The sequence below is a fragment of the Drosophila tropicalis genome, unplaced genomic scaffold (genome assembly GCF_018151085.1).
Source record: "Drosophila tropicalis isolate 14030-0801.00 unplaced genomic scaffold, ASM1815108v1 contig_878, whole genome shotgun sequence".
Classification (NCBI taxonomy): Eukaryota; Metazoa; Arthropoda; class Insecta; order Diptera; family Drosophilidae; genus Drosophila; species Drosophila tropicalis.
In genome coordinates this window covers 15818301-15932858 of record NW_027173374.1, presented here as the reverse complement: position 1 = coordinate 15932858, position 114558 = coordinate 15818301, and the positions used below count along the sequence as shown (strand labels likewise).

At 38.0% G+C, this 114558-nt stretch overlaps 8 protein-coding genes, 1 long non-coding RNA gene and 1 pseudogene across 18 annotated transcripts; 7 read left to right on the top strand and 3 right to left on the bottom strand.

Annotated features, from left to right (window-relative positions):
- Nucleotides 1–36840: 36840 nt before the first annotated feature.
- Rim (Rab3 interacting molecule) lies at nucleotides 36841–74801 on the top strand. The gene is given in 27 exon segments (XM_068299346.1): nucleotides 36841–37364; nucleotides 37902–38174; nucleotides 41400–42210; nucleotides 42283–42487; nucleotides 44038–44163; nucleotides 44235–44648; nucleotides 44717–45209; nucleotides 53068–53738; nucleotides 53773–54003; nucleotides 55129–55348; nucleotides 55485–55838; nucleotides 56239–56786; nucleotides 56847–56984; nucleotides 57053–57187; nucleotides 57891–58082; nucleotides 59824–59946; nucleotides 60742–61095; nucleotides 61097–61117; nucleotides 61183–61532; nucleotides 62286–64900; nucleotides 65046–65177; nucleotides 65507–65720; nucleotides 69434–69611; nucleotides 69675–69842; nucleotides 69907–70038; nucleotides 71357–71574; nucleotides 71983–74801. Coding segments are annotated over 24 exon segments (8181 nt in total). The 5' UTR covers nucleotides 36841–37364; nucleotides 37902–38174; nucleotides 41400–42100; the 3' UTR covers nucleotides 71414–71574; nucleotides 71983–74801.
- Nucleotides 74802–76280: 1479 nt separating this feature from the next.
- On the top strand, nucleotides 76281–78729 carry LOC137584040 (nose resistant to fluoxetine protein 6-like; annotated as a pseudogene).
- A 603-nt stretch (nucleotides 78730–79332) lies between these two features.
- LOC137584078 (ELMO domain-containing protein 2) lies at nucleotides 79333–80644 on the bottom strand. The gene is made up of 2 exons (XM_068299323.1): nucleotides 80163–80644; nucleotides 79333–80093 (listed from the first exon to the last, which is right to left on the bottom strand). The coding sequence occupies exons 1-2, from the start codon at nucleotides 80395–80397 to the stop codon at nucleotides 79393–79395; spliced, it is 936 nt and encodes a 311-aa protein (XP_068155424.1). The 5' UTR covers nucleotides 80398–80644; the 3' UTR covers nucleotides 79333–79392.
- Nucleotides 80645–80659: 15 nt separating this feature from the next.
- On the top strand, nucleotides 80660–82348 carry Alg1 (ALG1, chitobiosyldiphosphodolichol beta-mannosyltransferase). Its single transcript, XM_068299289.1, has 3 exons — nucleotides 80660–81367; nucleotides 81423–81992; nucleotides 82076–82348. The coding sequence occupies exons 1-3, from the start codon at nucleotides 80805–80807 to the stop codon at nucleotides 82293–82295; spliced, it is 1353 nt and encodes a 450-aa protein (XP_068155390.1). The 5' UTR covers nucleotides 80660–80804; the 3' UTR covers nucleotides 82296–82348.
- A 651-nt stretch (nucleotides 82349–82999) lies between these two features.
- Nucleotides 83000–84365, top strand: LOC137584071 (secernin-3). The gene is given in 3 exon segments (XM_068299315.1): nucleotides 83000–83236; nucleotides 83306–84007; nucleotides 84009–84365. Coding segments are annotated over 3 exon segments (1068 nt in total). The 5' UTR covers nucleotides 83000–83083; the 3' UTR covers nucleotides 84222–84365.
- Nucleotides 84366–84689: 324 nt separating this feature from the next.
- Nucleotides 84690–109514, top strand: Alh (Alhambra). 6 transcript variants are annotated; one of them, XM_068299241.1, is made up of 14 exons: nucleotides 84699–84939; nucleotides 86715–87232; nucleotides 87300–87496; nucleotides 87562–88919; nucleotides 88997–89084; nucleotides 102530–103016; nucleotides 103077–103530; nucleotides 105038–105692; nucleotides 105755–105947; nucleotides 106023–106187; nucleotides 107279–107606; nucleotides 107673–107773; nucleotides 108325–108576; nucleotides 108645–109514. In XM_068299241.1, the coding sequence occupies exons 1-13, from the start codon at nucleotides 84905–84907 to the stop codon at nucleotides 108345–108347; spliced, it is 4602 nt and encodes a 1533-aa protein (XP_068155342.1). In that variant the 5' UTR covers nucleotides 84699–84904; the 3' UTR covers nucleotides 108348–108576; nucleotides 108645–109514. The 6 variants fall into 6 exon arrangements, with proteins under 6 accessions (XP_068155345.1, XP_068155342.1, XP_068155341.1 ...); XM_068299240.1 differs by having other exon boundaries at nucleotides 107673–108042; XM_068299243.1 differs by lacking the exons at nucleotides 107279–107606; nucleotides 107673–107773; nucleotides 108325–108576; nucleotides 108645–109514 and adding an exon at nucleotides 107082–107101 and having other exon boundaries at nucleotides 84700–84939.
- Mlp84B (Muscle LIM protein at 84B) lies at nucleotides 90434–94504 on the top strand. 3 transcript variants are annotated; one of them, XM_068299283.1, is made up of 2 exons: nucleotides 90434–90583; nucleotides 92239–94504. In XM_068299283.1, the coding sequence occupies exon 2, from the start codon at nucleotides 92304–92306 to the stop codon at nucleotides 93786–93788; it is 1485 nt and encodes a 494-aa protein (XP_068155384.1). In that variant the 5' UTR covers nucleotides 90434–90583; nucleotides 92239–92303; the 3' UTR covers nucleotides 93789–94504. The 3 variants fall into 3 exon arrangements, with proteins under 3 accessions (XP_068155384.1, XP_068155385.1, XP_068155386.1); XM_068299284.1 differs by lacking the exon at nucleotides 90434–90583 and adding an exon at nucleotides 91319–91391; XM_068299285.1 differs by lacking the exon at nucleotides 90434–90583 and adding an exon at nucleotides 91323–91387.
- Nucleotides 90919–91623, bottom strand: LOC137584107 (uncharacterized). The gene is made up of 2 exons (XR_011033462.1): nucleotides 91161–91623; nucleotides 90919–91017 (listed from the first exon to the last, which is right to left on the bottom strand). It is a non-coding gene; the product is annotated as an uncharacterized lncRNA (long non-coding RNA).
- e(y)2b (enhancer of yellow 2b) lies at nucleotides 109504–113915 on the bottom strand. Of its 3 annotated transcripts, XR_011033459.1 has the most exons (4): nucleotides 113799–113915; nucleotides 110113–113735; nucleotides 109910–110048; nucleotides 109504–109862 (listed from the first exon to the last, which is right to left on the bottom strand). XR_011033459.1 is itself a non-coding variant. In XM_068299268.1 (3 exons), exons 1-3 carry the CDS (start codon nucleotides 110229–110231, stop codon nucleotides 109754–109756), a joined length of 348 nt encoding a protein of 115 aa, XP_068155369.1. In that variant the 5' UTR covers nucleotides 110232–110409; the 3' UTR covers nucleotides 109504–109753. The 3 variants fall into 3 exon arrangements, 1 of the variants encoding a protein (XP_068155369.1); XR_011033458.1 differs by having other exon boundaries at nucleotides 109504–110048; XM_068299268.1 differs by lacking the exon at nucleotides 113799–113915 and having other exon boundaries at nucleotides 109504–109843; nucleotides 110113–110409.
- On the top strand, nucleotides 110173–111566 carry LOC137584077 (SRR1-like protein). The gene is made up of 2 exons (XM_068299322.1): nucleotides 110173–110752; nucleotides 110812–111566. The coding sequence occupies exons 1-2, from the start codon at nucleotides 110496–110498 to the stop codon at nucleotides 111491–111493; spliced, it is 939 nt and encodes a 312-aa protein (XP_068155423.1). The 5' UTR covers nucleotides 110173–110495; the 3' UTR covers nucleotides 111494–111566.
- Nucleotides 113916–114558: the final 643 nt, after the last annotated feature.

The following is a 114558-nucleotide window of genomic DNA, read 5'->3' as shown; positions in this document are numbered from 1 at the left end:
ATCATCTTCGAGTGGTCTGGCTTGTTTTTGCTTTCATTCCAAATTTGTCTTTCATTGCTGCTTATGCCTGGGCGTGTATTTCTTTCAGATGAGCTGCTTCAGTTGAATAACTAACTACACACACACACACACACATAGACTCTTACATATATGGAGTGATGGCACGCCTGGTGGCTCTATGAAAAGTGGTTCTGGCTATAAAATTTGTTGTCTATTTTATTGTTGTTGCTGCTGGTACTTTATATCATAATTAATATTTAATAAGCTCGGGCCAAGTTTTTTCTTCAAAATGACTCTGATGTGCGCACCCGGGCAAAGTAAAACCAAATTTATACCGAAAAAGAAAAGTCAAACACTATTTGTGTTTCTTTTGTGCGAAATGTGTCATACCCTTTCATATTTTAACAAAGATATATTTCAGATAGAAGCAAATAAAACTGGACAGCCTAGGGCCTTTCTACGATAATGTCATTGATCGACTGTGTGGCTATAATTAATCAGGATATTGAAAATATTGATAGTGGATATGTATATTGTAGATATTTGGAGGGTATTTCCATGTGCGGATTCGTATTCAGCCCAATTGATCAGGCTTCCCTCTCTGTCTGTTCCATGTTTGTTTTCGTTTTCAACTTTCCCAAAAACTTGAAGGAGAAGCAAACCAGCAAGTAGATAGCTCAGTTTGGTTCATACATTTGCTCGTTCGTTGCCGGGTTTTTCTTTTTGGGTAGTTTGCAATGCTCGTTGGCGGTGCTTATGTGCGCATATATTATGATGCTCAAGAAACATTTTTTATAACTTGGCATGCTCCAATTCTTTTTGGTGCAAGAGTCAGCTCAGACTCAGACTCTGAATCAGCTCTGGCCCATGGCAATGGCTCATGGGGTGTCTCTATTTGCGACTGGCAGCCCATTTTCAATGTATGTATGTATACTGCTCCTTCTTATTCTTCTTCTTCGGCAACGTCTCATTCTACTGCTACCTCTACTGCTAGGTCTCGGTATCTACAAGATAGTTTGTTCTGCTAACTTGGGCTTTGCCTTTGCTTTTCGTTAGGTTGGCTTTTTTCGCTATTTTTTTTCAGTTTTTTTGAAAATTACAAAATCCATTAAGTTGCTTGCACGCAACTTAAACATAAATCCATCATACGCCATGTGGCACACATAGAAGGAAAAGTGAGACAGCCAAAGAGAAGATAGAAAGAGAGATAGATAGAAACTGAAAAAGAGAGACGGAGAAAGAGCGAATCGTAATGGTAGTATGCATAGAGATAGAGACACACCTCCCTAAAACCCTCGCATGCTGCTGCTGCTTTTATTATCCACGCCATATTTAATGCACAAACATTCAGACACTCGACTAGGTAAGTAGGTTGGGCTGAGTCTATATCATCTTCTTGGTTTGCTCTTTCTCACCTCCATTCACCCGTTCCAACCACCCCATTCACTTCTTCAAGCTCTCAATTTAATTTTCCAAGCTGGCTACGAACTTTGAGCTCAATCAGTCAGATAGACAGACAGACATTTCACTCGTATATGTAATTTTTTTCTTGATACAATCAATAAGACTTAATCGTCTTTGATAGTGTGTAACATTATATCATCCTTTCAATCTTAAAATCTTCTTGCCATAAATCTTTTTACACTCTCACACACACACACTTAGATGATGTCTGATGTAGATTTCCAACTGTTAATGTAATAGACCGAAAATTGCCATAGAGAAGCGCGGCGAAATAAGAAACAGACGGAAGATATAAGAAAATAAAACTCACGTCTGCCAAATTGAGCCAAATCTTGTTTGTAATTCTCTCCCTCTTTAATTCTCTCTGGGAGAGTATGTGTTGGAAGAAAGAAAAAAAAACTAGTTCAAAAGTTCAAGCGAACAAACAGAGTCCCAAAGACTGAGACTTTGAGAAACGATCACGGTTCTTGCTCTCACTGTTGGTGTTCTATTAAAGGGGAGAAAGGGAGTCATTGAAAAAAGATTTCTTTCTATTTTGATTTATTTTTGGTTACTTTTTCCACATTGTTTTTTTTTTCGTGCTACCGCTGGACTGATTGGGCAGCCAACAATCTCTGTAATCATATTTTTTCTGGTTTTGGTTCTTTTTTTCTTGTGTGTGTGGCATCATCATAACATCAAATCCAAGCAAACAGTCAAGCAATCTCCTCGTAGCATATTTTGTGGTTCACTTGAAAAGCTTTCCCACAATCTTTGTTAGATTTTAGATGCTTGGATGAGAGACAGAACGCCCGACCACAAGTCAATTGCCATTGATTTTCGTGTTTATGACATGTGATATATGTATGTATGTATGTATGTTCATGGATGTATATGTGTTGGTGTAACAAAAACCATTTACAATTACAGAGAAATGTTTGAGGTAGAGTAAACCACAACAAACCCACAATGACAAATGCTTGGCGCAAAATGCCAACGTCATCATCATCAACATGACAATCATCTCAATGTCATAGATAGCTCTCTCTCTCTCTCTCTCTCCTCACTCTCTCTCTCTTTTTGTCACTCTTTATCCCTCTCTCTATTGTTTTTTCACTGTCTGTACATGTAAAACAATTCAAATAACTGTCAGGTCTAGGATCTCATTCTCTTTGCCTACATCATCTATCTGGCCTCCATATCCATTAGCATGTGCAATTAATTTTCAGCTTTGCTAAGATTTTTACAAATTTCTAAGCTAAAAACAAGCGAAAAAAGCCAACTCAATGCGCTTGGGAAAATAACTGCCTTTCTCTGCCCTTCGCCCTCTCTTTCTATCTGCTGCTATTATCATTGTTCCAACCGAGATTAATTAATGTTAATTTTGCATAATTTAGGCGAATGGCCCAGAGTATAATACGACTAACGACATTTTTTTTTGTTTGCTTGTTTCGTTTCTTTTTTAAGAACATACGTTGAAATATATGTACATTTGTAGGAGTTTATTTGGACAAGAGGTCAGCGGTTCACTTTTATAATTTAGAGACAGGCATCTGTGTCAAAAAGACATGAGAATGCTTTTTATTTCAATGTGTTCATTCACAAAAAATAATAAAACAACTTTTATTAGGATACATTTCACAAGGTGAACAAAATTATACAATTTCGGAGACTATAACTCTCAAAAAATGAAATTTACTTTTTTAACGTATGCGTAATTCAAATTGATGTTCATATGTGCGTATACATTCGGAATTTGTCGTTTCCGCTCGATCTAAGGCTTGATCTACTTTCCCTGTTCCAGCTGCATCTTTTGGTGAAGACTCAGAAATTGCGTTGAATTAAGCACAATGCGCGTAAGTCTGCATCTGTCTCTCTCCGTCTTACTTGTTTGTTTTCGTTGATCTTATTATTGCTGAATTTTGTTTTTCTTTTTGTTCATAAATTGCGCTTTTGTTTATTCCACACACACATATGTATGTGCATGCATACTGCCACTGAGTGCCTTCTGCCTACGACACGCCTATTCGGCCATTCATTCTTCAGTGGCCCGGACGGCTTGAGAATGATGTCATTAATTAATGTGAATGAGTTCAGCTCAGTTCAGTATGATGTCAATTAGCTGCGGAAAGCGCACTTGATGGCCGGCCCATAGGAAACGGAGGACGGAGGAGAAAGATGGGAGAATCAAAGAGAACAGACAGAGAGGCTGAATAGACATCAGTCAAAGTGCATTGGATAATTTGTTGTAGCACTTGATGATTTGATGTTGATTGTTGTACACACACACACACACACACACACACACAGATATATACATAAAGCAATTGCTAAAGCAGCTGCTCATCTGGAAAACTCTCATTTAACGATAGAGAAAAGTTTAAAGCTTTATCTTCTTCTCATATACTCCACTTAAAACTTTACTCCACAATATCAAAAAATAAAAAACAAAAAAGAAAAAAGGGCACGAAAGGAAAAATGAGAAAGGTTCATTGTCGGAGTTGAAAGCCTCTCTCTCTCTCTCTCTCTCTGCGAAAGATGGAAAACAAAATCCCAAAAATAAAACTAAAGCAAAATCGCTTAAAATGTCTCAACTGGTCCCCAAATGAAAGCCTGCCTCTCCAGCTGACATGAAAATAATAAGAGAAATGATAATAATAATAAGTAAGTGCAATAAAATGAAAATCCAACAGGGAAATATCTGGTTGATATATTGCTGGGCAAGGAAAGCGAAAAGAAAAGAAAAAGGCATTAAACAGATAAAACTTTCAGAGTTCCCCATAGTATGGCGCAAAGGGATTTGTCATAACTTACACTTGGACTTGGCCATGAAACGAGTATTTGGCTTCGTTTATTCAGTTAACATTTATTGTAGTGGCTTACCTGCAATGAAAGAAAATTATCCAAAAATAAAGAATTAGTTATTTTTCGATCGAATCTCCCTAAATATAGTATGAGAATATATGTACATATGTGATTGAAAAGTTGATTGAATTGGCCTTTTGCTAAGGCGTAACCAGAGTCTGAATTTGTGGCTTTGTTTAGAAATTGGCCAACAAAATGATACTACAATTTTTTTTCTCGTTGCCGAGCGAAAGGCAATGAAACGCAAGCTAAAACAAAAAAAACTCTGCCTTCGGCTTGTGTGCCGCCACACCAATGGGAAAACAATTTGTTGTGGTCAAGCCTTTCACCAGCAACAGTCGAATGAACTGAGAACTACCTCGACCAGGGAGTTGAAGTTGGAATCCAAGACAAAGCTGCAGATGAAGTTAAAGCCAACTAGTTCATGGCTCATGAACTTTTTTGTATTCTTACACCCATAGGGCGAAATGGTATATTAAAGTCGCCAAAACATTTTGGCGCACATTTTTGACTTCATAAAGTGTATACATATTCTTGGTGCTAATGAAGAGTCCACTTAGCCTTGTCCTTCTGTCCGCCCGTCCGTATGAACATCTAGATATACATATACACAAATTGGGTATCCATCCAGACTCGAGTAGTATGTACAATGATCAATGATCATATGCATAGAAAAATGCATTTATTATTATCAATTGTCGGCGAGACGACTCTCTTCATTGGCTTTTAATTCACCTACACTCAGTCGCTAAAACTCTTAGTCCTGTTATTCAAAATGAAAGTTTTAATAAACTCATTCAACTTTTCCGTATCTAATCAGTTGTTTAATGTTCAAGTGGAAACTATGTAGAATTAATTCTCGTACTATAACATCTTTGCCTTCTTCACTCTAATGATGTGCAAATAGTTTCGGTTTACTGAATGGGCGTCCCCAGCCCACGCGTCGTTGAGACCAAAGAAAAAACACTTGACAATGGTAAAATTGCACGTTCGTTTGTTCAGTTGCTGCCTCGAAAACGAACAAGTATGGCAAAAAAAAAAAAAAAAACTGCAGCTGCATTTTCCATTCTTCAATTAGCTGACAGAGCAGAGAGGAACTCACCCACATACATAAGTGTAACCCAAACAAAGATAGAGACTGAGGCTGGGGCGTCGAAAATTATGGGCCTCATCTTGAATACAAGTGAACAAGCCCTTTTTGTGTTTGGAAAGAACAAGGGTAAATAAATTCGAATACTTATACGTAAAACTGGACAATTAGTTTGGTCACTTGATTAAAGAGATATTAAAGAAGGTTAATCCGCTCCTGGGTGCCTAACTAACCCTATACAAACAAAAGACATTAAATATGCTCATAAACAGCTGAGAGCTCTGAGAAAGAATGAAGAGTGAATCCTTTCAGTTGTGTCTCTGTAATATCCTTTTCCTGTTTTTTCTTGTTGTTAGCTGTTGGATGTGTGCATTATGTATTTACACATGCTATTTGATGGGCTCGGGCTAAAGAGTGTATTGTACCTGTTCGCTTGGAAAAGGGAGTATCGTGCTCTGGGCTTGGGTTGGGTTATGGTAAGTCTCGGATTACATGCTGGCAGCCCTTTTCTTGATGGATGGGCGCGTCGGCAGTTACTCTCCCTCCCCTTCTTTTCCTCTTCTTCGTAGCTCTATCAGTCTTTGTTTCCATTTGCGCTTGTTTACTTAAAACAAAATGACTAAAACTGGTTGTCGCCACCACCAGCCAGCACCACCAAAAACCGCCAAGAGTGCACAGACACACAGAATGTCTCACAGAAATAACAAGAACAGCAAAAAAGGGTACAACCATTTTCAGGGAAGGGCAATTACAACATCAGCAGCAGCAAGAAAAGAACAGCAACAACAACAACCAAACAGCAATACGGAAGTGGTTTTGATTTAATGCCGCATCGCGGCAGAATGACGCAATATAAACAGCTGCTGGCAATCGGAGAACAGGTGACGACAGGTGCCAACAACAGAGACGAAGGTAAAGGTAAAGGCAAAGTCGAAAATGAAGATAGAAATCCAAGCAGAAAGAAAGGCAAATAGAAACAGGTGGCAAACAAATGTTGTCGGCATCCTTGACAAGATATTGCTTTCACTGTCTATTCACTTTGAATTCTCGCGGAATGAAGAGTGTGTTCTTTGTTAATAATGAAAAGGATGAAAATGAGCGGGCTGCAAGCAGATGTCGAAAAAAGGAGAATCTAAAATAATCTAAACTTAACTTTTATTTATCTCACTGATATCAATTTGCCTCAATCTCTTCAATCAATCAAGCAATTTGATTGTATTTTATGCGGTTTATTTAATTTCTAATTACTTCAAGGCGGAAACAAGCCACCCCACGACCCTTGCGCCGCCGTCTGTCCCCTCTCAGCTGATTAGCATAATTGACTTTGTGTTAAATTTAGCGTTTAATTAATATGAGAACAAAGTGAAGGTGAAATACTGATACACACATAGAGATAGAGAGAGGGAGAGAGAGAAAGTAACATCTTCCATCATACATACACATATTTTTGTACAATTTGACTTGCTTTAAGCCCTCTGAGGGCCCACACAATAGATCCGGCACTTGAACAAAACCCAGGACCACGGCCATAATTGACTTGTCGGTGGAGCAAACATGGAATTGAAACAACCAACCCACCCACAAACCAGCAAACCAACCCCCAGAACAGCCACTTAAAACGATGCGCTGGGAAACAACGAAAAAAGGGACAAAAAAACTGATGCAAAAAGGAATGGCGTTCTTGTTAGAAAACTTTGCCAACCCTTCGCCTCGATCCGACTCAACGTGCCTCGGCAAGCACTTAACACATTCATCAATTGCTTTTGCCGAAATAGACAAAGAAACTGCCTCCTACTCCTAGTTAACTCAATGGTGGATAGAGGATGGCCAAATGGAAGGACACCAGACAAATCTAGACTAGCCACATACAAAGCAATCTTGGCTACTGGGCGAATAATAAAAAAAAAACGAAATAGAGTGTGCCAAGCAATTCCAATAGAAACAGCTGTCATTTAATACTCTAGCTTTAAGGATCGGAATTCTATATTATCTCAAAAATGTTCATCAATTGACCTAAACACAATAATATCTTCAGCAATGGAAACTGCTTTGAAAAATATATTAAACAATGTTGTCTATATACGCCCACAAGAAGTGGAAAGTCGTTTGATCAGACGGCACACGAAACTCAATTTCAAGGTTCCATGTCAAAATTCAGTAGTGAAACAATTTCTTGAAGCTGTAAGTTATAATTAATCGCTGTTACTAAGGGAAGCAAGACAAAGTTGTCCTCTATTTCTTCACTCTCCCACTCTCTCTTTCTATGTCTAAAAAATAAAACGTCATCGCTTTTGAGTACTTCTTTTTTATTTTTGATTAAACTAGTTAAACTAGTTTCAAGATGTCCATTTTTGGACATATGCCTTAGGGCCTTAAGAATTTGAGGCTTGCTGACTTTTGAACGAATCACGAATCAAGAATAAATTGTAAAGATGAAATTTTGATGGCAATGCTGTAGGGCTTCTTCTTACCTCCACGCTTAAACAGTTTATCATAATGCCTAAAAGTTTATGCAAATTGTGGCACGGGTAACAGAAGAAAACAGAAAATCCGAAAGAGACATGTCTATATAATTAAATGTAGTATTAGAGAAAATGGAAAGTATGTATTTATTTATTTAAAACTAATTATGGCAAAATGGCTAATGAACTTTTTCAAGCAAGAGTGAACGAATATTTTCCCATCGCTACGATTTGAGGCTTTCCAATGAAGCGCAAGCTAAAAACACAACAACTAATAACAACAAACACAAAGAAAATACATGTATATGGATATTTCCAACTTTAAAGGTAATTATCAAAGAAGGTGACATCGACTACGCCGAAGTTTATATACCCTTGCAGTCTTGTAAACTTTAAGCTCTGGCTCTATCCCTTTCAATTTGGTTATAGACTCTCTCACAATGAGATAGTAGGCTTCTCACAGCGCTCTTGGCTCAATATACATACTTGATGAGGTCGGAAACGTCTTCTTTTTTGCGTTACAAACATCTGGCTAATTTAATAATACCCTTTGCAAGGGTATATAAAGATACCGCAGAACTTGCAATATCTCTAGCCAACCTTAAGTAGCCAACGAGTTAAGAAACAAAAAAGAGCAAAGAAGTAGTGAAGTAAAGGTGTTTAGCAAAGAGAGAGAAGAGAGAAAAAAGAGGGGGCTTGCTGGTAGTAACAGTTGCGCAAATTTGCATGGAGTCAACAGGTGCAAACTCATTTCTAAGCTAGAGCGCGAAATCTATTTATTTAGTTACACATTTCGCTTTGTTTCGTTGTCTTTGCGGTTGCCTTTTGCTCAGTTTTACTTTCAACTTCAACTTGTTTCAATTTTTCAACTTCAACTCACTCGGCAACTGTTTGCATTTCGCACAATGTCAGTCCACTTTGGCTCACTTCTGCCGCAGCAACAGCAACAACAAAATGATGCAACATCATCAACAAAAGCACAAAGAAGCAGCCAACCTCAGCAGAAAAGATACCAACTCCTCAATCGTCGACTTCAAGATACTCTCTGAAACAGCTGAAGCAGAGCATAAATCTAGCTACCCATGTATTGTAACAATTCTAACATACCCTTTAGCTCCATAGAGGGGGTATAGAGACTTAGAAGCAAAGTCAACGTTAACTTTGCCCTGTATCTTCTTCGCAGCTCAACTACTACCACTCCAGTGGAGGCATAAACAAAATGCCGCCTTGGCTGTCAGTTATTCAGCTAGTCCTATAATAATTCGAGTTAACAGCTGAAAATGCTCATATGACAATGTTTTGATGTGCTGCTGCTATTCCAGCAGTAATAATAATACCTAATGGTGATGATGATGATGATTGTAAAACTTTTAATGGCCTGTCAACTAAAGATGTTCACGTGACACGAAAAAGATAATGTCAAACATATTTATTACAAGTTGCAAAGAGTTTTGAATGAAGAATCTATTTCCAAATTCGATTTCAATACTTTCGAGAACATTTTGGTAGAGTGTGCAAATTGGTGACTCGCAGGTTGGTGCTATTTGAAATTTCTAACTTTTATCTCAGTCTTTTGTTTTGCATTTACACTCCATGTTCGTTGGGACAGCCATTGTCTAGCGACTTCACCTGAGTAGTTACATTTCTCGCAGTCTCCCTTGCCTTCAGGTTTCGCAGTTTCTCTCCCTCTGTCTGTGTATTTGGTTTTTTGTTTTTGCGGTGCTGTCGACGTTTAGCAACGTCAAGAAATGCAATGTAATGACGTATCTGAGTATCTGTATCTTTTAGAGAATTGTCGTGAGCATTGGTTTTATAGTTTTGATGTTGCAATCGAATATTAAATTGCGTAATGTTGAGCTATGTATCACATTCGTTGTGGCATAAATACGAAAATTAAAGTAGTTTCACCTACAATATTATTTAGATGGATGTTCATTTGCATAGTATATAAATTTGTCTTTCTGCGTTTATTATGAAAGAGAATCCAAATGAACCTAATCAATCAGCTTAAGTAAAAAACAAAATGCCATAAATTTTGGGTATGTATATAGAGGTCGAACTTTATATATAGTATTGGTGAAGCGAACCTTTGACACAGTATTAAACCAACATTCCGAGATCGTAGTTATGAATTAATTAAGTAAATACATAAATAATGTTGAACAAATTTATATTCATTTATCAGAGAATTGAAGCTTTATATTCTAGATTCACAGGCACCGTATAGTGTATAAAGGGAAAAGGATATTCTTGTCTCTCCTCCTTGTTCGTGTATGTGCTTCTTGTATGTACATATGTATTAATGTTGCATGTTCATTCGGTTTGGGTCGGTTTCGCTTTGCGTGCGGCGTCGCTTCTTGATATTCATGCTGGTTGTAAATTACAGTTAGTTGCCAAAGCAACAAACCACCAGCAAATGCAACCCCTAGCCCGACCCGGCCTGGTTTGGTGTGGCCTCTCCTCTAAAGAGCCTCGCGACAGCTGATGGTGTTTCCTGCCTGGCCCACAGAATAGCCGGCTCTTGGTCGTCGTCGTCGTCACTTTTATGGGCACCAAAGGGCACTGAACCGCACCTTAAAAAAGGCGCTAAAGTCAACTGTAGCAAGGCGGCTTGATTAAAACTATATACAAACACATTCACATACAGTAATAAATGGCCATACACGGACACCGGGGAGCAGCAGCTATATCTCTCAGTCTCTTGCTTTTTCTGTCTCTGTCTCTCTGCAGGTTGGTTTTAATAGTTTTAGCTTGACCTCGTCACCGGCTCGCATTTGGCCCGGCCGGTTCGCTTAGTTCATTTCAGTTTGGTTCACGGTTCCTCTATCCTGTCTTGCTGCCCATCTGTTGGCTCAAACTGCATATGATGTGTGTGTGTATATATTTTGTCATGTTTCATGTCGGAAGTGGAAATTATCCAGCGCACATTGCCATTGCCCTGATGACGACTGACAACCGCTGCTGATGCCGTCGCTGACGCCGACGCCGACGCCAACTCCGTCGCCCTTGCCCTCGCTTTCGACACCACCATTGGTGTATTCCCTTGGCTCCCTTTTGGGTTTCTGCCTTTACCTTTACCTTTACCTTTTTCAGTTATGTACATTTCGTTTTCATTACCCGCAATCCCTTGGCAAGTCATTGACACACCTGTGTATGTGGTTATCAAAAAGACACAGAGAAAGAGATCAGGCAAAGAGAAGGAGAAGTAGAAAGAGTGAGAGAGACAGAGAAGGAGAGACCAAGAAACAGAAAAATATAGAGAATGGTGAACAAAGTATTTGCAGCCGTCACTCGACAATTTGCATTTGAATTATGCCCAAAAAATAATGTCCAAGTTAAATGGAAAAAGTCGCAGTTAGATAAAGATTTCAATTAGTTTTAATTTCCTTTTTCTTTTAAATGCAACAATAACGTTTACGGATTGAATTTAAATTTTGCAAACTCGTTTCGAATCGATGAATGGAAATGGGTTGAAAAGCAATTAGTTTTGGTTATTTTTGAAGTTGCATTCTAAGTAGTTCTAGAACTAACTAAAAGAGTGCCGCCCTATTCATTTACCTACATAGATAGTAAGAAATGAAAATATGACTTCCCTTATCTAAAGCCTTGCCCGTGTGTGGCGCTACCACCCAGTCGACTCGTAAAAAGTACATATTATCAATATAACTGATAGATAGCAACTTCTTATACATACAATTGTGGTCGTAGCAACGTTATATAGTCAGTCTCCACATTTTTACGACACTTTTTTGTGATTTGTAATCAAAGTTTTGTAAAGTTCTAACAACTACTGGTTTATATTATCGCTTTATTAATTGGTGGGTAATTCAAAAGAAAACAGAGAATTAAAAAATCGAATCGACTTGACTTGAGGCTTATCTACAAGTGGGTGAAGGTGTTCGACTTTTGTGCTGGGTGCGCTGTGTGGCGTATGAGTCAACTTTAACTCGACCTTTAAGAAAGTAAAACACAATCAGAACTACGTATGCGCAACCTTCATGCGAGTGAAAGAGAAGGTGCTAGTTGGCTGTTTAGCTCAGCGAAAAATGTAAAACAGAAAATAGTTTTTAATTATCGATGTCAATTAAAATGAACTGGCTGTGGCTACGACTTTGGCTGGGTCTCATACACACAAATACATACAATGTATTTGACTTTATATAAGACTTACTGGGTAAAAATATATGTATATAAGGCAACAACAATAACAACAAACGAAGCAGCTGCTACACAGACACACACACACACGTATATGTAAATAAAACAATAAACTCAAACACATGCAAGTTTCTCGATAGAAAAGCATGAGAGAGAGAGAGAGAGAGTGGAAGGGGAAAAAGAGTGTAAGCTTTGTGGTGATGGATTGTCTGAAGGGGTAAGAGGGGGACCGGTATGGAAAGGTCTGCACTTTAGGCAAGTCATACTGGAATGCCGGAGCCCAGACCCCACCAGACCCCAAACCCGAACCCTCAATGCCTTGGTCATGACTTGTGATCGATGTTGCGCGCCATGAATGAGGTAAAAGCAAGAGATGGCATGAAGCCGCGGGGGGAGTAACTGTTCCTAGGTGTTGTCATTACGCTATCTCTCCTGCTAACGATGTTTGCCTTAATATCGATAAAGAAGCAAGGCGGAACTCGAATGAGAGAACAAAAAAGAGAGAGTGAACGAGAAAGAGACAGGAAGAGATAACATCAGCCGGCAATTGCAATGAAATATTTAAACAATTTATTTGTGAAGTGGAGATCACTAAAGCGGAGGAGGAGTGCGAGACAGAAAAATATGGGCGAACATTATGCGCATTTTGTTGATAACTTTAACTAAATGGTAATCTATTATAATAGACAGATATCTATCTGTACGAGAAATAGAGAGAGGATGGGCGATAGGGCGAGGTTAAAGGCCACCATAGAAGTTGCCTTTGCCTAATTGAATTAAAAACAATTAGCGGAGCCCACACACATAACGATCCGCGCTTACTCTCTCTCTCTCTCTCTCTCCCCTCTTTTTTTCTCTCTCTCTCTCTCTGACTATTTCTCTCTATCGTTTTCTGCCTTGGGAAATCAATCATCAATAAATATCTAATTGAATTTTGTTCTCAACCATCATAATTTGTTCGAGACAATCGAATGAAATGATCATTAAGTGTGTGGCAAATAAGAGAAACAGATCGAGAAAGGAAAAGGGAGAAAGCAATGTGGGTCATATGAACTTGGTGCTGGTGTTGGAAACCAAGGGGAGTTTGAGGCAGAGGTCAATTTCGTGCGTGTAACCAGTCATAAAGAATTCCAACAAATGTATCTAAATGGTTTTCGGAAATGTAATTTGAACATATTTCAATTCTTGCACGTTTTAGTAAAGAATACTCAATCTAAGCGGATAAGCCATTAGCTTATATAAGCTAGATATATAAATATATATATACACATATTTATGTTTAATTGTAGGATTTGCTAAACGACTACAGCGAAATTCATGAATTGAGAACAAAGTGCGATAACAGAGAGTTATGTATGCATTAGTAATTCAAATAGTTGCTGGTTTGGCGGTTCTCCTCCGCCTCCTTTGTTCCCTATACTGTAGTTTGTGGGTCAAGTACACAATTAGATATGTATGTATATACTTCCAACTAAATCTTTGGCACAGTGGGCTTAAAACAATAGAAATTGTATGTCGATTTACCATTTTTCCTTGTGTGTCCGGTTTATTTCCTTTCGGTTTAGGCTATATACGAATTAACTTCAATGGATCGCAGGTTGCATTTGTTTGGGGTATTAACACAATACAAATTGTATATTTTGTAAGTAATTTGTTTGCCTCTCACTTTTATACTTTTTAACTGGTTTTCAATATGGTTATTGCTGTGGTTTTACTTTTAGGTTGCACTGTAATTGAAATTGTTTTGTATTAGTTGCAACGCCCACTTAAAATCTATGTCGGCAAGCTAGGTGCCAGAACTGCAGTTTATTTTTGTTTGTTTTTTTTTTTTTTTGGCTCAAATCAACATAGCCGCTTATCACAATTAGCTTAGTTTTATTTCATTCTGTTGATTATTGAAGCACACACAGATTTGAATAAATGCAGTTAATTACAGATACAGATACAAAGAGTCTTGCATATATGTTTAAACCGCAAAACAACAAAAGAACCAACAAAAAAAATGAACAAAAGTAAACCTGTTTGGTTTAGTTCGCAGCTGATTTATTATGCTGGAGCCTAGTAGAAATGGTAGACCGGTTTTCCCTCTTGGCCAACTAGCAAAAGTCTTTAACAATTGATACAATTTGCCAGCCATTGCTGGAGGTAATACGTTCCATTTTTGAGGGTGTGGGAAAAATCCAACTCCGCCGCAAACGGATTTAATTCAAAATATTTTTCATAATGTAAATACCGAGAGATTTACCTCGATCTGTGTTAGAAGGCAAGTTTTTTATTACACATACTTCAAATAACTTGAAAATCTATAACCGATTGAAACTTGAACCCTAATTCAATATTTCCCCAAAAATAAACTTACGAAAAACATTACAAAAAAACAACAGAAAATTAATAAAGAAGAATTAACTTTTTTCACACGCCCAAAAAAGACTAAAACATTATGTGGCGGGGAGGAGTCTCTTCCTTCTATCAGCAGAGTTGAAAAGGTCGAAAGTAACCGGCCGTCAAGAAGAATGGGCAGAAGAATTACAAAACGAAGAAGGAGAGCCAAACTCCCATGTCCCATGTCTGTTGGCCGCTTCAACGGAAATAATCGTAAAGTAAGGTAGAAACAAACAAACAGATATGTATGAGAGAAAGAAAAAACTTAGAAGGAAGACATAAAATAAAAGTTTTAGAGCAAAGCGGAATAGAAATGAATGGCAAGAACTAGTCTAGGCAGTAGACTACCATCATCATCATCAGAATCGTCATCATCGTCTGCCGTTGAACTTGGCGTTAAATATAAGTAAAAAGTAAAGCCATACAACGACAGCAGCAGCAACAGCAACTTCCACCGAATTCGCCTGGGTGTCACTAAAAGTTTTTGGTTTCCAAAATAAAAACACAAAATCAAGTTAACATTTCTACCAAGCGCCAGAGGCAGGCCGAGGCGACGGGACCCACAGCTCGAAAAGCCAAATAGTTTGAGTTTTCTTCCTTCTGTGCTTTTCTTTTCATTTCTGTCCTGTTCTATTCTATTCTGTGTTGGCATCCATAATTCAATTTGCAGCTAATTGCAAGCAGTTTTAATGAAGACATAGAGAAGATGAGAGCAAAAGTTGCAAACTCAACTCAGTGTGAGTCGAAATGAAGTCAAAAAGTGGCTATAAGATGCCCTGATAGCCAATTAAATGGTTTTGCATTCACTGGTCAATATAAAAGTTCACATAAATGTTAGCCAAAAAAATCAAGAAAAAAAGTAATCAAATCAAGAACTTTCTAAAACTACACAGAGAAAAATAGCTTGTAGTATTCCAAATTGAAAAGGGAATCTCTATGAAAACCACAAAATGTGCACATTTAGATAAAATACAATTTTCCTGTGTAGTATCGCTTAACACATTTGTAGGTACATTTTTCCGATTTGTATAATATTATCTTTTATCTTTCTTGTCACATTTTTATCTCTGTGATATTTTCATGTCCCAAAAATTAAAACCATTTATGGTTGGAAAATTTCAGTCGTCCATTTCACAGTAATTGCTGATGGAGAATTTGTGACGAACTTGCCAATCGTCAAAGTTTTTGTAAATTTATCGACACATTTGCATAAATAATTATGTGTGTATTTATTTATAATTTATTATTATTTTCTTGCTTTTTGTTTATTCTGGCTTGGGATGGATGGTTGTTTTGGGGGTTCTCTGTTTCCCATTCAACCCAAATAACGAACGTTCAGCAACTTGAATTCTCTTTTCGCCCGAGCTGACTCATTCTCATTGTCTTGTATCTGTATCTATACCTATATCTGTGTCTGTATATGATAGCTTTAGCTATGAAATGGCTCTGCCAACGATGATCAGTACAAAATACTGTAATAATCTATTGACATATGCACACCTTATTTTGTTAATAAACAATTGCACTTGTTCTTTTTACAATTTTGACTTTTTCACTGGGGATCAACACGAAATGCGAACTATATCCAATATCAACGTCATGTAGTTTTTTTTTTATTATTATTTTTAGATTGCCGAATACTGAATTAGCGTTGAACTATATCACCGATATTTGTTTGGTTTCAATTTTGCTTGATTTACAATAATGCTTCAAGTTTCGACCGTGGGGCGATAGTTATTATTATAAATGATATTAGTTTTAGGCGAACTTGTTGTTGTTGTTGTTTTAGTTGTGTTGTTTTATTTCGACTGTTGTGTTGTGATTATTTTAACTGTTTTTGTTTTCTTGTTTTTGGTTCAAAAACTTGCGCACGACGAGCAGCTAACTGCGTTCCTGACATTAGACTAAAGCCCGAACCAAAAACTCTGGCGCTGTGAACTTAACTGTGACCATTGACGATTGTATCTGTCGGATACTTTGACGCCGACAGCACAAACAACGACTGGTTGCTTGGGCCAACTCGGCAAGGTTCGGCCAACTCGTCTTAACTCGTCTCGATTCGACTCTCTTCGCTTTTGTTTATTTCGCTCTCTGCCTCACTCTCTTTCCTCGTTCACTCCCTCTATCCCAGCGCAGCTCTCGGACTTCCGAAGCGTAGCGGTAAACTATTCTTCTTCTCCCCCGCTAGGGCTATGGCAATTTTCATCACATTTGTTTTGCTTTTGCAGTTCGCCTTACAAAGAGAGTGGAGCCAAGGCAAAAGCAGCGCTCTTTGTGGATTTTATCTAGCTAAGAGAAACAATAATGGAGTGAACGAGAAACAGAGAATAAGAGACAGAGAATGAGAGAGGGAGGAAAAGGTACTAATTTTAGCTTCATGTGTATTTCTTCTAGCTACATATGTGTAGTAGATTTCTGAAAAACTGGTACAAGTATCTCTTCAAAACCACATGAAAGCGAAATGTCCTCCTGGAAAATAACTTGTTCTTCCCCCATCTTTATATCCCCGCCTGTATCCTCCACTTGCTACCTAAGCGAACTAATCATCGAGCCTACAAAGAGAGAAACCGACAGAAAGACAGCTCACACAAATCATTTTTCCATTTTTAGAAATCTACTTGACTTGCACTCTGGTAACAAGGATTACGTAACCAACTAACTGACTAACCTAACCCCACAGGCAACAGCGACAGCAACTGTTACGAGTGGCAGGAATTCAGGCAATGTGGAAAACTTGATTCGAAGGCGGGTCGAACGGCCGATACATTTCTGCCAGACTCTGAAAATTGTCGCCTACGTGTAGTTGCAATCCAGATACATCCTATGTACATATGAACGACTCTTAACACTTCATTCGCCAAGTCTAGTCTAGTTTTGTCTATCTTTCTGGTTTTGCTACTTGCACTTTTCTTGCTGCTCTTCGTCTTAATTGGATAATTGGAAGGGGGTTGTGAACACTATAAAAAGTGGGACATAAGTAGTTATTTCCCATGTTCATTACGTCTCTAATGGAAGTTGAAAGTAGTGAAAATAAATTTAAAGAAATGCCATACACAGAGGATGGATGGAAACTCGTTAGAATTATTTGAGTGACTCACGATCTAAATTATTCTCAAATCACTTATTCGCCCCCTTTTGTCAACGTGAGAATTTCTTTGAAATTGCCCCGATAATTTGCCATAAAAATTGATCAAACAATCTAAATGAATAACAAAATGCAATTTGCATGTCATACATACATACATATGAACCCAAACCGCACCACGCGCTATCCTTTACATCATTTAGCCTTGAACCAATGCAGAAAACGCTATATACATACATACATATGTACATATGTATGTATGTATGTATAGATACACAATACATTATAGTGGTTATGGGTAAGTAATCGTCCTTCTCATCATCACATACAATGACAGGCAGTCACGATCTGCATAGCATTTCCTATATTTATTTATTCATAACGTGCATGGCAGAGTTTATAGTTGTTGTTTTTTTTCCCTGCATATTTTTTTTTCTATTATTATCCTGGTTGATTATGCGGGAACCCCATTTGACATACATAAAATATTTTGTTTTTTGGGAGACCTCGGAAACTTGGCCTGAGTTTCATGTCAGAGGGCAATTAAAGTGGAGGAAATTGCAGAATTTACATGAAAGTTGACTTGGGGATAGCTGCCGTGATTCTTAACTATATAAGTTCGGGGTCATATTTATTGGTTTGTCATAATTGAGGGAGCATACAATTTTGTTATTCTATTACCAGTTTTGTTTATAACCGAAAAACAAATTTGCGAGTGTTTGAAGCTGATTGGTTTCATCCCATTTACATTCGATTCTTATCTAGGCATAGGTACACACATATCTCCGGCTTACCGGTGGAAAAATAAAGGCACATGTGTTTTTTTGGCCCTCGACAAACAGCAGGTGCTGGCGGGATGAAATGCAGTTGCAAGACTGCTCTTTACATCAATTTCAATTTCAAGTGTGTAAACACACAAAAGTCAGGTGTTTTATGATAATACCATTCATTTTTCGGGGGTTGCTGTCTCCTCTTTCGAACAGGCCAAGGTGAATGTACTAGGGCAATGGGTACTGGGCAATGGGCACTTGGCAGTGGTTGGAAAACTGGTTAGTTCGCGACTCGTGTGTTTTTCGTTTTGTGTTTCTTGTGTGTTACTTGTGTGTTTGAGTATAGTGGTGTGTGTAATTCATGCAATTGCAATAAAAGTACACAAATGCCACAAGACACTAAGGCAGAGACGAATAGAGGCAGACAATGACAATGCAGAAAATGGTAGAGACAATGCCAGAGACCTTTAGTACAAATTTTGAAGACAGACTTAAGCTTTCCCTATGTTAAAAATATTAGCCAAGAACTTTTTCCATCATTTACCGACTAGACCAGAACGTTTAGCTAAAACAATTATATGGGATCTCTTGATGTCGATCGTTGTGTGGTTGTTTGTTCAATTTAACTGATTTAATATACCCGTTGTAGTACGATAGGGTATATAAACTTCCAAAAGTAAAGACGGACTAGTCATTGTTGCAGTTACTAGCCATGAGCTTGGCACTTTTTTTGCATTTATTTTTTTTTTTATAGAGAGAGAAAGAAAGATCTAAAGAGAAGAGGAAAGCATCAGGCAGACAATGGCCATAAACAATCATGGAAATGCATAATGCATGTCTGATTAAGAAATTATTAGTTACATCTGTGGAAAAGTAAAAAAAGCGTTGCCATGCCAAGACGAAAGCAAATTTCATTCTGAACGTTCAATGAACTTTCAAATGATTGGATTCCTTTGGCAAATTCTCCTTAAGGAATGACATAACATTGATGACCAATATGCTGCCTTCTATTGTCCCGTAAATGGATGTTGGAGGAGGGAGAGGTGTGTCTGTCTATCTGTCCATCTGACTGACTGAATGTTGACGTCCATGCTTCAATGCGTGTGCAGCGGCGAATGCTTCCGTTTCCGTTCTTAATAGCTTTATATTGTGATTTACTCAGCAGCGGCAATCAGCGGAATTACAACAGCGTTAAAAAACGCATCAGCAACAGCAGCACCAGCAACATTGATAAAACCAGACAATAACACAAATAACAAAGATCAATGAATGATTTCGGATGGCAGACAATTGAAGGGTTAAAATATCGTAGAGAAAGAAATATTTGTATTTGGCTGGAAACATTTCTGGGGCAGGTGTAGCCCATCCGTCCATTAAACGCAATGCATTTTTCCAAACGAACTTGCTATACTTGAGCCCTTCAATCAATTATTTGAGTAGAGGCTACATTAGTTCATGTTAAGTGTTATCTTTGACAATACATTCATTTGTTTGACAAGTACCTTTAATTAAGCCTCACAATTCCTTCATGAAAGTTGTATAACAATTGGCTTAACGACAATCTCATTTTGTTAATGGTTCTTGATTCAATAGAATTTAAGGCTTAATATTGATTAGCGGGCCTATACCTAACATAGCCCACTTTTACAACGCAGGTGAAAAAAAGCAACGAAACGCATTATTGTCCTGCCCCTTCCAAGGAATCTAAGCACAGAGAGAACTACGTAAACATCCATATTTAAATATGGGAAAGTGTGATGGAGAAAAGTGTTTGTTGTCCAACTGTCTAACTGCCTGTCAATCATGTACTGCATTCATTTTGGTCTGACCATATTGATGGCCAACATTATATCGTAACCCCATCTCTGACGTAATCAAAAGCACTAGCCAATAGGTAAATGTTTCCCTTAAAATGATATATACAACTACGGTTGTACATATAACGAGCACTGTGGAAGTGTACTCTATATCTCATCAAATAGGGAGGGGGTGAAGGGAGGTGGTGCCAACTGGTGGTGGTGGTGGTTGTGGTACTGGTGTATATGGAATATAAAGAATAGTGGTTGCTTTTCTATAGCATTTGTTTGTTGCTGGAAATGCTCAGCCAGGTGAGACGCTTTTGTTGTTGCTGCTGCTGCTGCTGTCTGAGTCGCCCGCCAACTCAGGTGTGACAAATAATTACACATAGCTGGCTGTCCATATAAATACATAGGTATAGGTGTGTTTGTATCTGTGTGAAAGCGATTGTGTGTGTGTGTGTGCGTGCCAAAGATATAAATGCTCAAAGATACAGAGGCAAAAGTTCATTAAAAACAAAAAAGGAACACAATTTACCACAATGCAAAAGAAAAAGGTAAAAGAGCAACGAGTTGTCTAAATACACTGTGAGAAAAAAAAAACAATCAATTTAGGAAAAAAAAAACTTAAGAAAATAATCAAAGTTTTATAAATTATTTAATAAGTTGTATGTCTGGATGAAGCGCTCCCTTTTTTTTTTTTGCCAAGTGTGGTGATTCGGTGAACGCCTTCAGTAAGGGGGTGGGGATTCGAAAATGTCAGGCAACAAAAAGCTAAAGGTCTGAAATGGTTGAAGACACTTTTCTGACTCATTTAATGTTGGACATGCCTCTCGGTTGACACTTGGCAAAAATTCTAAATTTATTAATTGAAGGAGAAAAACTTGGTGCAACAGCAACAAAACATAATAGGAAAGTTGAAGAAAACATTTGAGAAAATTACTTAAGTGGCGAAACAGATTTTTTTCTCGCATCGGACTTATCTAAGCCTTCACACACTTTGATTGATGGTATCAGTCTCAACGCCATGGACAGTCCGGTCCAGTTCAGTCCACGACCAAATTGTCCACTCCCGTCTTAGTATTTTTCAGGTCAGAAGACAATTTAGGCTGAAATTCACCGCAGGGAATCCTCTTTAAGTTGAAGCTTTGTTGTATAACGGTTTCTCAGACTTTTCGGGTCTCAATTTAATCGCCGTCAAGACTTAACCTCTCCAAATCCTAGTTTTATTTAATCCCTGTTCTCCTTGAAGTATTTGGTGTTCACTCTCTATTAGATTAATTAGAAGTAATAGAAATAATTCATTTCACCAACTTGACTGACAAGTGCCTTCAATTGAGCCAAGTCAACAAACACATAATTTATGCATTTAATTGAAGTTAGTTGGCTCCTCTCCTGCCCCCTCTAAAGCGGCTTTGTGTTGGACGCTTGTCGCTTGGTTTTTGCATTTGGTCATTTGATTTGCGGTTGGACGAACTTTACTTTACTTTACATATGTTTTGCTATGTGTTGGCTGCTGCTAGCTTTTTGTAATTTATGATTTCCTGTCCAGAGTTTCACATTTGCCAGAGATTAAACCATCGAAATGCCGCTTAATTACATTTGCCAACAACTTTGATTTCTGTCGTTACGTTCAATGCAAATATTGAACGGTATCGAAGCTTAATAGCGATTAAGTTAATTGATTGCTTTGAGTTTATGAATACAACAATGCACTCATAAGAAATGAGTGCCCTTATCTTGCATACATAATGTGAGATCTGTTTAACAAGTCGTTCAGGAGAGATATTCAACTAAATGTCAAGGAAACTAGTCACAATCACGAATATGAATGCATTTCTGAGTTCATTACAACACTAAGATATAAAATTTCTTTTTTTAAAACTCACCTTGTGATCAATTCGTAAAAATGTTGCCTTGGCTTCGTTTTGCTTCACAATCAAAGTCTGCAAAGAATTAAATATATATATTAAGTATTTTAATAAAGGCAAGAAAGCGTTGTCAATAGTAATGAGCATTGTTTGATCTCTTTGTGGGCAAAAAAAGTATTTTTCGGGCATTCTTCCAATCTCTGTCATTTAATATAACTCAATTGAATTCGTCTTGGACCACACTTAATGGCCAACTAAACTATCCACCTAAGCTGTCTTTTAGCTTTAGGTATGTACTTTGAGTCTGAGAAACATTAAATTGCAGTTGGTCCGCCTTTCGTCCACATTTCAGTCTGTCTCTTAATAAATTACTTTTGCAATTAGCTATGTTGTTGCTAGGTAGATTCTAAACTCCGCTTTTCTCTTGTTTCTCTGCTCTAGGAAAATCAATTTTCGTTTTGTTCTAGGGAATAGCAACCCAAAGCTCATTTCGCCATTGTAAATTTTGTTTCGGCACTCGTAAATTCCTTTGCTGATGCATTTATGCAAAGGACTATAGTAGCTTAAAGCGTGGGGACCGTGGACAAGGAAGGACACAAGGGGGGGACCTGGAGAAAAAGAGGTTCCTTTGTCGTCCATATGGCCACAAAATTGCAAGTGACAAAAGGCCCAACACACATACACAAAAATCCAACTCCTGCTCCAGCAACTAATTTTATTACAGCGCCACAACCAAAGGGCACCCGATGGGATAGAATTCAACCAAATGCCCCTACTGGCCCTCCATCCCTCCATCCACTACATGCACACTTCTCTGCCTTCTTTTGACAGAGTGGAGGGAAAAACAATGTCATTTTTACACTTGGTCATTTTGCTTTTTAGCCATGTTCATGGCTTGTTTTTTGTACATGTTTTTACTCTGTGGAAATTTACCATATGTTGTTTAAATGTTTAATGAAATCCCCGCATACACAGAGCTGCATTTTCAAGGGATCCTACCCCTACCCGTGCTCCTAGTTCTTCCAACTTCTGCTGGTCCTGCTGTGCAGTAGCTTGTTTGTGTTGCTACTGTTGTTTGGGGGCCAAACTGAAGTGGAGGCTCAATTTTCTGAGCCAATTTCATCGAAAGAAAAAAAGAAACAATGATACTAAAAATTTCACACAATTTGACTGCAGCGTGAGAGGAAGTGAGAATAAAAGCTGTGTAGTGCAGTGGTATGCAAAGTGAATCTAATATAATAGTCAAACGCTAGCTCTGACTAAAATGCACTTCAAGAGGAGTTCAGTTTCAGTTGCCAAATGGCTCATGGGTTATTATCTTTTACACTCTTACATATATAATTCTCCTAGTACAATAGAATCAATTATATATGATAAAAATGTCTACTTTAGCTTTATGTCAACGTTTTTGTTCTTCAATCAGAACTTATGTTTTTTTGGTCCGCTTTTAGCGGGCCTTAAGCATTAAGCAGCAACATATCATCATAACCATCCTCTTCTTTCATGCACTATAATTTCGCATCTCTGCCTGTGTAGAGTCAAAAAAAGACCAAAGTGATTGACCAACGTAATAGCGGGAAAGAGGAGAAACCAACGTGTTTGCCCAACCATCGACAGGCTGTCAATTAAAATGGAAATGTTTAAGTTTGGAAGAAGCAATGAAAAGGCTTCGTTGAAGCAAGGTGCAGTCTCAGGACTAAGGACCTACAGCCAGAGGCACTGAGTCAGTAAGCCATTCATCCAGAAAGCGGCAAGTGCACTTCTCTCCCGTATTCCTGCTTCGGCACCCGCTCTGGCTCTGGTTTTGATTCTGGTTCTGTTCCTGGCTTGCTCTTCGGGTCCTTCGTTTCGCCTTCCTATAGTTGTTGTTGATTTTGTTTTTTATCACATTTGAACTTTGACCCAATTTTTTTAGTTGACTGGGAGTCGACTAAAGGCAGACTTCTCCTGTCAGCGTCATCCTCATCGTATGTGCTTTGGGCTGGAGCCCAGGATTGCCTTCAAGTCGAACTCTTTCGTGTTCGCTGATTGCACGTGGCACTTTCACACACACACTCTTAGAGTGTGCTACAAATTGAAGTCTTCAACATCCAGTCACGATATCTAGAGTAGTAGTCTATGTTGTATGTTGAACGTGAAACGTGGCCCGAGTATTTTATATTTCACTCCAACTCTTTTTGCCCCGGTGTTGAAATGAAATGGTGTTCCCCCCAGACGTAGGCTCAGGCACCCCGCTTAAATACATTTTGTATTACACTGTCATTATAAATGAAAATACAGGGAACTCACATCTGTTCTAGTTTCCGAAAAACTAATTTAACTTTCTTCCGGTTTCTGACGAAGTTATGCGATTGAGCTCATGAATAATCTTCGATTGGTCTTTAAATATTGTTTTTTTAAAAATTGGAATACAGCTTAAAAAACATTAATAAAAGTTCGATCAATCAATCAATTATACATTTGGGGAAAATAATCGATCGGTCGATATGTTTAATTTTTAATTTAGGGCACTCTTCGCCTTTTTGCCAGTGCAATGGCATGCCCAATAGCCCAGCAGCTTGTTAAAGCTTTCTTTACACACGAAATTCACCAGAATGAGAAAAAGAGGGCGGGTGATGGGGCGTGATAGGTGGTGATGGGTACAGAGACGGAAAGTGGGTCCCTGCTGCTCTTGCAGCAGTGCCGATTTATATGTACAACTCTATAAAGATGCCGGCTACGTGCCGCTTTTCACTGTGCTGCAATTTGGTCTTAAGTTTTTTTTTAGGCACGTTAAGCCTCGCACACTTGCAATAGTCAGGCAGTGGGACTGACAGACAGTTGGCCCGACTCACAGGCAGACATTTACAAAACCTTAAATATAAATACAGCGAAAAAAACTTCACTTTACTTTTATGAGAATGGCTGGAACAGTTGTTTCATGTTAAGGGATATTCTATTAAGGACTTCCCCTAAATAAAGTTAGTGATAGATAGAGAGAGAGAGAGAGAGAAAGTGATAGACTATAGTTTTAATGTTTTCCCTTAATCATTCTTAAAAATTATTTTCCCCGTTTCCGCCTGCTGCTATTCGCCCTCGGATTCTAGTCGGCTACTCGATTTATATTGAGTAAATGCAAAAGGCGTGTTAATTGTCAGACCATGAAGAAGAAAAATATTTTTGCACTTTTCTCCAAGAGTGGCAGCAACTGAAGAATTCAATTCGTGCTGCCTTTACGTATTTAAACTGTGGGGAGGCGGACAAGAGGGGAACTATTAGACATAAGAGGCAAAAATTGTTAAATTAACTGATTTACTGGAAAACGACGTCAAAACGATCACGAAACTTGATATTGTTTTGATGTAGTACATGTATTAGGCATGAATTTAGTTCGAAATATGTATTAAGGGCCACTTTAGCCACTTTTTTACCTCGAAATAGCTTAGAATAATTTGAATTTGAAAAAAAATGAGGATGAGGAGAAAGGAGAAAGCAGATGCAATTACGATAATTTACGCTGCTGTTGCTCCTTCTTTTACTTTGAGCCCGAGAGTTTATTGTTAAGACTCATGGAATGGTGAGGGGCAAAGGGGGACAGTGCCCAGGGTCAAAGTGGTTGCCTATAAATCTAACAGCCAGCGGCGCATGCTTTATGATGCTTTAGTGCCGCCCCTCCAACCCATGCTGCCCCTTTTCCCCATCTACTTTTTATTTCTCTATTGAAAGTTGCGTGCGTGCGGCAAGAAAAATCGTTTATATTTATCTATAATAGCGGCAATTGAGACTCGTTTTGATGTACTATATATACATACATATACATATGTATAAATAAAGAAATATGTGTGTTATATATACATACAAATATGTATAACTATATAATTTAATTCAACCTCTGGCTCAATCCACCTACTGGCACTGAGCTGACTAAAAGAACGAAAATCGATTAAACAAATCGAGTAAACAGTTCGAATACATATACATACGAACACAAGCACACACATACACATTGTTATATACACATACATATCTATGGTCCTTAGCGCTTAGTGACGATGAAGAAGAAGAAGAACGAGGGGTAGAACTTTACTGTAATTGTATGCCTGCTATGTAGATTTGCTGCTGCTGCTACCTCGGCCCCTGTTTGTTTGGGCATTGGGCATGTTGCCTGGCTACGCGTCAATAAGCCACACACAAACACACATATACAAGGACCACTTCGCCTTCCCTTTCTTCTCCTCGCCTGTCCGTGTCTCTTACATTGTCGTGTCTTCTCTGTCTATGTCTCTGTCACCATTCCCTATGTATTTCTTCTTCACTTCACGGAAATGTAAATGTTATTTGCTTAATTTTTTCGCCTGTTTTTCTTTCTCTTTACTATTGAATGTTTTATGAAATTTGCCGCTCACCTCGCTGGTCCTGCTCTCACTTGCCCTTTAGCTCTTGCTCTGTCTAACACGCGCGTTCTTTCTCTGTGTTTGTGTATTAGGCCAAACTTCCTAGTGGTTTATCCTTGCCCAATTTCCTTGCCAATGTATGACAAAATTTTTGCGTATAATTTTTGATTTTAGATATTTTCTGATTAAATGACATATTGTGGCATACTTTTTTTTTTTTTTCTTTACATTAATATGTTTCTTTACTCTTGCTTTAAGTTTTATTTCTGTGTCACACCATTTTCGGTCCTTGATTATTTTTTTCTGAGAACTTTTTCGACACTGTTTGCTGCTCTACGACCTATGGCCAACTGGCATAGCACAGCCGTGCGTGTTTTTGTTTTGGATCCCGTCGCGTATCCTAGCAATATCCTGTGGAATTTTTGCGTGCCTAGGTTAGAGCTAACGTTAGGCCCAGCCTAGGCTAGGCAGTCCATGGGGTTTAACATACAAGTGTACATACATACATCATACGGCATGTCCTTCGCGTTGCTGCGTTGCTTTGTTTTGGCCAAGCCAACAAGAAACCGTTGAGCAAAGTGTTGTCAAGGCAACTGAAAAATACCCGAAAGAGTACCCAAAAAATATGAAATAAAATTCATCGGATTACAAAATTTTCCATTATCCAGTTAAAATGTATTCAAACGTTAGCCATTAAAATGAATGACATTATGATCAATTCTGATCCATGCGGCAAAAGACAATGTTATTGACAAAAGCCATAAACTGCTATTTAAATAAAATCAATCATTTTGTACTCATTACCCACTGTCTGCCCTTCTCCTGTTACCCCCTTGTAATTGCAGACTGCTGTTCACCGTGTCCATTATTCTACTTGGCGTTACAGGAGAGATTTGTTAATCGAGCTAATTGCATAAATTAATTGGTCAACAATAATGCCGTGCAGCAACAATTTTATAAATGTCAGAGCAATAAGCAATTTGGCAAACGTATCCTGTATCATGAAAATAGACTTTAAAAGATATCCAGCTGATTTTTATTTTGTTCCACTGAATAGAATTGGCTTTTTAGCACCGTCATTGCCAGATATTTCGCTCACAGTCAAGCGGCGGCGGCAACGACTTCAAAGTGAAAATCAATTTCACGTTAAGCAATTTCCAATTGAATTGAATTTTCATTAGACAGAAACAACAAACAGGGAAACAGGGAACAGCAGCAGCAGCAGCGAAAAGAAAAGATGGGAAAATACGGCGATTGAATTTCCATAAAATACCATCTACTGTGTTCCTGCCACCTGAAGACGATGTTTTCTTTCTAACCCGTTTACCTTTTTATAGCACTTAAAGGTTGCCTCGAAAGTGAAAGAGAATGAAATGGTAGAGAAAGAAAACTTTGATTGACAGCTAAGCTGGTGAGCCTTCTGCCAGTTGCCAGGATCTGTTGCTGCTTCTGCTTCTGACAGAGGACTGGAAAAACGTATATATGTACATTTTTGCGTTGGCTTTCTATGGGAGCCTTTTGCATAAATCAAAATTTGTTGGAAAATTATTATACATTAAAGAGAGTGAGAGTAAAAGAGAATAAAAGCAGTGGAGTTATCCTGTTCTTATGTTCCTTTTGCTCAATGTATGTCATCAAAATAAGTTTTTAATTATTTAGAAAATTTTGACATACATTGTACAATAAATTTATTGACGAATACGATGAAATATTCTAAGGATACTTGGCAGAGCCAAGGACATGCCCATTGAAACCACAACTACTACCACAGTCCAGTCCAGGCTACGCCAGAGAGAAAAGGTAAATCAAATATATTTTGCCATTCAAATCTCACAATAAATCAAATGAAAAATGCTGAACTGAACTCGACTAGACTTAACTGAGCTGAACTCAACTGAGGATGTAGCTGCTTGTCTACCACTCATCAATTTTTGAAAATTTATTAAAAATTTAAATTGAATAGCAAAATACTTGAAATGCACTTGGCAACATACTGAAACACACACGAGCACAAAAAATCAGGTACGAAATGGTATACATACACATACATATGTACATACATATATAGGACGGTATGTATGTATGTATGGATATTGCTGTAGTTATTTGTGTGTCAGGCTTGTCAAACATTTTCCACTGTCCATGTGCATATGAATTTTTAATTTTAATTGTTCACCAGGACTCACGTTCTACCGCCCTCTGCCTCCATTCCTGCTGCCGCGGCGGGGCTCAGCCAAGAGAATCCCTTTTTATCACTGACACTGACATTTTAATGGTTGACAGGCCAAAAAGCCCGCTACTCTCCCTATACATATTTATATATGTATGTATATAATATGCAAAGGTATACACAATACAGATACAATTTTACTTATATACATGTCTCGATAACCGCCTGGGTATCGTTTGGTTAATGAAATCACAACTTCTTTAATTGGTTCGAACCTTGCAAGCAGCCCAGAGAAGCTCACTTAATGACTCCACCTTACATTTTATTGACTCCAAAGAAACAAAAGAAATATGTAGAGGGAGAAATATAAAGAGCAAAGCAGATGAAGCAGAACAAAGGCGGCCAATTCGACCAAAAACAAAAAAGAAAGAAACGGGAGAAAAAAAAAACCCATAATTATAATGCACCTTACATAACGCTTCATTAAGATAATGATAATGAATACGTGACGACACACACACACACACACACACACACACACATGTATATATACACGAAGGTCCTGCCAGCAAATGACACGCATGAGAATATGCATGAACACTAACACACACACACACACACCAAGTATATCCTTCCCCAGACACTCCAAGTCCTAGTATACAAATGGCCAACGGGCAAGTAGCATTAACCACTTTACCCCCCTATACCCTGACCCCATCATTCCTCTCCCACCATCAGAAAGCAGGCAGTAACGAAAGCAGCAAGTCAAAAAGCGGTCGATAATTTACATATGAAAATGTTACTAACTTTACCTTGCTTCAAAATATGGTAAATTAACAAATACTCTTTCCCCTGCTTATAATGTGATTAAGCCTTATGTTGAATAAACCATAAACGTATACTGTTTTTATGAAAAGCCGTCACCGATATTCCTTGAAATTAAACCACTTGCTTGATAATCAAAAAACAATTTTGATTAATGTTTAAAATGAAACAGGGCAAACAATCCAAATTTTCCTTTTTAGCCTATTTAAACATCCTGACTGAAGGAGGGGGAACTTTGTTAAGCCTTTTTGCATATGCAAGATTCACGTGTGAAGGAATATGTGCGGGAGGGTTGATATTTTGTGTGCTTTATGTTAAGAGCTAATTTGGGTTAATGCCGTAAAATGTGGCGCAGTTAAACAAATGGTAACAGAGAAATTGAGAGAGAGAGAGAGAGGGGATAAAGAGTTTTCTTTTCTTTTGCAAGCGCTTCCAAACATGCTACGTAAAACTGCACAGAAGCTGAGCATAAATACATACATATGTATACATACACACATGTGCATATATGTACGTTTCTGTGCAAGTGTAGCATACTTTTCAGCGTACAAAAATGTACATTTTCTTCTAACCTTCGCTACCTTTTTCGGCCCAGTTTATTTTTTTCGCTTAGGCATGCTTTTTAAATTAGTCAAAATGTCAACTTGACACAGATTTCCTCTCAAACAAAACGAGAAACTTAATTTATGTGGTGGAAAGTGCTGCAGTAGGGTCTTTAAAAACAATTGCAAGATCAAAGGGTATATATATCAGCAGTTTTAACGCGGCAGGAATTCAAAAATTGGAAACTAGGCAGATTGACAGCCGCGACAGAGGAGCAATGAAAATACGGATAATAAAGCAAAGGCCCATATTCCGAAGAAAACTTTTCTGTACAGCCCAATTTACATATCTAATGAAAGACTCATTTAAAATAGATGCATATATTCTTACCCCACTGGAAGTTTTTAAATACCTACGTGAATCTAGACAGCTGTCAACGGTCAGTATTTAACACAAAGACAACTGCTGAATGTTACATTTCGAATACCCCAATAATCAAACGAATGAAGGTTGACTTCCCAACTACTTGTGTTAGTGTATGGTAGACTAAAATAAAGTATCTGACAGGGCAAACCCACCTCGATACTTTTGCATCGTAACTATAGTTTTCCATATCGTTTTAGAAATTAACAAAATGAATTTAAGGGAAAAATCTTTAAGAAAGCAAAGTTTTGGTATATTCAACTAAAATGTCAATCAGGCGTCAAGCCATTTAGTCAGTCAGTCACTCAGTCAATCAATTTCCCACCGAACAAACGCATATACATATACAGGATGGATAGATGTACATATATCCTGGTAAGCCATTTCATAAATATATAATAAATGTAGCAAACAAACATACTTACATTTTCGTATGTGTGTGAGTGTGGTATATCAGTCAGTGAGTGACAATTATTTGGGTTCCTTTTTGTGTTTATTCTCTGTTCTTCTTGTCTCATTCATCCTTCTCTTTTAGTCGTTCCTTCCACGTTGGCATTAAGCGTAATTTTTTGTTAGTGGCAAACATTTCATGAATTAAAAATGAACCTCTACTCACTCACATACATACATACTGACACACACAGAGACACACACCCCCAGATAGCCTTAGTATATGCGTGGCCCAGGCCGCTGGCAGTTAGTCATCCAAGTTTGGTTTTTGGAAAAAAAATGAAATGTTATACAACGTCATTGTCACACGTTCTGACACTTTTACGGCAACTTGGGCTTAGAAGCGAGTCAAAAAGTGAGCCTAAAGGTTCGTTTTTTATTTCTCCGACTTTTTCTTTTCATGCCTTGCAAATAGGGTATGTTAATTTTGGTGAGAAGCATAGAAGGAAACATATCCGATCATATATATTTTTGATCAGCACGATGGGACGCTCGCCCTTAATATTTTCAGTATAATGAAGCTGCTAATGACATTGCAAACTTGGATCAAAACTATATTAATAGCTGTCTTATAAACCGATATGAAATAATCAACATCTAACATGTTTTTGATGTTGATGGCAATGGGGAAAGGAAGATTAACAAAAAAAAACCAGCGAGGGTATTGGAACTTCGGCTCTCTCTTTTTTTTTTTTTTTGCAGCTCCCTTGTCGCTATGTCATCTAATGTAATGAAGCGCAAGAGAGCAAAGGTTTTTTTTCATCTTTTATTTTTTGGGCAGGTACAATTTTGGTATGCAGGCGGGCAAATGTTCTTGCCTTCCTTATTTTTCTTGTTTTTATATGAATATTTTAGAAAGTGTCTTTTCCTCGGCATTTTTACTAATTCGTGGACTATAATGGCTTCAGGACCAGCAAAACTGAACTGCCAAAGTAAAGTAAAAGTAACAATTGATCAGTTTTGTTTTCATTTGATCTGGCAGTTATTTATTTCAGTGTTTTACCTATCTCTCAATAAGCTCATACCTAAATAGAAACAAAATAGAAAAAGGACCCTTCACTAAAGGACATAAAAAAAAGTGGTAAAGAAACGATTGGCGTGCAAAATTACCTTCACCCACTTAGGGGTAAAAGTTTGAAATGCGTTTACTCAGTTGCTGTTCCCTGTTCTCTTCTCTTTTATCGCAAGTTCCCTAAAGCACATTTTTGCAGTCATTAGGCGATGACGCCTGCAAATATGCAACACCAGAAAAGCACCAAAGTATGGCCGAAAGGAAGTCAAAAAGGCAACAGCAACAAAAACGCCGCAGCTGCTGGCCAATTTGCGCTATCTATGGTGTGACTCTAGGCGAGGAATGCAGAAGAGAGTTGTGGGGCTTTCACTGGGCTATCAACTTGGGAGTGAAGGAGTATATAGTAAATTTTTTTATGTCGGCTTGGAAATTTAAAGCACCTGTATTAGCAGCTTAGCCCGTTTAAGTGGCAAAGTAATCGCAAAAATTTGTCTGAAGTTATGCAAAATAAAACTATGAACCTGCTTACATACATGTAAATAGGTGTGTATACATATGTATTTATAATAGGCCCACTCAAGTGTATACAAATTAAGCGGTTTTTTTCGATGGCTTGTCACATCGTCTTTATCGTTAAACGCTAACCGTAATAATTGAAAATTAAATTTAATTTTACGACCAAAGTTAAACATTTGGAAGTTGCCAGAGAGAAACAAAACCAGTTAGAAAGAAGCCTTTTGGCAAGGTTTGGATTCGTCCATGTTCCCGTTCTACAATTTTTTGGTGCCGTGTGAACTCGCACAATTGTGTAGGATTTTCACAGCGCGATAATCATAAAAATGAAAATTTTAATAGCGCGCGTGTCGGTTACCTACCACCACCCACCATTCCCTTGCCTTAACATCCCACCTATCCTGCGTGTGTGCATGTTATTTTTCTAGCCCACCTTGTACACAAACACACACATAGGAATAAGCAACGCAACGCTCACACACCCCAAACACACACACTCACGCCAACATATTGATTTTACTCGAAAAAACTTTGCTTTTAGGCACTGAGCCAAACAAAAATTCACTTCGACATGCTATTATATTATGGCCTAAGTGGTAAGGAAAAGCGAGAGAGCATTCAACAGAAGGAGAGAGAGAGAGAGAGGGAGAGAGGCGGATCTAGATAATGTCCGCACTGATAGCAAATAAATATATAGTAAGTGTTATGTATAAAAGAAAGAATCCAATCTGATTAAATATCACAAAATAAAACCTTCGGGTTGGTATATATCTGTTTGCAAACATAATGGAGGTGAAAAGTATATCAAATTCTAAATATTCTTTCCCTTAAAATCTTGAGGTGATGGCATATATTTAATTGAAATTTAGTTGCATGTTACGTACCTTTCTTTTCTTTTGATAGATGTCCTAATTCGGTAATAGAGTTTTCCGTGGATATTTCCTTAAGATGATCAATTGGTCCACACGATAGTTCGATTTGTTTTGATATTTCCGTAAAAATTCAACTTCTATTTATATACATTCATGCAACTCGAACCATTTGTTATATGGAGTAGTAGAAGATTGATATGTTTGCTTTGATATGTATGAACTTCTCCTTTGCATATACATATGTATGTGTATATTAAAATACTCTTTTTAGATGATGTAAAACTTCAAACAAAACCTCTTGTTAATTTATATTTATGCGTATATATATATGTATGTATATATCTTATCCTTAGGTTGACTCTTTGCAAGAGTATTGATATGTATGCGATAATTTGCATATATTTTTCCTAGCCTATGTCATTAATAATATGTTTTGCTTGGGTTTCCTCAAATCGTCTTCACCTTGCTGTAGTTGGTTTTCTTGTAAAACCTTTTACATGATATGTTTAGATTTTCTGGTTTTTGTTTATATGATAATCAGCAGTTTAATGCATTTTCTCGATTTCGTTTCGTTAAAACATTTTACCCAATGTTTTGTTTATGAGTTTTGGTGTTCGTTTGAATATGTTCCACTTGCTCTTTCGTCTCTCTTTGTAGCGGTCTCTTAGCAGATATCTCTCTCTTTACTTGGGGCGAAAGCTCCACCAAACCAAACGTCACTCTCTTTTTGACTACTGAAGTCTCTTCGTAGTCGTCTCCAACTCCGCGTCCATCTACTTCACACCCTAGCTTTCCGGGCTTGCCCCTTGCGCTTGCCCGCTTTGTCGTTGTTTCCTTTCGCTCTCTCAATTTCAGGCGGCAATGGCAACGGCAGCGGCAACGGCAACACTGGTAATGTCTCTATGTATTCCTTTTTGTTCTTTTTCGTACGCAAACTTTTTCCGATTCCGTTTTGTGGGAGCATTCGCTGAATGTTTCTTTGTAGTTCACCGTATCAAGAAAAACAAAACCGACAACAACAACACCGATATCAACTGTCACAAAATTATGCGCCTCCAATTATAGCCAATAATTTTCTATAAGCTGACATAACGGCTCAGACACAATTGATTTCCCTTCCTGCGTTGCTTTTTCGTCTATATGTGTGTGGTTACGTTTTATCCTTGCCTTTATGCCGTTCGAGGCCGCTGCCGTTGGTTTGGTCTGCAAAACCCCCTCGCCCGCTTATAACAAATTATACAATCAACGAATTTTTTCCTTTTATCAATTTCGTCTTTTGAATAACTTCACTCGTAGTTTTGATTCACGTTTAGCTTTCTTTTATGTGCACTTCCTTCGCCCGCGCCTAGCGGTATGCTGCAAATTTTGTTTTACGATTACTTAGTTAATTTGACTTCCCATTTTTTGTTTTTTTCGGATTTTGTTTTGTTAATTTTCTGAAATTTTTTCTTATTTGTTTTTTTTTATGCTGCTGCTATCCACTGCGTGTGGCAGAGTCAAAGTGCTGTCGTTTACTCACGAACTTCTAGCCGTTGTGTGCGGATGCCAGGCTATGAATTTTTTATGGTTTGCTTATTTTAGAGATTTTCGCTATATCTTTTAGTCGAGATTGCTGCGCACTAGTCGAAAATTCAGAGAGGCAGAGAGCCAAAGTGAGCGAAAGAGAGTGGCGAAAGAAAGGGATGCTGGGTATATGGGCGGTAAAAATGGAAATATGAGCGGGTTTTTAAATTCAGACAAGTTCAAACAAAGAATTTCATATTTATATATATGTAGTTGTAAAAATGACTTAGAATATAATTTAAATATCAATTTCTTTAATTCCCTGTTTTTATTGTCAGACATTTTTGGGGTTGATATGTACTGTAAGGAAGTTCGTTTTTTGGGGGTTACTTTAAGTGATTACTTTATACTTTTACTACACCTGAATGTTTTTTGACAATTTGACATTTGCTTCATATTAGCAAGAAATGAGAGAGACATTTCAGAGAACCACTGACAGCGGCTGCTCAGTCGCTGGCAACGGTAGTAGATGGCGCCACTAAAACAAGCTTTAGGCCAAGCTTTATGGTTCGAACCCTAGGAACGAACCATCGAAAAGAGCTGCCAATCTGATATTGATGACTCTGAAATATCGCTAGCTGCATCAAACTGCGTTTTCTTTAATTCAACAATTTAATATATCGTTTTCTATACAAAAAGTGTGTTTCATAACTTAGAAATAATGTCTCAAATAAATTAAATACAAGAGCATTTTATCCCATATTTGCTTTTTAGATGCTTCTATTTACTATATTTTTTGTTTTGAAGCATGTTAGCAAAATGTTTTGCCTGTGCAAGCATTGCCCACTTCCGCTCGAATATTTTTCGTTAATTGCAGTCCCATCGTCCGATGGGGTCTACCATCTGTTGGTCTGCCCTTAGCATCATCGGTGTCCTAGCACAAGAAGCGTTTTTCGGTTAAAATGAAAATCAATAAAAAAGCTCAATGACGTCAGTCAGTTACACACACATACGTGTGAATACAGAAGCAACGGCCGCTAGCAAAATGAAATGCTCCACCCGACTCATCAGCTACTCCTGTCTCTTGCCTTCTGACACCCACACTCTTTCTTGCTCTCGTCTAAAAGGCATCCTTGCTACTGAAATGCTGAAATTTCCAAGACGAAACAATATTTCGACCCATGGAAACAGGCCATAAGAAAGGACACATGTACTCTTACATACATATCAACGAGTTCATCCCTCCCTTCTACTGGCAGAGACAAGCTAATTTTGTTTATTTTTGATAAATCTCATGATAGCAGTGATAAGCGGGCTATCAACATGAAACTGAAAACTGATAAGGCTTTGACATTAATGACAAACAACGCAACCAAATTATAGGCACATTAACAGACGTAAAAGACGTCGACAAAAAATATTAAATGCAGGAGGAAAAGGATACAAAGATAGGCACAATTATAAATTTGTTTAGATTTTGAAACTAACTTTATTATTTACACAGATTATTGCACACATTTTTGTTAGATTTGAAAAATGTACTAAAATATTTCATCTTTTTTAATACTAATACTGAAAACTATTTTAACACCATTTGCCATTTATATTTGACAAATCTTATCAATAAGTTTCACATTCTACCCTGACCCTGGTTAAGCCCTTTTTAATAATATTGTGTTCCTTATGGCCAATTCTTAATCAAAAGGACTCCAATTTATATATATATTAATTTTAGAGCCCCAAATTGTAGGCTATGATAAAATTATTAGCTCCGCCAAAACAGTTTTGAACTCAATATGGAATTGAATGAAGTAAGTGGAGATACCGGAGAGTAAGCCACACACTAACCGACATGCACACACACCCACGCGCAAAAACATTCCCATTTATTAGAATAGTTAGTTCATAGTAGGTGTTAAAATTGCACATGAAATATGAAAAGGCACTCAAAACACACACACACACACACAGAGTTGTTCCCTCTGCTGCCTGGTTAACAACTCCCTGGCTTACTATTCACCACACACAGTTTACAGAGCTAAGAGTGAGAGAAAGAGGGCAAACGAGTGAGAGATAGAGAGAGAGAGTGAACTTCTGACGACAATTGAAGCAAATATGCTTACTGCTGGTCCCACCATTGTAGGGGGAAACTTGTAGGAACTTGGGAAAGCTCATCGGTGCTTCTCTGCTTTGCTTGGCTGTTTCAGTTTCAGTTTTTAGTCGTTGTCGTGTCGTGATGTCGTTGTCGTCGTCATTGCCGTCGCCGTTGTTGTAGTCGCAGCGCAACAACAGCAACAATAACAACAGCAACAACATCAACAGCAGCAGCAGGCAGAGGCAGGCTTTAGCTAGAAGAACAAAAACAATAACAACGCGCGCCAACAACCCCATTAAATAAAAAAAAAAAAAAAAAAACAAATCAAGAAATAAAAAATTTAACTGGAAATCCCCCCCCCGCCCCGAAAAAAGCGATAGCAACCAAATTAAAAATTAATTTTACGCATATGGAATGCACCTAGGGCCTACTCTGCCTTACATACACTTATTCATGTAGCAAAAAAATATATATATATGTATATGCAAATATATATGCGTATATGTTATACACACACAAATCTATACACATACAATATATAAGTGCAAACCAATTGTGATTTAAGCTAGTAACAAAGAAACAAATACAACAAAATAATTCATCTAAATAAATAAAACAAAAATCAAATCTGCAGCAAAGAATAATAAAAGCAAAAGAAAAAGTGTAAGGACAAATTAACTTTTCATTGTTCAGTTTTTCCCTCTTTGTCGTCTTTTTTTCCATTTCCTTTTTTCTCTACACACACACACACACACACGCACGGACGCACACACATGAAACGAAGTGGAAGTCGAGGGCGTCGTGCCCGCCCCGTTTGTTCGGATTTTTGATTCGGGCAAGGAGTGCATCAAATACTTGACACTCATGAAAGCAACAGCAATTCATATAATACTTAAATTCAATTCAATTCAATTCAATTCAGAAAGGCAACAAAAAGTGAAAAAGAAAAAAAGGAAATCTCATTAGAATGCATTCTCACAAAAGAAACGATGGAAATTCGTTTACGTTTAATTACACTTTGATTAAATTTACTTTACTAAGCGTCAATTTTTCCCAGTATTTTCAGTTAATTTCCCTTACAACATAATTCGATTTGACTTTTTGAACTTTCTGCACCTCTCACCAACAATCTCCTTCCACTTTCTCTCTCTCCGCGTTCACCTCTCGTTTCCTTGGCCAATCATTGGACGTCGATCAAAGCTCGTAGAAGGAAATAATTAACAAATACACAAATAAAGTTGGTGAAAAATTTAACTTCGAAAATCGCTTTACTAAATATAAATAAAATAAAAAGAACAGCTTAAATATAACATTTCATTTTGATAATACAAAGCAAAAACAAACAACAATTTGAAACAACGAATGAATAAACAACGCCATTTACACACGTAGAGGAGAGGAAATACAACACCCACTACATAACGATATACGACAAGATATGATAAAATATAAAAAGATATTATATCAATGAATGTAAGTGAAATCGGATATATATTTGTATAAGTATATAGAGGACAATAAAACTAAATGTGGATGCAGATACACACAATGCAGACACAGGCAAACATAATGCCAATGATGATTCAAAATCTTATACGACTTAAAGCCTTCAGTATGCCATATGGTCTGCACTTGTAACAATAGTTAGGGTTAACTAACGCTTTTAAAGTTTCTCTAAGGCATATAAAAAGGCGAACAATGATCACGAAGTTGCCAACTTGCCTGTAAGGTGTTTGCCCGTCAAACAAGAGTAAAGAAGAGGCAACGGGGTAACTGGTAAAGATTGGTTGCCGATTTAATTAAGAGGTAAACTAGTTACAACAAGGACAACGAACACAAGAACACTGCAACAGCTCCCTTACCCCTTCCATCAGCACTCCCATCGACGAAGAGCAGCAACAGGCGGCTGACAATGGCATCGATTTTGTTGTTCTTGCTGTCGCTCGTCAGTTGTAAATTTCAAACGTCACTAGGCAACAGTCTGTCATTAAGTTGGTTAGTGAGTGAGTCAGTGAATAAGGCCAAACAGCAAGAAAAAGAGAGATAGAAAATTCGCACTCATGTTATATGAGCAACAGAAAATATTTTCTCAGTACTGTGTATCGTTGTCAGTGTGCATGTGTGCTGCAATGTGGGCGGCGAACTTGTTAAATTCATTGACCAGTCGAATGACCAGCCCCACATGCCTGTGTCGTCTGTGTATATCCTTCTGAATGCATAAAATTGCTTTTAACAATATATCAAAGATGTCAATGCACCATTTTTCCACTCTCTGTCTCCATTGTAGCCTTTTTGTCTTGGTGCTCACTGTCCTATTCTAGTTGCATATATTCAACATCCTCCCACACATCCATTCTCTAGGAATGACAAGTTTTTCTTTTGTTTTCATTTAATTGCATGAAAATTGAGTTCGCTGCTATTGTAGAAAGTTCCTATTGCCGGAATACATATGTATATACATATGTGCTCAATATGCCCTTTCTTGCCTGTTTCTATGGCCAGGCCTTTTCTATGACCAACTCTTGAAATATAAATTCAAACAATAAATGCATTATGAACTTAAATAGTGAATTAATATCATCAGCCCAGTTACTTATCATTTGCTTTTTCCGAATTAGGCTAAAGAATTAATGAGTTTTTGGCACCAAACTGAACGAAGTCATTGCCTTATTTGTAGTTTTATATATTTGTTGTTGGCCAAGTTATTCTCTGTATGAGTCCATTGCACTCTTATAGAAGACCAACAACCAAATAAAAACGTCTACGTTTTATATTTTACGCTATAAACGGGCAATGAGCCAAGAATTCAAGACCCACCAATCAAATGAGTGTATGACGTAACTAGAGCCGCCAAACGGGTCCAAAGTTATAGAAACTGATCCATTCATTGGATAAGCAAACTGACTGAACATATTCGATACAATTTGCATTCCTTTGATCATATCAGTACCAACGACGTATTCTAATTGATATAAACTTCAGATTTTGAGAAATTTGTATTTTACCTTTGACATTTCAAAATACTTCCAAAATTATTGCTAGACTTGATTCAAATGAATTTGCTTAAACTTCTTAATCAAGAATTAATCTCTTCCTCTTTTGTTGTGTCATTTTCATATATAAATATCTCTTTGTGAACTCTCACATTTAACACTGCGGCAAGTGGGCGTATACGTAATTTAAAGTAACCTTGTTCTGCAAATCGCTAGCATAGCATTAATACCAAAAAGCAAAAGAGAATATTGTTAACCATATCGATATTGTTTACGCATCTAGCAAATAATACATATATAAGTATATGTTTGAGCATATATGTATATGTAGTATCCCTTGCAAATACATAATTACAATCGAGCTATATAAACTTTTTTATTTGTTTTGATTTTTTCAATTTTAGCGGTTGGTCAATTTTAAGTACGTATAAAACGAATATAGGGAAATTTATTGTAAGTTGCTCTTTCGTAAGTGAGTGCGCGCCTTTCAATGGACAGAGAGATAGACAAAGAGAGAGAGAGAGAGCGAGAGAGAGAAAGCATGTGCGTGTGGTGAATCTCCACAGTTCCTACAACTCTCCCTTCTCCTTGTCGCATTTTGTTGAATCCCAACACATGTTGTGTAGAGGCAGCTGTTTCTACTTTACCTTGATGCTCTGCTTATGCCTTCCCTGTGAGGCAGTTGCCATTGGTTTTTAATCTGTTGGCTGCAGCTAAGCTGCATTTGTTTTGCTCCATTATCAATTCATAAGTATGAATCAAAGAGCTGGAACAGATATATGTATGTACAGTGCAAAGCATAAATATTATGGACTTAGAATCCCGCATTGAATAGTTTAACTGCATAAATAAAATGGGAAAGGCACACTGAGACCTGTTTTTTCTAATACCGTATACTGCTTTGTAACTCCTATTGCAATTTTAATTTGTTTCTATCTTTACTAGATGGTGTCCAATGTACATTGCTAACACTTTGCCATATATATATACACACACAGACACACACACACACAGCGAAACAGCTCGACACCAATAAACAAAATGAGACTAAAGGTCGATATCCTATATACTTGCACACAAGCGACATATACACCCTCCTTATGGAAATTGTCCTATTCTAGTGCACTTTGAAAGCGCAAATCGCTTTTCAATCTGAACTAAGATAATCCACCAACAAATTGGATATGAGGCGTAGTATATACCCATGTATCTATGTATATATATTTCCCTAAACCCCATCCTTCTGATGTAGCTTTTTCAGTGAGTTTTCAACATAAATAACTGGCCTCACAATCCCATCATGCGGCGTGTGTGCAGAGAATGATGATGATGGCTTCGTAGATGTGTGTGTATATATATTTTCGCATTTTATATGTGCGTCACCGGGTCAACCGCATCGCCGACCCACCCATCAGCCATCGCTCACTCATATACATGTACTCCCTCGTTTACCCTTTAGTTGCTGATGGCTCGTTTTTTGTGGCTCTTGGTGTTGGTGACAAGTTGTTTGCTTTGCAACGTTGATGATCATAAATGCAGTTTTAGTTGTACATATGCAAAGTAAATTAAAGTCTGAGCCGGCGTCCATGTTTTCATACACACATACACATACAGAAAGCGCGTTTTTTAAATTTAAAAAAGTGTTGCCTACATTTCAGAGCTTACAGCAATAAATTAATATGTGTATTTCATTTTCATTATACAGTGCTGACAACTAATGCGGCTCAACTTCAGCTTCAAAATGGCGCCACAACGTGTATACCTGCAATATGAACTACAAAATGGCCATTGTTTAGGACAACAGCAACAACAGGAGCAACAATCACATCAATCAGTTATAACACTAACCCAAGCTAAGCAACGATTTAGACAGCTCTAAAAGGAAATAAAATGAAGAAAGAATCCGTACCAAATATACCAAATATAACCAAATGAAACTAGAATGTTGCAGCAAACAATTCGGCGCACACAAACACATTCATACAAACACACACTGACACACACACATGGAGAGAAGTGCAAGTGCACAATTGAATATTAAACATTTCCAACGAATTTCCAAAAGTCTCATTCTAATAAACGGAAAAAACCAAATATTAAATAACTAATTTAAAACTACAAAACGCGAAAAAAAAAGGAAAAAATTTGAAATTTACTCTGTGATTTTCTATCAGCATGGTTTAAATAATAATCCAAACAAAATAATTTAAATAATACACTAGCAAAAAATTATAACAAAACAACCACAAGCAAAAGCAACAAAAAAACGTAAAAGCTTTAAAACCCCCATTTCTATAAAATAAAATAACATAAAATTTGCTAAAACAAGAAAAACAGCATTAACACAATAAGCTTAATCCAATTAAAATTATTAGTAGCAAAACCAAAACATTATAATTATCAAACATGGACGAGATGCCGGATTTATCGCATTTGACACCACACGAGCGAATGCAGATTGAGAATGTTCTGATGCGACAGAAACAGGAAGAAGAGCAGCAGAATGAGATAATGAGGTGAGTAATGATGAGAACGCATTTAACCGTAACCTTACCATAACGAGACATTCTTGCTGTTGTTTCTCATAGACGCAAGCAGGACGAAGTTGTCTCCTTGGAAATGCAAATCCGACAACGTTCCGAGCAGCAGAAGAAGGCTGGTGTCGAACTCGATGCCACCTGTCACATATGCCTTAAGACGAAATTTGCCGATGGTGTCGGACACATTTGCCATTACTGTAATATACGTTGTTGTGCTCGATGTGGCGGCAAAGTGACGCTACGCAGCAACAAGGTGAGTGCACATGCTGAAATTCTCGTGGAGGGTCTAAGCCTTTAGACAAGAATGCTAGTGACAGAGACAGTGAGTGACTGAGTGCCAAGTACATATTACCACAGTGTTCAATTTTCAAAAATGCCACTTGAATTTGAAAGCGGGAAGCAAATAAATGACTGTCCTGACCTCTTACCCTTGTCTTTGAAGAAATTGCCTTCAGTTTGGTTTGCCAAAAATAAAAAAGCTGACTGACGCCAATATTTCTGGCGACTAAGCAAGCAAATCGGACGACATCACGCATGTGATGACGCCTCGCAGTAGCTTGTAATATGCATAAATAAATGCTAAATGTTGTCAGCCAATGGTTTGCGATGGTCTTGTAGATAGCAAATTTAAAAATATATGAGGACAAGACAAATTTATTGACAAGTTTCCCACAGTCATTTCAGAAATTATGTCTATGTGAACCATTGAGGGACAAGCCTCACAGTCACAAATAATAATGCGTCTCCCTCAGTTGCACGTATTTAATGCGGCCAAAATATTCCATCGAATACACTGTATTTCTAAAATTCTTGGACACTTTATTTAGGGCTAACAAAACCAAAATGTGCTTTTGATTCTTTAGGCACTGGTAATGCGCCTTCAACGATATGCAAATGCTTACTTTTGACTGCATCTGTCACAACTACATATCCCTAAGAACATCAGCATGCCCAAGCCCATGCCCAAGCCCATGCCCAAGCCCATGCCCAAGCCCATGCCCAAGCCCATGCCCATGCCCATCCAAATGACCAATTCCATGCACATTACCCTTGAAGAATCGTATTTCAATTACACTTTTTCAATTTTTATTCAGCCCGCAGCGTAAGTCTGTGTCGTTTTCGCTAGGTTTAACATTTGGAAGCATGTTCGTAGATAGATTTTCTTCTCTTTTTTCGTTGAGCTAAAATTGAAACAGTGCCAAAATGTCACAGTCACTTTTTTGTAGAGACAGCCACATATATATGCACAGATAAAGAATGAAAGAATTTAAATTGGACCAAGTAAAATAACTATAGTGAACAGTAAGCGAAATGGTTCTTCAATTTCCGTAATAAGTTGGCCTAATAGATGAGGGTCTGCTTCGGTGTTAATTAATGAAACTACCAAAGGGGGTTCCACGAATAACCAACGACATGTGGAACCAGCGAATTCGAAGATCGTTAATGTTATTATAACCATCAGCAGCTGCATTCTCATCGTCCTCGTAGTATAGCGGCGGGTTAAAAATATGAAAATTGAAAAAGCCGGTAAAATGTTCGTTTCGACCACGCTCAATTAACGTGGTCGTAAAGACACTGAAATAGCCCCAAAAATCCCATAGGCCTTGAATATAATAAAGCAATCGACTTGCATTTTGACTTTGGTATATGAGACCTTCATGGGAGTGCTCCATCAATGAAATTTTAAACACTTTCTGAGTTTACGAAAATAAAAAGCTACCAGAATGAAGGCAAATGACAGTACTCTCTGATTTGATCTGATCTGACTATACAATATTTAAATTTTCCTTGTTGTCACTTCAGGTTATTTGGATATGCATATTATGTCGCAAAAAACAGGAGCTATTATCCAAGACAGGACAATGGATGAATAAGTCCACAGTCCAGCAAGACGGTTTCATCCGGCGCATAGAGCCCGATGGCAGCAGTGTGAGTAACCCGGATAAATCAATTTGATCATATTTTATTTGGTTAAACAATATTTTCCTTCAATTTGACAGGACATCTCACAGCAGGCCATGACACCGCATGATTCCACAGACAAACGTCCCAAGTTGGAACGAACACGCAGTGCCGCTGAGAAAGAAAATCAGCCAATGCAACGGGCTGGCAGCATGCTTCGGCGCCAATACTCCCAACAAGAGCAGCCCACAAATCGCCGTTTGTCGGCCTCAGAATCTGGCCTAGATCCTATGATGATTATGGGGGGTACCGGAGGTGTTGCCACTAGTGCTGGGCAGCAGCAGTCGCAGCAACCACGGACTCGGATGCAACCCATGAACCCTCAACAAGCGCAGCAATACCAACAACAACAACAGCAGCAGCATCAACAACAACAACCACAGGGCTATGGACAACCACAACGTGCAGGACCCTCAGGAGCTTATCCAGAAGATGATCCACGCTATTATCAGGTGCGAGAGACAGACATTAATTTTTTGGAATTCACTTCTATGTTACTTATTTCGAATTTCATTTTAAGGGCGAGCTGGATGGTTTAATGCGGCAACACCCCCATTTGGCTCATCCCAGTCAAGTGCATTCACAGCAGCAACATCGTCAATCACCGCAGCAACAGCATCAACAACAATATTCAGCTAGACAGCAACAACAACAACAACAACATCAACATCAACAAGGACAACAATCTTACCAAGCCCAAGTACACTATCAACCACAATCTTCGCAGCAGCAGATGCCTCAGCAGACCCCTCAACAAATATCCGGAGGATCTGGCTATCAAAAGCCTCCACCATTGACACGCAATCTAACCATTAGCGGCGGACATGCTATGGATTCAACATCATTTAACCAGCAACAACGAAGATCATTAGCCGGCTCTCAATATGCCTCACAACAGCAACGATCTTTTAGCAGCTCTGAGGAGGAGTTCCAAAACCAAATGCTGGCTGCCCAGGCGGCACAAAGTCAGGCTGGTGGTGGAGGAGTTATTCAAGCTGGTTCCGATTATGATGGTAAGTTGACCACGTTTTGTCCAATTTGCATACAACTTTTTTCTTCCTTCCCTCTCTCGCTCTTGCTCTCTATTCCGCTCTCTATCCTACTTTCTCTCTCTCTCTCTCTCTCTCGCTGTCTCTGTCTGTCTGTCTTACACATATTATTCTTTGTGATTTAGTCAATTTTTTGGATTCTTTGACTCTATTCTATCATTCGCCACAAATTTTTGTTAACTCAATCTCCTTGTGATAAATGGCAAACTCTTTACCTAACAAAAAAAATTCCTTGAACCTTTTGACTCGCTCGCTGGAAACTTAAAACCAAATAACAAACACAAAAAAAATTTAAAAACTATTTTCTCTTAAGGATTAACTTAACACATTCTTGTCTCTTCATTGGTGTGTTGTCTTTTTCTTTCATTTTGCTTACTCGATTATAAACTTATTAACCACACTGTATAAAACCATTTGCCTTTTAATTTTGAAATTATTATCACCTTTACGACAGTTTACTTCTAATAAGTTAACTAACATTAATTAGTTTAAGAAATTAGCTTATACTATATACAAGTTGCAGAAAAGTTATAAAAATCTCAGAAAGTTCGTAATTGTCCCACATTTTACCTATTACTTTTTTAAACCTCAATCATAAATCCTCCGTGCTACTTGGTGGGAATATAAATTATCATAGCTAATATTATAACTAATAGTCTAACCAATATAAGTAAAGGTAGCATGAAAGAGAATTTAGAAGATGTTTTTATATCAGAGACATTTTGCAAAGCCTTTATCTTGAGAGCACTTGAACTCTTGACCAAAGAGAAGCAAACCAAAGCCAGAAGCAAATCAAATACATATGTATTTGTGTACATATGTGCGCGTATATAACTACATATTTTATTTACAAAAGGCTAGTCCAGAGCAGCAACGGCAAATGGCAAAACTATCGCGAGAAGGATGCACTTCTGCATACTTTAAGGCGTACCGACATTCTTTACCCTTTTTTGTTGGCCCGTTAAATGCAATCAGCATAAATTATATACAGTGGAATGGAGGAAGGGACGCAAGGTAGTTTACACAGCTGACCCGAAAACACATTTTCCAACAAACTATAAGAAAAGCTTTTCCTATTTTCCTTTTTTTTATATTACTTTTTTTTTTGGCAGACGACCGCAAAAACATCAAGAAGTTCGCCAAACAGATGGTTTCCTTAGGTTCAGACGAAACAGTTGGGGGAGGGGGCATCGCGTAAAGGGTATCCTTCTTCTGTTCTTCATGTACAAAACTTCTTAGAGAGTAAAGAGCAACGAACAAGATTGTCAAGTGCGACGCGGCAATGTTGAGCTGAAATTTATTATCCTAATTAGAAAGTTTTTGTGTTGGCACTTTGCTTGAAAAGAAGCTCCTCTTCCTCTCACTCATTTGTCCCTTTTTCTCCCCTTTTTTTGATGTGCTACAATATAGACCCTAAATTGGTTTATCTTCTTACACAATTTCTCAATTTTTATTTGGGTGCAATATAGATTTTAGTTTTTTTTTCCAAGTCTCGGACATCAGTGTGAGGAGGTGAGGATCTCTTTATAAATTTATTTTATTAATGCCTAAGTTGTCAGCTATTCATTCAATACATTTAACTTTTAGCCACCATAGTTGGGCGCCATCTTTAGTTTCACCACAGAATTCACAATTCACTGCTCCCAGTCACGTTTTTCCTTCGTCCGTGCGAACAAATAACGAGTCGGTCGGTAGGTCGCTGTCATGCGTTGGAAGACGTTTTTAGGGAAATTTCCAACGTACAACGTGATCCGCGCAAGCGCTAAACACAATAGAGGAGTACGAATGGGAGGTTTTTCGAGATGAAGTTATGTAGAAATAGTAGCTAACCAGCTGATGATAGCTTTTCGCGCGTTTCTGCACTCAATTAGAATCTTTTGGAGCTATGTTGGGTTAAGCTGATGCAATGCTACAAACAATATCCATTTAAACAAACCTGCAATTATATTAGGATTTACTATTATATTAAGAAGCCGACAACCAACCTACTTATATATGAATGATAAGAAGATTCAAATAATGAAATATTAAACAGAAATGACACTACAGGGAAATATTTGAAATTCTTATTTGCATACAAAGTTTGTTCTAAATATTTGATTTCGCATTGAAGTGAGTCCTGACGTTATACCTCACGTTATCTATGTAGCAATACGTCGACCTCTGTTTCTCCGTCTATCTCATGCGCTCTTTCCTTTACCTGAGTTATTCATTCAGTTGCAATTGGATGCGAATTCATGCAACGTCACAGTCTTTACTACCAAGTAAGCGACTAACCGACCATCCCAACTAACATCCAGTTAGTCAGGCATCCAACACGCGCGCACACTTACGTCTGGAAAACAAAGACAAACACGCTGACGTTGATGACGGGAATGTAAGAGCGCGCAAATACAAACACACTGAGCCACAAAACGGAAAGGAAAAGAGGGAAGGAGGTTCAATCCCAACTCACCCGTTGACCCCAGCGTGGGCAGCAGCTGTCAATGTTATCGGTGCTGTCGACGTCGTAGTATGTTGGCCATGCTTAACATTATTTTTAGTTAGGCATTGGAAGACTCATGGAAAGCTTCCCGCAACAGCTACAAAGCCAACAACAACTGCATTGAGATTGTAACATGGTTATGGGAAATGTTGTAGGCTCCAATGATGGCAACAACAACTAAAACATCACCAGCAGCAGCAACAAAAACAACAACAAGAACAATAGGAAGGAAAACTCGTCCAAGAGTAGGCGCTAAGGGAAAGTGAAAACGTAAAAGCAAAAATTCCATTGAAATTTTTTGTTCGCTTTTTGGTTCCGTGTGAAATCGAAGTGAAATTAGTTTTCGATGAACTTTAACAGCGAGTAAACAGTTGTGCGCAGTGATTGCTACGCATATGGAACTTTTCGCACGTGTCGCAGAAATAATGGAAATTAATAATAATAACAACAATACCATATTCAAGCAGAACCGAAAATAAAGTGAATCTATGTGAAAAAACATAATCAGTAACAATCAAACGAAATAAAATTATTGTAATTACTATTAAAGTGTCAGAGAAGTGTAAGGTCGGCCAACAGCTGGCGTTAAATAGTTAAAAAAGTGGAGAAGTGAGCAACTGAAAGTGAACGAAGTCAATCAGAACACACACAATTTTTGTGTATTTAGCAATAAAGCAAAAGAAAAAAAAGAGTATCAGTTTTGTTGTTGTGGTTCTTGTTTCTGCTGCTGGTGCTGCTGCCCCGCCCACATGGACTTCTTCATCTATAGTCAACACACCGTCTCGTCGTTGTTTGTGTACTGAAATTAAAAAACCAAATTAAAGCAGAGACGACTAAAAATTCCACAAATTTAATTTTTTTTTGTAATTTCCCAATTCAATACAACTGAATACTAAGGTGAGTGTCGATCTCTGCTCATATAAATATCTAGCTGATCCTGAACAACTAAAGAACCACTAATCAGAGCACCTACAACTACAACAAATACAGCGACTGCCACACTCACATACACTCACAGTGAGAGAAAATTACACCAAAAAAAGTGCTTATCTAGTCAAGAACCAAATGCATAACTCAAATAGATTAGCATCACAATAATGCCAAACTAGCAAATACGTAGAAATTGCTTACCAAAAAAAAAAAAAAAAAAAAAGACGCTTTGAGATTTACAAACACAGAGTAACACCAGCTAAATATGGGATATATTATAAATGTATAACAACAATATGTAACAACAGTACAAAAGGGAAAGGTTCGCTTGAAAACAAACCCCTCGGCACACATGTGGAAAAACTAAACAACGTCGTCACGAATTAAAACAGAAAGCTTGTCTATTTAATTTGACACTATTGCTTGAATTTTTTACTCAGCTATAAAATATTGACCAGGTTTTCGATAACGGTTAACAATGTTGCTATCTGTCTGTCTGTTTTTCAGCTGCCTATTAAAGATTTACGGTTTTAAATATTTTATTTTATTTTTTTAATTTCAGTGTATACATATGTACAAATTCATTCAAAATAATAAGTTATGTATGTTTGTCGTTGTTACCCACTTAAATAGGCAATCTTTATTGCTTGGACTCATTATGTGCCCCAAATTGTAGGCAACGAATATTTTTAATTCATCTTAAATTATTTTTACCAAAAGGAAAGGAAGTAGAAGCTTGTTGCAACGGGATTTAGCACATAGCATCTGCTCACATTAATGTAAATATAGACCACAGTCTTTTGTATATGCCTGTTTATGTGTGTGTGCGTATGGGTGGGCTGTTTTTTGCTATTTTAAAATGAGTGAGCAACGCCAGCCAAATGAGGTATGAGGCGGAATTTAATTAAAACGTTGACCAATAACCAAACACTTTCTGTCACTCCGTGTACCCCGAAAATACCCAACCGACGCCCATCGTCAATGTAATCGTTATTTTTGTTGTTGTTTTGTTTGCATGTGCAACTGTGCGTATGAGTGACATTAATGCGAGAACATTGAAGCTGTGCGTAAGTGTAGGTGTGTGGGTTTGAATGTGGGTGCGTATGTTTGTGTGGGTATGCTATTTATGCGCCTGCGTCTGTGTGTGGGTGTACGACTGTGTGTGTGTGCGTTGTGCGTTTTGGTTTAAAAATAGCACAAGCTACTCTCCTTCTTTTCTACTGCTGCGGCTGTTCTTTTGCCAGTCCAACACCTGCCCGTCAGCCCGCCCCTAGCCAAACACAATTTGCTTGAATTTATGACCAAAAATACATACATATACGTACACACACAACCACACCACACAACCACACACACACACATTTATGCATACTGGCACATACACAAATGCAAACATTGTTTAATTTTTCGTTTCTGCGCAAAAACAACAAGAACAACAATAGGCAAAGGTCGTCGCCAAGGGACAGAAATGACCGTCGTGTTCTATATGTGCTAGTTTGTGTATGTGTTAGTGTGTGGGTTTTGTTGTACACCTTATTGATTTTTGCTTGCTTTTCTATTCTCTCCTCCGAGTCTTTCTGCCTCTTTTCTCCCTCTTGCGATGCGTGTCGCCTCTTAAAATTCGAATTTACTTTACTTTTGCTTTGTTTTCTTCTGCTTTTGTTTACATTGCCGTTTTTTATGTAATTTGTCATTCCGTGTTTTTTTTTTTGTTTTATTGTGTTTTTGTTTTTCCAATTGTTGTTGTTGTTGTATTGCCCATTATGCCTACAATAAACGTTTTGTATCGTGACCAAAGTCAAATGAAAGTATGCCAGGGGTAAAACTCATACATGCATATGTATGTACATACATACATACATACATATGCATATGCATTTTGAGTGTTTCTATATATGTATGTGTGCCTGTGTCGATTTTTATATGTGTGTGCGTATGTGTATGTGGGTGTGGGTGTGACATAAAAATACAGTTTCAACCAAGGCGGTTATCGTCTGTGTGTATGTGCGCTTAAGCGCGATTTCAAGGGCAAACCCCAAAATATAAACTCACAATTTGTGTACAATTTTATTTTAAGTGCTTGTTAAATCATAAAAAATTTAGCCATAGAAAATGCAAACTGACTATTAATTAAGTCGATTATTATGAATGAAATTTACTGCTCAGGACTTACTATACGATCAGCATCACACTTATCACATTGCTCAAAGATTTCAAGGCCTTCTACACTATGGAGCTTACTTCTTTCGGTGGCATCACACACTATTGTCCTTAAAGTACAAAGAAGGCAATTGATACTGATGCTTTATGATTTTGTCATTAGTTTTACAATAAGTAAAATAAATTAGTAATAATTTTCCACCTAAGTTAAATAAGCTATCTATCAACCTAGTCTGATATAAATATATATTTTTATTTATTTAAGTACCATATACCTTATCCCAAAACTCTCTCTCACACATTCTCTCTCTCTCTCTCTTTCTCTCTCTCTATATGTATGTTTCTCTTTGTCTGTGGCCCTGTCATTTATACTAAACCAAACCAAATCCTGTGTTATATATAAAAATCAATCCTAAACCAAAATCTTTACACAAAAAAAAAAAAATACGATTCGCAAATACTAAAACAGGTAATTTTGGCGGATTGACTGGTGTCCAAGTAGCTCTTACGTCCGGCGATCTACAAATTCATGCAAATGTAAGCAAATAATTAAAAGAAAATTTAAAAAAAAATCAAAAGCAACAACAGCTACATTCCCAAAAAAAAAAAAAAACAAGTGAAGAAGAACAAGTTGTTTTTTTAGCAATTAACATAAATGTTTTTGTTTTTTCAAATTTTTCTTGGCATATTTAATTTGATATTCCACGCAAAACCCTAAAAGTCATAAGATCTTTTCTGGGAATTGCCATCTCTATCTGATCTGTTTTTGCTCTATCATTACTTTCTATTATATTCTCTTTCGAGCACTAACTGTTGTTGTTGTCGTCGTCGTCCTTTTTCACACTAGCGCACACATTTACAACACAGCTACACACATTCTGAGAATATATACAGATTCCTTCTAGTAAGAATAAGACTGCAGTTTCCTGTTTAATGTACACACATTGCTCGATGTTTTTTGTGCACAGTTTTTTTCGAATCTTCATTTGTTTTATTATTGTTTTTTATATTTTTTGGATTCAATTCATATTATTTAATATTCGTTTAATTTAAATGTGAATATCAGCAAGTCGAAAAACCCAAAACAAACAAAATACAGAAAACTGAAATTGCATTTGCAATAAGAATTTGCATGGATATCGTAACGCTGTTTCCTGTTTCCTTCAACAATTTTACTCCGATTTCAACATGTTCCTTTTCACAAAACACTCTATCTCCATCTTTCTCCCTCTCTGTCTCGTTCGTTCTCTTTCTCTGCTTGCAACACACGAACAACCTTTTAAACATGTTTTTTCGACCCTCTCCCCAGTCCGCAAAAGTCTCATTGTTTATTTATCAAAGAACCGCATAAATAAGATCGGTGCTCATTCTTATTAAAAATATAATTTAGTTAACGTTCTTAATACTTTTAGCTACAAAACAGATAAGTATTTCTGTAAAACGCAAAACAATATAACTATAATACATTACCTTAATCAAATCTCCACAAGCATTAGACACTTGTGCCACTTACTTTTATATACCTAGTACACTTTCCTCCAGCTTAATATTTTTCATATATTTTATGTATTTTCGTGTGTAAAGGTCATTGTTTGATGATATTCTTGGAATTGGTTATTAAATATCCAAATTTAATTGAACCTGCGCCAATGTATTATATCCTTGAGAATCAGCATTTTACCAAAGTGATTAGGTGAAATCATTTGAAATTAGTTTAATTATTATCGATAACGTTAGGGTATAAAAATACGCTATATAGTTTAAGTCTTTTGGTATTGCAAACCCTTTTACAACTATAACACATACATGATAGAAACCTTGATTAATCTCTCGCTTATCAGGGAACTAAAAGAAAAGAAAACGTTGAAGTAGAGCTGTTTCCTTTCACGTATTCTGCTTGTCTTGAATTTTTGTCAGATCTACACACAGACTCCCCATTCCAATCACCTTCTACTAAGTCTCTTTAAAAAGCAAGTTATGTATACATTAATTTTTATCGTTTATATTTTGATGTTCATCATTTTAAATGCAAAATCAGTTCGAAAAGGACAACAAACTAATAAAAGGGCAAGTGCAGCGAAATCATAAGGAAGTCAATTGATTCGAAAAGTGTAATTCCAAAATTCAGACCCTGACCTAGCCCAGCCCTCGACCCAAGACCTATGCCTTTTCGTACCCAAAATAATTCTTCTAATTAGATGAGAGTTTACACCCGAAAAACAAAACAAATTTTTACATAATCTACAGGCGGCCGTTTGCAAGTGCGCCAACAGGATCCTTGGCGCCAACAGCGTAGCCTGAATGAGCGCGATCTGCTGAGTGTCAGCGATTACCGCCTTACTCTGGGTCAACATACAAATCAGAGGCTTTACTCATCTGCCGATCAGCGGGATCGCTACGAACTACAGCTGCAGCATCGTGAACGGCTGGAACAATATCCATTGACAAGGACAGCTCGGCTGGATGTGCAACAGCGGAATACATTGAGTCGCAGCAATCACGAGCGACAATTTTACGGAGGAGCTGGTGGAGCTGGTTCTGGTGGCTCCGCTTACCGCCGTGCGCCGCCCTTGGCTGCAGCCAGTGCTGGGGCCGGCAGCAGCAGCAGCAGTACCACCAGCAGCAGCTACTATCCAAAGCCACAAATTGTGATTGGTTCAGGGGCTGGCACAACAACATATGAACGGGGTGTGATGTCTGCAGACGAAGTCAGTACCACAACACGCGGGAGCCTGAGCCGAGAGCGCGGTTTATTGGGTGCTGGAGGTGGCGGTAGTAGTTCGGTCAGTTCAACTGAAGCGGCCTACTGGGATGACCCTGCAGGCAGCACATCCTCATCATCGGCTGCTCAGGATTCACGGCGTTTTACCGAGCGTAGAATAAAGAAAACCGTTCGATTTGATGCCCATGATGGTGATGTTACTGTTGTGGGCATTCCAGTGGGTGGTGGAGGCCCTCTGCCCCCCTGTCACAACAATATTGCCATCGACGGCTGTTGATGTGGGAACGGCTACCATACTGACTAGTGGGAAAATTTTAAGCCACGATGGTACAACAGATTGGCCCGGACGCTGGGATAACGAGCGTCAGGGTAGTCAAGATTCAGCCACCAAGGATTCAGGAATTGATACAAGCAGCACTTTTACTAGCAGCGAGGACTCCAATCGTGGCGATGTGCCGAAGGTATTAGAAACGAGGGATACTCTGGATGAGGAGTGTGACCGAATAAAAGAGATCGGAAAGAAAGATTCTTTCTGCATTGTGTGTCGCTGAGTGTGCCCCCCACCCAAAAATCTATTCTTTCTCTCTCTCTATCTCTCTCTCTCTCTCTCTCTCTTTCTTTCTGTCCCTCTGTATTTCTCTCTGTTCCTTTGCCACTCTCCTTTTGTATCCGTCTGTCTGTCGCAATAAAAATATTGTCTTAACCCAAACGCCCCACCCAATTCTCAAAGGAAAACTACAAACAACGTTTTTCCATGTTTGTTGTTCTTTCATCATAATGTGAATGTCCTTTAAAATAGTCATTTTCAGTTTGCTCTAAAAATTGCATGTTTCAGCTAAACCCTGTATATACCAACATATATATATACATATATGTACATCTTTGTATGTAAATATCTAGTGCATGGCTAAATTTTACCCCAAAATTCTTTCTCTATGCACGTTAATCATTAATTTTTCCCTTAAGCATGTATCAAAGCACAACATTTGTCGCACTTAGTCAAATTTTGCAAACTCTACATCTTTTCAAAATAGAATACCGTCAATCAAAAACAAAACAAACGTATGTGTTCTCAAAAAGTATTTATGTAGGCCTAACGTTGTGTAACGTTAAAACTCTGTGAATGATACATATCCAAAGATCTATCTATTTCTTTAACTGTCCAAACTATCTGAAAACTATTTCTCTCTGTTTTAAACGTAGAAAGCAACCAAAGTTCTAGTGTATAAGACAAAATGAATGTAAAACAAACGATAACAACAAAAACCATATCTGTACAAGATGTTTTAAAATACAAGTTTTTCTTTTAAGACTTACCTAGAATAAAAATTTACTTACAACTAGTACTTAAGGAACTTTTGTGATGAAAAACTGAAACTTGAAGAAGACTAAAAAAAACATTTTACTATTCCTGCATACCATCCATAACACATTGCTTTAACCACCACCACAACTCGCCACCATACAAAATCTATTCAAAATTGCCAAAACATCAACCTCAATCCAATTCACCCAACCAACCATCACCAACAATCAACCACTCCAATCCACAACAAATCGAACATACATACCTAATTCATGTATAGAATCCGGTGAATTGGCAAACATCCGCGGATAATACCCGCATGATTGGTCACATGATTTTACGTAAATACTATGATGGGGAAGATATATTAGGATTAAAGGTGAACGGTGGTCAGCCAATTCGCAACATTGGAGGAGCAGGAGGCGGAAGTGGACGTGCTGCAATTGTTGAAAAAGTTAAACGGGGTTCAGTGGCCGATCTTGAGGGCCGTATTAGACCAGGTAAACCATACATTCATATCTCTCTCTCTCTCTACGTCATCACTCATTTCGCCTTTTCTATCTTTTCTTTCTATTTGTCTCTTTTTTTCTCTCTGTTTAACACACTTCTCATCATAATCTCAAATCACTCCATCAGGCGACGAGATCATCGAATGGAATGGGCGTAATTTACATAACAAAAGCACTGATGAGGTCTACGATATCATTGACGAAAGTCGATTGGATGCACAAGTGGAATTGATTGTATGCCGCTCATTGTTATTACCACCAACAGGGGGGACAAGTGGAATCGGAGTCAGTGGTGGCCCCGATAGTGGTGGAAGTAGTAGCAACGTGAGCCCAAGTAGTGCCTGTTCCGCCGCCTCTGGTTCCGCCACTAGCAGCAACGCCACGCGTCGATCAACGGCCAATTTTCCGCACAGCGGTCTGGCCAGCAGTATGGCAGGCAGTGCAGTGGTCAGCAGCGGCGGACGTTATGTACAACGCAAAGGTATATACATTTGCTTTTAAGATGAGATGATAAACAAACTATGCCAGTGTGTGTGTGTATGTGTGTGTTGTGTGTAGGATGCTGATGTTCTCTTGGGAAAGCGACTGATTATTTAGCTAACCGCTGCAGTTATTTTTTACTTCTATACCGTATCCGAATCTATACTAAAGTAATGGCAATTTTGCATGGTGTATGGTGTATGTCCAAAAGAGACAATGTTCTTTTCACAATGACACACAGTTGAACAAACTTATTAACGACCAAAACTGAGACCATTTCAAAATGTGACGCTTTTTTTGCGGGAAATCGGCAAAAGCTGTTGACAGAACATTAAATAGCTAGTGGTTGAAATCTGCTAAAATTGGCTAAACACCGTTTTGCCTTCACTTTTATCCATCAGCCCCAACAGTTGATGTCATCGAACTTCAACATCATCGTGATAAGCCCAGCGTTTTAATAACCTCGCCAGGCTCGCCAGATTTCAATGTGAGTGCATCGACGGCTGCTCCATCAGGAACAGGACTACGACAACGTGGCGGCTCACAGCACCAAAATTCCAACCAACAATCTTCACAGACTCAGCAGCAGCAACAGCAGCAGCGACTTGGACCAAGCCTTAGCAGCAGTCACAGCAGCAGCGGAAGCAGCAGCGGCACCGCCAACAGCAGCAACGCCAATTTACAATCCACCGCCACATCTGGCGGTCTACACGGCACAACGACGGCGGGCCACCATCATCATTGCCATCAGGCAGCGCCATCATCGTCATCGCACGCGCACCATGGCCACCCCCACATGGGCACCACTACCCAGCCCATACCTATTGAAGGGCGACTGCAGCTTAAAATTGGGTACGATCAGAATACGCTTCAGTTGATTGTGACCTTGGTGTGCGCCACCGGCTTATCCCTGCGACAGAGCGGTGCAGCTCGTAATCCCTATGCAAAAGTGAGAGTACCATTAAATATAACATTCGCCTTGCCTTTAATTCGTTCTCCGTTTCAACAGGTGTTCCTACTGCCCGACCGTAGCCATAAGTCAAAGAGGCGTACGAAAACAGTGGGCACCACTTGTGAGCCTCGCTGGGGCCAGACATTTGTGTATTCGGGGCTGCGACGTTGTGATCTCAATGGTCGCCTGCTGGAGGTAACCTTACAAATACTTGTCTCCATTACATATTTACATGTGTTCCGATTCTTCTTATCAATCATAAGGTCACACTTTGGGACTATGTGCGGTATGGAGCCAACGATTTCCTTGGCGAGGTTGTACTCGATTTAAGTCATCTGATATTGGACGACGAAGCTGAATGGTACCAGCTGCAAGGGCATCAGGATACCTCCTATCTCGTATGTCTGGGCCGGGGGGGATAATTGGAAATTTAATTTCCTTTATTCTTTCATTTCATTTCGATTTTTGTTGATATATATGTATATAGCATATATATTTAGAACGTGGTTTTGATAATACGTGCATATGTATCTAATGTGTTTGGATCTACGTAGTTAAATCCAGATTACAGTTTGTTGGGCGAAAAACTTAACACAGAAACTGTCTAAACTAACAAAACAAATCCGAAAAAAAGAGGGAGAAATAATATTTCATTTAATTTGCTATTGTTTTGGTTATTATATTTACTAGTTGTAATGCCTATTCCAAACCTGTCCCAAGCCCTGCAGCTATCATGAACAACAAAATTTTAGTCAAATTATGAACTTTAGCATTCTCATAAATATATATACATACATAGACACACACACACACACACATACATAAGTATGGAGTGTGTTTGTTTTATATATATATATATATATATACATACATATATACATATATATAAATGTATCGTTTTTGTTTTCCGCTGTTTTATGTTTTTTATCTTTTTTGTCCTGCACCCCGCCAAATACATGAACGTTGAAACCACCCACCAAATACCACCTTCTACCATAACTATACACAACAACAACATGCTGCGTTACGTTACCGTGTTACGTTTCGTTCCGTTCCATACATCTTGAAACATCTCGACGGAAAAATTTATGACAACAATAGTTACGTGACGAGGGCAGCGATGTGGACGGCCTGATACTGACGCCGACAGATCATTTATCACCACCAAGCACCATGTCGCGTCTTAGTGATTCGGATACCATGTCCGAATGTGACATCGATGGAATGACACCCGGGGCCAGCATATCATCAATGGGCAGCTCAGCCAGCCCACCGCCGCCCCCCTTGATAGAGGTAACAACCACCATATCAACATCAACAACTACAACAACAACAACAGCAAGCTAGCACACTGAGAACAACAAAATTATATGAGATTCTTTTTATTTATGTATATATATTTGCTACACAACCAACAACAACAAGAACAACCGACAAAAAGTCTAGTGAGGACCCATAACGGGACATACATACCCTAAAAAACCATCCTCGTAAACATTATACATACATACATCACACTCAATCGAAATTTGCCACTTGCAGTAACACTTCAATACACACACACACACACACACAAACGATACCCATTCTTTGTACTTTTCTGTGATTCTTCACTTCATTTGTGTTGATTTCTGTATACTCTTTGATTAAAAAAATCTTTAAAAATCAGGATTGATTCATAGAAGTAAAAGAAGATTTCAATTAAATGTTCCTGCACGAAATTACCAAATATTGGACAACAACTTCTGCCTTATTACCTCACAATTTTTAATGGAAAGAGTATACAAATTTGATATATGTGAATATGCAACCAATTGGCTTTAATTTTATTCTCTTTTCCCATTTTTGTGTTTCATTTCCTTTAGTTACGTCCCTACATCTATGTATGTATGTATGTGTTTAAGCATTTTCTGCGTTCAAAATTTTATTCGGCACTATTTCTGTGGTCATTTGCACACCAAAGCCATTTCCATTGGACTACATACATAAATACATAGATAGACACCATCAATTCATGAACCTTTAATGTGCATGGCCATTTATCTCCTATAACAAGTGATCAGCAAGAGATCCTACATCACACTTTCCAACTGTATAAAGTAAATGTGTTTCATTTGAGTTATTTCTTTTGTTTTCGGTTACATTTGTTTTATTGATTTTTAACTAATTGGTGTCGTTGTTTCGTTTGTTGCGTGTGTTAAATTTTTCTCTCTTTTTAAACTATCTAACTATCCAGCTCTAAATCCAAACTTCAATCAGCGCGTTGTAACTCTTTCTCTGTTCAATACATTAATTGCGAACTGAAAATCTTCTTTCAGCTAAATAAGAAACACTGACATAATGTTAAACTACAAACATAATTTTAAGTAATATATTTAAGATAGTAAGAATAATATTGAGAACACATGTTAGGATCGCAACCACGAAAATGTGATAAAAATTAAGAAACTCAGATTTTATTGTACAGGCAGCAAAAAGAACTTCTCTACTGTATTTTCTATTGCATGGTTCCTTTATGTAAAATACACACTCGCTTGATATTATCCCAACCAGCTGCATATAGAATAACATATTGTAAATATCAATGATTTGGCTTCTTTTAGTAGTTTTAAGTATGTGCGTAGTGACGTTATGTATAATTTTCATTAACCACGACACCTGAAACACCACACACACCGCAATCCCCAGCCCTACTCCCACTCCCACAGAGAATATCCACCGCACAACAAGATGCAATGAAAGAAAACTCAATTTAAAAGAACAATTATAATCCCAATACTACTTAACTAATATTTCACTATCACACACACACACACACGTACACATACCACATCCATATACACGCACATTTATGTAATTATTAACTAGCTCTCATATTGCCCATACGTTCATTTAAACCCCTTTTCTCTTTCTCTCTTTTTCTTGATTGATTTATTTCTTTCACAATGATATAAATATCCACTCGCCCCACCTCAAAAAAAAAAAACCATCACTATCTTCCATTATCCTTTTTCTAAAAAACCATATAATTTAGCTTGATTTAAACGAGCGTCGATCCAGACGCGACATGTCACCACAAGGCCGTAAACGGGTAGCCGGAATGGTGGCTCGTGATTATCGCACTGTATCTGGCATTGGACAAAGTTATCATAATCAGGTTTGCACCCCAAAATAAGCTACAACAAATTCTTAATAATAGAAACAACTCAAAACAAAACAGACGACAAAAAACAAGACATGTGCCATGTGCGAGGTATATTTACATTGTTTTATAAAGCACGACAGCAATTTGTAAGTTGTTTAATTTAAATAATAACTGCTAGAATGCAAAGTAAAGATTAACTTGTCAGGAAAAGCCCTTTCCCCATAATCAGCCAAATACAGATTGTTGACTTTTTATCTTCCTCTTTGCCATTTTTCTAGGCCATTGAGTCCAATATATAGTGCACCAATTTATTGAAATATACAGTTTTGATAATCTGATAATCAAGCCTACATACCACTGCTACATCTATACAATAATAACAATTTAAATTCTTGTTATCCGTTGAGTTACTTTCCAATAATGTATTCAATTCATTAATAACTTAATATGCTTTCCATCTTCTTTACTCTACTTACTAAAAATATACTTCTAAATATGTATGTACATGTTATTGTGTCAGTAGAAGTTGCAGTAACTAAAGTTAATGGAATCTATGCCCACACCACCATACCCACACACACACAAACAGCCAATACACACATTGTTCCTCACAAACAAGAAACAACTGAAGCACTAAACTATAGATATATCATATACCTACATATATATTTATGCATATCTAGTCTATAAGATCGTGATTCATCAGTGAAGTTTGATGATCCCTTAGTCACAATCTTTACCCACACTCGCAACTGTTAGCATTATGCCTTTCCTAACGTTTTTGGTAACCCATCATCAATTTAACAGGTATCTGGAACTGGCTATTACCGACGTGGAAATGGTGTGGGTCCAGCCATTGGTCCTGGTGGTATGAGCCTGAATCAAAGAAGTCATTCGGCAGCTCCTAGTGATAATTACCATAGTGGCGAAAGAGGGGTAGGACAAGGTGGTGCGCCTTGTACAAGTGTAGGCTCCGGTTACGGCTATAGAAGCAGCAGTCCACGACGTGGATCACTATCGCCACCCGACGATCGGTATACAGATTATCCAGTGCTTCCAGTACACCATTCAAGTGGACAAAGCAGCGGAACGGCGCCAGCAACTATACAACAACAACGATTTCAATCAAGATCCGCGACAGCCACGCCCACAGGCTCCCCAAAAAAAGCGGCAACTGCCGCAGGTGAGTCGAAATACCAAGATTTTTACTGAAAATCCATTCCATGTTATACATTAATTCGTCGTCAGGTCCCCGGACAGTCTTCACGCAGTGCAATGCTGAGAGACCGATTGGGACAGGATTTCGATGAACGTTTGGCCGGGGGCAGCCGTTTTGGCCGGCATCGCACAAGACAGCCCCATCATCAGGCCACATATCGCAGCACCGGAATGGGTGGATGGGAGCGACACTATACTGGACTTTCTGACAGTGATCTGCACGCCATGGATACCACACGAATGCGTCCGCGCCACTCACTATCCCCGGACAAGGATTTTATGGGCGAATTCGGTGACTCTGATATGGAATCGGTGGTTAGTGTGACATCTAGTGCATTTTCAACGCAATCCGAAAGACCGCGTACTTCCCGTGGACTCAGGTGAGTGTTGTAAAATTCAAAGGAAACTGAAAAAATTGTCAAGAAACATTCGAAACAAGAAACGAAGATGAAGAAGGAATAAGATTGCAGCCAGCATAAGCGTACGCAAAAGGCAAAGCTGCCCCAAAATTTTGTCGAAAAATAATCAATACAATGTAATTAGGCTTTGAATATTAGAAATAGATCAGATATACCGCTTAATGCCTAACACACTCACACACACACTCAGACACCCATATATATAAACATTGCAGCAGAATGTTGTTTTATTTTGTTCTGTTTTTGGAAAAAAAAGGATACGAAAAACATAAAATTTCTTTTTTTTTTGCATTTTACTTTTTGCCAAACAAAACAAACAAATTATTCGCCGCGCGACATACTCTCTGTCTCAATTTCTCTGTCTCTCTCTCAACAACAACTGTATGTTTATTTTGTGTTGCGAATGCTCTTTCACTATACGCCACACCACCACCACCACCAACACCACCAAAACAACAACAAAAACAATACGTCAACAATATAACAAATAACAACTACAACTCGTTGACTACGGACGTTCGTTCCACAAACATACCCATACCCTGCGCTGTTTATATCTACCACCCACCATGCCCACCCCTTTCGCTTGTAAACTAAACACATATAAACACCCCCCTCTCAATTCACACACAATCCACAATCATAAACGAAATGAAAATGTTACGAACGCCCGCCCCACGTACCGTGTGTCCTGCGCTCCCGTTTTCGGCGCAGCTTCCTGACACCCCATGATGCAGAAAGACCAGGAGGAGGAACTATAATGGAACCGAACCGCGCCAATACCATTGAGGTGGACGACTTTGATTATTTGCCATCGATGCTATTAATGGAGCAATTGGAGCAACTGCAGCAATTGGCTTCGATGGCTGCAGCCGACTCACCACCCAGCACGGCTGGTTTGGGGCGGCAACATATTGTCATAACAGATGCTGCAGATGGAGGCCACCTGATGGAACAGTTTTTAATAGAGCCAGGCATTGTGGCTGAGGAAATACCTCTGGTATCAGCAACATTGACACCAGTTCCAGTAACAGTAACTTTACCAGTACCAGTACCTCTACCAGCAAGGCCATCTTCACTTGATCCACTCAATCCTCATCTTCATTTACATATGCATTCTGCCACCTCCGGCTCCTATTTGTCGCCAACTTGCCATTCATTTTTAACGCCCAACGGACGCCAATCTATACCCGCTCCTGCCCACGCCCACGCCACCACCACCGCCTCCAACCATGCTCACACTGCTGCCAATACTTATGCGCTACCTACGAGCTACGAGCAATTTATGAATCTCTTTCGCAGCTCCTCGCCCATGCCACCCGCCCACGATCATGCACACACAGTATCCTCGTCTCCCTCGTCGTATGTTGGTTATGTGCGTGATCATTTGGACAAGAGCTGTAGTCATTGCCAAAATGGCAGCCAGCCGGTGGTGCTGTCCACTAACATAGCCCTCGCCACACCTGGTGTAGCAATTGGCGCTTGCTCGGATCCCTGTTGCTTGGCCGATTCACATCCGCACCCCCAGCATCAACCCATTGCCTATCCGTATAGTGCCGAACAATTGATGCGTCGGCCCTCACTCTCCATGTACCGAACATCAAGTGCCAACTCGGAACCATCGCTACCCACCATGGATCCGTCTATGTGCGGTGAATGCGTGGATCAGCATTTTCTAGGCGGACACACTGGGCCGCAAGTAAATCTTGGTGCAGTACCCACATACCATGTGCATACTCCGACTCCGACGGCTCACCGTCGAGCCAAAACCAAAATTTCAGTCCCGACACCACAACTGCCCACTCAATCGGTGTTGCGTCTTTCACGTCAATTGAGTGAAGACGCTCTAGTGTCAGCCGTACCCATATCGGAGGCTGTTGCCAAGGCCCAACCAACATCTATACTGAAGAAACCAAAGCTTGATCGTCGCCGCATGTTTCATGAGGCTGGGCAATCACGATCCCTGGACTATGATGATCTGCATACAAAAAGTTGGGGACGACGACGTATTCGTTACGAGGATGAGGTGGAAAGCCATTATCGTAATCATGCTGTTAATGAAGCCATATCACGTAGTTTTGGATCCGAAACCAATATACGGCAATCCTATATGGGAGCCAACGTAGATGCCCAAAATCCATTGAGTCACTCTCACTTTCTCGTCACCGACGATAAAATTGTGACAATCACCTACGATTCTGATGTCGGTTGGACTCGACGCGGAATAGCACCATCACATTTTCGGGGACCACACCGTCATCACATGTCGCTAGACCTACAACGGACGAATCAACAGAAACTTTATGGACCAGCTGCGCCATATTTAAAACGTCGACGTAATCTGCCCCACCCACCAAGTGCACAAAATGCACATAATTTTTCACCAATGGAGGTGGGTGGAGGTGGGACAGCGGGAATGATAGATGGCAACGATTTCAGTGTGGGAGCTGGTGTCGACAGCGGAATCGGGGGCGGCGTACATAACACTTTTACAACCAATCCAGATCCACACAAAATGCTCACTACAACCACAGACTCCACCAACCACAATCTCAATAGCCAAGCGAGTAGTGTTAGTTTTAGTAGTCATAGTCACCAACAACAACAACAACAACAAAAAGGGAAAGAAGGCGGAACGATGGCATCGGAACAACAGACGAAAATTGGTAGTGGGAGCGGTGGTGCAGCAACTGCATCCGCTGCTGCTGCTGGTCATGTCGTCGTCGGTGGTAATAATGCTAATAATGCTTCTTCTTCCTCTTTTGCAAATCCCCCACAACAACAACAACAACTACATCACGGTGTCATGGCAACAACAACAAATGCATCACCCAATCAACAACAACGACTCCCATCATCGACAACAACATTAACAACAACAACACCACACAACTTCAACAACAACAACAACAACAATTTGACGCTACATGACGCAACAACCATCAACAATCCCACACCAACAACCAACACCACTTCCACCATCACAAATACATGCACAAATCTCACAACAACAACAACCACATCGTCGAATATAATGACTGCGGCGGCGGCGGCGACAACGATGACAACAACAACAACTGTGACAACAACCACAACAAATGCTACAACAACTGCCACAACGAACGAACCAAACGCAACAACCGAATCAAATGCAAATGCGGATACAAACACGGACGCGGATGCTCTTGATGTTATCGATTGGGATGCCATTGATGCGATGTTGGATGATGATTTTAGCGAGTATGACAAAGAGAAGAACGGCACTGACGGCACTGGTATCGGTGGTGCCAAATCGACAGAAAGTGGTGCCGAGGCTGAAGAGAAAGTGGGTAAGTAGCAAACTATAGCATACTTATGAGCGCTATTGGCGTAATAAGCAATTCCATATAGATGTATGTGCGATTTTAATGTCCGAACTCGTTTCTATTTACATTTGTTAATTATTGGTGTATCTTACTTGGTTTTTACCTACAGATGGCAGCCTCTCGGATACGACAACCGATCGCAAGAAAGGTGGAAGCGGTGCTATCGATCAGGAACGTTCACCTAAGAGCGGCAGCGGTATGGGAAAAAAATCCAATTCCACCTCGCAACTGTCTGCAACAGGTAGGATTATTTTGTTGCCTTGTTATTGATATGCCGTTTCGTTAAACAGTTCTAGTTCAATTAACTTATTGAAAACTCATTGTATCAGACTTAAATCAAGTGTATTGTAAGATCATGAATCGCTATATTTCTTGCTAGTCTCTCTCTCTCTCTCTCTCTATCTCTCTCTCGGATGCATTTCGTGCATTTTAATTTCTCACGATAAATTTGCATATACTTTTGCGTTATATTACTAACTAACTAATCCATCATTAACATTATATTAAGTCTGAAACTAACAAGCATCAAGCATAACAATAGTGTAAACCCACATATATTTAAATTGAAAGGTCGTAAAAGACGTATGGGCTTTGGAAAGAAGGGTAAGAACTCGTTTACGGTGCATCGCAGCGAAGAAGTGTTACCCGGTGATATCACGCGTGAGATGCGCGGCGGAGGCAGTGGTATCAGTGGTGGAGCTGGTGCCGGTGGCCTTTCGCGTGGCTCCTCATCGGAGGCGGATGCCATTGAACAGTTTTTCGGCGATGGCGCTGGTGGGGAAAGGTTCGCACAACTTCTACTACTCTATATTTTATCAGTAACTGTCTATTTGATTATTTTGCTCTTACAGTTTTTTGTTTGACTTTTCCTTTCAAAATATAATTATTTATTTTTTAGTTTGAATTCCATTTTTAAACCAAAAAGGAAAATATAGATAAAATTAAATGTATTTATGATGATAAACATTAGTTGGCCAAAAACAATAACAACAAAAATAAACAACAGTAAACAATATGCAAAGCTCCTCCTCCACACTCCTTGTAATCGTAAGAGCTTTTCAATTTGCCACATGCCAAGTTTGCTCTAGCGCTCTTTCTCTCTCTCTCTCCTATTCTCAGAGTACTACTGATAACTTACCCGCAAAGCTTTAATGCAATAAAACGCTCTCTTTATATCGCGCGCGCAGGCATGACTGTACTTCGGTTTTACTCTTTTAAATATTATTTTTCTTATTAAGTTACTGAAATGTTTGATTAAGTTCACCTTGAAGCGCAGTCGCAGAACCAAAAGAAACATTAACCAGCAAACAATCCAAAGTCGATACGTATTTTTAGGCTTAACACAAAAAAAAAAAAAGATGAAGGAGAAAAGTCATAAACTTCCACTCCAAAAGCTTTGCTTTCTCAGGCAGTTGCAGCGTTTTTTAAGGCAAATGGCGAATCCAAGCAAAGCTTTTGGCAAAGATGGACTATAAGATACATATAACTAACCGTTCACAAGCGCCTAACTTAAATTTAGTGTTTTTAGTCCTTTGTTTGTTTTGTTTTATGTACCTACATTTATAGCAACATTTTACTAACTTCCGGATATATTAAAGCCACTTGTTGAATATTGTTAATACATATACATACATATACATATCAATTATTAAAACAACATGTTATAATCCTATTATCCAACTAGATTTAATTTGAAAAAATACGACAAAATATCATTATATAAACATCAGTTTTATCTAGAGTTTCGTTCGATATGCATGCATCGATATATCTACTTTACATACCCAATACATACATATTTAAACTCTTTTGAACAATCCAATATACCCTGTACTCGTACTCATTAAGGTACATCTTTACAGTTGTAAAGGTATTTTAAACCTATTGTTACAGTCATCTAATGGCTAAACATTTTATACGTATACGTAACTAACCCTAAGCGGTAAGCCTACAAAACAAAAACAAAAAGGCGTTTAACAGTTATAATAATATTTACATATATTGCATGCCCAAAAACTGCTGCAATTTACAAGAAAAGAAACTTACGAAGGAACTAATGTTTATCATCTGTTTTTTAAAACCTGAAATTTTACCGTCCCTCATTTGTTTTATTTGATTTTATACAAACTAGATTTTAAATTATATATATACAGGGAGCTCTGTGATAGAAAGTCATCATATACAAAAACAACAGCAACAGACACATTAAAAACTACTACAAAAATCATTTAATAATTGGCAAATAAAAAATATATACATTAATACGTGTATATTACCAGCAAAAGCGAAGCATTGCATTAAGTTTTCAACTTGTATCCATTACATACTTGTATCTACAATCTTATAACTTGGTGAAGTCGAAACGCACGCATTTTTTGCGTCAACTATCGGTTCTCCGAAGTGAATATGCCCTTGCAGATTGTCCTATCAAATTGCTACTTACAAAACAAAATTGTTATATGAAATGTTTGAAATATATTTGACTGTATTCATAATAGGAAGATCTTAAAGTTGTAATCGAGTATTTGCATCTCCCCATTGTTATTGCCTAAGATTATTGTTAACTAGATACATCTTTGAAGGATGTAGAGGTGGATAACAAAACGGGCTTCTGCAAGGGTGTCGCTTTAGGAGAATAACTCAAATTTGGTTTCTCATTTTTGTTCATTAACATATACATACATATATTTCTTTTTAGTGTTTGTATATACCGTGTTTATTTTTTATACAAAAAATACTTATACGCCTAGTATGTATTACATATGTATTGTATCTATTTCTTCAGCCGACAATATCATTTGTTCAGTTATTATTTTGTATGATTTTGATATTTTTCGGGGGTTTTTCAACTCACTCGGGCTCACCGGCTACTATTGTAACAGTAGTCGCTCTTACCGGCTTTCCGGTGCGGCCAATCGACTTTTCCAAAAGCCCAGCGTCGTCGGATGCATCCAAAACAAGAGTCCATTGACGAATGTGGGATAATACAGTTACAGTTCCAAATTGCTGTATATACTTAGACTCAACTGTACTGCAAATCGTATCTATGTAGAACACACTGTCTTATATATAAATACATATATATATATATATATATCCATTCGTTGTTCCTTGACAGACCAATATCTGGGACAGTGTTCAGGAAGCTCCTCTACCACTAGTCACCATCATATCACAATACCTCCACCACATCCATATCACCAACGTCAATCGCGCGGCTCGGCGGGCAGTATCCAGCGATCGGTGGAAGTGCCGCCGGTGCCTTCGGTGACGCGTTACAGTGCTGGGAGTATACATTCGATATCTAGCTCCGAGGGTTCATCGTAAGTTTTATATTCAAAGTTTGGACGAAATAATTTCCAAAACTAAATAAAAAACCAAAACTGAACTCTCCTACTTCGTCTGTGCTTCTGACTCACTCTTTCTCTATATTCATTGGCTTTGTATATGGTAATTTATGTGGCCAAATCCTCTCTCTCTCTCTCTCTCTCTATCTCTCTCTCTATGACTCTCTCTCTCTCTCTTTCTCTATGTATATATATATATATATTTGGATATTTTTCTTTCTATCTGTCTCTATAAAACTTTCACTCTTTGAAACTGTTCCTGATTCTTTGTATTGTAAAAATATGTCTTGTTATTTCTATGTGAGCCTTGAAAAACTTGGAACCTGCATTTTCGAATTTCTTTTATTGTGTTTTCTTTGTGTTTTCTTCCCTCTTCTTTTTATCTTTCAACATGTCTCTTTATTACGTTTCACCTAAATGCCCCCTGTATTGTATTTCCTTTAACATTACTTTTGTGTACCTCTTTCTTGTCCTGTAAAAGATTAATTATAATTTTTATTAATTTTAGTATACATATATAAAGTACATATAAGGAAATATTACAAGTTGAATTTTAACTCTACTGAAAATGAGAATTCTTGAGAATTAAAAACAATTTTTCCTACATTTTTAAATGTGACTCGATGACAAGAAGTTTTAGAGGCCTTTAACACAATTCTGACTGCAGAACCTACTTAATGTACACATATTTATACTTAAATCAAGTCAAAAAACTCTTTCAATTTCGTATGATTTTGATAGTTTTTAAAATTTATTCGTTTTGTGTTTCTTTATTAAGAGTCCGGACACAACCAAGAAAACTCGCATGCAAATAAAAAAAAGGAATACAATGACAATGATTAACTCACTATCTCCTCGGCACTACTCTCAACCGTTCACCTCACCTCAAAACAATTGAACTCATCTCACCCACCTCTATACTTAACCATATAACAGTCGTAATCGAAACAAACCAAAAACAAAAAAACTGTCTTTCTACAACTCCCTGTGTATAAGAGTTCTTTCTTTCTCTAAAACAAAAGCTACTTGTGTTGATTTGAACCAATTCAAATTAATCATTTATTGCTATATCTATGTACTAAAATATTATCTTTATGTAAATTATCCGAAAAAAAACCATGCAACCACAAAAAAAACCACCCCCCAACAGATTCTCACCCTCACTGCGTAATGATGGTGCACTGAATGAGTTCGTTGATGGCCTTGGGCCAGGCCAGTTGGTGGGCCGACAGGTCTTGGGTGCACCTTCGTTGGGGGATATACAGCTGTCATTGTGCCACCAGAAGGGCTTTCTAGAGGTAGAGGTCATACGAGCGAGGGGTCTGCAGGTTTGTATTGCGCCCACCAGTCTATCAGTCTGCATTTGTTCGCTAAACCTTAACAATTTGTAGCAAAAACCGTCATCAAAAATGCTTCCGGCTCCCTATGTCAAAGTCTATTTGGTTTCCGGCAAACGTTGCATTGACAAAATGAAAACTTCAACGGCGCGTCGCACACTGGATCCGCTTTACCAACAACAATTGGTTTTCAAACAGCCCTATAATGGTTGTGTTCTACAGGTAAGATCTTGTGAAGTGAAGCTTAAGTATACAATCGGATTAACATTACTGATATATTCTCAAGGTGACCGTTTGGGGCGATTATGGCCGGATTGAAAAAAAAGTGTTTATGGGAGTGGCACAGATAATGCTCGACGATCTGAATCTATCCAATATCGTTATTGGCTGGTACAAGCTCTTTGGCACCACCTCACTGGTCAGTTGTCCCACTAATATAGGTTTAGGCTCTAGGCGTTCATCATTAGCCTCACTCGATTCACTTAAACTCTAAAAAAAAAAAAAACAAATTCCAACAAAAACAACAACTTTTACAACTTTAACTAAAAGCCGTTCTACATACACAACGTCGTACAACAGATTATATAGACATAAATCGCATTATTAGATCGAAGCAAATTCACATTGGAATATTTGCAACAGTCAACAAATTTTCTATGCATATATGCAAAACATGTACTTTTGCGTTTAGTTAAAAACTGAAATTCTTCCATAAACACACGCACCTTTCCTGTACTATAAATAAAACGCTTGTTATGACATACATACATATACACACTTACACTCACAATTGTTTATATATATATATGTATACGTTATATATATGTATATATATATAAATGTTTTCGGATCCAATACAACACAATTGATAAATTGAATGGACAAAAAAATGAATATCCTATCGCAAGTCACCTAAAAATCACCGTTACCGTTACTTTCAACGTAGTTTTTTCTAGACTCAAAAAAATACTCATATAGGTATGTTTCTCTATCCCCAACTACCCAACTACCCAAACTACACAAACTACACAAAAACCACAATAACAATATATAGAATACAAATTCAGAATTTAGCAACTATATTCACTGCATGTGTAGCTATAGTCCATTCATATATACATACATACATAATCCAAAATTGTAGTATTGTTTTCTAATTTCTATTTTAATCTACATACCGACATAAACTCCTTATAAGTACATATTCATATGTAAGTATATACTGTGGTGGTCACTAGTCTAGCACGTGTTTGGTTTTTTAGCTAATAGGTAAATTAAGTTTACTTTCATTCGTAGGTTAAAAAAAAAAACAGATTTAGTATAAATTAGTGTCCCATAACGGCATCAAGTCAAAGGACCTCAAAAATAACATGCAAACCCCAAAAACGAATGCAGTTTTTCTTAGATTTCCTAAATCTTCAACTTCTTCAAGCTATATAGTTTAGCAATAGTTATTGACCAGCTGGAAATGGAGGCTTTTGATTCAATCACAACAATCAGCAAACAACTAAACATTTAATATAAAATCAAATTAAAAGTTTAAAAAAACCAAAACCGTGCTAACCTAGTGATCGCCACTGTATATAAAATGGCAAACTCTGGCTAGATATCTAAACCAGCGCACAACCTGTTTGTTTGATAGTTAGTACGCTAAATCTAGTATAGATCTTAAAAAAGGAAATTGAAATGGTTAAACCGAAACAACTCACTTTCAAAATAAAACCCACCCTTACCAGGGTCGTCCGATTGTTTGGGCTGGTGAATCTATAATTATGGAGGATCCGGCTGAGTAACTAAAAAGCACACGAACAACAGCATCAACGAAAATACTTTAAACACCCACAACAATAACAAAAACCAACACAAGCATGCTAATCGAAAATCAAATTGAATATGCAATCGTAATTGATAACTCGAAAACTTGCCATATAAGCAAATCGAACTGAATTGAATTGTAAGTGAACACACAGACTTATGTTTTATTTCACAAAAATTGCGATTAACTTTCACATAGTTTTCACGTTCACAGACTGCTTAAAAAATGATCGTAAAGGCTATTTTATAGTGCCCTGCGAAAATCTACGCACAATGCGACAAATGCAAATAGTAATGCAGTCTGTTTGCGTTATGCCATACTCAGATTTGACATTATATAAAAGCCATTTTGCCATTTTACAGCCGAAAAATACAAAACATAAGATACATATGTACATTTATAAAATTTAAAATTAAATATACACATAAGCCGATTAGCAAATCAACTTCCTGCCTGAATAACAAAAACAATTGCTCACCACCACCAGAAAATCTACAATTTGGCTAATGGTTCACTAATTTTGACAATTTGAAACGATAATTACAGTAACCCTTGCAAAGAGCTGCCAGCCAGGCGGCAGCCAAATAGCAAAGAACCAGAATGATGGTCAGGATCTGCCCAACAACAGCAGCGGGAAGGACGGCGAAGAAACGGGAGAGCTCATCAGGCAATCCGCACTTGCTGGTCTTTAACAATAAGCTAAGTAAAATCCAAGTCTAATTTTTTCTATATATACTAACTAACTACTTATGTTAGAATGGATTTCCAAAATAAGTCATGAAAACAAATGCATTTATAAAACAAAAAACCGAAAGAAAAAAAAACGAAATAACAAGAAGGAGGAAAAAATAATATATACATATGTATAACACAATAGATTCAAAGATGAGAAACAGCTAACTTTAACTAACAAAATACATTTAACTAATATGAAACTATTTCAAAAACATTAAGAAACAATGAAAATATAAAATGTAAATTATTAAATATTCGAAGAATTATTTTTGATTGTTTTCGTAATACCATCTAATATATAAAATATGACGTTGACGATGATGATGATGATGATGATGATGATAATGATTATTATTATTATTACTAAATTATTATTACTTAAACTAACTTGAAAACTGACGTAAAAAAGAAAGAAGTATAAACATAATTGAAACTGTTTAATAATTAGCTAAATCTAAATCAATAAATGAAAAAAAAAAAAAAAACTGGTTATACTATATACACATATACATACATAGATATATTTCGACAAAACAAAGACGGATTATTTAAGAATATTCATATATCTAAAGTTTAAGCCAGCAAAAGAACCACTAAAACTTAAATAAGCCTAACTTAACGTTAAACTTAAAGTTACAAATGCAAAGAACATGAAAATTGAGACATATATATTATATATATACATCTACATATATTCTGAACATATATATGTACATATGTTGTATGTGTTAATCTAAAAAACAATATTTACGAAATGATGAACAAATTAAAAAGGTTTAGCAACTAAAACAAATTCAATTGATTTTAATTGAATAACACAAATTGAATTCAATGCCTGTAAATAGATACCCTCACACACGCACACACACGTATAGACAGACGCCTACACTGATTTGTTAATTGCCAATAGCAAAAATTCGCCCAGTCACCCCAAAATGAGCGAGTTTTTGCTACAAATCCTGAGTAAATGGCATTGTTGTTATTTTCGCTTCTAGAATGTTAAATAGAAATCGGAGAATTCAATCGAACTGTCATGGAACTGAATATTTTCACTTAAGTTCAATCTATTTATCCTACATATATAATATATCTTCTTTCTAATACGAACTCCTTTCGTAAAGCCGATGCAAACTAAATACATTGATTATCCACAGGCAGTTTCGTTGGCCAACAGCTTAAAGTCCAGTTCGATTGCATTCTCTGAGAATTATTCCCTTGGTTTTTTGATTTTGATTTTGCCAATTTGAATTAGATAAAACGCATAAAGTACCTTCGATGAAAGAAAAAAGCGTGAGCTGTAAAAAATCATAAAAATACAAAATAATAATAAAAAAAGATGTAACAAAATAACGTTACCTGCTTGCCAAAGAGATATTAAGCTGCATAGGAACACTCCAGAAATTATTGCAAAATTTTCTAAATTAAAATACAGATATGTCTTTTGTTTCTTTATGGTTTTGCAACATTTTGTAATGCATTTTGAGAAATAGAGATGGTGAAAATGTTATAGGATTCTTCACGTTTATGAGTAGGTAAACATATCAAACATATATATTTATACAGCTATTGTTCCTATTCAATGGATACATATATCGAGAAACTATGAACGGAAACATTCCTTTTGCGTAAGCATATAAAACAGATATACATACATAAATACATAAAATGATTTCTACCTTTCCGTCCATTCAGCTTTCCGCACATACATACACACATGCTTGCATAATGTATGCATCCAATAATCAGCTTCCTAAAATAGCCAAATGCATACAAATAATAGACATACAGTGCATATTCCATATCCATAGAGAAATATCGTAGAAAAGTCCCAAGAGCAACAAAATGCATACAAAATGTTGCAAACTAAAGACAAATCAGAAGAAGAAAGAAAACAAAAACTTTTAAACTAAGTATTGTATAAGCAAGGTTTCCAGCAAACTAATTTATACGATATAAAAATCCCAGTTGCATACACATACACACGTACACAGACCCATGAACCAAACTCCTTCACTATCTTCCTCAATCTCTAACTCTTGACCTATTTGTGTATCTCAATCTATCTATCTATATATGTATCAATCAATTTCTTCATAAACCATTGCCATTACGACAACTTCTTCGTTAGGGAGAACTAGAATCCCTCTACAAGATGTAGTCCTCTTTTATGCTGGTCATCAGCAGTTCTTTCGTTATCGATAAACTTGTAGGATCCTTTCCGGTGGATGCCCAAAATCTCAAATCTATTTCCATTCATTTTGTTGTAATAAGAAAAATAATACATTTACCAAGCACATTTCCAATTATCATTAGAATGACACTTTATCTTTCTCTCCATATGAGGAACACGTTACCACAGACAGACTTCAGAGGGAGAATACAACATGATATTTATTTGTCAAGATCAAGTTGCATATAATCAAACACAATGGCAAAAAATATCATTTATTGCAAATTATTGAAAACAAATACGAAAGCAAAAACAAAGATCTAAATAAACAGAAAAGGCAACAAACAAAATGGAGAAAAGCTCCAAAAAATACTTATACTGTGTATTTTATTATCTCGACAACAATTCAACGGTCGAGAAACGACAATAAACTGTGACATGAATATGTAAAAAACCAAAAGTTAAGAAAAAACTAAAGCTATATCTAAATTGTATTATTAAAAACCAACATCAAATTGGCAGAGAAATGTATTAAATATTAATGATGACAACACACACAAATATCACACAGAACTTTGAACAAAAAACGAACAACTAAAAACTGTGTAAACTAATATAATAATAAAAGCCACAAAAAATACAAAGATTCAGTATAAGTAAACATTTAAAAAGAAAAACAAACAAAAAGTAAAATAAAAAATTCATTAAAATTGTTTTCTAATAAAGCAAATAAAAACGATATAAGGTCTTGAATATTTTGACCCAAAAAAATGCACTCCGAATGAATGTTTTAAGAGCAATCAGTATTCACCATTCACTTGCAAACTCGAAAATTTATTCTCTCTAAACTAATCGATGAATCAAACGTTTGGGTAGAGGTGTGAGTAGTGGATACACATACATACATACATGCTCTCCGGCCATAAAGCAACAGCCCAAACTTTTGATGTATTACGTATTTATAACGTATTCGCACGGTGTGCCAGATGATCGAACACCATTCAGGTTTTTTTAGATGACAGACAAAGGCAGTCGCAAAGTATCGGATTGGATCCGACTTAAGAACTAAAAAGTCAGCCCAACCCTCTGAAAAAATCCCTTTTCATTGTGCACCTTTAAAAATGTTGAACTTGACTTCAATTTCAGCAAACGGCTTATTGCTCTGTGTTTAATCAACAAGAAGCAATGGTCAACATTTAGTTTAGAAAACAAATAATTCGTTTCTTAGGTATTATACATTTAGTTTTTACAGCGGCTCATCGTAAAGGTGCTTGGAAAGTAAATAATTGTAAATTATTCTAAATTAATTGCGTTAGCACCTCTACGATACCTCTGCAAGGGTATATTGACATCGGCATAGCCGATGTTAGCTTCCTTGACATTTTTATTTGAGTTACTCAGTTCTTTGAGAGACAAGATACGGTCTCATCGACAGATAAGATCAATTCGATCATTAAATTTAGTTTGCTTGTACTCCCCCTGGAGGAGCAAAGGTCTAGATTACCATCAACCATTACTTAACAAATAATAAATTCATGAAATTAGAATTCTCTTTAAAATTGCGGTATACATCAGCACATATTGAAAAGAATTTCGTGTAAGCGGAATTTAACTAGAACCTCTCAAACATTTATTTGATAACTGTATGACTAGCTTATCAATATAGTTATCTATTCAGACTTAGCCGTATATAAAAGTAGTTGGGGTAGCGAAATTTCTTACAATACAATGGTAAGCTCAGACAGCCGCAATATGGTGTATACTATCGGTGCTCTGATGTTTATCCTCGGTGGTTTATCCCTAACTGGGGCAACTCAACTGGAACTAGAGTTACAGGCACTAAAATCTGCCAAAAGCCTCAAGTTCCATCAACTCATGGAGCTGCGTCCTTTGAGAGTAGAGTTTGTCAAGTATTATCAAAACATTTCGGCATTCCCAGATACAACCGATTAGTTAGATCTACAGTGTTTTGCCGACATAACTCAATGGATGAGCAGCATTAACTCAAACAGTTATTGGGCTTTAAAAAGTGAGTACCTCATATATATGTATGTACAAAGACTTAGTTGCGTTTTTTTTTTTTGTTAAGTGTTTGACTCCTGGGGATCAATCCCATCGGGGTATTTGTATGGAAATCTATATGATATGGGCAACTTCGATGAATGCCTAAGGATCAACAAAGTCATTAACTCCACTCATAATATAATGGGCAAATACGGCTTTATGGACCTGCCAGTTACCAAATACGTTCTTGGTATAGACTTAGCCATTTTGAACATGAAAATCGCTTCCTGTTTTCCGGCTTCTTGTTCCGCCCAACAAATGAACCAATTGCTGACAGCAATGTTCCAAGACTTACTTAGAAAAGCAACCCGATTTAATTATTATAGATGAGGAAAGTTGCCAAACAAATAATATTCCACCATATGATGGCCTTACAATATTCTTAATGTAAGTTGCGTTTCCCATCGGATACGATAATGTTTTTATGAAAAATTCATGTTTCAGTGTAATTTTGTCGCTGCTTACTTTGGCCACTATCCTGGCTACCCTCTATGATTACTTGATCTGCAAAAATCAAGGTAAATAGATACATATGTACATAGCTACACCCGCTTTAGCAACATGAGATAAAATAGCAATCGCTTTTAGAACAACTGCCTCGCATTGTGAAGATTTTCTCAGGACGTGCAAATTCACGGGTCCTCTTTCGTCTAGTGGAACCGAATAAGGATCCAAATGTCATAGATTGTCTCAATGGCCTACGTTGCATGTCGCTCATCTGGGTAGTCTTTGGTCATGAATATATGTTCGGTATGATGGCACCTAATCTCAATAGTTGGACATTGATTAGGGTAAGTATTAAATGTGTTGTCAATATTAAGCATCACTTAGAAATGTTTTTGATATTTTACTCTACCTTTACTTTTCAAAGTGGTACGAAAAGCCCTTCAGCTTTTTTATAATAGAATTTTTCTTTTCTGTGGATACATTTTTGTTTATCAGTGGTTTGTTGTTGGCCATGATTTCTCTACGATCTATGGAGAAGTAAGTTGTATGATTTTTATTTAAGCTTTCTATGACTTATCTTATTCACACAGATTAAAAGGGAAAATAAATATTCCTTTGATGTACTTGCATCGCTATCTTCGGCTTACACCAATTTTAGCCCTGGCCATATTGGTCTATTGGAAGTTCCTGCCCTATTTTGTCAACGGTCCTATATCGGATCAAGGTTTTGCCGAGTACTCCGTGTGCGAGTGGAATTGGTATAAAACCTTGCTTTATATTCAGAACTATGCTAATACGGACATGGCAAGTATTCAAAGGAAAAGAATTACATTATAAACTAATCTGTTCGTTGTATAGTGCGTGTCGCATTCGTCGTACTTGGCGGTGGATATGCAGCTCCATCTTCTTTCACCCATTCTACTAATTGCCGTGTACAAGTGGGGTAAGAAGGCTGCAGGCGGAATTGTAGTTTTGATACTTCTGCTTTCAGACTGCCTCTTCAACACAATGTTGCTGAACGACTTGTCCCGGCAGTTCAAGTAAGTATCCAGCTATTATTGAGAAATTTCAATGTAGATAATTTTGCTTCCTATTTGTAAAAATTTCGCCAAGGCTCAAGAGGCGCATAAGAAGTTGTACTTTCCCACCCACACTCATGCCGCTCCCTGGTTGATCGGATTTCTTTTTGGATATTTTCTACATTTGAATCGTGGCCGAAAATTTGATTTAAATCGGTTATTGGTATGGCTGGGTTGGTTGCTAAGTCTTGCCATGATCTTCACTTCGATCTTTGCTCTTTATCCCTATGCCAATTGGTTAAAACCCGCATTGTCTACTCTGGGGAAGACATTTTATTATACCCTGACGCGCATCGGCTGGCCGTTGTCCTTGTGTTGGGTAGTATTTGCCTCTATGCAAGGGTATGGTGGACTAGCAAACAGTTTTCTTTCCTCGCCGCTTTGGCAGCCACTGTCAAAGCTCTCCTATTCGATCTACATTTTCCACATTTTCGTCCAGGAGATTAATCACAGGCGAATGCGATCAGTAGGAACTTTCTCAAACTACGACATGGTAAGGTTTTCGATGATAAATTTGGAATTTTTGTGAATTCTCTTCGCCCTGTGTATGCCTTCAGATGTTGCAGTTGTGGTCGTCCTTTGGTTTCACAGTAATAATATCATATTTGCTGTTTATTGTATTTGAAGCACCTTTGGGTGGGTTACAGTCATTCCTATTGCCCAATAAAAAGCCAAAGCCTGTTTCTGACAAAGATCTGCCTGATCAAAAAAATAATAAGTCAGAAGAAAGCAGTGCCGACACTTCATGATGGATATTTTTTGTAAAAACATAATAAATACATGTAAACGAAATTAAAACATTAATTTATGCTCTATGCATAAACAATATTTGTTGTTTTTCCAAGCTCGAAAAATAAGATTAGTTACAACACAAAGCCAAAATGCATTTGGTATTTTAAATATGGAAAACTATGTGACCAAGATTTCTCGGAAACGGCTAAGCCGATTAGTCTAACATTTTGAAATAGACATCTAAACTATGTAGGACTTCGACACTGCTTTGTCGTTTATGTAGCATTTACACAATTAGTTAAGAGTCCAAAACAGACTTTACTTAGAAATAATAAACATGTAATTCTAAGGCTAAGCTAAAAAAGCAATACCAAAAGAAAGCGTCACTGACACTTCCTAATAGGTACTTCATTTATATTAAGATTATTACTATTACTTACAAATAATCAACAAGCTGCTTTTGGTACCTCAGATAACTTATCACTAACCTTCACTTAATTATAAATGACTAAATTTCGTATCAATAATATCAACTGATATGAATGAATAGTTTGTAAACATTTTCAAACGATATCCGCCTTACTCAATCGGCAGCATTGCATCAAGCAGCTATTGGCCTGTTTTCTGAGATATCATTAACAGTCATTAATTAACAACTATGTATAAGAATTTTTGAAATATTGTGCTTGAGTTTATTGTTAAAATATTTCTATATTTCGGTAACTTTAATTAAACGTTTTCCACTACCAAATTGGTTTTAAAGAGAGTATTATCATTATGCAAAGCCTCTAGTTTGGTTATTTCAAAACTTTGATATATCTCTCGAAAATCCATTATGTCTCGGGGATCGCTATCCAGCCAGTATCGATCAAATTCAAAGAATAAATAGCAATACAACTTATGAAAATCTTCAAGGGAACTGAAGTTTTGCTTATGTAGGGCAGCCTGATTATAAAAATGGGTTCTTGCGGCTCCCGATTTGAGCAGTTTGTAGGCCATCGACGTGAGATTAATGCCAACAATTGCATATGTGTAACCTAATGTGGGATGCATTGAATGCAAAAGTACGTGTTTGGCTGCATCGTTGTAGGCACTGGCGAAGTAAAGTAAATTCTCCAATCCAAGAAGACCCATGCCACGGAAATCCGTCTTGGGGTCATCGCCTTGGAAACCAATGTCTTGCCACTGTTTGGTTATACGAGCGGTTAGTGGTGTTTCAGGCATTAAAAGCTGCCAAAGTTGGAGTAACTTCTGTTCATGCTCCAAATCGTCCGAATCGTATTTCTCGGCGCGCAGCTCTTCCACCTGATGTTGCAGCCGCTGATAGCCCCAAATGCTAGTAACGCAATTGCCAAAGAGTCGGGCAAAATCAGGATGAACGGTGCTCTTGATACTCTTTGCACGCATGACAATGTGGGCCGCCCGAGGAGCTGCTTGACAAGAGGATACAAGGATTGGATAAAACGTCTGGAATAGAAGCCTCTTTTCCTTATTCTTACCAAAATAAAGCAATTCCCTGTCCTCGGCAAATGGCGCTGCCTCATCTAGTTCTACCACTAACCGTTTGATATCCGAGTTTTTTGATAGCCTCAGCGATCGCTCCACTTGCCGAGTTCTGCTTGCCCCCGACCTGGCACCGTAGCATATCCGCTGCAGTTCACATAGGCGGGTAAATACATGAAGAAACCATTTTATAAATGGTCGAATATATGGAATAATTCTTTCCAAAATCATTTTGCCGTTTTATGTATGTAAGTTTAGTGTAAACTTTATGACCTTGTTTGTTGTTTAACTTCACGTTGCCATGGAAACTAAATCAATGTTCGTGGTTAAGTGAAAGTTAAAATGTTCCGTTCTAAGTTTGCCAAACTGGGTATAACTTCCTTATTTTTGCCTCTTACATCAACAACAACAGCAGATATTTGTTTATTTGAGCGTGATATTTTGCAGCTGTTTACAATTATAATTGGCATCTCTGAGTCGCAGACAGCTGTTTAGTGCCATTTCTTTATCTGGCAACACCGCTCAACTGGTTGATAGGGGGTGCAAGAAAAAAAAAGAAAACATTCGATTTTTGGTATTATTGTTGTTTGTTTTTGTTATATTGGTCTTTACCAAAATTCCATGACCAGTTAACCGATATGGTGGAACTTCAGTTAAAGAAACGTCGGGCCTGTGTCATAGTATTGGGCGACATTGGCCGCAGTCCACGTATGCAATATCATGCCCAGAGTCTGCTGGAGGACAACTACAATGTGGATATTATAAGCTACTTGGAGTCGAGACCCCTGGACTCGCTCACACAGGCACAGTCACAGTGTCAAATCCATGAGCTTTCATCGGTGCCGGTGACCAACCTGACTCCAAAATTAAAATTGCTGTTCAAAGCATTTTGGCAAACTTTAAGTCTTCTAATGGCTCTGATTTCTATAAGACGACCCCAATTTCTGCTGGTTCAGAATCCTCCGGGCATACCCACTTTGATTGTTTGCTATTTATATTGTGCCGTGACCAGATGCAAATTGGTCATTGATTGGCACAATTATACGTTTACAGTGTTGGCCCTAGGCATGGCGGGAGGAGAGAAAAGTGGTCTTATACGTTTGGCCAAATGGCTGGAACGTTATTTTGGTTCCAAGGCGCATTCTCATTTTTGTGTGACGCAGGCCATGAAAGATGATTTGCAACATAACTGGAATATTGGGTAAATAGGCGAAACTTAATAGAAATGCAGACTTCATTTCATTTGCTTCTTCCAGACCTGTAACCGTGCTGTATGATCGAGCTCCTTCGCAGTTCCATCCCATTGATTTGTCCCAAAAGCATGACTTGTTCATGAAACTGTCTAAAGATTATCCTCAATTTATGCCGGAATGCTACGCTGACCTGAAACAGTCCGGCGTTCAGGAATCTACTGCTCTAACCCAGAAACTATCAAATGGATCTGTTCTTTACAAGCCTCAACGACAGGCCATACTTGTCTCAAGTACCAGTTGGACTCCAGATGAGGACTTTAGCATTCTGTTTAAAGCTCTGAAAGCCTATGAGGAATCTGCTGTGGCTGAGCCACTAAAATATACATCTTTGCTGGTGGTTATAACCGGCAAAGGACCTCAGAAATCCCACTATGAAGAAAAGATAGCCGAGCTCCAATGGAAAAAAGTAACAATAGTTACACCTTGGCTAGAAATTGAAGATTATCCAAAGGTTTTGGCCAGCGCTGATTTGGGTGTGTGCTTACATTGGAGCACAAGTGGTCTAGATTTGCCCATGAAGGTGGTTGATATGTTTGGTAGCGGTCTCCCTGTGTGTGCATATAACTTCAAATGGTAAGAAGTTCTTGGCAAATGTCAAGTCTGTATCCTTTTTTTAGGATAGTATGTGTCTTATTACAGTTTGGTTCAATTTTCAGTTTGCCAGAGCTAGTAAAACACGGTGAAAATGGATTTGTGTTTAACAATCATCAGGAATTGAGCGATCAACTCAAAATTTGGTTTGAGGACTTTCCCCACAACCCAAGCATTTTGGAGACCCGATCCCACTTTTCCCGCAGTCTTCAGGAGTTCCAAGAGCTGCGTTGGCGCGAAAACTGGCAACAAAGAGCAGCTCCCGTTTTTGAGGCATTTTATTAGGTATTTCCATTTAATCGTAAAACGAAAAATAAAAAAGGCAACTATAAATAAAACTGATCTAGATTGTCTTGCGGCACAACGGACAAGACTGAAAGCCGTTTTCCCTGTATTTAGCTAAACAGTTTGTGTGTAATGCGTGGCAACAGCTTAAATATGTTGCATTCTCTTCGTTAAGTGGATTGTCATCATTATAACATATAACACAAGGATCACCCAACTGGCAAATTAGGCACTTTTTATCCATTCCTATAAAATCTTTATAGCAATCCTTATGCAAGGCATGTTGACAACGCAATATCTGCCAGTCTTCCACTGACAAAACATTAATGCACCAAAAGCAATTATCACCAGGTTTGCTGCATATATGGAAGTCACAAATCATTTATATATGAGATTAAATACACATACATGTGTCAACAATATTCACCTTGCTGTTAATAGTTTATTACGACGTCTTGCTTGGGTCTTTTTTTCCCTCCTTTGGTTTGGGATGGTTTTCTTGAGGTACATTTTGTGCATGGCTCGTAATATAGTAGGTGCACAAAGCTGCTGCAACCGTGAAGCCAAGTATTGCAAGTTGCCAATACATATTCTAACTTCTTACAACTTTACTTGAAATCAAATTGGGAAATCCCTTCAAACAGAAAATAAAACAGCACCATCTGCAAACACTGTTTGTCGGCAATTAAGGTCACACTAGCCTAAACTAGTGTTGGCTAACGGCTATCAAAGTGTCGAAACCCCTTAAGAAAAATCAAGTACATATTCGTAGCATTAAAAACTGAAAAATGTCCAACGGCGATTGTTTTATTGTATTGCCTGCAAACAGTGCCTCTGGATCTTTAATTGTGGGTCGCAATGCAGAAGATGCCGATGGACAATTGCTGGGCATGTCGACCGAAATTTGCTATTATGACCCAGACGAAGTTTTAACAGGAAAGGTGGGTGCTTGTGAAAAAAGGGGAGGGATAGAGTCAAGCTTCATTAAAATGAGTCATTGTGATTTGCAGACTGATGGCGGAGCCAAAGTGGACACAACGTCAGATACCTTTCGTGTGATTTTGCAAAAACCCAAACTCGGACTATGGGGTGGAGATTTTGGAGCCAATGACCAGGGGTTGGCTGTAGGTTTGACTTGGTCTAGTGGCGATGCAGAAGCCAAGGACTCAGACAGCCTTTTGGCAACGGACTTGGTGCGATTGACCCTGGCAGTTTGCTCGAGTGCCGAGGCTGCTGTAGATCGTCTTGGGTTTATGGTATCTAGTTATAGTCAGGATAGTTTTAAATTTAATTTTATTGTATGTGATTCGTCCTTCGGCTGGTTGGTCAGTTGCTCTGGTAAGCTTTGGGCCGCTGAGAAAGTGGAGGTACCCTTTCTTCGCGTGCCCAGTGGCGGCTTAACTGTGGGTTCCAAAATAACCAAGTCCTCGGAATCATTGAATGTCGATGATCACTTTGCTTCTAGCCAGGATGCTGAAGCCCAAGCGCCTCCACAGGAGTGGTGTGGTCCCAAGCCTTTGGCTGATAAATCCTATACCTATTATAACATGTTTGAGACCTTGAGAGCAGCCAGTCAGGGATCTAGCTCAAGGGGAGCCAATGTATCGGTTCTAAATCTCAAAAGTATTTCATGCCATTGGTTTACCGCCACGCCAAATGCCGCAGAATCTGTGTTCAAACCATTTGTATTTGCCCCAAATCCAAAAATCTCCCCCGTTGACTCAAGTGCAGCCGGAAGCGGAACTGACTTTGCTACATAAGCTACACAACCAAAAAAAACCTGCGGCCTTGGAGCATTTGCGTAGCCTGGAACGTTCATGTGTGGATGAGCTAAACAATTATTTCTCTCTACAAGACCATCCCAGTGAGGAGTTAGACGAACTACTCAAGGATTGCGTAGAAGCAGAGGTCAAATTCTATCGCTAAAAGTAAACGAGAAAATCTTTGACATTCCAGGAAGTAGTTTAATAGTTCAAGCGTACTCCAAAGTGTTTATAATTTGTTCGCCTTATTCATTATTTATTGTAATCTCTGCGTGATAATTTATAACTTATTTTAATATTAATTTATTTGTTCTTTTTTTGGCTTCTCTCTGATTTCAAATTAAGATAAAGATTATTATTGCATTAATATATATAACTTGTACACTATACAAATAATATCTATATAGAATATTCCATAGCTTTCAAATATGTCAAAGCAAAACTGCATAAAATCTGCTGCATTTATATAGAAAACCAACGTTGTCTTTTTTTGAACTCTCTCTTTAAGAATCATCGTTAAAATTATCGATAGATGTTATGGGCAGCGTCATCGATCATTCGCCATGAGAATACAATTCGACTTGGCGAATCCAATTCGCTTGCTTACACTTTGCCGATACTCAATATGGCAAAGCAAATTCGGTATCGCTGAGCGAATTCGATGAGGTTGTTGCTGCAAGAGCGAAGTGGTGGCGAAAAATAATAAATAATAATAAATAAATAGTGCTAAATAATAATAAATCGGAAAGAAACGAAAAAAAAATCGGCAACTGAATAACACTAGTGTACACAGTGCCCGTATTAGTATCCCGTTCAGGCAAATAGAAGCCCCCCGACACGCTCTTAATGTGCGAGCGAAATAGCAACAAACAAGTTACAAGGTGTGTGTGTGTGTGTGTTGATGTGTTGGTGTTGTAAATATTGTCGTTTGTTAGTATTGTTGTTGTTGGTGGATGTTCAGCGCCTTTTTTTGTCTTATATACGTTTGTATACACATACATACATATATACTTTGGCGTGCTGCGTTTCGGTTATCGTCAATGGTGGGCGGCTCACTCTCTCTCGCTTTCGAAAAAACTATTCCGAATGCAGGCACTCCAATAGGGATTTACAAGCTCGGAGAAAATACTAGTTCAATAGGTTTCTAATAAGAATCTGTCTGAAAATAAGTATAAAGTGTAGTGGCAAGTGAAAACAAATACAAGTGCGGTTGCCGCTCCCTAAAAAAGTGATGATAAAAACAATGTCCATGTGAAGCATTTTTCAAGCCGTTTAAACAAAAAATCAATATATTTCAAGCGTATACAGAAATTTATCTCAATTGTGCCACAAAAGTAAAGCAAGGAAGAAGAAAAGTCTACCGTACTTTAAGGCACAAACCACCCCCTCTTGCTTTTGCCTACAGTCTATCCCATTCTCTCCCACACTTCCTATGAGCTCCAAACTCCAAATATTTCACCCTCAATGAGGAAAACGCGCCCCCTTTAAGCGGCATTTTTGGTTTACATAAAGTGCTTACATACACATTTATAAGGTACATACAACCGTACATGTACGAGGAACGTTTTCAAAGTTAGTAAAATAAAATAAAATAAAAAAATAAATAAATAAAACAAGTCGCTGTTTCGTTATCAGAGTAAAAATCATACATATATTTCTAATATTATGGAACAGCCCTCGTTTATACATACATTCATAAATACGTACCATGTACATACATGCATACATACATATCTACATATTGTGAAAACAATATGTATATATGTATGTACATCTATGGATACATATCTGTCTTAAGCATAGAAAGTGCATTGGCTTCTCCTGCCTCCGAATTCTTTACCTGCCGCCGCTGCTCATCTGTTGTCGTCTATGGTTCTTTTTCTCTTGTCGTAAACATAACAAAAGTGCGGCCTCATTTCATGTGCGGGCGTGTCAGTGTGAGTGCTTTTTACACCGTTACCTTTTTAAAGCTTTCTGTGTTTATTGTTTTCGGCAGTTGGCAACAACACGATGACCCAATAACGGGAACAAACATATCTATTTACATATGTATGTACATACATATGTATGAGACCGGCCTGCATTATGAATAAAAAACTCAATTGGTATCCAAACTACATATGTATGTATGTACCTTGCAGATTTTTCAATCAAGTGTATACCAGCAATAGAAAATATAAATATTATTAATCCATTAACAAGAAATTAGCAGCCCTTTAGTTATTTTTACATAGATATACATACATACATAAGTATACATACATATGTATGTATGTACATGTGCAAAACACCGCAAATTTACCTTGACATTGAGAAGTAGAAAGCTTTCTGAAAAGTGTGTGCGTTTGTGTGTGTATGCGTGAGGGGCATTGAAATTGTATACAGCACATACATATGTACATATGTATGTACATACATATATACTATATGCAATCAAGTATTATTTTTTAATTATGAATCGGTGGGCCGAATCAGTCAAAGCGAATGACCTTTGAATACCTGTCAATACAGTGAGAAATTCTATAGATTTGCTTCTGTGTATGCAATTTTTCAACAAATACAAAATCTATGCTACAATAAACTAACTGCTGATATTGTGACCAATATGTTTCGATTAAGAGTAATATACATAATGTACATGTATTTTTTTCCGCAGTGTCGTCGGTTCCACAATTTCGTCAAAATTGAACCCAAAACTGGAGCTAGACTCCAGCCAAACTGACGACACTTCCATCGCTGCCACCAGCACCGCCGTCACCATTCACTCCTCAAACTTGAATAAAAAACTGGTCAAAATTAAAAAGTTCAAGCTGGAAGACATGAAGGAGATGGTGGGCGGCTGTTGCGTTTGTTCAGACGAGCGGGGGTGGCCGGAAAACCCGCTCGTCTATTGTGACGGCCAGAATTGTACTGTCGCAGTCCATCAGGCATGTTATGGCATCGTAACGGTACCCACCGGACCCTGGTATTGTCGAAAATGTGAATCCCAAGAGCGCACATCACGCGTTCGCTGTGAGTTGTGTCCTTCGCGAGATGGTGCCCTAAAAAAGACTGATAATAGTGGATGGGCACACGTTGTTTGTGCGCTATATATACCAGAAGTCCGATTCGGTAATGTTACCACAATGGAGCCCATCATACTGACGCTTATACCGCAGGAACGGTATTCAAAAAGTATGTAGAATGCAGTGAATAGAACAAAACACGAAAACTTTCAACATTAAATATTGTACTCCCTTAGCATGCTACATCTGTTTGGAGATAGGAAAACCTAATCGTGCCAATGTCGGAGCCTGCATGCAGTGCAATAAATCCAATTGTAAGCAACAATTCCATGTAACCTGCGCCCAAAGTTTGGGCCTGCTGTGCGAGGAGGCTGGTAATTATCTGGATAACGTTAAATATTGTGGCTATTGTCAGCATCACTATAGCAAATTGGTAAGAGTGTACATGTAGTTTTAAAACAGTGACGAATATGTTATTAATTGATATACCTGCTGCAGAAAAAGGGAGGAAACGTGAAAACTATTCCACCATATAAACCTATACAACATGACACCTCATCCGATTCATGCTCGTCGCCGGAAAAAGAAATCGATTCCACAATAAATGCGGCATCGACATCCGGTACCAGTATCAAAATTACAAGTACTACCAATTTGGGTATATCAAGTGTTAGTAGTATTAATACTGGAGGGATCGGTAGTGCGGGAAGTGCAGTTTCTTCAACGAAGCAACGTAAAGGCAATGGTTCAGGAAAATCATCGTCAAGCAGCAGCAGCAGTAGCAGTGGGAGCTCCACGGGCTCAGGTGCAGGTGGTGGTGTCAGCGTGAGTGGAACAGATAGACCAAATCCGTCTACATCCTCCACATCTGGAAGTTCGGCAATATCAATGACAAATCCTTCTGGTGGAACAACCACCTTTACCAGTACTAGCAATAATAGTAACTTAGCCGGCAATCTAACAGCAGGTCCAGCAAGTATTAGTCCGAGTACTCCAGCAGGAGGCCCTATTGCAGCATCTTCCACCACTTTGCCCTCCTTGGCAGCAACCTCGTCATCAGTTTCATCAGCGAATGCGGCTACAAAATTTTCAACTAGTGCAAGTTCTGCTTCCAGTTCTATGTACAAAGATAAACATAGTAAAAACTTAAATAAATCCAGCTCAAGCAAAGATAAGGAAAAGGAGGGTAGTGCCAATACTGCTTCCAATAATAATTCATCAAATTTGTCATCAATAAATTCATCACTATCAGTATCCGGATCCAGCTTAAGCTCCGCCTCGACAAAATCATCCTCTAAATCCAACAAAAACAAAGATTTGATGCTATCCAATGCGACCACCAGCATTACTACCCAATCCAGTTCCACATCAACAATAGCTTCTAATAGCTCTATGAGTGGATCGAACATAAGTTCTTCCGCTGCTGGCACCACTTCCTCCACCTCATCTAGCCTAACGTCTTCTGCGAATGAACATGCTCAAAATTTAAGTACAAATCACCCAATAGGTGGTAAAAGTACGGGCTTTGATGTTGAATTGAATCGCTCTGGCCCCAATCCCAGTTCGATGAATGATTCAAGTACGTCATCGTCGTATGCCATTAATCCGGAGCTTAGAGATCACGGGTTAACTCAAAGAACAGGTACTACCACTACCATTGCGCCTGCCACCAATTTGAGTACTAGCAAAGGATTGACATCATCTACGTCAACCACTTCGTTGGCACCTACATCAACTAGCAATCCCTCAACCACTAGCAGCAGCTCATTAAATTCAACGTCGAAAAAACGAAAAGCAGATTCCATCAAATCAAGCTCAGGCATTTCCGCCTCGTCTGCTACATCAGATGAGAATAGGTAACTATAATCATCTCCTGTCATACATATTCAGTGTTATATTCAATGAGATTTTAAAATTACTATTATTCCTGCAGCTCATTTCGGGATATTATCAAAGATGTTCAAGTAACTTTAACGCCCTTAACCGATTTCGAAAAGGAAATTGAAAAGACCTCAAAGAGGGTAAGTGAAATTAAGTTTATAACTTTTTTTTAACAGGTATCTAAATGTGGTCGAAAAGCGTTTGACTCTTTGGATATTGAGCATATTGACGATGGGATCTTTTGAGTTATATTATTCCTTTTCCCCCCAATTTTTATGCGCTCTCTGTATCTCGCTTGTTGTGTGTACAATGTGTGGGCTACATTGTTGCGATTTCATATAACGATCGGTCGCTCTCGAATTCATCTCTGCTCAGTGTTTCTCAATTTTTCTGAGAAATGAGTACATACCATTGTTTCATTCTCGCCCACAAAATTCTTTGACGCAGGCGCATTGTAAATGTTTAAATTGTAATATGCATATACATACATATGGATTAAAATCTGTATATATATGTCAGTATGTATTTAATGAAATATACGAATGTGTATGTATTCCTTTTGTATTTAATAAGAAAAATTTCAAAATGCACTTGTAATAGCTTACACCTTGGTATTCAATTTGTGTGAAAACACAAGGTGTGCTTATATAAATGCTTATTTACATATTTAGTACTTTTGTAATTTATGCACTTTTATGTTTATATATAAAAGTATATCCACAATGGTTCTGGTTCAGTAAAACGTGAATTTCATGTTTTGGATGTTTTGTATTGTTCAATGGATATGTTATGAAAGGTTTATTGATAACTACAACCCAAAGCAAGTAAAGGAAATAAATTCATGTCTAATTGTGCAAATACAATTGTACTTGTTAACTAAATTTGTTTCCTTCTCCACTCGAAATCTTGTTGTAAATTTCCGGACAATTTTTGAGTTGATTGATGTCCATTGACGTGCTGAGTGCCCCATTAAATTCTGCTTTAAGTCCTCGATGCATGGATGCAAAAAGAATTTATTAGAATTTAATTAAATGCAAATGTTTTAATGATATTTATTGATGTTGAAATACAATCAGACAGACAAAAACAAGACAACATACATGTACATATACATACATATATAGGGATGTGTGTGTGACCGTCGTTTAATCTAAGAAATTTGTATATTTGAAAAATTTGTTGCCTTGTCATGTTTTTGCGTCGGTTTCGCGTTATTGGCACCTGGAAACTTCTGAACCATCCATCCAACTCATATATGAAATTTATTACAACGAAAAAACAACAAAATTATTATATGTATATGTATGTATGTATGTATGTACATACATATATTCATAGGTATACTATATGAGTCAGATGGACTTTCTGAATCCGTCTGTATAGTCATCCGCATCTTCTTGGCGACAAACAAACAACGATAACCAAACGACCATCGATGTGTGCCGTGTGCAGACAAAAAAAAAAAAAAAACAACGCCCGAATCGGAATACGTATGCTCCCCAACATTTCAAAAATGTTGACAAAATTTTTGGTGAATCGCTCAGTCGAAAATCGTTGTTAATCGAAGAAGCTATTCAGCTTTTAACTAAAATTTAAGAAGTCCTTATTTCGAATATAGTATATTATTTACGAACGAAAAGTAAATATCTACTCATACTGCCATATTATACGGATATTAACATTCGTTCATTTCCTTTCATCAAAATATCGGTTAAAGCCATTAGAATGATTATTTAAAACTGAAGTGGTGTGTGCAAATGATTCTTTTTTTAGATACCTACTACACTCGGAGCATGTGTGGGACATTTTGTGAAGCATTTTTTGACCCATTTACTTGGGACTCCAAAAGCGACATATTTTTAGCACAACTTTTTCTGTTCATAAAATATAAATATTATATCAAAACCCTAATGAGATTGATTTGACAAAATTAGTGATCAAAAATTTTAAAAAAGAAAATGTCAACATCAAAGGTGGAGTTCATTTGTTTGATGTAATTACATGCAACTTAATTTAATGAAAATGCATTTCCTAGTTGGTTTACGATCTGTTTGAATAGTTTTATCTAGTCATCTTCCGTTTATCGATGACCAGGAATTTTCACGCAAGTGTTTTCCCCAGTTAAGGCACATAAAAAACCGTCAGAGAAGGAAAAAATAAAAATCTCGCTGAAAAACCGCAGACACTTGGCCCACAGAACAACAACATATACTCACAAATTTGATCTTCTATCCCACTCTGTGCTTGGGGCAATATTAGATGAACAAAATTCTTCCGTACATCTAAAGTTTCTCTAAAAACTCAAAAACTGAGCAGGCCAGATATGATGTTTGGGTCGGTGCCGTGTGCACTCGCAATTATATAGATTAGTTTGCTTTGAGCAATCTTCCAGTTCAGTTCTTAGTGCTCCTGCTTTCGTGTGGTGGTGGTTTTGTGCGTTTTTGTAGGTACATATAGATATCATCTGTATCTAAAAATGGCTTCTAACCGATATTGGCATCCAGTTCGCTTTTGATTAGTAACACAGCCATCATCATCATCTTAAATTAAGCCAAATTCAAATTATAGACAACAATTCGCTCTCTACAGCTTATGAGTGACTCAGATAATGTAGAATAGATAATGTACTGAATATATATATATGTATATTTTAAAATATATATAGTTTTTTGTCATATAACTGTGTCGTAGCTTTGTTTCTACCTGTGTTATTTTTAAAAGAACACACATTTTCCCAGATAGATACATACAAAATTTATTTCTCATGTTTGTTTGCGTCTTGTGCAGAAATATTTCGCTCTTTTGACGGCTGGTCATCATTAATATATTGTATTACGTACTGCTTGAGTTGAGTAATTTTTAGAACAAAACTTTCGATGACGTTTCAATTAAGAGACACGTTTTTTAATATATTGATACATAAGATACACATTATTTGTATGTGTAATAAACTTCAGTTGAATTGATTGTACAATTCTAGATCGCACAAACGTTGTACATATAATATGTATATAGTTAGAACATGTTCTATAAAAATGTTTATACTTAATAAAGTACCTACTTAATGGGGTGAAAAATTCATTTGGCACAATTATAAACAAAATCGAAGTGTTTAGGTGTTATATAAACCATTTGAAAAGTAAGCATCGCTTGGTAGTTCATCATCATGGAGAGTTATTATTTAGTGGAAGGAAAGATCAGTTAGTTTAGATAGCTTGCACCGCCATTGCTGCCTCTCCTCTGCTTTTTTGCGACACTTCTGTACGTTACTCAATCTCTATGCATTTTTTGCAGATAATAAACATAATAGATAACGAAAACTTTAATTTAACGACAAAGCATATATTCAAATAGTTGACATGCCTTTCCAACCAATCGAGGCCCCGAAATGTCCGCGATGCGGCAAAAATGTATACGCTGCCGAGGAGCGTCTTGCCGGCGGATATGTATTTCACAAGAATTGCTTTAAATGTGGCATGTGTAACAAATCGCTGGACTCCACCAATTGCACAGAGCATGAGCGTGAACTCTATTGCAAGACCTGTCATGGACGTAAATTTGGCCCCAAGGGTTATGGTTTTGGCACTGGAGCGGGCACCCTTTCCATGGACAATGGCGAACAGTTTTTGCGCGTCAATGGCAGCGAGCCGGCAGTAAGGAATGGCGCCCGCCTCGAACCCCGGGCCATTGCCCGGGCCCCAGAAGGTGAAGGTTGCCCCCGCTGCGGTGGTTATGTTTATGCCGCCGAACAAATGTTAGCCCGTGGTCGAAGCTGGCACAAGGAGTGCTTTAAATGCGGCACCTGCAAGAAGGGATTGGATTCAATACTGTGCTGTGAAGCTCCCGATAAAAACATTTACTGCAAGGGATGCTACGCCAAGAAATTTGGACCCAAAGGTTATGGTTATGGCCAGGGCGGTGGTGCCTTGCAATCGGACTGTTATGCTCATGACGATGGTGCTCCACAGATCCGGGCTGCAATCGATGTGGATAAGATCCAAGCCCGCCCCGGTGAAGGGTGCCCACGGTGCGGCGGTGTGGTTTTTGCCGCCGAGCAGAAACTATCGAAGGGTCGAGAATGGCACAAGAAGTGCTTTAATTGCAAAGACTGCCACAAGACCCTTGACTCGATTAATGCCAGCGATGGTCCAGATCGTGATGTATATTGTCGAACCTGTTATGGCAAAAAGTGGGGACCCCATGGATATGGCTTTGCCTGCGGCTCGGGTTTTTTGCAAACTGATGGCCTAACTGAGGATCAAATTAGTGCCAACCGTCCGTTTTACAATCCCGATACAACCTCCATTAAGGCACGCGAGGGTGAAGGATGTCCCCGTTGCGGAGGCGCCGTGTTCGCCGCCGAACAGCAATTGTCCAAAGGCAAGGTTTGGCATAAGAAATGCTATAATTGTGCCGACTGTCATCGTCCTTTGGATTCGGTTTTGGCTTGTGACGGACCTGACGGAGATATACATTGCCGTGCCTGTTATGGCAAGCTCTTTGGCCCCAAGGGATTCGGTTATGGCCATGCTCCAACTCTGGTGTCCACCAGTGGTGAGTCGACAATTCAATATCCAGACGGACGTCCATTCAATGGTCAAAAGACTTCGGGTGGTTGCCCACGTTGTGGTTTTGCTGTTTTCGCCGCTGAACAGATGATCAGCAAAACTCGCATTTGGCATAAACGCTGTTTCTATTGTTCCGATTGCCGTAAATCCTTAGATTCCACAAATCTTAATGACGGACCAGATGGTGATATCTATTGCCGGGCCTGCTATGGCCGCAATTTTGGACCCAAGGGTGTAGGCTATGGTCTCGGAGCAGGAGCATTAACAACGTTCTAAGACCCCCACATAAAGGAAAACCCGTTTCGATTTCTTCAACTCTTATTTTCTTATGTGTCTTAACCATCGTAAAAAACCAACACAAAAACAAAAAAAAAAAAAAAAAAAAACCCAAACTAGCTGACGTAGTCTTCAATTTTACTTTTCAACGATTTTTGATGAACGACCCCCATTTGTTATAGGTTATGTGAATAAATATGAGAAAAAAAAATAAAATTGTAAAATCTTAAAAAAAAAAAAGAAACATTTTACGAATCTATACGAAACTAACAAGCGAACACATAACTAATGATGTATCACGACAAGAGAAACTGCGGTAATTTCTTTCCGGTAGTACAGTCAGCACCTTTGAAATTTGGCTAGCTAACTAACTATATAAGAGGGAACTTCGCCCATGGAAATAAAGGAGTGATCCTCAAACGATGCCGAATGTCGATTATCGTTTTGTGTGTTTTAAGCTCCAAAATGAAAATAAAAAAACACACAAAATGGAAGAGTTCTGATAAATTTAATATTTATGTATATTTTATATATGATTAGTGCTTACGATATATACAATACTTACGAAACCTTGATAAAATGTATAAAATGTGTAATATTGACGAAAACTTTATACAAAAACAAATCATACCAACAAAACACACACACACACTCAAGTATAACATCCATAATATATATGCCCCAGTGGGTTCCATGAAGAAAAACAAAAATCCAAACAGTATAAAAAGGAACAATTTTAAATTGTTTCTTGTAGTTTTCATTATTTTTTAATCGGGCAATTGCCATGTACATAAATATTTATATATGTATGTATATAGATTTATACACACATACATGCACCAGGTATGGTGCAGGTCTATAGAATAGAAATGGTTGGGTGTTTGTATTGGATTCTTAATGTTGAGCCACAACGCATACGCACACGCGTTCGTGTGTATGTGGATTCATGATCTAAATTTAGATCACTCGGCCGACTAAAAAATAATAATTGCTCAACATGTAGTACGAGATGTGGAAGACAGAAAAAGTTATTTCCCCAATTTTCACGAAATGCTCCATAATCATGTGTTTTCAAATGATTTTTCTAAATATAAATATAATGGTGAGGCCATCGCCGTCGTTGTGCCACTTCTTCGGGAACAGCTGACCTGAGTGGAAAAACTGAGTGAAAGCTTCATCCGTCAAAAACTTTTACTCAATGCGGGATTATCTTTTTCCAAAAACTATACTTACTATGCACGTGCCGGAACTGTGCCAATGGGTCTGAGGTGATCTCTTTATAATGCTATTATGCACCGAGTATAAATTTTGCATATTAGTGGGTGTCCACGAAAAATTCCCTGTATAATTGCGTAGACTATATTATAAGTATATGGTAATAATATATTCTCTTCCTCGTTGTCTTGTTTGTGACGTTAACCAAAACATACAAAAAACCAGAAGGCCGGGATAACTTCAGACGCACCGATGTTTCTATACCCTTACAATCGTCAAAGTGAAAAAACGTAATGTTCGCAAAGAATGTCCTTAAATCTTAGGGACAGTGGAGTAATGCTTCGTAATGATATAGTTCTCCGATCTTGATGAATTTCGGCAATAGCTGAGAATATTTTCTGAAGTTAGATATGCATTCCTCTGTAGCTCTTACGGTCTGACTCAGATAAATATACTCTTTTTGGCAGGGTATAAAAAAGCAAACTAAATGAAAAACAACCAAATTTTTGTATTTTCGGTAATTTGAAATATATTTTTTCTACATTTGTACGTTGCATGATTATTTTTAGATACTCTGTCGAATCATCATCTATTTTTGAGTGATTTCGGTTCAACATTTTTGCACATATGACACATAGCTCTTAAAAATTCAGCTTATTGATTAACAACAACAGCAAGTACATACACATATAAACCTTAAAATTCGGTCAATAATAAACGCTCTATATATGTACATATGCACATACGTATGTTTGTAGTTGTTTAAATATGTATGTTTTGTTGCCGTTTTGAATTTAATTAATGCCTTAATATTCCTTTTGATCGTTGGTGCGAGTAGATTTATGCTTCGATGAAATATGTGACTATTTGTATATTGAGTACGATGTTGGTTGGTTATTTTTTCATATTTTTTTGGGATTTTGATTCGAAGAAATTGGTTCAACATCACATGGACATGCTTGCAGCAGTTAATAAATTTTTCAGCTACTCATGGTTACCCTCTATCTAATCTAAGCAAATAAATATTAGACGTTGGCGGTTTAGTGCATTAACCAAATAATTTCATTGTTTCCTAAATTCAAAACGAGCTGTCGATCCCACTCTGTGTGTTATATTAACTGTTTGGTTTTAATAGAAAGAATGGGGAGTATTTTTCCTTTAATTTTGGTGGGTGATAATTTATATTTGTCCTTCTTCAAAATGCAGGAACAAATTCCTTGTTGTAGGTATAGGACAATTGTTTATGGTGCACAGCTGCCTTTAAGTGGTTCCTGTATAGTACAGGTCATAAAAAAAACATATGTATCTATTATGTGTATTATGACCAAAAACTGCAATCCCTAACGTGGTGGGTCATATTTGGGCAAAAGTTGTAAAGTCTTCTTTTCCAGTCAACACCTTTTTTATATGACTGTGTGTGTGTGTATGGGATGGTGGGTCTAGATTGCACGTGTTGCCTGCCATTTGATTCACATGACACGTGTCCCGTTACTAAAGATTATTGCCATGACTTTTCCCTTAACGTCATGGGTAAGGTACAGTACTGAAACTATTTTTTAGTTAAAGATAAATATTTATTTATTGGCCTACCTATTTTTTTGACTTCAACAACTTCCAACCTTTCCGCCCGGTATCAGAAATTCCACACACAAAAGTTTCCCCCCCAAATGCTCTTTTGTTCTAATCAACCAAGAATTGAACTTCACATCTGGATCAGCTCTGGAGCCGATCCCAAAAAATTTCCTAACGTTCTATCTAAAAACAGCTAGCTTTTATAAGAGGCTCTCCTGTGCCTCCCATAACTCGAACTCAGTTCTGGACGACGTTCACCTCGTTAGAGAAATCAAATGCTTGATAGATATTACAACAAATCTTGTCAAATATTTAAAGCATTCAGAACTTAATCAAAAACTAAGTTAAAAAAACTAAATTAGGAGATAAAAACACGTAAGAATTTAAACATTATTGTTTGCCAGGTAAAAAAGCTAACATTGACTTCACTTTGATAAAGTCTTATTATAAGGTTAACTTCTTTTAAACCGCTGTTTCAGCCAAATTCCGTTTATTTGGTAGGACTACTTTTAAACCCTCCACCTAGGAGTTTTTAGAGACAAATCAATTATGAATATCATGCAACAACATCTACTTCAAACTGGCCAAATTTAAATTTATTGAAAAAAATAAAACTAATCTTAAACTGTTGCAAGTTGTGGCTAAAAGTATTTGATGCATTCCTGTAAGCTCTGCCTTTACCGTTAACTGCGGTAACTATTTTAAGCTGTTTTTTTTTTTTAGTGAATAGCATAATTGCTTAGTTGCAGAATTACATATTTTCTCTTGTTTAATATTTTGCTTTGCTAAAACGTTTGTCATTGTTTTTCTGTCCTATCTGCTGTCGTGTCGATGATAATGTTGTCAATGTTGTTTTACTTCTTTTACATACATATATTTTATTATTACAACATCAACAGCATTACGACATGCGCTGCAAGAAGCTCTCTCTCTCTCATTCTCTATCTGTGTGTCTGTTCGCTCAAACACTGTTATACTCTGAGATTGCATTTCTATTTCTCTCTGCATATGAGATTCACTTTTAGGTGTTCTGTCTTGCTGCCAACGCAGTAAACATTTGGAATAAAAAAATACAATTGTACATCGATGTATGTATGTATGTATGTATGTACGTACATACATATGTACATATATGAAACTTGTTAGATATCATATAGGCGTTAATACTTATGAAACATAAAACAAGATATCCATAATTTTTAAATGTGCAGGTCATATCTTACCGCCAACTCTGAAATACAAACCGAAATGTCTATTGAGGAGTTCCTAGTGTTCAGTGAGTATTCGGTTTTAGATATATAGGGGAACACCCAAATAACATTTAAAACCTTTCAGCAATTAGTCACTCGATCTGCTAATCTCAACAGTTGCGTCATTGATTGGTTCCCCTTTCATTTATTTCTTTCTTGACTAACTTTGATTATTGGGTGACGTTTTGTTTATTTGCCTAGTTAACTTTTACGTCTACTTCTACTCAGCGCATTTAGCTACATACATACATACATACATATTTAAGTATGAATGTACATACATATGAACATACTTAGATGTTCATGCATACATAAATATGTATGTATGTATATGCATACATAGTTCTGTTTTTAAAAGTAAATCTGTGTGTTTTTCTTTTGCTGTTGGTTGTTGGTTGCTGTTAAAATACTCTGAACAGCAAGAGTTATCTGGTTTTGCAGAGGAGCTTAACTTGATAGATTCATTCTTAGATAGTAAGTAAGACTACTCATATGTGAACATATTACCTCAGCATTTCAAAGCTAAACAGAGCATTTAGAATTCGGCTGAGCAACCTATGCACAGACTCTGTTTTTGTGCTTGTCTGGCCTACGTGCAGACATAGCCACAAATTTATGTACATATACATATATTGTACATACATACATATGTACATATATACTTCTCAATAATCCCCCAACTGAAAACCGGCTGCTACCAACAGGAACAACAACAGCAACAATGCACAAATGCTCTTCTCTCTCTTTCTTGATCTCTCTCCAACGTTCTCTCTCCCTCCCTCAATAATTTAAACGTGTGCAACGTCGTTTTGCGTCGCCGTCTGCGTCGACGTCGGCGTCAGTGTTGTTTTTGTTTTCAAGCGGAGAGGTTGTGCATGCGGATCATAGGTCCGTCAAAAAAAAAAAAAAAAAAAAAAATTGTGAAAATTGAGAAAAGAAGTATCTGACGAATACCTGTAGGGTCAATAAAGTATTTTTGTGTATTTGTTAAATGGTTACAAATATTCCCGTGAAACATTGGACCTTTTATTCAAAATATATTAAATTGTGTGTGAAGTAACAAAAAGAGAGAAAAGAGAACGTGTTTGCTAAGAATGAAAGAGAGAGAGTGAACGCCGCCACGCAAGTTATTCACCCCAACAACAAATACAACAAACCGTCAGAGAGTCTCTCGTTGGGTAGGAGAGGTACGGGGGAGGCTCTCACTACGTTGTCTGTGATTTCAGTGTCTCTCTCTGTATGTGAGTGAGTGAGTGAGTGGTATAAAAAGCCAGAAAAATAATAATATTGAAAAAGAAACAACAAAAACAGAAAGAAAAAAAAAACAGGAAAAAGAAAAAGTGGAAAAGAAGACGACGACTAAACTGAAAGACTATGTTGCTGTCCAGTTAATTACATACCACAAAGCAAAACTGAAGCTAAAAGACCAGAGAAAATACAAGAAGAGAAAGAAGAAAATTGGTAAAAACGGCACACAAAATGATGATGATGGACACATTGGATGCCAGCTCTTCAACTGCATCTCAACCAATGGATGTAGTTCCAGCGGTTGCTCTGGCTGCCACCACAGTTGTGGACTTCACCGCGACCATGGTGAATATGGCAGCAACTGCCGAGAGCAATAACAATCACATTGTTGATATGATATCCTCCTCGGAATACAAGGAGCATCGCAAGAATAAGAAAAAGAAACGTGAGAAGCGTGAGAAGGATAAAGAGCACCGCCATCATAAGCATCGTCGCGAACATCGTCGGGACCGCGACCGAGACCGGGATCATCATCATCATCATCATCATGGTAACAGTCACAATAGCAGCCAGCATTCCACCTCTGCCTCATCATCGCCTTCATCTGCATCGACTACACCATCGGCTACCATCGAATATGTTGGTGGTTCAGCCTCAGCATCACCCTCGTATTTGGGTGGTGGTGGCAGCGTCAATGCAGCAGCTAGTGGTGCATCGAATAGTAGTAACAGCACAGCCACCACGTATCCGCACAATTTAAAAATACGTTTCCTGCTTTCAGGGGTAAGAGCTCAGTTCATTCTCTATAGAAACAAATGAGGATTATATATACATATGTATGTATGCAGCATGCTTGGCGCCAACATGCAATAAGCATCTGTTGTGGCCAATCATTTCTTTATGGTCTATTATGGAAGATATATTCGCATACATACTGCTTACTACTGGGAACCGAACGGTCTATATTCTTCTTACTAAAAGGATAGAAGTGTAGGTAGGATGTTTGGGTAATTTCAGGGAAGCTTTCAAACAACAATAGATACTTTTCGACGGCGTTGCGCTTAGAGATTACATTATTCCATTTTTTAGCCCACAGTTTTTAATAATTAATAACATAATTCTATATCAACCCATACTCCTGCATTTCCATTGCCCCACACAATGTCTCCCGATAATTTATCAATACCTAAAACCGCAATTTTGTTCCAGTTTCAATACGAACTGTAACTGCACCTGCCCCCTGGCTGTTGCTGCTTTTATGTGTGTTTGTGAAAGACCAAGACCACCTGCTGTACTAAATTGTTATGTAGGGTGCATGGCTCTCCTTGGCCAATTGGCCAAATCATACAGCCTAAACCGATTATTGATTAGTGTTAACATAGCTCGATCTTTACATGCAACTGTTCAGGACTGTTCGACTTATTCCTTATGAGCGCGCGCTCAAGGAGAAAACTATGAAAATAAAATAAAAAATGTACGAGAGAACTCCGTTTCCTTTTTCCTGCTTGTGACACTGCCTGTGTCCTGGCCTCGTATACGACATACATATACATATGTATGTACAAACATCTTGGCACATTTGCGCCTAGTTTACGACAGCTGCCTTCTTTCAGAACGCTTGTTCCTTTGCTGCTACCCTTACTTTTTTGTTGGTTGATCTTGCGATCCTTTTATCTGGTTACAGCTGCTGCTTTTTCTGGCTAAATAATATCTACATACATCTCCTGTTACTCTTCGTTACCTGAATAATGAAGAACTACCCAGGCAAGGCATTGTCGGCAGTGGACAGGACAATTTCCTGTCAGTCTCTAAATTACATTGAATTATATGAACAAATACATAATTTGTAAAAGAGTTAAAAAGAAAAGAAATTTCAAAGTTATTTTTATAGATTAATATAACTTACAAAACAGATTGATCCCAGTTGTAATGTCAACTCAAATCTTTTTTATGTCTTGATTCTCGTGACAGCAAAGGGGGTTTGCCAGAGGGTTAATATAATTTTTAAGTTCCCCAGTTTTGTTTGTTTTGGTACTTCCTTTTGTCGCGACCGAGCTGCCGCTTTATTGAATTTGAAAAAAAAAAAAATTAATGAAAATGTATTGCGAAACCGATTTAACAATGTGTAGAGAAAAGGGTTGATCGTGTTTTTTGTTTGAGAATGGCATGTAGTGCCAGAGGTTTAAACTTCATTTCAAGCGGCAGCTGCTACCAGATTCTAAATTGACCGTTGATATAAGTTTATATGTCAGATGATCCTGCGTCAATATCCTTGCCGGATCATATTTTTAGGTTTACTTTGAACACCGAAAACTTTGAACAGCTCCCGAATCAAAATTGTTTCTGTTAAAACAAAACTTTAATCTGTTCGTAACTAATAAAAGAAACATAATTTTAATAACTCTTTCAGTTTTTGAAGAAAACTTTTTTAACGAGTCTCCAAGAAACACGCTCCCCACCAAGAACACCCCTTAATATTTTTAGTTTATTAAACTTCGTTTTTAATATTTTGGGTGTTTGATGTTGTTGTCGCGGTATAACAATAATTGAAACAAATAATAGATTAATAATTAATGTCCATACGCAACTAAAATGTTCCAATTGTGCGTCAGGTGGCAACGCTATTGATTGTTGCTGTTGTTTTTGGTCTACGTGACCAAATTACAATGTATGTGTACACACAAACCCCCCACCTACCACCGAAAACAGTAGAACAACAACAGAAAGGCATAGCTCTTCTCTGCCTGCTGCCTGTTCTCTCAGCCCATTATCAGAGAGCGAGCAAAGTTGCGTGGGTTGACATGATGACTTTCAATTCATTCTCTCTCTCTCTCCCTACCCCCTCTCCCTTTTCTTTATCTCATATGTATATGTGGTGCATGTGCTTGCATTTAACGCATATGACAGCATATGCCAATCCTCAAACCAAATACATGAGTAAAACAGAAACTCCCATCATTCCAGCAAAATAAATATGTGACTCATGCAACGTCGAACTGCAATTTCCTCTGCAATGTTGTTTAAGTGCAGCTGCCGCCTGCAACAGTTGCACCAGCAACCATCTGCAGAGAGTGATTAGAGCTTTAAGAAACGAGTGCTTTTAGTTTTCTATTGCACTGTTAGGTCTCTGTTAATAACTAAAGCTTTATTTGTATATGCTATTCTTTCTTGGTTTATTTTTTTTTTATGGCTGTAAACATGTGTTTACCTGCCACATTTAAGGCCGGATGTTCCTAATGACCACAAACCCAACAACATGGCAACAGCCGACAATATTCAAATTTTGTTTGCTTTCATTAAAACGAACATTATATACTCTTGGTAGAATGGTCGAAAAGGCCTTTGACTTCTGGTTGGCCTTAATTTTTGTTATCCATAATTTAAACTTACCAAAATCTTTCAAGCAGGGGGCGATGTGACAATAACTAATTTAAAACAAACTTTTTTTAATTGTAGCAACGCACTGAATTAAGCCCGCCGACGCATCAATCTTCCGCGACGGCCGAAGTAAATGCCACTTTAGCTCCAGCGCCATGTGCCACAATATCCACAACAAGTGCAACAGGATCTACCAGCAGTAGTGGCTCAACAACTACGACAAACACCTCAAACAGTAATTTTGCTAGTGGTAGCCCAGCGAGCATCAGTAGTAATAACACTGCAACTACAGGACCCGGGTTACCTGCCTCAAATTTTGCGAAGTCAGACACAAGCAAAACGATAGGAAGTGGCAGTAAACATGGGACTAATGGCGGGATCAAGGATACCACCTCTAATAGTGGCAGTAGCAGCAGCAGCAGTAATCAGCAACAGGCAACAGGAGCAAATACAAATGCACCTAGTTTGTATGTTTCAGTACCGCTATCGACGGCCAATGTACCTGGAATAAATCTGCCTAATGCATCTGGAGGCGTAACTGGAAATGGCACGGGCACTTTAATTGGTAATTGTATTAATTATAATTCCCTTGGGGTTATTACTTACTATTCTGTTAACATTTCAGACTCCTCCCAATCAGCTATTCGAAGTGGCAATACGCCAGCTCAACCATCCAATCAGAATCAGTCGTCCTTGGGCACAGGAAATGCTGCATATGTCACTACCCATACCTCGAATAGTTTAAGCGGCACACCCACTAGTACCAACGCCTCTACTTCCGCCTCCTCCTCATCTTCATCATCATTATCCGCGTTATCATCATCGGTTATCCAGCATCAGCACCCAAGTGGGAAGTCATCAACCGCCAGCGCCTTGAGCGGGGGCACCAGCGGCGCTCTAGTCAGTGGTAATTGTGGTGGTAACATTATTAGTTCAACCAGCACTAGCACCACCCACTCTTCTGGGAATTTGACCGCCACCACTACGGAAAGTGGCAACCTGAAAATAAGCTATGAGAAGCAAACCAACCGAGTGCAACAATTGCAAGAGCAGGAATCATCGCCAGGACGTAGAAGCAGGTATGAATAAGCTATAAATTATACAGCCAAATAGTTTTTATTTTTTTGCGGTAAGGTTTCTATTGGTTTCTAAGTTAATTTGATAGCTCTAAATCCGTAAATGTCTAAAAGTTCAAATAACCCAAGAAAACAGTTTTGAAACTGTCTGTTTATTAGTAATATTAATTCTTATTACATTTCATATGGCCATCAAATTTAATTTTTACCATTTACTTTTGGATATTTTATTGTTATTGTGTTGATTTTGTTGCTGTTCCAGTCATTGTTTTTTTTTTTTTTTTCTAAAGGATTTTTCATGATTTTTAATATCAGCATTTTTTAAAAATTAATCTTAAAACAAATAACAAATACCAACGAAAAAAAAAACCAAAAATTCGCTCTTTCTCTCTCTCGTTTTGCTCAATATCTTCCCTTTCCCGAACACTTCCCAACCGCAATGTTTCCGTCTTGCACTCCACACTCAAACACGTGTATATATACATGAAAACATATATATATATATATATCTATGTAGATCCCGCTCGGGTGAGAGTGGTGTCAATAGTAGTCATCATAATGTTCATCATAACAACAATAGCAATCAACATACGCCTCAGTTGACCCAGTCACTGCCTGCTTCTACCTCTGGCTTTTGCAACACGACTACATCAACGACGACGACATCGACATCAAGAGAAGTAACGTCGCCTAATACATTGCCACTTACGAAAGTCACCTTAGGAAGATCGGGAAAAAAACGCGGTGTTTCTAGTCTCAGCAAAACTGATACTCCCACAACAACAACTGCTACAATGACGTCGTCATCGGAGAAACAGTCTCGTTACGGTTCCCCACATAATTCGTATCGGGCCACACCCACACCGCCTCCATTAGGGGGGACATCAGCAGCATCGTTAGCAGTATCCTCGTCCTCAACATTGTTATCACCAGTGGTTTTATTGCAGTCATTGTCATCTTCATCCACTGACTCCCCCCAACGACAGTAACAACGACAGTAACAACAACAATTACAACTACCAACAGCCGCAACACACGCCACAATAACAATGCTGATCCAATATTGTCTTCGAGTTCTTCAAACTCTTCATTGTCATCCTCGTCCAACGGTGTGGTGAGTCTATTGGATTCACCGGTAAATATGTCTACTTCTTCGAGAGGGGACGCCAATTTTCGAAACACTAACAGTAGTATGTTGCCGTCAAGCTGCAATAAACCCCTAAATAAGAAAATGTTGCGTGCCCAACAAACTCAGCAAATGTATCAGCAACAGCAGTATGCACCATCACCCCCCCGTCAGAGCCACAACACCACCAACAGCACCCACCAATCTTAGCTCAGTATCTAATCTAGCACAGCAGCAACAGCAACAAAATCAACATCAAGATCTAGAAATTTTACAATTCATTAATACAAATACAAATACTACTTCTTCTTCTACAACCTCCACGACCCCCACAACCACCACTAACATCTTGAAATCGACAACGACAACGAAATTACCAAGTAGAACGCCTGATCTCAACTCTGGAACAGTGTCAACATCGGCAATCAGTGCCAGCAGCAATTCTAATCCCAATTCATCTAGCTTCAGTGGCCTTAAATTTACCTACGAGGCGCAAAATCAGTTAGATGTATCCATGTTGCCAGTAAGTTCCATTAAGGATTCCCCACCAAGTTCACCAGGCTCCGAAATAGGCGTGAATCCACATCCGAACATTGCTGATCAGCCACCGGTTGTTAATACCGCCGGTGCAGCTGTAGGAGGAAATGTTCGCAAGCGAGGGCGCAAGGCCAAAGATCCAACCCTGGCAACCCAGGCGGCAGCGCAAGCGGTAGCTGATCTCAAAGATGTGCGTATCCTGCAAAATGGAGGCAACAATTCCACCACTGCAAGCAACTCTGCTACTACAATAGGCTCACCATTGGTGCCAGCTCCGACACCACCAGCAACGCCATCAATTTCAGTCAGCGCGAGCTCCTCCTCCTCAACGTCCATTATTGCGCATACAGCTACACACATGCTTGGAAATCATGTAAATCCAAATAGTAGCGTGGCCCAAAAGTTATCTGAACAATTGCACATGGAGGTTCAGGATCATGCCATTTATACACCCGACTCGATGAATTCCCAATTTACTGGAGTACCGTTTCCGGGGAAACAGGTATGTACGAGAAAATGTGTGCAATTTAAATCAGTTATTATATCGATTCTCTCTATTCGCAGCGCAATTCGACAACCTCCTCTAGTAGTGGAAACATCCCAAACACCCTGGTTGCCCCGAATCCCCTTCAGTCCATGTTTGGGGGTGGTGGTATTAATGGAAACATGCCCATACCTCAGAGTCTGGAGCAATTGTTGGAGCGGCAATGGGAGCAGGGCTCACAGTTTCTTATGGAACAGGCCCAGCACTTTGACAGTGAGTATGAGTCGCCGGAGATTTCCGTTTGTGTAAAACCAAACTTATGCCAATCAATGCACATTTCTCTTCTAGTTGCTTCTCTGTTAAATTGCCTACATCAACTGCAGAGCGAAAATCTCCGCTTGGAGGAGCATGTAACCAGTTTGATAGCTCGGCGCGATCACTTATTGGCCGTTAATGCACGTTTACAGATTCCCTTAAGTACCATTAGCAATAATGCTAAAGCTGAGGCCCACGGTAAGTAGTAGGAAGGACAATGACACCGGACAAATGTCTACCCTTGTACTCTTTGGTGTCGGCCAAGCTATTTTGGAGAAGTTAGAAACAATACCAACTTATTTTTTGGTTTTCAATTTTTGTTTCATTTTGTACATAAAACTATAACTCATGTTTCATATATGGGAAGGATCGAAATTGAAACTTTTTCTCCTTTTTTTTATTTGTGATGTGTTGTTAAATTTAAGATTAATCTTTAAGTTATTGTTTTAGCATCTACTAACTAAAACTTTTAACAGTGCTCCATTTACATAAACTAATGAAAGGCCATAAGAAACGCTATAGTTACATATATGTACATATATGTATATGTGATTACCTTTCAAATTAATCACATAGCTGAATATTAATCAAACCATTTAATATCACCATTGGGCGGTTAAGCCACTAAGTTGAAAATAAAAAGATGGGCGATTATGTAATGCAAGGTCCAAGTTATTTTTTTTCCCATTAGGCAGAATTCAAGTTAAAACGCTACGACTGATAGGAATACCACTGCCAATCTTTAATGGCTTTAATTTTAATTTGATGATTTTTAATAATAGTATCAATTTAAAATGTACACCACTATACTTCCAATACTTCATTTATAACATTTTACTTCTAGACTGGCCTGTTTTTTACCACTTTTGTGTCTAACGATTTTTAAGAAGTCTTATAAATTTTAATAATATAAACCTTTCCTATTGCTTAAGTTTCGATTTTATTTATTTGAAAAATGAATAAAAGATTTTTTAAAACACACACATAAAACTAAAACTAAAAATTCTTAATTCATTCTGCACAAAAAGATATAAAAACTGGGTTTGAGGTGCTCTACTTTTTTTGGTTTTTTTTCTTTTCTTTTTTCTTAAGGTTAATTTGTGTTGTTAATTGTTGCATGCCACATACACGTACACATTACACACACATACATATGAAAACTAATATTAGACATTTGGAGCAGGATACAATCTAACAGAGCTCTACTGCAACAAACCAAGTTGTAATTTGACACACAAAGACAACAAGAACTTGTTCAACTTTTGTTATTTCCACATTATTGTTATTAGCTTCTGGCGGAAACAACAGCAACATTAGCAGTGCTCTTAATGCTGCGACAACTATTGCAGCGGCTGTTTCATTAGCAACCACAGCCATTAACACAACGACACCCACAGGCAACAGTCGGGCAACTATAGCAGCAGCCAGTTCAAGTGGAGTAGTACTCGACTATCGTGGTTCCAGTGGGAACAACAACAGCAACTGCATTAACTCAGCCAGTGCTAGTGCCAATACTCCCACAGGTGGCCCATCCTCAACTCCTTCATCTGGGTCACATGGCACAGGCATGTCAATCGGCAGTATGGCTATGTCGAATGTAACCAATTTTGCTTTGAGGTAAACTAATACTTCGTTAACTATTGTCGTTGCTTTTAATTTAATTAATTATTAACATTTTCTTAGGCATCTGGCCTCGACTCATGCGACATACAACAATGCCGGTACCAACAGCAGCAATCAATCCCAGCAACAGAACTCCGTAGCGCCAGCTTCTATTGGACGAGGTGGGTCAGCTGTAACTGCAACAACAGGCACAGCAACAACAACAACAGCCGTAACCACTTTGACGCCATTTGGTTCTGTCGTTATCAATCACATTGGTAGTGGTGGTCCTGGGCACCACAATCTAAACAACAACAGCAATCCACAGCACCAACACCACCATAATCGCGTTAATATAGACGATTTAAATAGCACCACCTCTAGCTCCTCCTCTACCTCCTATGCCACGCATCATGCGTCGCTCTACAATCACAACAACACACATCAACAGGTAGTGTGCGTGTGTGTGTGCACAGAAAATAATCGACTCATACCTGTTGTTTAAGCCATTGGCCCGTATGCAATATCGATATTTTTTGATTTTTTTCCGCCTTTCATCTCATTCCACCAACCAACCAACCAATCAATCAGTTTATTGAATCAACCAATCAATTGTTCATGCGCCTTATAATCATAACCGAAATTGTTTGTTGTTTTTGTGTGTGCCAGGCTGAAATTGAAGAATCCCCATAAGCACATCCTTTAACCTCTTTCACTAATTATTTGATTTCAGTCCCAACTAAGGCGCGACGATAGCTTAGCGAAAACTAGCTGAAATTCAAATAGTGATAAAAGGGATCAGCAACACAATTCAGTTAATAAGCAACACGATTTAGGGAAAAAGAAACCAATTACAGGCAGAAGTATAGGACGCTCCAACAAAGCCAAAACAACGCACACTTTCAGCAACCACAGGAACAATAACGTCAAGACGAAGGAAAGTTTACATAACTTTCATCAACTCCGTGAAAAACAAGACGATGATGTTAGTATTTAACAACATGACACTGAAACTAATAATGAACCATATATCCTCGATATTTTACTTAACAGCTCAGCAACAATAGCAGCAGCTCTTCAACATTTTCATCTTCTTCTCAACAGCAATCATCAGTTGATTACGAAGCAGAAGACGAAAATGAGGACAAGCAAAAGCAGCGATGCCATAGAAATGAGAATGAACATTTAATACATGTACAGAATTTTTTAAAATGTTTCGGACCCACTGCCTATGCGGCAACCGCAGCTATAATTCCAGCTACATTAGCCACAAGTTCCATACCCCTGGTCCCAGTAGCAGGAACATCGACAACAACGTCGGTGACAACACTTAGTACAGAGCTACGAAATTGGCGCCAGAATTATCGGGTTCCTTTAACATGCACAGCAGCAACAACTTCAGAAGCAACAACAAGCGCAAGACCAATTCAATCACAAAACCACACTCATTCCCCAAACAAGGATAAATTACCAAAATTTCAGATAAATGCAAAGTTTTTACGAAAACCCCGCAATAAATTAATGAAATTGTTGCATACAACAACAACCACGTCAGTAGCAAGAAATGAAGAGCAAACTGAAAAGCAACCAATTAACGAACAATTGCAGACTTTCAACGATGATTCCAACGCCAAATTTAAAGACTTCTCAATCGACTCGTTATTGAATAAGTAACAAAAGCAAGAGCCTCTAAAAATTTAAAATAAAATAAAAAAGGACCCAGCGAGTAGCAGCAATTAACAAAGAATACGATGTATGTAGCCTTCCAATTTCATAGCCCAATACTTATAAACCTCAGAAATCCACGAAACCCACGCGTTCCTAATTTCCTACAAGAAAATCACAAATTCAAACAAAATTGTATACATATTTAGCTAATATCAAAATATGTAGAATTAATAAACAAATCGAATTAATTATTAACTCATTTATTTATTACATACATATTTGTTCTAAATTTAAAGATTTAACATAAGCCATGTTTATATATATATATGTATGTAAATACATCAATTTGCATTTATATATATACATATATGTACATGTTACATTACTAACATAATAAATATACATGCATTTGTACATACATACATATATACATACATAATTGAACAATCGCTGTGCTAGCTGAAACAAGATACTCGCCGACTGTGCGAAGTCGACTAGTCCCTTTGTTTTTTAGAAGATTCTAGCGCCGCACGAACGCGTATTAACATTTCCTTGCGCACATCCTCGGGAACGGAAGCACGGGCCTGTTGACAAGAAGTTGATCTACAAACTGGAGTATTTATAATATAATTGCTTAATGTTCAGCACACCTGAGGTATAATCTCTGCGGCCAACTGTTCATGGGTCAAATTGGCAACTCCAAGCTCCGAAATTTTTTGGCGAATCTTATGCTCAATGTCTTTCCGCCAACCACACTCCGAAAGACGATGGTGCAAAAGGTCTTTTAGACTGCGATTAAATGAGATGGTCCTTAGTAACAATAACAACCAGAAATGAATAATGATTATCTTACGCCATGTTATCGCTGTTATTTAGTTTTAACTTCTCGGCCGGCTCCGTATCTGTTCCCATCTCTTTACTGTCTGCCATTCTTATACATACATATGTATGTATGCATGTACATACATACATGTACGAGTATTTGATAATTTTATTTTAACTGGAATTGATGGCGTTTTATTTTCATTGACTTTAAGTTATGTCAGTTATTCTGAATTATTAAATGTCAAATTGCTTCAAAGAGAGTCGAGAGTTTGCGACTATTGATAATATTCAAGCCAAACAAAACTAATAAATTGTTTTCCGATAAAAATTTTCCCTCGCAATTCTACAGTGTTGATTAACTCATGGTGACCAGTGTATATCGATTAATAACAATAACGATATAAAATATCGATGAAAATATTTCTGGTGTGCTGCCGAAAAGATCAACAAAAAAATATGCAAAATTTAGAAAAGATCAAAAGGGCAGAGAAGCCTCATTCCGGGACCAAACCCGAATCTGAAAATGCGACTCCAGTGGCAGAGGAATTCCAAGTGGTAACCAGAAAGAAGTGGATTGCACGGAAATGCCTTAGCCGGCGAAATCGTCACAAATCTGAAACGGATTACTTGAACGATTGTCCAGATGTAGATGTAGACAGATTCGAAATGTGAGTTTAAAAGTTCAACGTGCATCAATACAAACTAAACACTTTTTCTTCTTGTCTAGACGCCTCAAGCGACTTTGTTCTGAGATGATGAAAAGCGATTATTTTATCTTGTCAATGGAAGTACTGCAACAGCAAATGGATATACTGAATCTGCAGCGCCCGCTAGAGCGTGTTGTGTGCTTGGGCTTGGGACCATTTACTCGTACACATCAGGCTATGCATCAGGCAGCATTTGTGATGGGCCTACAAAGGCACACCAATGTCAAAGAGGTTCTTTATTACGATCCTGTGTTTAGGGATACGGAAAAAGAGCTTATTGAGCGTTTTAAAGGAATTCTAATCTCGGAGAACAGTGCAGGCAAAGATGAGGCCAAAGTGGTAACTTTGTACTACTTGCCCCACTGTCCCTATGCCTTAATGAATAACCTCCTATGGTCAAATTGGCATCGTGAAAAGTTAAATAATGTTTTACTCATATGCAATAGTTTTGAGATGTTAACTTTAAATCAAAGAGTTAGTAGAGATGATCACATAAATAGAATTACAAAACACTGCATTGAAACGCAATTGGAAGATGACTATGAGCATCAAAATGTGTTTAACGACTTGTCTCTCCACATATTTCCCACCGTTCTGTTGCCCCATGAAACTGACACAAAGTTCTGGACACGCTGTCCTCTGCTTAAGGTTAACGAGGATGAGATTTCGGAAGTAATGAATGACGTAAATTTAAATGGTTAACGTACTTACATATACAGATAAAATATTACGTGTATTTATTTATAAGTAAATCAAAGGTTGAAAATCTTGTCTAGCTGCTTCTGTTTTTCCTCTTCCTCTTTAGCTGCTTCTAGTTTTCGAGCTCTAGACCGTGCTTTCTGTTGTGATTTGTGTTGTCGTCTTCGCGACGAAGTAGGTGCTCGACGTTTCTCTGTTGGCTTTTCCAATCGTGCAATCCTTGGCGTCCTTGGATTCTCTAAATTTGTATTTTTTCTGACACATTTGGCATTATTTTTGGGAGGGAAAGCACAAGGCAACATTTGATTATGCAAGTGCAACGGTCCACACAATTTTGTTGAGATGGGCAGGTAACTGTTGCTTTGGGTAAGAAAGGAATGCTCAGACGGCAATGACAATTCCTTTTGAAGTAGTTCATTCAAACTAAAACTTTGTGGTATTTGCTCTTGGGTTCTGCGACACAGTAGGAACTTATCCTTATATTTGGACGAGTATCGCAATAGATACTCATCTTGAGGGAGACCACTAAGCAATTTGAGAAACTCGGACAGATTAGCCAATAAATTATGCATGTTGGTGTTGTAATATTCATGCAATTGCTGCTCTACCGAGCTTAGTGTGAGCTCCTCTTCAAGTAGGGGCTCTAAGTTTACCAGCGATAGACGGGAACAATGCCCTTGATCCATTTGAAGGAGCTGCAACTGTAGCCATATTTTAAGTAACTCATTTTTGGTCATTATTTCCATGCCGCAATGTGGTTTATTTTCTAGCTTTAGATGATGGCAGGCCAAAAGATGCTGCCCCTGAGGATCTCTTGAACCACTTACAGACATTTGCGTAAGAATTTTTAAAGAGGAGCTGGACGACGAATCACTCAGACACCAAGAGATTAAAGCCTGATTAGTTTTTGTGGGCTCTTTACAGGAATAATCGGTATCTATTTCATGGACTTTATAATTACCACAGCAAACATCTGATTTATTTACGCTCTCCTTCGACTTCACACCACCCATTTGTATCCATTGACTTTGGCCTGGCTGACTCATATATGCCTCATAAGCACTAGCTATGATAAAGTTGTTAGTATGCCAGCCACAGTGTTGAGCTGGCAAAGGAATATCGAACTCGATCTGCTTTTGTTCATCAATTTCCTTAATGTTGATAAACATTTCTGTTGGTAAATCGACATAAGCTGCAGTTGGTGTCAGAAGCATTAAAAGAGACTCCAGGGGCAAAACAAAAAGATGACCCTCATCAAAGTAATCATAATAATCGTCAACATCCATCGAATGACGATGCCTTGTGCCTTGTGTTGGTGTTGCATATCGTTCCAGTCTTATATTTAGGGATCTAAGATCACTTCTCTCCAATTTAATTTCCTTGGACCAATATCTCAGATCACCCATAATTCTGTTTAGATGCACACCATCTAGTTTAATCCTGGTTTGGTCGTTTTTGCATTGGCTCAGCTGTGGTAAGCCCGTGAAAGTTACCCACATTTCATCAGATGGCCTGTTTGCAAGCACTTGGTGAATTTTTAACTGAAACCACTTCTGATACGCCTTTACTAGACGCTTCATATGCCTATACTGCATTTCCTTTTGGTCCTGCGAATAACCAAATATGTATTTTTGGACTACCTGATGTTCAGTGCAGCGTTTGTTTTCAGTAGCTCTCCAAATATTAAAATCATTCTCCGAAACTGGTTTGCAATGTTGCCAAGCTAGAAGCACTCTTAAACAAGCCGCTTGCTGGTCACGACTCAACGTCGAATGGCGTTCCCCATCGTGTACATTGGGGAAAACCAACAGTTGTACATTCTCGTCAGCGCTGGTGTAATCCCTAACAGTCTGGCAGATCGGCTCCTTCGTACGCGGATCTTTTGAAGCCAAACCGTGAGTATAGGATCCAAACATTTTGTCGTGTGCCTGCTCATCCTGAAGTGTTTCCAATTCCACAGCATTGAGGTAAGCAAACAAAGAGTCATTTACGCACTCAATAGACTTGTTGAAAATATTGTATGAAGGCTGATTTCGAAAGATAGGATTTCCTTGAGATAATCTAAAATCTCGCTCGGAACCCACGCTACTCAAAGATTCAGTTGATGAATGATTCCGATGAATAGTTTGCGGCTCATTCGACATGGTGTCAGTGGAAATTGTGGATTGTAGGTAATGATGCTGCTGCTTGGAATACGATTTCTTATCCGTGATTTTTACAGTCAGATAAAACTCAGTTACAATATCTACGAACCATAGTAGAGTTAGTTATTATTTTTTTTTTTTTTTTTTTTTTTTTATTAACTTACTTTCCAGCTCTTGCTGAATGGAAGATTTATTGCAACGCCAATGCAGTAATTGAGAGTTACCAAATTGAAAAAATAGAAAGAAATTTTACAATTATGTGTTTTGTCGATTTGTAGACGTTGTTATCGATTTTTTTTTTCGTTATCGATGCTCTCATCACTAATAATAAAAACATATGGTTGTTAGTTTTGATGATATATTATTGTTTTGGTTAGTATGTTTTTAGTTCATAAATCAATGTTAGCTACACTTGCGAATGATGTTAATAATTTATAGTTGTTAATTGGCTCCTCAGCGAGAAACTGATAAATGTCATTGTATCGTAGTAGGTTTGGAAATTTGTTTCTTATGAGCGTAAATTTAATGCATTTTAATAATGTCACATAAATCACTGTTGTTTATATTCATTTTCTAAGTGTATGTTTGTCGAATGCATGTCCGCTTAGGATTCTATTTAATTGTTTTATTTCCAAGGAATGGAAGGATTCTTTTTTATGGAACCATGGAGCCGACGAAACAAAAGGAAATAACAAACATTATACTCATATTCCCAGTCAGATTTAATTTTGTTATATAAATTATTAATCGCGTCATTTATAGGCCATCTTGCTAAGATAAGGACACCATTCGTTCTAGCGTTCTTTGCTGCAGTGTCCACTTGGTCTTTTTCTTGTATGTCGCCGTGGCTTGGTATGTGGTGGATTTCAATACTGGTTACAAAAGTTTTATCTGTCGCTGTGTTTTTTGTTTAAGGACTGAATG

Coding starts and splice junctions, on each gene's coding strand:
- LOC137584078 (XM_068299323.1), bottom strand. CDS start 80,397: ATGATTTTGGAAAGAATTATTCCATATATTCGACCATTTATAAAATGG. Junction 80,094..80,162: donor CAGGGAATTGCTTTATTTTG/GTAAGAATAAGG, acceptor CTTGTCAAGCAG/CTCCTCGGGCGGCCCACATT.
- Alg1 (XM_068299289.1), top strand. CDS start 80,805: ATGGTGGAACTTCAGTTAAAGAAACGTCGGGCCTGTGTCATAGTATTG. Junction 81,368..81,422: donor CAACATAACTGGAATATTGG/GTAAATAGGCGA, acceptor TGCTTCTTCCAG/ACCTGTAACCGTGCTGTATG. Junction 81,993..82,075: donor TGTGCATATAACTTCAAATG/GTAAGAAGTTCT, acceptor TTCAATTTTCAG/TTTGCCAGAGCTAGTAAAAC.
- LOC137584077 (XM_068299322.1), top strand. CDS start 110,496: ATGAAAATATTTCTGGTGTGCTGCCGAAAAGATCAACAAAAAAATATG. Junction 110,753..110,811: donor GATGTAGACAGATTCGAAAT/GTGAGTTTAAAA, acceptor CTTCTTGTCTAG/ACGCCTCAAGCGACTTTGTT.
- Mlp84B (XM_068299283.1), top strand. CDS start 92,304: ATGCCTTTCCAACCAATCGAGGCCCCGAAATGTCCGCGATGCGGCAAA.
- Alh (XM_068299240.1), top strand. CDS start 84,905: ATGTGCGAGCGAAATAGCAACAAACAAGTTACAAG. Junction 87,233..87,299: donor GCAGGAACGGTATTCAAAAA/GTATGTAGAATG, acceptor GTACTCCCTTAG/CATGCTACATCTGTTTGGAG. Junction 103,017..103,076: donor TGGCACGGGCACTTTAATTG/GTAATTGTATTA, acceptor TTAACATTTCAG/ACTCCTCCCAATCAGCTATT.